Here is a 120,493-nt window from a genome sequence, read left to right as displayed (position 1 = left end):
CAAGGCACAGCTGAGTGACAGCAAGTAAGACTTGCGCCACCCCAGAGGCGAATCTGTAAGGTGATGGGGGGGACCACATCCCTCCAGTCCATAGATGAAGAAGCCTCGCTCAGATCAAAATAACCTACATTCCTACTGACAGAGTTACAGCAGCAGGTCTCTAAGAAGCTAATAAGGCATTGTCTGAGAAGCAGATTGAAAAAAAACATAAGGGTAGCAGGAAGGGGGAATGAGAAGAGAATGGTTCCCACATCCCAAGCAGGAGACAGAAGACATGGCAGAACCAAACAGGGGCTGATCATGACAATAAAACTAGAGGCTTGAGACACCTGTGATAAGTCTGAGTCTGTCCTCAGCCAGGCTGGGATCAAGCTATAACCTGCAAGCTTCCTACAGTTTATAGCTCAGTTCAAGCTCTTCCCACTCCCATATGATATAGTGAACTGGAATGGTGATTACTATTATAAATTTCTAAAATTACATCCTGAGTATTAAAAATTGAATTCAATATTAAAAATTGAGTTCATATTATTAATGAATAGATGACAATTCATGATATATTTAGATATTTCCCCCACTTTTAACACTTTTTCAATACATTACAATAATAATAATTCATATATTTCACTTCAACAACCTTGCTCTCCGCTCCCTATTTTTAAAGAAAAATGTGTAGCATGCTTTCTATTTGTCTTGAAATTCAGTGGTAGCAAACATAATATTATGATATCATAAATCACTTGATATTGCATTATTGTAATAATTTACTTGGTAGATGTTCCTACTCTACACAGAATAATCCAGAAGGCAAATAATCACAGTTGCACAATTGCAAATAATCACAATAGCCAGTAGGAATGGATCTAGTCTATCAATAATTTCACTTTCTTTTTATGCAATTTTGGGGAAGTGATATGTAAATATCTCTTTTTGCGAGGAGCTAGATATATCTCATTGGGAAGCCAAAGAACTCTCCATCACTTTGTGTATTCTTTGTTACCTCATTAGAATATGTCATATGGAAGAATATTGAAGTGGGAAGCTATTTCCCCACACATAATCAGTTTTTTTGTAAGTGCTTATTTTAGATTTAGTTTGTACTGGTTTCTATCAGCTCCATGATACTGCAACTCTTGCAGATCTGACCAAGTGGAAAAGTCCAGTTTGTGCCAAGGTACTCATTAGAGACTTGATAACAAGATGGCATTGTATATTAATGGTTAAAGGATGAGAGAGGAGAAGGCACGAGAAATAGAAAAGTCATTTCAGGTCACCTCAGCTGTTCCAGTACCTCTCCAGTTCAGCACAGTATAAATAATTCTACTTCCAAAGAACTTTTTGTCAAAAGAACTTTTTCAAGAGCAGAATACTTTACGCCTACTATCCTTCCTCTTACTCAAGTGGTACCTTTTTATTCAGTGTTTTCTTTTTTTCCATTCCCTGTTTAACAATTACAATGGCAAGCAGCCATCTGAGAATACTAAAGGTGAAGACTTGCACTGTCTAGCCTCTTTATTAACTGGATTTCTAATTAAGTACCTGTGATAGCTTTCATGACAACTTAAGTGTTTTCCAAACTTACAGAAAACAAGCCCTGACCTGAATAGCTTTGGGCTAGCCTAAACTAGCCTAATCTGAGCAGATGAAGCTAAGCAGAGTTGATTCTGGTTAGTATTTGGATGGGAGACCACCAAGGAATGAAATGTTGACTTTGGCTGTTTTTGCACCGAAATCACTGATTTCGGCCTGGTAAAACGCCGTGGGTGGGAGGGGGAGCCTTCACACAGGTGCCACTGAAATGGCATTTTTTGAACATTTTTGGAAAACACCGGCTTCCGTCCGTTGCGGAGTGAACAGCACCAGGTGGAAGCCGGCATATCTCCCGCACCGCTCCTGGACGTCTCCTACCACCTTCCGTCGCTTTGTGGAGTCCAGGGGACACGCTCCTGGCCTCCGACCCCAGAGGCATCACTCTGGTCATGGGGGCGTGTCTCCTGGCCTACACAAAGTGACAGAAGTAGCTTTGTTTCTAATAGCTGTGGGGACGTATGACTCAAACTTCAATACTCTGTAATTTTAATGTTTAATGCCAATAAAAGTAGTGGTGGTGGTTACTGCTGATTTCTGCAAGTGGACCTATCAGTAACATCTAAGAGATTTATCAAAAGAATAGTAATATTGCTTGAAGGCGGATAGTCTTTTTTCCCCTGATGCCATTGAAAAATGATACCAGTAACAGAATGAGGGGGTGACGGAAAGGAGGAAGATGAGTTTTTGAATCTGGCACTAAAGAGTTTAGAGCTATGGGCTTCACTGGAATAAATGTCTGTGGATGACCCATTCGTTTGCTTTTGGAATCTCATGCAAGAGCAGTGGTTTTGCTGCATTATTTTATTTACTTCCACTGTACTCTGCTTGTTTACTGGAAAATAAAACAAGAACTACAAAGACATTAGTACTCTTTCACCCAAAGAAAACAGGGGTTTTTTTAGCTATATCTTGACATTTTGCCAACTGGGAAAGTGGAATTACATAACAATACAATCTCTATCATTACTTTATCAGGCATTATACTTCAATACCCTTTGAATGACGAGTGCTTTGAGAATACTGACATTCATGTAACACTTCCTTGGTTCTATGCGTTATCTCAACCTGACAGTATGCTTAGGTGGGTCACATTATTCCTGTTTTACAGACAGGTCAGTGTAATGGCAAAAGGCCTGCCACTGTCAGTAGCATAAACAAGCACTAAAAGAAAATACATTTGTCAAGAATCATAAGGTACAGCACTTAATGATATGACAATCATTAAGTGCTGTACCTTATGATTCTTGACAAATGTATTTTCTTTTATGTACACTGAGAGCATATGCACCGGAGACAAATTCCTTGTGTGTCCAATCACACTTGGCCAATAAAGATTCTATTCTATTCTATTCTTCACACCACTTGAAAACAAAATAGAGCTTTATTCAGAAAATTAGAAATTGTTTAAAATCAAACAGAATTGCAACTGACAATAACAAGCACACAGAAAATAACAAAGCTTACTCAGTCTAAATACTCACTGAGGTCCTACACTACATAGCTATTCTTGAGGCTTTAGGCAGCAAAACATAAGCAAAGTTCTCTCTAGCAGCAACAAGGGGTGGGTGGGTAAAAATTGAATATTTTATTTGCAGCCTCAAAATGTTTTCAATGAATGTCCTTTTAAGACGATTGTTTAGCTGAAACTTTTTAAAAACTGCTTCACTTGCCTGCGTGATCTTTTTAAAGATGTTTTCCGTACCTCTCTGCTTTCCATGAACTTCCTCCTCAGCATCATTTTGTGACCTCATTCTCCATTCCTCCTCACCTGTTTTTGAAACATGTCTATGAGTTTTTGTAATTTGGGGGGGCTAATCTTCAAGGCATCTGATTATACAAGGTATGGGGAATTGCAGAATGAGGCTGTGAAGCATCAATTTAATAACTAAAAAAGGGGGGGGGTCGTGTAATGGCAACCATGGATCATTTTGAAGAGGTGAGTGTGGACATACATTGTGTTAAAGAGGGCCGGTTGAAAACGTTTTAGAAACATTTAAGGTGCGTTGTGCAGGAAGGGCCGTAGTCTTCAATCTGCCAGTTTCATTGCTCCCTCATAACTATCCCGCTTTTAGTTTTTAATATTTTTGTTTGCATGGGGATTTTTGGAGACTCATTTCGTCAGAAAGAATACTAACACAACTTGTTGGAATAGAAATCGGCCGCAGCCCAAAATTTATTTAACACATAACCAAGAAACCTTGAAGCTGGGCGAGCATACCAGAGCACATCCTGGCCCCCAGGTAGCAAACCGCTGAACCTGGTTATAGGGCAGCCCAAGCTGACCCCTTAGGCCCTTCGGACAGAACCCCTGTCCGGCACATCCCCCGAGGGAACGGAACAGGAAGTTACTAGGTGCCACAAGGACGCAAACCCAATTTGTGACACCCCTCCCTGCCGGGCAGCGAGCTCTCAGCGCAGCCCCCAGGCTTGGCTTTCGAGAGCTCTATCGCCACCACGGACCTCATAAGGAGGCCCCCGAGGTGGGAAGGTCTGGCATGCAAGCTTCTGCCTTCCCCAAATAGGATGTGCTCTTATGCCCTACCGCCACCGAGCTGTCACTCCAACAGCTCCCGCCCCAGCTTCAGCAGCCCAGAGTCTCACAGCTCAGTGCGTGCCGCAAAGTCACTGCAACAGAGCAGAGCAGGATTTCGGCCAGCTCAATGCGGGCAGCGAAGCCACTCCAGCAGAGCATGGCGGACATCGTGCAACCAGATGTCCTGGCCCCAATCCGATAAGTGGACTCCGTCGGGCAAAAACAATGCTGGCAGAGCATGAGACAAATCAACATGGGGAATAACATCCCCTCCCATGCTCAGTACCAGCCGGGCTGCGGACCGACAAACCTTGGACCTGACTTTGTTAACTCTGGCCGGAGCCACGGCATTCCTCCAAGTCCTCCGCTCCAGCAAGCACGACCAGAACAGCTTGGATTTCGGCATCTTGCGTGAAGCAACTGTAAGTCTTCCCTCATGGCGTTCTGCAACGCTACTCCCTTGAAAGCCGGAATGTCATTTTCCCCCAGCTGAAGAACTATTGCGTCTGGGAAGCCAAACTGAAGCACCGAGTTCCGCAACTCAAAGAGCAGAGAAGACCACCGCATGCCTCGCCTCGCCAGCCAGTGAATGTCCAGGGAGGTGTCCAGTCCAAGGTGTTGTCCCCAGCCCGACTTCTTCGCATAACGCCCAGCCCAGTAAACAATGCTGTGGCCAACCATCCAAACAAGGTAACGACAGGCCAACGGAACTATAAAGAGAACAAAGTTACAAGGAAAGGTGAGGCCGGACATAAACACGATAAGCTAAAGATCTCCAGCGGCCTAAAGCCTGAATTTCGGTTGCAGATTGTCCCTCTTGAGAGGCCGTGGTAGCTGCCCCAATCCGAAAGGAGTGGGAACCGAACTGCTCTGCTGGGAGTCCTAAAAATTGTAAACACAGCTGTAACACAGCCGTGAATTGAAATCTGGACACTGATGCTCCATCGTTGTGGATAAACAGGGGACCCTGCCCTGCAGGGCAGACAGCTAAAAACGCAGCTATCCTAGCGACCGGACAGGGTGCCCCTGGTGGGGAGGGGGCCAATGTCACTCTCGTTCCTCGACTCCGCTGGTCAGTCTTGGACCCCGCCAACCATATGAGTAAGTTCCCATCGGCCATGGACACATCAGCCCTTTGCAGAGCCTTAGGAGCCAATGATGTGGTGGACGGGGCCACTAGCTCACTACACCGAAAGGCCCCATAACAAGGCCTGGAACAGTGTAGACTCATAGGCAGAGTCACAGACTGATTCTGTGGCGTTAAGTAAAGTTCCCAGGAGCTCCTTGGTGATGGGACGCCTACTATCTTGCGGTCTGGGGGAAGCGCGCTGCCACCCGGCCACTGCTCTTCTAGCTTCGAAGCAGCGGGAGTGGTCAGTGATCCCCAGGGCCTGGCTGAAAAAGGAAATGGCCGCTAAATGGACCTTAATCGTCCTGGCAGCCAATTGACGGTCCCTCAAGTCAACCAAATGCCGGAGCACCAAATCCTTAGCAAACCCCTGTCGAACAGGCTCGCCGATGGAAGCCGCAAAAGCAAAGAAGGTGCTCAGGGCCCCTTCATACGCGTGACGGGTAGCTGGAGCCAGTGACTGCAAGACACCTTCGGCTATTGACTGCCTCCAAGACGCCACAGATGGTCGGGACACCTCTCCAGAAATTGGCTGGCTTCGGGAGCTAGTGAGCGAAAGCGGCTGACCTGACGACGAGACAAAGCGTCAGCTATATTGTTAGTTATACCTGGCAAGAAAACAGCTTTAAAGGAGATGTTATTAATCAGGCAAACCATTACAAATTCCCTTACTAGCCGCATCACCCGCTCTGACCGGCTGGACTGCCAATTTACCACCCTGACCACAGCCTGGTTGTCACACCAGAACTTAACTGCATGGTCGCGAAACACATCCTTCCAGATGTGAACCGCCGCCACCAGAGGGAACAACTCCAGGAAAGTCATGTCCCTCAAAATTCGGTCTGAGACCACGCTTGGTGGCCACTCCCCTGCCCACCACTGGCCTCTGAAATAAATACCAAAGCCTATCGAGCCAGCTGCATCGGTGTGAACTTGAAAACTATCCTGCAGCTCCCAAGGAACTTGCCAAAAGGAAACTCCGCTATAACGCTTCCAGAAAAACGTGAACCATACCCCTAAGTTCTTGGCGAAGACCAGAAGTAACCCTGACGTGGATGATGGGGAACTGAATAGCCCGCCAAGGACCTTGCGAGGCGGGAACAAAAGCCCTTCCGGGGAGACAACCCTGCAGGCAAAGTTAAGGTGCCCAAGCAGGGACTGTATTTCCCGCAACCTGCATTTCTTTTGCACAGGTGTCTGCGATCAGTGCAATCGTAATGTTGTCACCTTTGTCGAGGGGCAGGGAAGATGTTCCTGCCACCGCGGTCCAATTGAATTCTAAGTAGGTTAAACAAGACACAGGCCCTTCAGTCTTGCCGGCCGCCAAAGGAACCCCAAGCTCCGCCGCCAAGACCTGAAATGCTGACAACATCATCGCACATTCGTCAGAGCCAGCTGCACCTACAAACAAAAAAATCATCCAGATAATGAGTGACTTTCGCTGATGGCATGCGATCCTTGATTGCCCATTCCAAAAAGGTGCTAAATTTTTCAAAGGCTGCACAAGCTATAGAGCAACCCATGGGCATGCATTTATCGACATACCAATGTCCTTCAAATTGAAAACCTAACAGTTCGAAGTCCTTGGGGTGTATGGGCAGCAGACGAAAAGGCTGACTGTATGTCACATTTTGCCAACATCGAGGCAGTTCCCACCTCCTGGATGAGACTCACTGCTTCATCCACAGTGGCATACCGAACAGAGCAGATGCCTGGGTCGATGAAGTCGTTTCACCGACCCCCTGCGGGTAGGGACAAATGTTGTATCATCCTATACTCCCCGGGGGCCTTTTTGGGTACTACCCCAATGGGGAAACCCGGAGGTTGGGTAACGGAGGCTGTGCAAAGGGACCTGCAATTCTGCCCGCCAAGCATTCTCTTTGCAATTTTGGCAGCCACTACCGCAGGCAATTCCCTGGCTGATTTTAAGTTGGGAGCTGAGGTTGCCACCCTACACCCTAAAAATGGGATGTGAAAACCAAATTGAAATCCCTCCTTTAAGTACAATGCGTCTTCCCGACATCGGATACCTGTCCAGCCACTGACATAAACGTTGTACACCCACCGGGGAAGGGGCGAGACTCTGCAGGACCTCCGGGACTTCAGGCCTTCTGGACGGGAATGATCCTCCCTGGTCGCCACCGTCCTTCTTAGAGTTGCCGGAGCCAGGGTTCCGGCCACGCCGAAGGGGAGGCCGAGCCAGTTGCGGGCATTGTACTCTGGTGTGGGCCCCAAAGCAACGGGAACAGCTGTGCTGGAACCTACATTTATCCCTCTTACAGGAGCCTTGGTTAAAAGGCCCAGCAAGCTAAGCGGGGCGGGTCCCGCTGACTAAACCCTTTTTTCCTCGGCCCATCAGCCCCAGTTGACGCAGTAGCACCAGATGACGAAGTTTTAATTACATTTGTCATCCACGTCTGATCGGTGGTATTAGATCCCACCTGCGTCCCGGACGATGTGAGGCACTCTTGCGGAATGCCTCATCGTACTTGATAGCAGCCGCATCCCCTGATAGGGATCGTGCCCTCAAAACATTAGCCCAGTGAGCAGACAGATGCCAAGCCCTTAGTGGGTAAGCAGCTCCTATCAGAGCCATATATTCAGCGAACCCTTTCAGCCAGTTGTCGGCGAACGGCTCAGCTCTTTCTGGGCGTTCTCTTCTCTTCTTAGCTGACCGGGAACCTGTCTCTTCTGGATCCTCTTCCGGCCGCAGAACCGTGAAGATATCTACATAGTACCCATCCAGGGCACGTTCTCTTAACTTCCTCGGCAAATGGGAGCCTGGGGGGGTCCCCAGGGTCCCATGCCGAGCAAAAGGCTGAAGCCCCTAAGTTCCCGTCACCGTCCTCCACTGCCAGCTCCCCTTTTCTCCTCTGAGTAATCCAGAGGGGAAGAGCTGGCACCTTCTCCCCCTTTCCCCGTAATCTCCAGCTGCTTGGGCGGAATCCTCATCTGTAGACTCACCAGACGAGGATGAGCTAGGAGACCGCCGAGAAGATCTAGCGCGACGAGAGGCCTTTTTCCCCTCCGTCTGGTTCTGGCTCTGGCCCCGGCAGACTGGCTGGCAGAGCCTGCTGCAGCTTCAACACTGCCCGTTGGTCCAGGCAGAGTACAATCCCCAGTCATCGGCTCTGGACCACGAACTATTGGGACAGCGGGTCCCGGCGAACCCACGCTCCGGGGGGTGCCTGGCAACCCAAGCTCTGATGGACCTGAGTCCCCCCAAAATTGGTGGCAGAGGAACCCAAGCTCTGTTGGACCGCGTTCCCCTAAACTGACTACCAGAAGAACTTTGAACTTGAGAAGGCCAAAAATAAGGGGGCTGGTTCCCCATGAAACCTCCTGGCCATTGCCCAACACCAGGGGAGGGGTTGAATTGGCCAGGCCATCCCATACCAGGGTTAACATTCATGCCCATATACGAAGAATATGGATAAGTATATGGCATAAAAACAGAGTTTCCAGATATGGGCAGCCCACTTTGGCCATGAGGAGGCATGAGCACAGAGGGACTATTCATCCCGGTCCGAATAGAGGGAGGCCGAGACGGGCCTGGAGTTCCCGGCCCAGGCTGCCCCAACACCTCTATGCCGGACCCCTGCTCCAATCTTACGGCCTCTGGCCGGATTACTGTAGGTGCTCCAGGCATGGCAGAAGCCTGCGCTGGAAGAGGAGGGGATTGCACCTGTTGGAGTAAAAGAAACGGCCAACTCCCTGTCAGGGTGTGGCATGACTGACTCAAATTCCGGAAGGGGGGGAGGAGTGGGCCCCACCTGCCCCTGTTCTGAAGGCCTGAGTGGCATGGTTTGGCCACCCTTCCTTGCTCTCTTCTTTGTGCCTTTAGGCTTCGATGCCATGGCCCTGACTAACTCCACCAATAAAATTGCTTTTGTTAATTCAAACCGCTCTCTGCCCTTGTTTGCTGTTTGTCCCTTTTTTTATATATATATCTATGACTATATATATGTATATTCCAGTTTGACACAAGTGCAGAGTTCTTGCAGCGTTAAAGTGCCTAAAAGAAATCACACCCGCGATTGGACTTTGTAGCAGCCTGTAAAGCAGCCCAAAAGTTTTCCAAAAATGGCCGCTGCCTTGCAGGGCCTTAAGCTATCTGAAGAATATCAAAGAAAATGGCTGCTCCTTCCAGTCCCTCCCACCGGGAAGGGGACAAAATGGCCGCCACACTGCCTCGTGCGATGCTGGCCTAAAGATTGTCCCTATGAGCTCACCAAACTGCCGGTCAGCAGGCAGCCCCCAGAGTAGTCCCAAGGGAAGGACAATGTCGCCCGACCCCCTCGTTCTTAAAACAGACGCCCAGGTCCCTCCGGGAGCGTTTTCTAATTAACGCCGGGAGACTCACGAGCAGCAAAAGGAAGGCAAAACTGGCCGCCGCGGCTGGGCTGGCAACCTCGGGGAGGCCGCGCCTTGAAAGGCAATGCCGCGGGCTCGCCTAGCGGCCGAAGCCCTTGATATCCCTGCAAGCCTCACAGCCGGGCAGCCAAACGGCCGCACGATCGTCGGGCGGACGGACGGGCTCCGATGAAAGCCCTCCGATGAAAGCCCTGCGCCGCCCAATATCTCCCCCGCCTGCCTGAGAAGCCGAAGGAAGATCGCCCAGTCACACGCACGCACCGCCGCACCAGCCAAAGGCCGGCGCAGCAGCCGCGCGCCCTACAAACGCCTGTCCCGGTGAGTGGGGAGGGGGTGAAAAGCCTCTCTGAAGTCTCGGCGAGGCTGATCCTCCTCTCACAAGGCCGCAAGGAAGCTCCGAAAACAGTCTCCCTTAAAACGATCTGGCCTTGAAAGAGGTCCAACCCCCGCCCACGCAGCCTTTTAAGGCTGCCAGAGGCCCCTGTCACGTGCCGGCACCCGGCCACATAACCGCCTCATCCGGCCGGCGGGAGGAGGTAGAAGCCTCCAATCGTCCCTCCCCCCTTGCAACGGCGCCTCCAGGCTGAAGCCTGGGGCGCGATTTCTTTTTAATATTTGAGTTTTGTCCCATTTCCTTTATGTTCTTATATCTTTCTTTTGTTCTTCAAGCAGATTCTTTTAGATATATATTCATTGTTTTAATATATCTTATATTTTTAATTGTTTGTATCTTATCTACCTAATGTTAGTCTACAACCGGATCAAAGATTGACAGATCAACTGTGATAATATTCCACATATCCATTCATTTACCATCACAGGTTAACCCAGTTCACAAAGTTGTCTCAGCAATTAAAAGGATAATTTCAGATAAATACTTGACTGAGCAGTTTTACTTTATATTTGAGCCAAGGCTGCTTTCATTTGTTGTAATTTCATGCATTTACTAACTTCATATACAGGAAGATTTCAATGGAATAGCATAGCAAAAAGGTGGCATCATCTTGTTAATTTCCTGGGCTATTGTCTTGCTGTTTCATCATCAAAACCTCATGGTAGCAAATGGCATACTATTTGATCTACTCTTGGTCCAGTTTATGTGGGGATAAAATAGTATGTGACTCCCAGAACACTCTTCTCCTTTAATGCATGTTCCCATTCCGCTTTGCAATTTTTTTCTTCGTGTTATAATTGACAGACTATAGTTCTGGAGTTGGAAAGTGTGATTTTGCGCACTGCATCACTTGACGTAATTCCAAAATGGCTTGTACCTGCAAAATATCATTTGCCTTCTAAAATTAAACCAGCTGTCTCCATCTAATACAGAACACTGCAGCTGGTTCAAAAAATCTGTGCTGAATTCTTACTATTTCTTGACATATTATGTATCTACTTTTTTGTCAGAAACATGCAGCTGAAATGCCATCTATTTTTAGGCCAAGAAAAAAAATGCTAAGTTAATTGACAGAGTGATGTGGCTGTGAAGGAACTCACGTAAACATCCTGTATGTCCAAGAAGAATTCTTTTTGGCTTACAGATAACTTCACAGATAGGTTCAAAGTCTGAAGTGTTTGGATCCTCAGTGGATCCAGTTTTTTTCTTACAAAATCACAGATTATTAATCACAGATACAACTCCCAGATTCTGGCAGAATCACTGGCTTGTATTCGAGAGTGCGAATGCTTCCCTATCTTAATCTGGAAGTAGGGGTGGGTAGCGTGGTGGCCAAGTTTGCAGATGATACCAAATTATGTAGGGTGGTGAGAACCACAAAGGATTGCGAAGAGCTCCAAGCGGACCTTGATAAATTAGGTGAGTGGGCTAAGAAATGGCAAATGCAGTTCAATGTAGCAAAATGCAAAGTGATGCACATAGGGGCAAAAAATCCAAACTTCACATACAAGCTACAAGGGTCAGTGCTATCAGTCACAGACCAGGAAAGGGATTTGGGCGTCTTAGTTGATAGTTCCATGGGAATGTCAACTCAATGCATGGCAGCTGTGAAAAAGGCAAACTCTATGCTGGGGATAATTAGGAAAGGAATTGAGAATAAAACTGCAAAGATTGTCATGCCCTTATATAAAGCCGTGGTGCGACCGCACTTGGAGTACTGTGTCCAGTTCTGGTTGCCGCATCTCAAAAAGGATATTGAGGAGATAGAAAAAGGGCAGAGAAGGGCAACAAGGATGATTGAGGGACTGGAGCACCTTCCCTGAGGAGAGGCTGCAGCATTTGGGACTCTTTAGTTTGGAGAGGAGACGACTGAGGGGGGATATGATTGAAGTCTATAAAATTATGCATGGGGTAGAAAATGTTGACAGAGAGAAATTTTTCTCTCTTTCTCACAATACTAGAACCAGGGGGCGTTCATTGAAAAATGCTGGGGAAGAATTAGGACTAATAAAAGGAAAACACTTCTTCACGAACGTAGGATTGGTGTTTGGAATATGCTGCCACAGGAGGTGGTGATGGCCACTAACCTGGATAGCTTTAAAAGGGGCTTGGACAGATTTATGGAGGAGAAGTCGATTTATGGCTACCAATCTTGATCCTCTTTGATTTGAGATTGCAAATGCCTTAACAGACCAGGTGCTCGGGAGCAACAGCCGCAGAAGGCCATTGCTTTCACCTCCTGCATGTGAGCTCCCAAAGGCACCTGGTGGGCCACTGCGAGTAGCAGAGAGCTGGACTAGATGGACTCTGGTCTGGTCCAGCTGGCTTGTTCTTATGTTCTTATAATGATATATAAAACCATATAAAATATCTGCATCCTTTCTCTATGGCAACAACAACAATGAAGGAGTCTGATAATGTTTTTCAGGACATTTTTGTAAGCACTCTCAGCCATTTCAGAACCTTCAAAGGTCCTGCTCAATCCAACCACTCAGTTGTATCCAGTTCTCTGATGTGAAAATGATAAACGAAAATGAAAATGATTGTAGTGATGAAAGGTGACTGTGCTGAAACAAGCTTATGTGACCATCAGGATGCCTGGAACCCATGGAAGGGGTTAACCCCCTTCCCCAAGCTATTTCCACTGGAAGTAAACTGGTCCCTTCCCATTCACAATGTGTGAAGCCACTCAGAGTGACAGATAGGTTGTTAGGGGAACATGTAACATTGGCCCCTTCCGCACACGCAAAATAATGCGTTTTCAAACCACTTTCACAACTGTTTGCAAGTGGATTTTGCTATTCCGCACAGCTTCAAAGAGCACTGACAGCAGTTTGAAAGTGCATTATTCAGGCGGAATGAGCCTGAGAGTCAGGCTGGGCAATTTATGTCACAATTCAACATGTAACACTTAATATGTATTTTGGCCCTAAGGAACAAAACATCAAGCTGTATAGGAAACTTCAATCTGTATTGTAGTTCAGATTTCAAGTGTGTGCTTCATGCATTCGAGTGCTTCCCTGTGAAAACATTTCTGCACACAGCAAACTAATTTGTCAAGGAAACAGCTAGACATGCCATCTTCCTGTCATGCCAATCTTCTCCATGAAGAAAGGCTGTCTATACTTCTTCTCTGAAATAATACTTTCCATAAGGCTGTAGTTTATCTCCTTGGAAGACGAAGAAATAGCTTTATTCCTCTTTTCAAAACTGTAAGGAGGTCTCAGAGTGGCTGCAGGCTCCTCCCCTTCCTCTCCCTTCAACAGAGGTAAGTGGAGCTAAGAGAGTTCCGTGAGAACTATGACTTGGCCAAGGTTATCCAGCAGGCTTCATGTGGAGGAGTGGGGAAACCAACCCAATTCACTGGATTATGATCCACTGCTCATATGAAAGAATGATGCTTCTTTTGAACCATCAGAAGTCACAGTTGTCAATGACAAAATGCCAGTTTTAAGTTGATTTTTCATTTAAGGAAAATGAAAAATCATTCTTGGCATACAATATTGTAGTCCTATTGAACTAAAAAGTACAAAATATATGAAGTATATAGCTGAGATGATATAACTTTTCAATTATCAGGTAAAATACTGATACAACTTATTTAAGATGGAGTCACACAGCTGACCCTAGAGTCCAGTTTGTGTGAGAAATATTTACTGCAGAATATCAAGCCTATTGGGCATTTTGCTTCCCTTGCTACCTACAGACCAGGAAGAAGTACACACAGTAACAAAAGTAGGCACCTTGGAAGAAGTACACACAGTAACAAAAGTAGGGCTCCTGATTTTAAGCATTTTTCCATATCGGCTTGCAACTTTAGCTTGGTAATCCAACAACTATTTCCCTTATTAATCATTTTGTTTTACTGGCTCTGTTTAGATAACCATAAATAATGTCATCTTAAGTTTAAGACCATGAGAACATTTTTTCCACCACCATGTGGCCAAGCTAAAGACAGAATATAGACATTCATCATGAAGGTGGATGATAGGTTGAAAATATGCTGTCAGCATGCATGAAAGAATCACAAGGGTGAAAGTGTAGAATGGAAACAGGTATATTAATAATACAGAGGAAACCTGGGAACATACTGTTCCGATCAAATTTAGACCCATTGTTTTATGTAGATTATGCACATGCCTAGTATTAGTTGAGGTCTAAAGAAAGAAAAGCAGGGACACATACAAAGAAGTTACTACAAACTTTACATTTGATACATTTTTATTAATAACTTTCATACAAAATTTAAATAATCATACATTGAATTTGAATAAATTTTTATAAGCCTACAGAAGATCTTGACATTAATGCATAATATTTAAAAACAATTCTGTTCTGAAGCTTAGTGCAGAATAGTCAGCTCTTTGTTAAGATGTGAATTCTACAAATAAGTTTTAAAAAGTTGTTTATAGACTCTTGATTGCTGAGAAAGAAGCCTGTTATTCTATGGCTTTGGAGTAAAATCCTGACTCAAGTGCATCCAGTATGTTTAGAAATACCCTGTCATCTACATATAATTGATGTGTAAAATTTTAGGAAACTGTTCCCCCATGCTAATAATTTAAAATAATCCCTTGCTATTTACTCATTTTTTTCTTGAGTAGTAGATATTGTTCCCATGTCTTAGAAACTAATATATTTGGCGAGTGAGCACTTAAGTTGCCAAGAAACCACAAAACTTTCAGCTGGAAATTGCTTGCTGAGACCTTCATGCTGTTGCTCAGCCCAGGGACAACAACATACACTGCAGAATGCCAGGGAGCTTTACCGTAGTTCCAGGAGGCCACCACATGAAAGGCTGTAACTGCAGGCCACCACCAAGCCTCCCTTCCTCTGTTAAGAGAAAACTGATCAGGAAATAATTCTTCAGATTTTATCACTTCTTGCGGCTTGTTTGGATGCCGCATTCTTATATTTGTAGATGGTACATGTAGCAGTGTTTTGTAGCATGAGAATGAACACCTTCTTTTCCAGTATATTCAGTGGGAAGCAAATTTATGTTCATCAGAAACACCCCCCACCATCACTTGGAATGGCTGGTAATGTTACAAAATACGATTGCCTTGTATACTGAGGTACACTGCATGAGAGTTATGTTCCTCTGCCTGTAAATGAAAAGGTATAACAGAGACGCAATATCATGTCTACTGCGTGCTATATTCCTCTTGGTGCATTTGGATCAATGAGAAAATGTGGAATATTGATTTCATACCACAGGCTTCTGCTTGAAAGTATGTTTCTGACCAAGGCTGAAAATTTCAAATGGGATGTAAGGCACACGGGTGCCGTAGTATAAATTTCACTCTTCTTCCTAGTTCTGCCATGAAACTCCCATCTTCCAGTCTCTAAAATGCTTCTCCATTTCATTTCTGGCTTTCCAACTGCCAACATTTACAGTAGGAATAATTTTGTGAGGCTTCAGCCACTGGACAAATCGCTTCATTTCCAAGAAACTGCTATGTTCACTGTAAGGGATGCCTGCCAGCCAAACAGAAGAAATTTAGATGTGTTTTGTGCAAATTGGTAGTTTTTTAAAAAAAGAACAGATATAACTTTGTTAAATAAATTTTGCAAACAAGGAAAGATTAAGAATAATATTTTGATTTCTTATTCTGAGCATTAAACTTCTTCTCGTGCTTAAATCCTGAGCATATTATTGGGCATCCTTCATCAAATCATTTTCAGTGCAAGCAAATGCTCTTTTAAGAAGTTAAGTCACATTGTGCCTTTCTCTGTTACGAGGTTTAACACTCTCCATCAAATTAGTACAGGGAAACTATTAAATCTTTTCCTTAAACTTTGCCTGCCAGCCTGCATGTAATTTGAAAGTGAGGTATAGAACAATGGATTTTGCTGATCTTCCAATGATCTACCAACAAAGATTCATTTGGCAATAGTTAACTCAGAATTCAAATAATACAGCTCCCCCCCACACTCTTTAATGTGCTTCAACTAGCATTCACATTTTGTATTAAGAACTACAACTGATTGTCCACTTCAAGTACAATTATACGGAAATATCATAAAGAATTGAACACCAGTAATGAGCAGCAGCATTAAAGTAGAATACCAGTTAAAACTCAAGGCTTGAATAATGTTTTACCACAAGAAAATGTTGCAACATCACTGTTCATTCATGGTATATATATAATGAGTGAACAGTGGTGCCGCAACATTACGCGCGCATACACACACACACACACACACACACACACACACACACACACACACACACACACACTCTAATCCTTTGGAAAAGCCAATATCTTTTCTATCTTCTAAAAGGCCTAATTAGATAATTCTAACTTTCATTTGCTATCTTTTATCCTGATAGGCAAGCGTGGCCTAATTTGCAGATACATAAATCTATAGATCTGGGTCACAGTGACTAAGAACTGCAATCTTGGGGGACACCTTCAAATTTTAGAAAACCTCCCCAAAAAATGTAGGAGGGGGTTTAAATCCTTCAAAACAATAATCTTATCTGCACAAATGCTTACAACGTTCTGACACTCCTCCCTGCAGTGAAGCTCCATGAGGGCAAGAGAGAAGAGTTGTGCCTGCTGCCTTTATTGAGGTAGCAAAGTTGCAAGTGGGCAGGGGAGCTGTGCCTTCTATAGCTGAGGGAGTGGTCCTCACTGTCAACACTGAGGTAGCAAAGCTATGCATACAGGGAAGCCCTTTCTGCAGATGAGGCAGAAAAGATATCCAGCTTTGAGTATTTTAAACTTATTAGTGACGGTGTATGTGCACCTAAAAGTACCTGTTTTCATAGGTTTAGTTCTACCTAAATCTATGCTGGGTTATGGTCCAACTCTGTGAGAAGGGAAATGGTTTCTTATGACCTAAGCCAATGAATACAAATCCTTAAACTTCCACTACTGGAGGAAAAAATTCTGCAGAGAAGAACATCATTTCTCTTTGTAAATCCATTATGACCTGTTCCCATTAAAAATGTTTAGCTATGTGCTTAACCAATGTGGGTTTTTAGTTTAATCTGTTCTCAATTGTAATCTCTACCATGTTTCAAGGAACTGAAATGGGCTCTTTACTCAAAAGCTTATGGACCACGTTTAAGTATTTTTTTTAAGCAGAGGGCTAGGAATCAGGGATAAATTACACTTCATAACTTTCAATTCTTTCAGAACTCTGTATCAAAACTGATCTGGTCCTAGTTATGGTAGCACAAGCTTCAAATCATAGGACATCAACAGATGACAGAAGACAACAAGAGAAAAAAGCTATCGGAAGAAAACTAAACATATTGAATCATTTGAAATGACAGTACCATATATAGTGATCTTTCCTCTGGTCTGAGGTTGGATCTCACTTAAAGAGCAGCATCTGTCTGAATAGGTCCAACCAGTGGGTTTAAAGGCCAAAATGTGATCAAAATTCTCAGAGAATTTGTTCAAGTGGTTCTGTAAACCCTGATGACAGAAAGTTATACCTGGTTATTAAGAATTCAAGATGAACAGGATCTGCAAAGGTGGCATGGGTTCTGTGGGTTTTATTATCAAGCAATCAAAAAATTACAAGACAAATGAAATAGTGTTTCACTAAGGCATTGACAAGGTAAAAGAAAGAGTATTACATCATATCAGTGGTTAACTGGAAACAGACTGCAGTCTTTGTATAAAAGCTAATTCAAAAAAGATCTACAAGTTGTATTGTTTCATGAAGCTACCTTAAAAGAGATATCACATATCCTGTGAATTATATTTGCTATTAATTATATTATATTTGCCTTGTGTTAAAAAAACAGCTAACTCAAAGTGATGTTAGAAAGAACAGTATAAAGAATTAGGCTGACATATTTGTCTCTTTTTCCAGTCAAACAAAGATTAACGAGATAACCAAGTAACAGATTTTAAGTTTACCTTAAAATTAATTTGCATCATGGGTAGAAGATGAAGCACAGTACTGTTCCAGTCCAGGGTGATGAGGGAATTTATTTTTGCTGATTCCAAACACTGTAGAGTTTTGTATTTCTCTGTGGACATGCTCACTTTTGAGCCCAGAACTTCAGCAATAGCTATAGAATTCACAGAGGAGAGAAATTAAGACATGATGAAAGTGGAACAAAAGAAAGAAAATAAAAGCTTGAATTTATTGTCCAACACGACCCTTCTGAATTTTTGCATTGTGTCTCTGTTGGTCTCTGTACAACACCAGTCAGTCTGACAGAGATGTTTTAGAAAGAAAAAAGTCAGAGATTAGGCTGCTTTAGGCCTGGAAGGAGGTTTTGCTCTCAGTTTCTCTCATGTTCTGCCATTTCACCCACTTATTTCCTCATATAGAGATGTGTAGAAAAATATTGTGCTAAACATTAGCAAGATCTTATTCCTCAAGACTGAAATATTACAGATTTCAGAATTACTTTTATTACCCTAGCTGGAGAAGGGAACAGCAATAATGATAATGATAATTAAATGCAATTCAAGGAAGCAAACTGACATTTCAAAAACTGAAACAGCCATCTAGTACATTTTTTTAAAAAAACCAGCATTGTGCTATTAGAAAATAGTGCAGGATAATCAATTTAAAATATTAAAGTTGTATCTGCTTGCTTGATTAAAACCCATTCAGTTGAAAGCTCTGTAAGATCTAAAAGTGCAGTGATAAATATAGGGCATGAAAAGGTTTCAATTGAAATAAAGTGACTAAAAGATTCATTTAGGGAACAATGTTCAGAAATAGTTGATGTGGCTGTCTCAGTTGGTTGGCATTGAAATAAATTACATTGCAACTGGAACTGTTAATGCACATACCAAAAGGTTGAGGTTAAAGGTTTTTTAAATGTCTTACATTTAAAAGACTATTAATAACACTTGAATGCTTTAAAATTGTCGCATTACTAAAAACGGGCAGGACTCGGCTGGTTCATCTCAATGATTTATGCTAAGGTGACCACTCTCTGGTTCATCTCAATGATTTATGCTAAGGTGACCAATGTGCTTTGGCTTCGAACACTTTTTCAGAAATACTTTAATCCTGAAAAGAGAAATGTTACAAGCAGACATTTTAGACTAGAGCTTTGAATGTTTTGCCCTGTGAAATGTGAATCCTATTATCTGGGGCTACAATCATGGCCAAATTTACTTAGGAGTAAGCTCTGTTTAAAGTAAGCCACCCAATATCTTTTGGCCTTGATTACAAAGAGTCAAACACATACCTAGAAAGACTTTTTCTTTTCCAATAGAATATGTGCCACAAACAACTAATGTTCGGGGGTTTAATGTCACTGTCTCAAAGGCAACATTGACAGCAAACTGAATAACTTCTTGCTGGGAAGGAAAAGTATATTCAGGACTACAATACCTAAGAAATGAAAGCAGAAGATAAAAATTGGCTCCAGAGAAAACATTACTTTAACAGCCTAAACAAGGCTTATATATAAATAGAACAGTGAAGCGGAAACAAAATCAATGGTAACACAAAAAGCCTTTTGCCGGACATTTTTAATAATGTAGCGCACATAATTTTGACAGAGGAAACACCAAACGCATCTTATGCTCCTTTGAAGCATGATAAAATACAAGCAAAGGAAGCCTTTATATGCTGGTAGAAGCTAAAATGACCAAACGGAAGCTACTCTACTTTAAGTACAGTAATGCTAGGTAATGTAGAAGACAATAGGAAAAGAGGAAGACCCACCATGAGATGGATCAGCTCAATAAAGGGTGCCGTAGCCTTCAGTTTGCATGGCCTGAGCAAGGATGTTAAGGAAATGTTTTGGCGGTCTTTGATTCCTAAGTCAGAAGTGGCTTGATGGCATATAGTGTACAATGAACAGGCCTTCCGTTCTTGTCCCCCTCCCTCACTTTCCCAAGGTGTAACATCAGGTTCTTGAGGGAGGGTCAAGCCCATCAGATAAGGGGGCAGTCAAGCATAAGCCAAGCATAACACAGCTGCCAGTTTTAAAATTTTGTTTTTATTTTTGGCAATCTCATTTAATGTGAATAAAAATTTCACACATGAATAAGAATTATTATGTATGTGTATTTCTGAATATGTATGTGTATTTCTAAATATTTGTATAAGCGTGTATGTGTATTTCTAAATATTTATATAAACGTTTAATATTTGTTCATGTCTTGTGGCTCTCAAATAGCTGAAATTTATTTTACGTAACTCTTACGTTGAGCAAGTTTGACCACCCCTGCTCCAGGGTAAAAAATTAGAATATAGCTCTAAGGAGGAGAGAAGTGCAGTATAGAACGAGTCTGTCATAGACCTTGCAACAGTTTCCAATATTAGGATAAATGCAAGAGACAAAGCATAAAACCACTGTACCTTCTGTTATTGGAAAGAGGCAACTTAATCAGTCCCATGATGAATCCTGGGTCCCAGATGCCCAGATTGTCTTTAGCAACAGGCAAAGAACAAGGTCAGGTTCACAAACATCTTGGAATAGCACTAAGCATAAACCCAGTTTGCAGAATAATAGTTCTGGGAGACAATGCAGTCTTAAGTGAAGTTCACTCCATTAGAGAATGTAACTTACGTAGTATCTAAGTACAGACTGTGAACTTTCTGGCCAATCAGAGAAGGATAATGCTCCATAGATGGACTTGCTCTGAAGTCTCCAGTGTGTAATACAACTGTCCCATTTGGAAGGGAAAAAAGGATCATTGCAGCACCAGGACAACTGCCAGGAATGACAGGGTAGAGGATGAGAAGAAAGGGATTTTGATTTAGAATCCAGGTATCCTCGCATGAGATATAGATCTCTAGTTAAAATACATGAATTTAACTGTTTAACATCGATATTGGTTTTGCCAAAGATACCTACTGATTAGCATCAAGCAGCACCACTTTGATGCCCTTTACAATGCATTCCGTATCCATTGGCAAGATGTGGATGTACTGTTCTTGTACTCGAAGCTTGCTCTTCACCAGATTTCCAGTTATCTGAAAAACCAAGAGTGTTTAGCCAACAATATTCCCTGTTTTAATTTCATCTGATGCAGAAAGGGTCAAGCTACATCTTGCTTTTCCAGATCCAACGGGCTTTCCCCACAGTCACACAGCAGCTGCAGGAAAGGGCAGGAGTCAGCTTGGCTCACAGCCATGCCATGAGGAGAGTGGGCTTTCTGCCTTTCCTTGCATCATTTTCTTGAGCTGAAACAGCCCCAGGAAAGGACACATGCAGTGTTCCTTACATGTCCAACTCCAAAATGGGGTGAATGACTCTGCACTCCAGGGCCATTTCAGCTTAGCAGAGGGGCAGGAACCCCTCTTCCCCCCAGATTTACTATCAGAAGTACTCACCTACTAAAGGTTTTCCCATTTGAACTAAACTCAAGATTTTAGGATTTCAGAACAGCTTTCCTACCACAGATCCTGATGCTCTGATGATGTATGAATGTCTTGTGCCAGTTTTCATATATTGCTGGGACAGCACTTTTTACATTTACTTATTTGTCTAAAGTACTTCAGAGAACTAAGTAATTCTGAAGGCAATACAGACATGGAGATGTACTGATTTTGGTGGAGAGGAGCTTTTGAAAACTCTTAAAGCAAATGGCTTGGCTGGAGTAACAAGCTCATCTTGTCTACATTCTCAGGTTTATCATATTATCCTCTCCCTGGAGGAAAAAATCTACAATGGCAGCTGGCCATAAAAGAGACCCAGTTTGGGAATATCATAATGAGGTTCCTCTACCTATGGGTAGGACAAGTATGTGTGGAAAATGTAAACACTGAAACTGGAGATAGATAATTATGAAATGATTGCGAAATGAACTATCTATGTATTTCTAATATTATAACCAAATCAATATTTTTAATGTAACTGGAAAACTAATCCACAAAGTTATTATTCCAAAACCATCATCTGTTTATAAATATTAAAATTCAACCAGCAAGGATGAGTCTTTATAAAAAACCATAATATAAAAAACCATAATTTAAATTAAGTCTTACTGACTAGTGAATGAAATTATGATTTATATCAAATAGACCCTGAAGTTAAAAGCAATGCCTGAATTTAGCCATGTTCTGTATAAAGTCCATATAAATTTTGCAGGGTATATCTATGTGAAAATTACCCCCAAAAAAGCCTACCTTATTGCAGAATATTGGGAATGTAAACTTTTTCGTTAGGCCACCATAATGATCAGAATGAAAATGTGTGAGGAAGTAGCCTGTGCATCCTTCAATTTCACCATACTGGAATGCGTCTACTACAAAACCTGTTCCTGTAACAAATTCATTCAATTTAGTTAACTCATATAAATGGAAGCAAGTAATTGGAAAAAAAACACCCTCAATTTATCTATCTACCACCCTTCTTCCATGCAATGTTCTGCCTCTATTTATCCTTGCCACTACCCTGTGAGGCAGATTGAGAGAAAGTGATTGGTTAAGTTCAGCCAATGACCTTCATGATGAGATGCGGACTTGAAACTGAGTTTTCCTGGTCTTAGTTTGACACACTAATCACAATACCACACCAGATATAGAGTTCCATCATTTTAAGAGACATTTTCAAACTAGGTCAAATGATACAAATGCAAAATGTTCAGGTAAACTATAGAAGCAAACTATATCTGTGCACATTTTCTCTTTCTGTGAAACTCACATGAGGAACCAAACATGTACAGGTATCATGATAGTTCTTGGTTTCTTTTTGTTTCTCACAGATTTGTAGGTTGCCAATCCCTCACAAAAAATATAAAGCTTCAAACTATGAAAAATCTTTAAAATGAAATATGTAAATTAAACACATTAATCATTTTTCATTGTTTAAGTCAATGGGATTTTAACACAAAACCCTAGATTTCCTGAGCACAGAGCCTCAAAAGTCCTAAACATTATTAAACATAGGGATACTAGGAAAGCTTGAACAGATAGAAGGATCCAGACTGTTTTTAGTTTTAGGATGGTACAATATACAATTTATGACCACATGGGTTAATAAATGCACCCATGGAAGGCATGTACTAGCTGTAGTCCTATGGTCACTTACTTAGGAGTAAGCATACTGTCGTTGCCAGCAGTATGTTTACTGTACATATTTTGGTTAAATGATATCCTCCCCCCCCCCCCTTTGCAATTAAGTAACTCAGAAAAACTGGGGCAAGGGCAGAAGAACTGCAGCAGAGACATTGTACAAAACATAAAAAGAGAACATGCTTTTGCCATCAATGAGAACACTTAGTCACATAAGAACCAGAATATATTACCTGGTATCTTCTTATAGAAAGGACATGTCTTTTTTCTTGTTTCACCTTCAGAAGGCCATGGCTCTCTAAATCTTTTATGGCGCCACTGCTGTCCACCAAATGATGGCTCTGCAGGGGTGGCAGCTTTACTTGAGCTTTCTGTAACCGCAGCTGAATCTTCCAATGACCCTTCAGCTTTCCTCTTTCCAGATCTGGAGCTTTTCCCTGCAGAAATGGATGGACTCAAAGTCTGTGTGTTCTCACAAAGATTTTTCTTTTGGTCACTCTCCCTTTTTGCTTTCGGTTGCAACCCAAAGAAAACACCAATGTCCATTTGTTTAAGTTCCTTGGCAGGAGTGGCTTGAACTTTAAGATTTGCAGAAGAAACATGTGGCATTGTTTGAGAAACAGTGCTAGGAAAAACAGGCATAGCTACAGTATTACTGAGCCTTCCTTTCTTTTCTATGATTAAATATGAATTGTTATGAGACAGGGTATTTCCACATCTATCAGGGACAGTTCTTTCTAAAGAGTTGGCTTGGTGGTGCTGAAAAGGCCTCACACTTTCTACTGCTAATTTCAATGGCAACAGCTTGTTCTTAACAGCAGATTCTGTCTTGACTTTCCAATTAGAGTTGCCCCACTCCCATTCATCTGTATTATGCATAGAAGAGCGAGGTTTAAGGCTCTCAAATGCCTCTCCACTCTTCCTGCAATCAACAGGGGAATTAAGTTCTTCTGTAGTGTATTTTATCAGGTCAAGATCATTTGTTGAACTTAAAATCCTTCTGGAAATGCTATCTTGTGAAGGAGACTTAGCAACTCCATCCATAATTGGCCCTATATTTGAAGTTTCATAGCAGTCACTGATGATAATTTCAGCACTATCATGCTTAAGTTCCATCTGTTGTGTACTACCAAGTGTTTCATTAAGCACACAGCTTCCAGTTTTTCCACTTTTGTCTTCTGGGCTTTTGTCATCAAATAATCTTTTTCTGAGATGTTTTACCTTAGTTTCATCCTCTTCTTCCCCACCCCCTTCCTCTTCTGTAGATTTTTCTTCATCTGTATTCAGAGGAGAGTAAGAAATGTCACAGTCACTAAAGTGAGTTTCAGACATTAGTGTGTTCAACTGAAGTGAGTCATACTGACCTTCTAGATCATGGTTGGTTTCTTTAGAAAAAAGGCTCAGACTCACAACCTGCTTTGTACCACCTGTGGACTGAATTCTGTGTTGATGGAAATCTTCAATGTTTTCCAAAATAGATTTGGCATTTGATAAACTCTGATCTAACAAAACACAGCAGTTTGGAGGGTTTCCCATGTTCTTGTCGGAGTCCTTCAATGCTCTGTTTTCAATGGTATTGCTACAGTTAATGGACTGATAAGCACCAGGACCAAAGAGATTGTTTCCTAGGTTAGATGATGAGAATTCCTCCAGATGATCCTCTGCTCTGCTTGCAGCAAGTAGGAAATGACTGTAACGTTTGTAATGAGAAGCTATAGTTGAAGTACACAGAAGGCCATCAGGGCACTCTGAAAACAAATAAAAATATCAGTAGTGGAAAAAAGGCACTTCTAGCACAATGCTGTCTCTGAAATTACAAAAGATGAACTACAGCATAAAGACTGAAGAGATTAGCACAACTTTGTTTCCAAAAGCCTTACTGTGAGGAAGCTCTAGGCTCCAATCAATAACACCCATGCACATCTACTTCACAGTAAGAACATAAAAAAGCTCTGCTGGATCTTCTAGTCCACTATCCTGTTTCATGCAGTGGCCGAACAATAATCCTGGAGAGCAAACAAACAGAGCATAGAGGCCAAAGCTTATAAAAGGATAAAATGTGCACTTAGAATAACTGGAGGGAAGAGGGAGAATGTATCCTAGTTATGCCCCTGGAAGGGAGGGCAGGCACGTGACCATCAAGGGAACGAAGAATGGAATAGAATCCTGGGCTCATCTGATAGCATGGCCAAACTATCAAAGGAGACATGATACCCACCAACCCCCAACCCCTTGATGCCTTAACCTGTTATCTAGACTTCTGAAGCAATATATGAAGAGCAAGTTTGAAGGGAGATTTTGAGCCTGGACCCCTAATTTCCGATTGGGTTGGAAACTGCCAGGTTGCAGGAAAATCTATAAAACTGTTAGTCTGAATTGAAGTTCCTTGAAAAGATATCAGAGAAGCCCTGTCACACTGTGCCAGAATTCTCCCTCTTTGACCCATTCCTGGGAAAAGAAATGCTGAGGCTCCTTTGTAAGTATACCTAGCAAGATATTTTTTGTTCCAATATTTTACCTAACTTCTCTGTCAACTAACTTTAGTTATTCAACATTTATCAAGAAGTGTGAACTGACTAAGAAATCCCATCAGCATTACACCAAGCTGCTCTATTACACATCCAGGTCTCAGGTGATGTAAGCCCCCCCCCCCCCCCTCATGCACACGCACGCACGCACACATGTAGGTGTTCTGGCATTCAAAAAGGAGCCATGTGAATTCCAAAACAGCCGAACTCTTCTCCAAAAAATTGATATATATATATTTTGCTATGAAGCTCATTGTAAGACTAATGAAGTGCCAGTGAAAGCAGCAAAGAAAGATTACTTCTCTATTATAGCATTAGCTAGTTTACGTTCATCCCAATTGTTTAAGGTAACTCAGCAATTCCTGATGCCTAAATCTGAGCCTCTAATTTCCCAGGAACAGACAATCAGCCAAGTTTTTTGCTGATAAAATACTGACAGTACAGACCTGGATGTCAATTATAAGAACATAAATACACCAGAAGAGACCACCTGGACTATTTAAAACACCACCTGGGCTATTTATAGATCATTTTGACCCAGTTTCCCTGATAAATATGGACAAGATATGAGAACACCACTACTTGTAGTCTAGATTCCTGCTCATCCTGGCTGATAAAACCATGTAAGTACCACATCAGTAAACCTTTACCATCTGTTATAAATCAGTCACTAATTCACTAACTTCAGCCTGCAGAAATATGATGTGGCAATTATCACTCACAGCCACATCCAAAATGTGTGAGGGATGTGGTTGCTGAAAGGCACTTGGCTTAGCAAAGGGCCAATCATGTTGGCATGTGCATGCCGCTACCTTCCCCCAATGCAGGGACACAGTGGTGGATGCTTCAATAGTGTCCCTGTGCTGTTGCTGCCGCTGCTGGCGTAGCGGGGGAGAGATGGGGAGGAGCTGACGCCAGTCGACTTCTTCTCGACCATTCAGTGCTTTACACCATAGACTGGGAATCCTGACTTATGGGACCTCCGCCAGCTGTGCAAGGTGGGTAGAGAGCCATGGGCTTCTCAGCAGTGGGGACACTTTTCCACCCTCCCCACGCTGCCGGGAACCTTCTTTGGGAGGGCATCATGGCCAGCTGCCCAGCCTGTGGATGAGATTGCCCGTCTCTAATCTACCCAAAGTGATTGAAAGAGCAGTAGCAAACAATCTCCAAGTCTTCTTTGATAACTCATGTCCCTTTATAGTCTGGCCTCAGGCCAGACTATTGGACAGAGAGAGCTCTGCCAGCTTTAGTTGATGACCTCTGCCTGAATGCAGGCAAAAGCCAAGCTTCTCTGATGCTTTTATCAGATTTATCTGCAGCATTCAATACAGTAGATCATGCCATCTTGTTGAGGTACCTGGAAGCAAAAATAGGTATCAGAGGATTTGTGGTGAACTGGTTCAAATGATTCCTCATAGATCAGACTCAAAGGGTTACAACTGGAAACTAGCTGACATTGGTGTAGGATCTATCTCGCGAGGTTTCACATGATGCAATTCTATCCCCTATGCTTTTCAGTCTATGTAAAGCCCTTAGACAAATCATTCGTAGCTTTGGGACTGATCGTCATCAACATGCTGATAATACCCAGCTGTATATTCAAATCTCCTGGTGAGGCTAGAGGCCCCAAATCGTTCCCTGACCATGGTAGTTAACTTGATAAAAGTGAGAAAATTGAAGCTCAAATGTGCTGCTGGTATTGTATTTTACACAATTTTAATGCTTGCATATTGATTGTATTATTGTATTTTATATGTTGCCTATTGGCCTCTGTTCACTGCTTAGAGCCCTTCGGGATAGGACGGTATAAGAAAACTAATTAATCCTCCTCCTCCTGAAACGACAGGGTAATGAGAAGATCTTGAAGAACATTATTTTCCCTATTATTGATGGAATTCAACTGATCCTTGCTGACTCAGTTAAAAGCCTTGGAGTCGTATTGGATCCAGCTTTACTATTGGAGAAGCATATTAATACAGGGACAAGAAAGGCTTCCTATGAACTCAGGCTAACCCATATAATAGCCCCTTATCATGACATGGTCTACCTGCTCGCCTGCATCCATACCACAGTAATATCGAGACTAGAATACTGTAGTGCACTGTTTGCTTAAAATCAACTCAGAAGCTCTGTGGCTCGGCTATCAATGCAAGCTAGACAGAGCGTGCATATTATTCCTATTCTGCAAATGCTCCATTGGCTGCCCATCTGTTACTAGGTTCAGTATAAGGTATTAACTATCACATACAAAGCATTTCATAGCCTTGGACCATCTTATTCGCAAGACAACCTCTCTACAGCAGATTCCGCATAGGCCAAAAACAGTGGTGTGAAAGAGGTGTGAAAATGGTGTAAACCCTTTTACACTGTTTTTACACCACTGTTTTTGGCTCATGTGGAATCCGCCACCGTGTGCTCTACCACAACTTCACTGTCAGAAGAGGCTTTTCCAGGGGCAAACCTGCAAAATGACAAAATTAACAACACATACTTTCTCTGTTGTGGTTCCTCCTTGTGGAATTACCTGCCTAAAACAGCAGGAAAGTTCCCACTCTCCTAGCTTCAAAAGGGTTTTTCTGCACCAATAACAGGGTTGCAGGTACAAACTGTTTTTACAAATTTGCTTAGATACTATATTAGGCTGATTCCGCATGGGCCAAAAACAGCGGTGTGAAAACGGTGTGAAAATGGTATAAACCCTTTTACACCATTTAAACTCTTTTACACCATTTTCACACCATTTTCACACCACTGTTTTTGGTCCATGAGGAATCAGCATTAGGGACTGTGGTCTATACTGTTTTGTAAGCTTGTAATTCATCTATAGTTCCTGTGAGAAAAGCAGACTAAAAAATAATGTAAATCAATACATTAGATATTACTATCTTTACTGTTACAATTACAATTTAAAACCTGATATAAAATTATACAAGTTATTTTCAGTAGAGAGTAAGGTTGCTGCTCTTTTTCAGGACTTTCAAAAGTACAACGGCACGTGTTGTTTCCTTGGCACGGAAAACATTTAATCTCCTAAGTATCTGGATGTCAGGCTGCTCTTAAAGAAACAGGACTAGGGATAATTTAAAAACATACTGGGAAAATGTTTTCTTACCCATGACTGTACCTTTTTCAGAAGTTCCTGCAGAATCCAAACATTCAGTAACATGCCATTCAGGTGTCTGGATCAACAGCAAAGTGAAAGGCATCTGACAACTTGGGCAGTATCCTTCATACATGGGACGTGCATTTACAGGGCTTTGCTTCTTACAGTTTTTCTTTGATTTTGCTGAAGATATTTTTTCTTGGGACTGTACAACATGGTCACAGTTAGAAACACCACCATTCTGATCTTGCTTTAAGAACATCTGACTCCCCCTCTGCTTTGGCTGTTGCACTGGTTTATCAGACTTGTCTTTTCCTTTCGATATTTTCCTACTACTTCTGCTGCTGGTTCTTTGTGACTTAGTTGTTCCATCATTTAATTGTTGTACATTTGTATAGATGACTTCTGAAGTTTGGCATGCTGTCTTTAGCTTTCCAATAGATTTGTACTGCCAGATGTCCTCTTCCAACAGGCCTGCTTCAGACATAACAACCCCAAAGCACTCAAAAATATTTTTTTCAATTTAGTAGCATTCCAATATTTTCCAATGTATATATTTTCTTCTGTTATGTTGATTTTTACTTCACTAGTCTGTATGACAAAAATACTTACGTGTCATTTAAAAAATGAAGCTAGGCCACAAAAATAAAATATGACCCACAAAATATGGATTTAATAGACCAGACAAAGCAATGTGCAGATTCTAATTCTATGAGTTATTTTTTAAAATCAACTACAGAAAATTTTAAGGAGATCAAGACAATTTCTGAATCCACTGTTCCTCCTTGGAGGGTAGACTTCATAATATCAGTTTCTGGAAAGTTTAGTAAGAAGGTAGCATGACTGTTCCACCGACCTTTTTGTTTGACTCAAATATCTAAAACAGAGAATACAGGAACTTTTTAAATCATAGTAAAAATATCTAAAGTGTAGTCACAAATGCTTGAATCCTGCCAAGAACATATGCACAACATTCTTGCCTTGCTCCTTCTGCTGAAGTTCCAAATGCCCCAATCATCCTGGCATGTCATTCCGGGAAGACAAGGGTCATCCAGGAGCAAGTCACAAGTCTGCCATAAGAGTGGAGTGATTGGCAAAAATCACCCACCTCTTCTCTCTATCTAAAACCTCCATAGGCTGCAACCCATAGCATGCTAGAGCAAACCTCAAAAAGCCCTTGAAGACTAAACATACTCTTTTCCACCAAAAGGTCAAAGCAGAATTGTACATCCATCTGTTGCCACTTCCTGGACCTTCTTTGTTGTAGAATGTTCCACTTGGGTTCTAGTGCCTACCTTGTTATGCCCCCCCCCCCCGCCCAATCCACCATTTGAAGAATCTCCAGTTTTTCACAAGAACAGGCTGCATAAAAACAGGGGCAGCCCTTATGAGATTTCTAGTGCACTCAGCCAGTGGCAAAGATGGCATGGGAAAAATCAGGCTTGTACATTTCAATCCACTGTTGCCATTTTGGTAGCGGTCTCAAAAAAGCAAAAGGGAAAACAACTACATATCTTCCAGGGCAAGGTTTTGCCCAATCATATCCTATCAATACTTATTTGGAGGTAATAATTTAACAGTCTTATGGCACCTGGAAATCTAACAAGATTTTATTCCAGTATAAGCTTTTATGGAATAGAGTCCATTTAGTCAGATGCATGTAGCTGTTGCAGGTTTTCACTAAGCACACATTTATATATGAGGTAAAGAAGAAAAAATATACATCTGACAAAATTCATCTGACAAAAAACTATTTTGGAATAAAATCTTGTTAGTCTTTTTTTTATTTTTTTGCATAACACTGATACTTGACTGGAAGTATTACATGGAAGTCAGTCCCGCTGAGACCAACAATGTTTATTCCCAAATACACATTGACAGAACACAAAAATTATAGAGAAAAAAACCTTTAAAGAAGGGAAGAAAAGGTACTGCCCGAGTGTTTTGGCAGCAAGCCAAGCCAAAATTCAATGAATGGTCTCTGCAGTCCAGAAGATACTCTCAGTTCAGTGCTCCATTCACCAGAAATTAATTCACATTCTTTTATGTATGCACACCTATATAGGCTCCCACAACTATCTGTTTTTCAGCCATAGGAAGCATTCCCCATTCCTTTCCTTACTCACACATCTGATGTCAGCAACAATTTCAAGCCTTCCATTGTCTCTGACATGTCTTAACTTCTTCCTTCTAAATCAGGGGTCGGGAACCCGCGGTTCGCGAGCCGCATGCGGCTCTTCCGCCGCTGTTCTGCGGCTCCATGAGCCGAGCCGCGGGGCCCATCTTCACCCGCCCTGCAAGCAGCATCAGTTGCCCGGCGGCAGGCCGGTCCGAGCCGCCGGGCCCCTCTTCAACCCGCCCTGCAAGGAGCAGGGCGGGCGCATCAGTTGCCCGGCGGCTGGCCGGTCCGAGCCGCCGGTCCGTTCTTCAACCCGCCCTGCAAGGAGCAGGGCGGGCGCATCAGTTGCCCGGCAGCCGGCCGGCCGGGCCGAGCCGCCAGACCCCTCTTCAACCCGCCCTACAAGGACCAGGGCGGGCGCATCAGTTGCCCGGCGGCCGGCCGGGCCGAGCCGCCAGGCCTTTCTAGGGCGGGTGCATCAGTTGCCCAGCGGCCGGTCGGGCCGAGCCGCCAGGCCCCTCTTCAACCCGCCCTGCAAGGACCAGGGCGGGCGCATCAGTTGCCCAGCGGCCGGTCGGGCCGAGCCGCCAGGCCCCTCTTCAACCCGCCCTGCAAGGACCAGGGCGGGCGCATCAGTTGCCCGGCGGCCGGCCAGGCCGAGCCGCCGGGCCCCTCTTCAACCCGCCCTGCAAGGAGCAGGGCGGGCGCATCACTCGCCCACGGCCGGCCAGGCCGAGCCGCCAGGCCCCTCTTCAACCCGCCCTGCAAGGACCAGGGCGGGCGCATCAGTTGCCCAGCGGCCGGTCGGGCCGAGCCGCCAGGCCCCTCTTCAACCCGCCCTGCAAGGACCAGGGCGGGCGCATCAGTTGCCCAGCGGCCGGTCGGGCCGAGCCGCCAGGCCCCTCTTCAACCCGCCCTGCAAGGAGCAGGGCGGGCGCATCAGTTGCCCGGTGGCTCGGGCTGGCCGCGGGCTTTGTCTTCTGCCCTTCCGGCGGCCGCCGAGCCGCTGGACCCATCTACGCCTGCCCTGCAGGCGGGGGGGCGGGGGCGGGGGGCGAGCGAGCAAGTGAGCGGGTGGGTGGGTGGGGGGTGCGAGCGAGTGGGGGGGTGAGCGGGGGAGGGTGAGCCAAATGGCTCTTTGAGGGGAAAAGGTTCCTGACCCTTGTTCTAAATCATGTAATCCAGTGGGAACCGCCTTTTTTCTCAATTGTTGTCCTCCTCAGCACTGTATACTTTAAGGCATTTCAAAAATAAAGTTATAATATTTTGGATTATCACGAATCCATATTTTCAGAGTTCATTGGCTTTGCTTACCACATCGATTTCCCCCTCCAGAAACGGCGAAATCAAAATTCTTACTGAGTTTTGTTGGCCCGGATATGCTGTTTCGCGCACTTTTTGAAAATGGTTGTCACGTAAAACAAAACCCGTCGAAGTTGAAATGTCCTGTTTTAAATAAAATGACATTAATAAATTATTTTTCTTATTTCCGCCACCGGCTAGTGTATTTTACTGAATGTGCCGAGAACGAAACCAAAGATGAGTAAACAAAGGGCCTTCTGGGGTTACTTCATAGGCAGAAGCGAGGCTGACAAAATGGCGGTGGGCAGCGGGCTAGCCGCCCTTTTAGCCGTGCAAGCACAGCTGGACGAAGCGCTCGAGGATGCTACGACGCCTCAAGAGAAGGAGAACCTGGTCTACCAGCACGCGCGAAAGTTGGATACGTGGGAACGGGATCTGAAAGTCCCGGAGTTTGAAAAAGGTGAGCTGTCTTGTGGACTGGAGGTGACTGAGCTGGGCGGAAGGGCTTCATTGTGCTTTAGTGCGCATCCTCAAGCTCATTCGGCGCTAGTTAACTATTATCTGTTTTATGCATTTCCTTCCCCGCCGGTTTCTGTCTTTCCTTTTATGGTCATAACAACGCTGTGAAGCAGGTTCAATTTAGTGTGCTGTTGGACAAGTGTTACCCGGGAAGCGTTACATTTCCCGGGACTTCCTCGTATAAATCCATCCACCTCTTTTGTACTCCGTAACTGGATAGTTGAGTTCTCTGTGAAGGCTAGTTTGGGACTGTTAACAACCGAGAAGATAATTCTAATCAAATAATAGTCTTTGTCTGCCTGCTGTTAAAGTACTGTGGGAATATGAGCACACTTGCCAACTTGTTTAGATGGCAATCTTTAATTACTCTTTCTAAACTAGTCAAGTTTTAGTTTTGCAGTACGTGTGTGTCTAGGAAAGCCAGTGGTCTTGTTGAACTTGTTTCTAAACATCCACAAAAGGTCATGGTTCAGAGAGCTGTTAAAAAGGGGTTAAAAATGTTTTTAACAGCCTTAAACACTTGCAAAGAGCTGGCATGTGGGGTTTTTGCTCAAGATGCAGAAACGTTTGCTTAAGAATCTTTAGTAATTTCGCAGAAGTACAGATGCAAGCAGATATTAATTGATGAAGAAATTTACTAGTTTGCTTAAGCTCAACTCAAAAACACAAGCAATGATTATGGGAATGGGAGAAGGGTTTGATACCGTTTTCCCAAGAATAAGCCCTAGCATGATTTTTTGGGATTTTTGGAGGATGCTTGAAATATAAGCCCTACGCCAAAAATAAGCCCTAATTACAGATTCCCCGGTGCAGATGATATAAGACATCCCCTGAAAATAGGCTTTAACGCATCTTTTGGAGCAAAAATCCCTGTCTTATTTTTGGGGAAACACGGTATGTTTATGTAATGTTTGATATGAAAAAGGCGTTCCTATTTCTTGGCAAATGGAAAGAGGAGGTGGGACTATTGCATCATGGGAGATAGGAGAATTATAAATGTTGTAATTTCTATGCTGCTTTGAGTAGAACAGGAAACACCATCCTGCTCTGCTCCCTTTGTTAATAAAGCTACTTAAAATTCTGATCACTAGGTTCAATTATTGGTTTCTCCAGACCCTGCTCTGATGGCTGATTGAGAGTGTTTATAACAGAGCCTGTATGCAGACCATTCTGGTGTGGGAAAATATGTGGATTGGGGCAAAGAAAAATAAAGATTCTTTTCAATGAACTTGATTTGCTGCAGCCCTCATTCACAAGCCTCATGTCCCCTGATTTTTGAAACAGTCTCCCAGGGGAAGTCTGGATTATCCTTATTTCATAGCCTCCCGAAGCCATTGCAAAGCCTTTTTGTTTGTTTAAAAAGGCTTTTGAGGGCAGCTGAATAATTGATCTGATAATTATACAATTTATTTTGTATATTCAAGATAGAATTAGAGCTTCCTTTTTCTATCTCTTTTGACTATACAATGTTTTATGTTTGGGCAGTGTGGATTTATAAGCCATTTTGGTGCAGTATAAATAGTATAAGAAGTAAATATAAATACATGATCTAAAAGAGTACCGGTGGATAGTATCTCCAGACTTTTTATCTTTCCTGCAGATGTCTAAAATGCCCTACAATCAACAAATTGTAAGTCTGGGAAGAAAACCACTAGCAGAAGTTACCAGTTTTTCTGCTAACATCATTAGCATTAGCAAATCCTACAAGCTGTATGTTCACACACCTGTGAAATTGCTTCAGTGTTATCCTGCTTTACTTAGTATATTTACAGTGCAAACCAAAACAGAGTACTGACCTAGTTCTGATGTGATTGGGCTGTATCATGATGCCTTTCTGCTCAATATATTAATCAAAAGGGAGGGAAGCTTGTTAAAAGTTATTTTGAGTACCCACCGACTATTATATTTTTAAAATATTTGATCAACTTAAAAATCATCGTGAAACCTAATAAAGTGCAACACATTTAGTCAATCAATCTTCATTACGGTCATAGACCAGCATAAGGTAAATAAGATACTCATAATTAAGAGAGAGAGAGGGAGAGAGAGTAAATAATCTACTGGCAGAAGAAAATTGGGAATACAAAAAAGGGTATGGGAATATACAGGGGATGGGATAAAAGCAAAAATATCAAAAGGAAACAAGGTGGAACAATAAAATTGGCAGATAAGAAACTATAACCTTCTACATTCTAGTAAGACAACCTTAGTATTCATTAAGTCTTTTTATTGCACAGACCATCCTGTGACATACTTCAAGTGCTGCTACACAAAATCTAGCCACACTGTATTTTATATCAGGATTGGTATTTGTAAGCAGCAAGGAAATATAACATTGCCCTGTGTGGCCTGGAAATCTGTGCAGCAATGGCAAAATAAAGCTAGCAGTGGCGTATCTGCCTAGGGACAAGGAGTACCCCTTGTACCCGGGCGCCACTCTTCTGGTCACGTGGGGGGGTGCAAAATCGGCCCCTCATGTGACCAGGAAGTCCTGCTGCCTCGTCGCTTTTGTGTGCCTCGAGGGTACCAGCAGTAGGGGGGCGGAGCCTGGGGGCGTCCCAGAGACAATTTGTCTCCGGGTGCTGTTTACCCCTGGTACAGCTCTGAAAGCTAGTATGTATATTTTTATAGTACTAACATTGGAGAAAGCATGTTGTTTCTGTGTGCCCAATATCCAAAAGAGATATTGTCTCTCCTGCTAAGGAGGGCATGGCATCATGTGAGAGGAAAAGCCAATGTTTAGGTACTTCAGGATTAGGTAAATTCTCCATAAAAGAAGTATACCTATTGGATTCATTAGCAATAAAAATTGGAAACCTAGCTAGATCTGTTTGGCGCTCTGTATCTGCCACATACTGTTTAATGGCTCCTTTGGCCTGTTCATAGTGCATGCTGAGCCCCAGAGATAAGAGTTTAGATCCAAGTGCCTGTTTGGTGTTGGGATGTGAAAGAAAATGTGTAGCCTTATCTTACATTGACCTCTATTACTTTGGGAGTACCTCACAGATTGCTTCACAAAAAGCTTCTTTTTAGATTTCAGTATGAAAAGTCATCATTATGTTTCATAAGGTCCCCTATGCCAGTCATGAAAGCAGCAAACCAGATCTCCACAGACAGGATAGTGGCCTTTACATACTTTCTTAATTCCAGGTATGCTGAAAAAACATGACTGTAAATTATGCAAAAAAGGAAAAAACTCAAAACTTACAGGAACACAGACTGATGAGAGCAGATGACTATCTGTTAAGAAGGGTGGGGAAAGAAAAGATGGGGAAATAAGCTTGCATGGTGCACACAAAATCTTGGTGAGGAAGATTTTGATTGTGGGGGATTTCTTGTTCACCTTCTCCAGTGATTCTTTGTGAATCCTCAGCTTGTCAGCTACTAATTTTCAGGCCCTTTCCACACGGGCCAATAAACATGGGTTAAGGATGAGATAAAACCCAGGTTGTGGGGGAAGTCTGTATAGATCCCTCTCCTAAAGCGAGTCCGCCCCAGGTTCCCCCCACCCCCACCCCCACCCCAGGTTTTACAAGAATTGTAATATCTGCAGTTCTTTTGTTTTAACGCGCCTTGCAGCCATGGCCAGGCAAACGGCCGCAGCTGCGAGGCACATTATGCGTCCTGCAGCTGCACATGGGGTTTTGGGTACCTCCTGGTACCTGTCCATGGGACAGCCAGCCATGCAAATGGCTTGGGGCTATGTTGGGTTCGTTTATCCCAGCTGCAACCCACTCAGAATTTGAAAAGCCCTCAGTTAGGATTGTTCCAAGCACTTTTCTTTGTTTATCTTTTATTTATTTAAACTTATATTTATAACCCACCCATCCCCTATGCTCAGGTCAAGTGACAACCATTTAAGATACAATTCATTAATAAATAGATTAAAAACTAACAGTACAATATAGATTGTGCTAAAAAAGCAGTGTACAGACTGTAATAGTACTCCTTGACCTAAACACCACCACCAATTCAGACACTGGGAGCAAACACACAAGTAGCAAACTGAATGGTGTCGGCCAAGACTGGATGATCAAATAGCACATAATGTGAGGGTGGGGTTCTGCAAGGTCCAGGCTGGCCAATGGATTTGCTACATACCATTGATGCCCTCAACATATGCCTAGTGGAACGTGCCTTATAGGCCTGATGAAACTTAGATTGTTTAAAATTCACATCTCTTTGGGCAGAGTATTCCACCATGTAGGAGCCAGGGCTAAGAAAGCCCTGCCCCTAGTCAAGGACAGCCACATAGCCTTCAAGCCAGGAATCAGCTGTTCATGATGAAGTTAATAATTTATTCATGTGCTTTCCAATTTCCAGATCTAGAGTGGCTAAATACTGAAGGTCCCCTTTCTTTGGATGAAGACTTTTGTGGAAAAGTGATTGTTTTGGATTTCTTCACTTACTGCTGCATCAACTGTATCCATGTGCTCCCTGATCTCCATGAATTAGAACAGAAATACTCTTCTAAAGGTATCACTTAATTAGTTTGCTTACTGAGAATATTCATGTTGTCACAGAGTAACGTTGTCATTAACCAGTTTGGAAATCAGCATCCTGGCCTCCCCTTCTTAGAAAGGATAAGCTTCATATCTGTGTCTTTAGAGAAGATGTTGAATCATCAGTAGTACAATTTAAAAGATTACTAATATTACATACCGTATATACTCGCGTATAAGCCGAGTTTTTCAGCCCTGTTTTAAGGCTGAAAAATGCCCCCCCCCCCCCAGCTTATACACGAGCCACCACTTACCAGCTGGCTCTTCAGGCCTCTGCCGAGGCTGGAGACGTGGCCTGGGAGGACCTCCCTGCGGCTGCACAAGCCACTTGTTGCTGCCCTCCTGGAAGGGTGAAGGGGGAACCCTGATGTCACTGCCCAAATAAGGAGCTCCCTCTGCCTCCCAGCTGGGTTTGAGGAAGCCCAGCCAGCCGGCAGGCAGAGGGAACCTTATTTGGGCAGTGACATCAGGGGGAGTCACTGCCCGAATAAGGAGCTCCCTCTGCCTCCCGGCTGAGTTTGAGAAAGCCCAGCCAGCCAGCAGGCAGAGGGAGCTCATTATTTGGGCAGTGACATCAGGGGGAGTCACTGCCCAAATAAGGAGCTCTCTCTGCCTCCTGGCTTCCCACCCTCGGCTTATACACAGGTCGGCTTATACACGAGTATATATGGTATATGTAATGATACTAATACAAAAATCAAACTTTGGATTTTGGCAGTAAGAATTTCAGCTTTCTCCCCAACTTTTAAAGGAAATTTTATGTCTTCCTGGCCACATGTGTAAGACATGTTCATAAATTCTCTTTGTGAATAACCTGAAATCAATTTTCCAGATTTTAAGAAGCTTATTTCTGAAAGCTATTTTTAAAAAATGTGTGTCTGCTGAAATTGTTACTCATTCTGGATGTGGTTGCGCTCCACTGAGACCTACTGCTGGCTAAGCAAGTGGTACCTGTAACGAGGTATTTCAGGTATATCTTTTACCAGCTTCAACTGGATAGGCAACGATAGGCTTGCCTGGACTGAAAATATCTGGTCACTGTGCTGCATGGCATGGTTTCATCTAGATTAAGGTACTGGAATGTGCTCTGCATAGAGCTACCGCTGAAAAATGTTTGGAAAGTTCCATTGGTGCAGGAGGCTGCAACCAGGTTGTTGACCCTTATGAGGCGAGAAAGGCTGGGTTCAAAATTTGTAAAATAAAAAGGTAGCATGTAAATAAACAAATGCCAATAATTTCGTACATTTGACCCCTATGGACTGGGTTGCTGCTGGCATCATCATTGTTTCTTGATTTTTACCTCCTCTTGAGTACCTTTGATCTCAACATAAAGTGGGGCGATGTCAGCAGGACAGTGGCGTACCTAGGCAAACTGGAGCCCTGGGCAAAACCTGGGTTTGATGCTCCCCCCCCCATGGGCGGCCACCCTCTCCCACCATGACCAAACAATTTTTTTCCACCAGGTCATTTCAAAATCACCATCACAAATCTGAACACAGCAATAGGCCATGCCACACAGCAGAAATAATTTTTTTGAAAACATTTTCAAAATGCTTTCAAAATGTTGTATTACTGCTATGAAAACATTTTATGGTGTTGTATCCAGTCCCCCCAATTGGGAGAAACAGCATCACTTTAAATGTTATTTAAACTGGGGACCTCAGATTCTTCCTTTAAGGTGGATTTAAAAGGAGAATCTGGGCTCCCTAGTTTAAACAAGTGATGCCCGAATCCACCCCCAAACAGCATTATTTTCCATGGTGTTTAAACTAGGGAGCCCAGATTCTCCTTTAAAATCCACCTTAAAGGGAGAATCTGGGGTCCCCAGTTTAAGCAACATTGAAAGTGATGCTGTTTTGGGGTGGATTATCCCCCACCCTGAAACAGCATCACTTTCAGTGTTTAAACTGGGGACCTCAGATTCTCCCTTTAAATCCATGCCGAAGGGGGTGGATTTAATAATAATAATAATAACAACAACAACAACCTTTACTAGGCTTTGAGAGAATAAAATAAAGAAAGAAAACAAGCATTGGCAGGAAGGGGGTGGATTTAAGAGGAGAATCTAGGGAAATTCAGGGGGTGCCTGCTGTCAGGGGTGCAATTATTAAGATAGCAGCACCAAAGTTTCAGAATATCTTTGTGAGACCCTACTGATGATACCACCCATGTTTGGTGAAGTTTGGTTCAGGGGATCCAAAGTTATGGACCCTCAAAGGTGTAGCCCCCATCTACTATTAGCTCCCATTGGAAACAATGGGGGATGGGGGCACCCCCTTTGGGAGTCCATAACTTTGTAATTCCTAAACCAAACCTCACCAAACTTGGGTGATATCATCAGGAGAGTCCCCCAAAAAATCTCTGAAATTTTGGTGCTGCTAGCCTAAAACTGCTCCCTTTGCAGGCCAAAAACGGAAAAACACTGAAAATACAAAAAATCCCACAAACGAACCTGCAGTCTTTGCGCCCCCCCCCCCCCACAAGGGGGCGCCCTGGGCAACTGCCCACTTTGCCCAATGGGAGGAACGCCTCTGCAGCAGGACCTGGGCAACTGTGCATCTTAATCTGCATATGGCTTAAATGCCAAGGAGATACACACAGCCTCAAGGTCACACATGAGTCACTTGGGCCATTCACAGAGCCTCACATGTGTGTGAATTAGGGTTGATCAACATCTTAGATATTTGGTAAAATTCGGATTCGGGCTTATTTGGGCAAAAAAAAAAATTGTATTTCTGAATAAGCCCAAATGCCTTATTCGATACGCCCGTATATATTTGGATATCCAAATATATTCAGATATGTTTGATTTTTTTTTTTTGTATTTTTGTGATTTGGCCTGGAGTAAGATGACCTGGATGGCCTGGATTTGTAAAGCTAGCGGCACCAAAATTTCAGGGTATCATCCACAGACTTTCCCAATATCTGAGTTTGGTGAAGTTTGGCTCAGGGGTGCCCCCATCCCCCATTGTTTCTAATCAGAGCTAACTGGAGAATACACAGTGAAGTGTATCCGGATCTACTCTTAATTGGGGAGGATGTATTCGGGCCGCACCAAGCCTAGTGAAGTACTGGTCTATGCATTTTACACAATGAAACCAAATCCTAATAGCCTTACTAAATAATTTATTGTTGAGATGCATAGTAATCTGAACAATTGTTGCAGGGGTCTAGACCTTTTGCTTAATCAGAAACTAAAAACACAGAATCCTACTCTGAAGAAAGAAAACGAATCCTTTTTTACCATATACTTCACGGGCCAACATACAATTTTTTACTATTTTGCCATACATGTTTTTAATTTGTTTGGTGCACATGCCCTTGGTATATTATGGTTATGTTGCTGTGATAGGGAATGCTTGAATATAACGAGCTGGTGTGTGATATTATCAAGGTCATCTCATTTTATCTCATCAACACATGCGCATTTAGAATTTCATAGGTCTGTCAGCGGAACAAAGGACAGTTTCCACAAGAATTAATACCACACAGCATATTTATCGGATATGTTCTTGTTCTTATCATTGCAAATGCTATTTCTGAATATAGCGTGACATCCAGAAGGTTATTTTAAGCCCCAATGCACATTCATTTCACATAATCATTCTAGAAATGGCCTGTTGGATTGCTAGTTGAGGAAGTGCTGCTTAAAAGAAATGCTTTGGGTGAGGGCCAGTCTGCTGCTCTCGTCCAACCCTTTACTGCAGGTTTATATTAAACTGCATTGACACATAGTAGAATTTGACCTGGGAGAGTTCAACTTGACTTTAGAGTATCTTTGCAAGACCTATCTCAGAATGGATTGGGATAATGAATAAGACTTGAGCTGGTGTAACCTGAAGGTGTGCCAGGATGGCAGCATAGAATTAGACTGTATCAGGAGCATGTTGTGGCCAAAGTGGAGCTTAGTTTAGTTCCAGAGTTTCTCTAGCCTTGGGAATGCTCCCAACACTGGCAAAGTGTTAGGGCAAAGACAAGGACAATCTGAGTGTATCTTTACAACATACCACAGGGGTAAATGCAAGTGGAAAAAATATATCTGGCCTCATATCAAGCACTCTTTGAACACACATAGGTGTCTTGAGTGATAGGAATCTCCCAGAAAGGCCTCTCAGCATAGAAAGGGAGCATTGAGTATAAACAGCCAAGGAACTGTATCGTATGACTAACCGTTCTGTGACCAGACCCCTTGAAGGTACTCCATCATAGGTCACAAACACTTAATGGGAGCCTCCAAGGGATGCAAACCACATAAAGGTAACCAAACCAAACTACAGGTCTTCAGCCATATGTACTTTGTCTATCATCCTGCCAACCTTCCCTCCATCAAGTTGGCAGAAGTATGTACGATACAGACCAGAAGTGGCATACAGATCCATTGGCAGCATAGCACTGTGCTGTGCCAACATAAGGTCATGCCAGAGTAACCATTTGCTTGCAAGTGGGACACATGAGGAATACAACTACTGCCCAGAGTTACTACTCTATTCTGAACTGTACTACTACTTTAAAAAAAAAACAGACTTCACAGACACAGTTTCACTACAACTCCCAATGAGGGAAAGGCAAGTTGTTTCAATAGTTACAGTACATCAGTATCAGAATCGGCCCAATTTTGATGTAGGAGAAAAACTTCTCTGTGTGTGCAAAAGGCAACCTGGTTACTGAAAGTTACTCAAAACCCACTGAAGCAGCGGAGTGTATCCACTTCAGGACTCCTCCTGGTTATCCCACAGTATTTATTCCAATGGATGGTGTACTACTTTTGTTCCCTCCATTGGTGTGTTCTGCATGTGGGTGGTGGCAGCCTGACATCAGGGGACCATGGCTGTGTCAGCATGTGCTGGTTGACTGTTTCCATATTTGTGGCAGTGTGTCTCACTATGAGAAGTGGCTTGCAAATGATTGCTGAGGACACCTGCTTAGTCGCTATGCCTTCAGCATATTTCTGGGGGTATTTATATCACACGTTTCTCCTCTGCAAAGCACACCTAGGGTACCAACGGGTAATGCTGGCAATGCCCTTGTAAAGTTGATCTTAGGGATAGAGCTCTTAATCACCTAAGTAAAAGTCCTAAATCTGGTTTTGTTTCTTATTTTGTTGTATCATGAACTTCACTGTGTTTGCTTACTAATATTTTTTTTCAAACAGTAGTGCTTATTGGTGAGTGTTTCCACGGTGATATCGGTAGTGTGTGATGATGATGATGATGATGATGATGATGATGATGATGATGATGATGATGATGATGATGATGATGATGATGATGATGATGATGATGTTATCCATTCAGTCATTCTTGGCCCTTGGCAACCTGATATGCAAGCTCTTTCCAAATTTTTCGATTAAGTACTGCTTCTTTCAGCTGGTTGATGTTTATGCCTGTATCAGCTTTTATGGTATCTAGCCATCGTATTCTTTGGTGTCCAGGTCTTCTCCCACCACTGACAAGTTTAATCATCATAGATTTTTCTAGAGAATTTGATTGCAACACATGACCAAAGTATGTAAGCGTGAGCCTGGTTATTTTCCCTTCTAGTGATGTGTCTGGTTTTATACGGCTCAAGACTTCTGCAATTAGTGCCAGCACCAGAGATCTGTAGTTCATCCTTGGAGCCAAAATACATGAAATGAAAAAGGAATGGACTCCATTAAAGCATCTGCCCTGAAGTCTTCTGGGTATATTTGGACCCTGCCAGTGGGTTGTGTAGTGCAGCTGCTGTTTTACTGGCCCTGTCACCCCTGTTCCCACTGTTTCAATATGAAAATATTCTCCCAACTTTTCCAACTATCCTTAAGAGCTTGGAAACTAAGCAGGGTTGACTCTGATTAGTGCTTTGTGGGAGACTATAAAGGAAGACCAGGATTACTTTGCAGACAAAGGCAATGGCAGACCACCTCTGCTTATCTCTTGCCTTGAAAAAAGCCTATGAGTGGACACCATAAGTTCATTGCACATTGACAGTACTCATTATTATTCAATGAGGAAATATTCTCCCATCTTTTTCTGTTGTCCTTAAGTGTGTCTACCGGGCCTATATAAAAAAGGGGTACAACTGAAGTCTACCACACATTTTTTAAAAAGCCCTCTCTTTCAAGTGGCAAGAATCAAAATGCAAAGCAATATAATTTTTTTTAAGCTAGTGTGTGGGAAGTGACCATGAAGTCAGATATCTGTCACCTTATGGAATTCTTTGGGCACATGACAGAGCAGAATGCCAGAATCTTATTTATGGCAGTGTTCTATGAACACAGCAACAGAAGGACAAGGAAACTTTCTGTTAAATTTTCTGCTAGAGGTTCTAAAAGGGCGTTGAACAATTCTTAAAATATAGCTGTCATTAAAAGTTGAAATTGAACTTGACTTTGTGTGTCTTTCAAGAACAGACTGACAGTTCAGTGAATATGTCAGATTTATCACAGTAGCTTGATTCGTACAGATTTTATTAGTTCCATAACTTTAATTTTTCCCTTAATATAGTTAAATAAATGTACTTTTAATAAGCTAAAATTTGATTGTAGTTAGATGCAAAATTTCCAGAAATGTAGGGAAAAAACTGAAAAGTACACAATATTTGCTTTCCCATCAAAACTAAATTTGTTTCACTAATATAACAACATAAATGCATCATTTATAACTTAGATAATGTATTCAATTGTACTATTTATGAAATTTAAAACATAAGACAGCAATCCTAGCAGCTCTACATAGAAGTGTCTTGTTTTATTTAGCAGTGCTTACCCCAGAAAAGTCTTTTTGAGGTTTCAGCTTAGATGCCTAACAGATTAATCCAGAGGTATGGAAGCTGCACCAGACAGAGATAACACAGTCATGGTGTAACCATGCTACCTCCTAAGCATCAGCCCAACAGCGACATTCCCCCTATCTCTGTGGAAGTGCTGTATTAATGGGCTGTGCCATTTTTGCCAGTGAAAGTTCTTAGGCTAGAAGGCTCAGGAAGCCAACTAATGCTAGTCCTGCCCCCATGAAACGCAAGTTCTTGCACTGGAGCTGCGCCCCCACTTCAACTGCACCAGCACCTCTGCATGGCCTCTCCTTGGTGCCAGTGCGTATGCCCCGGTGTAAATGCCACCTATGCCAGTGCAAGTGGCATTTATTCTGGCACTGGGGTCACACCACTTCCTCAGCCCTTTCAGTCCTGCATGGATTGTACTGTTCATTTTCTACAAGCCAAATGGTAAATTTCCTAGTGTTTTAGAGATAGCTGCAAACAGCAGCACCTTATGCTGCTTTAGCAAATGTATTCTGATTTTTTTGCCATCTGAGAGAGAGGGAAAACTACGGTTTGAAATCAGAAAATGTGTTTTTAGCAACAAAAGAGTGCATTATCTGTAAAGAAACCATCCAGTGCAGTCAAAGCAGCACTGGACATCAGCATTTTTGGATGCCAAGTTAAACTTTGTAATGTTGAAAACACTGTGTGATCAGCACTATAGCATATTAATAATTGCAAGATTATTGACATTTAAACATGGCCTTGAAAATACATTGTATATATATTAAGCATGGTCTTGGGAATTCACTGCATATGTATTAAATAGGGTCCTGAAATACACTCTGTATGCATTGCCATGAAATTCTGATCAAAAAAACCAACACCGATATATACATTTTGATTAAAATATCTTATCTTAACCATTTTATTCATTACAAAAATATTTCATAGAATCTTTTTCTATACAAATTTCAGTTTTTTGCATTTGAAAAATTGAAGGAGCTACTTTTAAGAAAAAATTGTTTTTATTTCCAGTGGGCGTTCATATCTGTAATTGTTGTTGCCTGTTCTAATAAGTTACTAAAGTGAAGACTTACAATAGTCATTAATGCAAATAGAAGAATAGTTCTATATAGAAGAATAATTGTACTGGGAAAGAAAAAGTCTAGGCGACATTTAATCTGAGCTGGGACATTCCATGTCTCTTATCCTAGAATCTCTTTTTAACGCCTTACGTGAACAGGTGTGCCCATACTCTCATTCTGTAGTTCAGAAAAGCAGTGTATTAGGGGTACAGATATATCCTTCAAGTGAGTTTTAATGACAGCACTTTCACTGAAAATTGGAAGATGGTGTTAAGGATACGGTTACATTTTTTTTAATCCAGTAAGAATGTTCTAACACAGCATTGCTTCTTGGAAGAGGCAGAGAATCGCTCAGCCTTGCGGTGTGGTCTGACACTTGTTATTGATTTCATCATATTTTCCCTGAAATCTCAGAATGTAAGATAAATGTCATTTATGAAAGATGAGTATATTATAAGTCCCCATTTACATTTTAATTAAATTGAAGGAAAAGATTAAGGCCATGGCTAAGAAGCTATCCACCAAAATGAATGTGATATAGCAGCATAGTTCCTGTTTCCTGAAGATGGGGGGGTTCCAGTGTTGCATGTATTGCTGATTAATTGTAAGCAATTTTTATTCATATTTTTACAGTACACTGTGTTAGCTTGGCTTTATTTCTGTGCTGTATTTTCTGGTACGGCTTCAGTGGGATATAAATATTCATGGGCTTATTTTAAAAGTAATTAAACTTGGTGATGTGAGCTGAAGTTTAAAATGGGAAGTTTTGTTCCTGGAAAAGTTGCAGGTTAGACTTTTCTGTCCTTTATGATATGACATACATTCAAACTAGAGAAAACTTGGCTGTGCCATTTTGGTATTTCCTTTCTCAGCAATTGATATCTCATGGTTCAGAGTGGTCAGCTGCAGTACTGCATTCAAAGCTCTGAGTTCAATCCCAACAAAAGTCAGTTTCGGGAAGGTGGCTCAAAGATGATTCAGTCTTCCATCCCTCTGAGGTCAGTGAATGAGTACTTAGCTTGCTGGGGGTGAAGTATAGACAGTTGTGAAACTCAGTGGCAAACCACCCCGTAAACATAGGCTGCCTAGTAAATATAATGATGTGATGTCACCCCATGGGTCAGTAATGCTTGCACAGGGGACAACCCTTACCTTTTTAAAGCTGTCAGCGATAAATAGGGCAACTGCTCTCTAAAACTGGTGTAGATGAGAACACTTGCTGCAGGTTGGTTGTTGGCCCCTAATCCTAACAAGAATGCATATATACTAAGTTGCTTCTTCTGTTCTGACTATTGCTTTGTAGATGGACAAACTATGGCATCCTCTGTCTTTTAGCTTTTTGGTGTTGCATCTTTGTGCAGTCAATATTCTGCATTAGACAAAGAATTGCATTTACTCAGCCTCCTATGAGATACAGTACCCTAGTCTCCTTTTTACATATTTGAACACCAAGCAATATTTGCCTTGTGATAAAAAACAAATTATTATGGAAAGGGTTGCAATTCAAGGTTATAGTGTAAAAAGAGAAAATGCTAGTATGAAGGGAACAAAATATACAAAACCATCATGCTCTTCTGATTTTGTTCTTAAGTTTGAATCACTTGTGAATGTTCTTTAGTCAGGACAAGGTTTTCAAATCTTAATGTGTCCATACATTGCAGTAGATTGCTTCAGCTCTTTGTTGCAGTTTATTTTCAGTTGCTTCCCACAGACTTCCACATGTTCTCCCATTTTCCTACTCTTTCCCTGCCTTCCTTAGAGGTGTTCTGCAACATAAATTCCATCCCAATATGTTTCATGAAATTTAAACAATTCATCCATCTTTTTCTGCTCACAGAGTTACTAAGAAAATCAAAAATAATCCAAATTGCTTATTATTGTATGTATTGACAGTGTATTAGTAAAAACAACCATTCCAGTGGATCAGTCAGCCTAGTTTGTAACCATTGGTCCCCTAAACCTTTGATGTGACCCAACCCTATCCAAAAATAACAGCATGCCCAGAATTCCCTATGACAGTGCAGGGAGTTTGCAATGTTTTTCAGCTGAGGAATAATTGAACTGAACCACACTGTCAGAGGCACAGAGCACCTTATACACCTTGGGGATGTGGCCTCTTGGTTCATTTCTTATTAATTTTGCCTCCACAGGATTGAAGAGTTCATTCTGGTGTAAGAGCCACAAAGGCCTGGGGTTGGTTATTATCTGTACTTTAGTAAGTCTTTAAATTTCCTGCACCTAATTTTCAATTCTTTATTTTTGTTTTATTCTGTGCTTTCAGATGGTCTCCTTGTTGTTGGTGTGCACTCAGCAAAATTTCCAAATGAAAAGGTTCTGGATAACATCAAAAGTGCTGTTCTCAGATACAACATCACTCATCCTGTGGTAAATGATGCAGATGCAACTCTTTGGCATGAGCTAGATGTGTCCTGTTGGCCAACCCTGGTCATCCTTGGCCCCCGTGGGAATATGCTGTTTGCTCTGGTTGGCGAAGGACACAAGGAGAAATTATTTCTATTTACATCCATAGCCCTGAAGTACTACAGGGAGCAAGGACAGATCAAAGCTAATGTAATCAGAACACAGCTTTATAGAGATTCTTTGCCACCTTCTCCTTTGTTGTTTCCTGGAAAAGTTACAGTGGATGAGTCTGGGGACAGGCTGGTAATAGCAGACACTGGACATCACAGGATTTTGGTGGTCAAGAGAAGTGGTCAAATTTTGCATGTTATTGGAGGTAAGGGCATAGTGAGTAAACTGTCACAATATATTTTGAACACTGTTTTGCTTGCATACCTTCTAGTACTGTTGGTGCTGTTAAAAATAAATTTGCTTAGGAAATACTTTAGTGATCTGTTAGTGTATTCTTTTAGACCAGTCTGCTTCATTGAATCATAGGTACTTGACTGTTGAACACAGACACACATTTCATTTCCTACAAACTATGGAGAGGCTGAGAAAAGCAATCTAAACTAGAAACACAGTAGTAGGATTTAGGAGAAGACATTTTTTTCCAGGCATGTATTTGATGTCAGTATGTCTTTTTTGCAGATACTTTCATGATCTTTCACTGATATGTTGTCTATTCTTATGGTTTATAACTGATGATATCTAGCAGTCACAATCCAGAAGATACAGAGGTAACCCATGAGTTCCTGTGATGGCTGCAGCTAATTCTCTTCGTAAGAAAACCAGTGTTGTGCAATGGTTAGGTTATTTGTATAGAACTGAACTGGGATGCATGTTCATAAATCTCATCAAGTGACCTTGGATCAGTTGCTGTCCTCTTAACCTATCTCCCAAGGTTGTGGTGAGATGAAATAGATGTGAGGCTCATCTATGCCTTCCTGAGGTCCTTGGAGGAAGGACAGGATAAAAAGGCAATGGATAGCACCTTAATATAAGAAAAATACATAATTGTAATCACTGTTTGTTGTGGCAAATTCATCTCTCTGTTCAAATATCCTTTTGCATACATTCACAATAATCATAAATTAAATACCGTATATACTTGAGTATAAGCCGAGGCACCTAATTTTACCACAAAAAACTGGGAAACTTGTTGACTCGAGTATAAACCTTCAAACTTGACTTAGTAGCAGCTAAAAACAGAAGATTTGGGAGCAAGATGAGATAGAGTTGCTTAACAGAGTTTGAATTAGGGATGAGCAGCTTTCCAGCACTCTAGGAACAAAAATGAACCACTGTTTTCCTCCAAATGTAGAATAATTCTGGGATTCATAGCCATGCCAGCCTAAACTTTGCTCCAAAGAAAGTCTTTGTCTTCAGCAACATCAGTATTTGACAGTAAACTACTGTATGAAGAATTGTATTCATCTAGAACAGCGGTTCTCAACCTGGGGGTTGCGACCCCTCAGGGGGTCGAACGTCCCTTTCACAGGGGTCGCCAAGGCTCCTGTCATCAAGGCAGGTGGAGGGAGTGAGGTGGGGGAAGAAATGCCTGTTGCTGGCTGCCAGAGAGCCGGGCCAAGACGGCATTGAGCTGCGGATCAGGGCCAGCAGCTCAGCTCAGCTCGCCTCTGCCAGAGCCGGAAGCTGCCCAGCCAGCCTTGGAGGGGGGAACACAAGGCGTTAGCATCCAGGCAAGGGGAGAGGCGGGAGCAGCAAGGCTCCACCTTCCCTGGGCAAAGTACCTCTGAGCGGGCATGAAAGGGTCAAGCCTCTCCTGTGTTTTTCTCCCCCCACCCCGTTCCTTCTCTCTCCTCTCTTTCTTTTGCATGTACTTTCCCTCCCCTTTCCTGCCCCAGCGCCTTCTTGAGAATGGCCCCGGCTCACCCCTTCTAATCCCCCCCGCTCTGTTTTTCCTCTCCCACTTTCTCCTGTTCTTGCCCCCACCCCGTTCTTTGTCACTACCCTGCCCATCTCAGTTTCTGGACTTTTAACTTTCTTTCCCCTCCTCCATCCCAGTCTGAAATGGCTCTCTCTGATTTTTCCTAGTGCTTCTCTTGTCTGCTCCTTGATCTCCCTTTCCTTCTTTGTCGCTGTCCCTTCTCTCTCGTTATAATTAACTTCAACCTGTTCTTTCTCCCCTATGTTATTTTCTTGGTGCAAGCCTTAAGTGTATTTACTCAGATGTAAGCCTCGCTGAGTTCAATGAGGCTTACTCCCAAGTAAGGATTGTTGCTGTTGCCTATCTGTCTGAACAGGAGCGATTGCTGTGTTCAGACATGTGGCAATGGGTTTGAGGTGTGGTGTGGTGGTGGTTTTATTTATTTATTTATTTATTTATTTATTATATTTATAAACCGCCCTCCCCCGAAGGGCTCAGGGCGATGAACAAATAAATTTTGGGGTGATCAAGCGAGAAAACCAGCCAGATCCATGAGGATCCATGTTTTTGAAGCAGGTTTTTGGGCCACTGCGGTGCCACGGAGCATGGCAGAAGCAATTGCTGTGTTCAGACACGTGGCAAAGGGATTGAGGTGTGATGTGGTGGTGATTTTGGGCTGATCAAGCGAAAAAACCAGCCGGATCCATGAGGATCCATGTTTTTGAAGCAGGTTTTGGGGCCACTGCGGCGTCACGGAGCGTGGGAGAAGCAATTGCTGTGTTCAGACCCATGGCAAAGGGGTTGAGGTGTGATGTGGTGATTTTGGGGTGACTTAGGGCAAAAAGGAGGCGGATCCATGAGGATCGATGTTTTCAAGCAGGTTTTTGGGCCACTGTGGCACCAGGGAGCGTGGGAGGAGTGATTGCTGTGTTCAGACACGTGGCAAAGGGGTTGTGGTGTGATGTGGTGATTTGGGGGTGATCTAGTGCAAAAACCAGGTGAATCCATGAGGATCCATGTTTTTCAAGCATATTTTTGGGTCACTGCAGTGCAGTCCCCCCCCCCCAGCAACCCAATACCCAGAGGGCAGTGCAACCCCGGAAATGGAGGGCAGAGCAACCCCAGATCCGGAGGGCAGAGCAACCCCCAGCCAGGTGGGCAGGGCTACCTCCCCCATTCTTTCCTCCAATTCAAACGGCCAGGAAATCAGAGCCTTTAGAGCAGACTCATGGACGCTTCCCCAGATGAACTCATGAACAGTTTAGAGAGGCCATGGGGGTCACCACAACATAAGGAACTATATTAAAGGGTCACGGCTTTAGGAAGGTTGAGAACCAATGATCTAGAATGCAACGCACCAATAACCCTTAGGAGAGAAATGCCTCGGTTTCTTTTAACACACACACACACACACACACAACCTAGTTGTAAAGCTTGTTTTTATGGCTTTCTAGTGAGTTAGAAAAAAAAGCAGCAACATGCTTACCAGATCTCCACAGCAGCCCAGCTCCGGCCGCCATCTTGGAATTACCGTATATACTCGAGTATAAGCTGAGGGGAGCTTTTTCAGCATTAAAAATGTGCTGAAAAAGCCGGCTTATATATGGTAAATGGTTGGCACTTTTGAAACGATGCAACATGTAACAATTTGAATTTGATATTACAGAGTGATTTGTCTTGTTGGTTTGTGGGTTTTTTTCCTTTCTCAGAATAAGTTGCATATTTTTACTTTGGCCACCATGATATCCTAAGAATTTTGATGACCCAGTTGAAATTGTTTTTTAAAAAATTGGCCTGTTTTACTGTCATGTTTAATGCAGTGCCATTAAGTATTAGAAGAATAAGAAAATATCTTACATTCTAACCCTGGGCGTAGTGACCAAAGATTAGGACAGAGTGGTTAACAAATTTGATTGGAAAATTTGTGTCTCCTCTCTTGTGACCTACTTGATATGACTTACAAATAAAGTATAACAATCAAATCATGTTACTTCAGCATTAAAAACAAACCATCTAAAACATCCTGAAGCATGAAAACAACCAGTCCAACCCCCACCTCCCATGAAACAACATGCAACAGCATTTCATAAAACACTCCACAGGCTATAGAAGTCCCTACAACTGAACCCTGCCTGAACTTCCCCCCTGGAGCAAGGAACAGTTGAGGGCTGGCGAGTAGGGCTCGCCCCACCCTCAATCTCCACGTGGAGATCCAGAATGGGGCCAGCTGGCTTGCCCCACCATCTGTCCCCTGATGGAGGTCAGGAACAGCAAGGACTTGTTTGAGCCAGGCCTCAGCCAGGCTCAAACTGAGCTTTGCTGCTGTCTACCCTCTAGCTTTATACTGTTGGCTGCGGTGGAGCTTGGGGGCTGAGCCACTTGGAGACTGAGGGTGGGGCGAGCCCTACTCACCATCCCTCAACTGTTCCTTGCTCCAGGGGGGAAGTTCAGGCAGGGTGCAGTTGTGGGGACTTCTGCCATTTTGTTAACTATGCCCTGCTTTAGAAGAGAATTTTCCATAGAACTTTCCATTTGTACTACATAGTACTTTCCTGTGTAGTTCCTTCCCTTTTGTTCTTTGCTGCAAACATTGATACAGGTTAATACAGAAGGAGCCCTGACCTGGATAGCCCGGGCTAGGCTGATGTCTCAGATGACAGAAACTAAGCAGGGTTGATGCAGCAATTATTTGGATGGGAGACCTTCAACGAATACCAGGGCCATAATGTGGAGGTAGGCAGTAGCAAACCACCTCGACTGCCTCTTGCCTTGAAAACACCACGAGTGGTTGCCATAAGTCAGATGTGATTTTATGGCAAAAAAAAATATTATAGGCACATTAGGTACAAATAGTTATGCCACTGTAAAAAATTAACAGTGCAGTTCTGAGGAGAATTACTCCATCAGTGGGCTTAGACTGGAATAACTCTTGTACTGTAAGTAAGTAAAGTACAGTGGAACCTCAGTAATCACCGCCTTTAGTTTACGCCGGTTTTGGTGTTCATTGGTTGCACCTGGCCGTTTTTTTTCCTCAGTTGTCGCCAGGCGCCTCAGTGTTCGGCTACACTGTTTGCTCATGCACAAACGGCGTAGCCTCGGTTTATGCTGGTTTCGGAGTTCGCCGAGTGTTGTCGGATGGATTACCGGCGATTACCGAAGTACAGCTGTAAGACAAAAAATATTATGCAATATAATTGTGTGTTCTGTGTGGTTTTTCTTTCATTCCTTACATTCAAGCTTAAGTTTTGGTGTGAATAAAATCAGCATACTTGCAACAGTTTTGTTGTGATTAGTACTATAAAAGTGAATAAGTTTTTTTCACAACAAAAAATGTAAATTTGAACATTATTTGGAAGGAAACATCTATCAATTGACCAGGAAGAAATAGCAAATTTATTTCACAATTTGTGTAAACTATTTATATTCCACACTGTCAGCTTCTGCTTTTCAGCTTATACAGGTAAAGCGTTTTAAGTTAAATTATACCCTAATTTCTCAAATAGGCTTTTGGAAAACTGCAGATTTCACAAATCTCTCTCACTCTGCTTTCAGTTCTTAGAAAAGGTTAAAGGATTACCCACACAATTCTAGGCACCGTATGTCTGTTTGTTGATTTTTTTCTGTTCTTTAGGACCAAACAGTGGAAGAAAAGATGGAATATTCTCAGAAGCATCATTCAGTTCACCACAGGGGGTGTCTATAAAGAATGATATTATTTACGTAGCAGATACAGAAAACCATCTGATTAGGAAGGTAATCTTTCCTAGTTAAAAATGTTAAAGGAGAAGAGACAGATTTTGTTCCCAAGTAGAGACAGAAACTGATGTCAAAGCAGCTGTTCAGAAATTACTAAATATATCTGAAATTAGAATATTGCCCAGTATTTATAAAAATATTTTTAAAATATTTGAGTGTTCATGTTTTCTTTTTTTGCATATGCTTTTTATGGCAAGTTATTAAATACAATAGTTTAATATTCTCCGAAAAGGAAAGGAATGCAGTAATAATGTAGTTTTATGTCCTGACTTTTGTCTGTTTTTAAATTTAGTTATATTTTGGCTTTTATTTGTTTTGTCTCCCTTCTCTAAGAGAAACATCTCGTCCCACTTTATTCATTTCTGGGATTATTAAATGAGTAAATCTTTATAATACAAACACAGGATATATCTTATTGGCATCTTTCTAAGTTTGTGTAAAATGTCCAGTACCAACGTACATCATTTTAACCATAGAATTACATGGCTGGAATTGAACTGATCAGCTAGTCTGCTCAAATGACTTACCTTGCACATATGAAGTAATCTTGAATTGACTTGAATTCTGAGTTTGAGAGTTACCAAGATGCCCAAGCCAGAGTCTGCTTCCTGGTTTAAGAATAACAACAACAACAACAAAAAGTTTAGGAAACTGTTCCCTCCAGAGTAGGTTTCAGCATCACTGAGGTGTATTCCGCATAGGCCAAAAATAGCGATGTGAAAACGGTGTAAAACCTTTTACATCGTTTTAAATCCTTTTACACCGTTTTCACACCACTATTTTTTTGGCCCATTCAGAATCTTCCTGAGTCATGGTGGGACAGTGGTATGGTGTCTGACTAGGACTGGAGACACTCAGATTCAAATCCACACTTGCTGGGTGAGCATGGGCCAGTCATTTTGTCAGCCAAACCTAATCCACAAGGTTATTGTGAAGATAAAATGGAGGAATGGAAAATCGTTTATGCTACTATGAGTTCCTTGGAGGTAGGGTTGAATTTTTTTAAAGAAAAAAGATAAATATATGGAATAATTTTTTTACCAAGCAAAGTAGCTTGTTTCAGTCAATTATGTCACACTTTAAAGCTTGTTTGATTCAAGCAATATTATGATTTAAATATTTACCTTTTAAAAGTTAGATTTCTTCATAGGCTATTGTATGGACTTTCTGCTTTACAAAAAACTGTCTCTTTTAATTCTTTCCCTCACATGTAAAGCTGCAGTAGGTGAATTCAACAAACCAGCTGCGAATTCTCCTTCAAAATATGCACTATGTTTTGCGAAGCATATCATGAACTTGATAACAAAGAGTCTGTCTCATTAGTATGTACGGTTGAAAAAAAGGATTTGGTTTGTGTTTTTGTCCTAGATTGACCTTCAGTTAAAGATGGTGAGCACTGTTGCAGGGGTGGGAATACAAGGCATGGATAAGGAAGGAGGAGCTCAAGGGCAGGAACAGCCTATTAGTTCACCGTGGGATGTGGTCGTTGGAACCTCAGGTATTATTTGAAACTTTAAACTTCATACTATTTTGTTTTTGCTGTCTTTTATCTTCTCATAGACTATTTAAATTATCCATTTAGAAATCACTGTTGTGTCTCCTGCTGCCTGTCATTTCAAACCACATGATTCTGTCTCAGTACAAATTTAGATGGCCAATTCCCAGAATCTGCACATTGTATCATGATCCACTCTGTAAAACAGGCGTGAATCCTTGTCGTACTTTTGTTCCTTCTGATTAAACAGTTGCCATCATGTCATTTCTCACTTTGTTCCGGTTCAATACTGGGTATAAATGAAAAGAGCTTGGCACCACATCTTTTACGAAAATATTTCATCCCTGAAGAAGTGTGGGATTGGGTTTTTTTCTTTTTCAAACTACATTTTGATACATAACTGATTTGTGGATATTAATCTGTTAATTGTTGACAATCTGCTTGTCTTTATAATTCATAGCTTTATAGTTCATAGCTTATATGGCTAAGAAACCATTCCCTTATGAGGAATTTTAGGGTTTTATAAATTTTGCATGGGAATTAATTTAACCATTAGTTTTATACTACTTTAAATAATATTTACTAAATTAAACTTTTAAATTGAGGTGAGTGTGTATGTGCTATTAACGTGTAAAACATGACTGAGATAAGGAAGTGACATTTCTGAAATAAATTATACTGATAGTTGATAAGGCAGAATTCAGAAAACTCTTTGAATGATTATCGTTCTGTAAGTATTAAGAAATGTCTGATTATTGCATACAGTAGAAAGTAAAATGACAATTCAACATTTTACAAAGCAATTCTGTTATGGTACTATACTGCTGTTTCTCACACCACAATATAAACTATGAATGGTAGACAGGCCTCCTCAGAAATGTATGTAGATATGCCTGGGATCCCCAGTAGGGCCAGATCAAAGATAGTTTTAGCACTGTTCACTTTCATAAATAGCAAACAAATAAAGCACTGAAGAAAAAATTGAAAGTTCTAGACATTTATAAAGTTCAAAAATCAGAAAAGATCAAGGGGAAGAAACAATTAGGAAATTTCCCACAGCACAATAATATGACACTAATGAACTCTGTAGATTAGTAGCTCCTAATCCTGGAACCCCAAAGGTTTATTGCAATGTGTAGTTGCCCTGATTGCTGAGGTACAAATTTAACAGTCCAATCCAGAGTGCTTGGCAGCTGGTACTGCTGCAGCACCATCCTGCCACCTCCAGAGGGCTTTTTGGCATCACAAGTCAGCAAAATACAAAGCAAAATCTTCCCACCACTGAAAAGACCTCCATAGGAGTCAGTGGAAGCAAGTCCAAGCCCAGGTCACCATGTATCTAAAGACAGAGCCAGTGGCACAGAGGTGTTGACACAATACTCTCTGGTCCGGCCAGGCTTCTCATTGGACTTTAGAAATCAGCCACAGGCCTGTGCTGCCTCATAATAGCAATCCCCCCCCACCCGGATGGGGCTCTAAGAGACCAGAACACTGCTTATCTGTTGTCAGGTTTCAGTGACCCACAGTGAAAATTAAACTGAAGTTGAGGGAAGCTTATTTCTTTGCCTTACTCTGCCCCTCCCAAATACCCCCCACCCATTCTTAGATATTATGATTTCTTAGGGAATCTGTCTCCTGTACAGATTTAGTGTCTGATTAATCGGGGTCAGTGGAAACACTTTCCTCTGGTCCCAACTTTCCCACCCGTGCACCCCTCACTCTTTATTCTTCAAAGCAGTCAGACTTCAGAACATTGTAGCATCTGACAATGACAGTTGTAGAGAATTAAGGAATGTATTCAGTATGCATTCCCAAACCTTATACCCTTAAACCGGAATAGATAGATTTCCCTTGTGTTTCTCCCTACCTTTCCCCATCAACCTTTTTACTAACACTGAGTTGCTTTCTATATTCCAGTCCTTACAAGGGACAAAACGTCAAGGTGTAAGGGATTGCTTTTTATTTTTTAATGTACAAGGTAATGTAAAAAACATAGGTTACCCTTGCAATATACAAAAAACTCTGCCTTGTTTGTAGGTGTGTGATAGGTACTCAAGCATCATTTTCACAAATAGGAGGAACAGGCTGGTGACCTCTGGGAAATCATGGCTGGATGGGACAATTTGGAAATTCCACCCTATTCCCCAAAGGCTCCTTCTTCAGGATTCTCTTAATTCTCATGGATAAGCAGGTCTGTTTCTCCCATACATACACATACCTTTTTCTCTTTAATCTTCAGTCAACTACTCTGGACATTGGCAGCATATTTAATTCCCCATCAGGTCATGTTCTATTGTTGTTGTTGTTGTTGGTTTTTTTTTGGGGGGGGGGTTGTTTGCTAATTTAAAGTCATAATTTTTTTATGCACTTCAGATAAGCAGCAGTGCCTGCCTTGTCTATATGAAAGGGCATACCTAGGCATGGCATGAGGGGACTCGAGCTCCAAGCACCACTTTCTGGGGGCACATTTTGGGCTGCCCCCGCCTGCTTGTTCACCAGTCCTGCAAGGGGGTGAGGGGCACTGTAGTTTGCAGGAAGCCTTCCACCACTTCCAAAAGATCCAGAGCTTTACAGTGGGTTCAAAAGTTCCCTCCCTCTTTGCCCAGGACCATGTGGAGACTTTGCCTTCATTTGTGCGCACAGGAGAATGAGGTCTTCTGCACAGCTTGAGGAGCATTTGCAAAAAAGGAAATGAAATAGGCAAGCCAACTCTTCCCCCTTGCAGAGCCAATGCGAATCTGGTGCCCAGCTTGTGTCTCCCCTTCAAACAAACAACAGTTCCCTTTGTAGCACAAGAGTAAAAAAAAGCAAACTACCTGGGCAACTGCACTTTGCAAGCTGGGATGGGGAGCAGAGAGGGAGACACTCAGCCATGTGGTGGGTCCCTTTCCAGGCTTTGCAAGGAGACACTGACAGCCACTGGCGAAGGGTTGGGCAGAGAGGAGAGACAAGCCTGGGAAGCAGGTTTGCATTTGTGCATCTGTCTCCCTTTACAGTCTCAGGGGGAGGGGGAAAGGCAGTTGAACAGGAAGTGCAAAATCTTGCAAGGCAACTTTCTCTGCAAAGGGCCTGGGCTAATACTGACCCCCCCCCCCCTTGTTGCAGTTTGGAGGGGGGGGCACACAATTTCAGTGGTGCCCCAGATATCATTTTCTACAGGTACACTACTGTCTGTATGGACCCAATTTTGTGTTTTCACTATCCAGAGAGTGACAAGCAGTTTACTATTGGAGCGAGTGATGATGATAATGCTAAAATATATTGGGTGGTCCTCAAAGCAAAATGATTGCTTTGACAAAGTATGTCTCTTAAGGAGATGAATAGTCAATTTTATAATTTGGAGCATATAATTTATTAGTCTTCAATTTCACCAGATTAGAAGGAAGTTACTATCATGTTTCTGAAGTGAGGCATTCAAATTTAGCATTAATAAATCCCTTTTGTAAAATGCTGTTTGTTTGAAGTATATTTACTGCTTTAGAGTTCTTATGTAGTGTTACAGTTGTAAAGTTCAGTACTTTATTAATGACCATGTACTTTATTTACTATCTTCTATTTTTATTCAGTGCTGTTGAAAGCAAGTAGTGCTACATGCACATTTGATTGAAGTGTGAAATGTATTTGATAACTTCATTCTTTCTGAAAGGAACAGAACCACGACCCAGCCTTTATATAAATCTGTGACTTGTTTTCCAAAAGTGAGTTTTTTGGACTACAATTAGCATCGAGTTATAAAAATGCCTGGATTTTGCATAACCATTTAGGCCCAGTACACAATTAACGATAAAGTATGGTTTTTCCTCAGCCTCATTCTGTCATGAGAACTCTCTTTCCTTTGCTTCCTTCCAGACCTCCTCTCTCTTGGTAAGCCATACTTTTGTGCCATTGTATCCAAACCAGGCCCACTAAGATTTGTTAAGGGAGCGGGCTAGAAAAGTATTGGGGTAAATAGAACTAAGATTCAGTCAGGTCTTGCCAAACAAGGTCTTGATTTTGCCAAACACTAAGTAAGACATTACAAGCAGCCTATCCATCCAACATATTTAACCACTTCTGTGTTAATGCTAAAAAGTACTGCCTAAGTAACTATGCTGTGTACTCTGCTTGATTCCTTCTCTGTATGTGTTTTATTTTTTGTTTGTTTTTGGTTCTTTTGAAAAGCATTTCTTCTTGTGTGTGTTATCTCAGTATAGCAGTTTTCTCCTGTATAGTTTATTACACTTAATTGGTGTCCTTTTCAAAAGTTATTCTGCAAGGAGGATCCTGCAATTCCCATTCCACCATTTTCATGTACCCTTGTGTCCTGTCATTTCTTGCCCTGCATTAGAATCATTCCCCCACTCACAGGCACTGAAATGTTTAAGGTTGGCCTTCCAAGTGCTGACCATATTTTGGATACTGATATTATTCCTTATCTTTCTGATGTTCGATCAGGTTTGCCCTCTCCCCTACCATGTTGCTACACAGATTGAATAGCCATAATGATTAGAGGAAAAGTTGTTCATTAACTTATGAACAGTCAGTACCATTCTGCTGAATTAGGTAGCTTCCTGTGATTTGTTCTTGAATCAGAATAAATTTGGGGTCAGAAAATTGCAGGAAAAAGTCATGTTGTCCCAAGCAGGTGGAGCAGTGAGGATTCTTTTTTCACTGTTTTGGAAAGACACTGCAATACACCCATTTCCTTTCTGAAGAGAATATCTACTAAAACTGGAAAGCCTTGTTCTTAAACCTAGCGTGTACATTTTAAGAGATAAAAAGTACAGTTTGGATTAATTTTAAAGGAGTTTTCATCTGACTTATTTACCAAAGTTTCTTATGAGCTTCTCTTTTTACAATGTGGCAGTAATTCCTAAAATGGATTTTTCTCTAACACTTCATATACGGAAGATGTCATCCTTTCCTGTGACGCCTTTAGCATGACCCCTAGCCCTCACCTTCTGTTGCATAAGCCTCCATATGTGCAGTTGAAGTGAGAACACCTCCACATATTACCATTGCCTCCATATTCCTTTCCATGATGAATTTCAGATTTAGATTAGAACAGAGATCTGTTGTCCTTTTGACATTGTTAAATATGTGCACAGTGCTTTAAATAATGTCTTCTCTTCACTGGCATGTTACCATTAAGCTCATGATTTGTATTGACTGGAAGTATACTGCAGTGAAGACGTTCATTTCTTAGACTGTGCAACTTGCAACAAAGAAACAATGAACTCATCACAGATATTTTGGGCTTTACCTATGTGTTAGATGTCCTTTATATAATAGTCAAAATATTTCTTTTTCAACAATGTTATCATAAAAGTATCGAATTCCTATCAGGGAGACAGCTTTTATCAAATGTACCAGGTAAAAAGTCCAGCTGCAGTGATCTTCTTTGATGCAAGAAAGCCAATGACTAGATTAGAACATAATTTTGTACTTGAATGTTTGGCCTCTGGTTTGATATTTTTGTGGCTCAGATACAAACTGCAGCGTATGCTTAGCTATTGGTGAATGGAATACTGTCAGATGGTGGAACATACTGTGAAGTTCATGAGGTGTTAGACCACTTTCTGCAGAATGCCCGCTTTTTCTGCTGAATTTGGTATCAGCACCCTTTGGAACAGATGGGGAGGAGATGAGGAAAACACTATCTGATACCCCTTTTTTGATCATACAACCATCTCTACCCATGTGTCCTGGAAGCAACTTAGATGACCCCTGATATCATAGTCAGGCCGATGAAGACTTAGGAGTGGCGTTTCTTTTGTGCTTGTTGTAGCTGGGTTGAAAATGTCAACCTTGTTTCTGCTTCTGAATGAGGAAGAAGAGGCTCCCCCTGATCTGAAAGTCTTGTAATATTTTGACTTGTAGCCAGAACAGAAGGGGTGAAATCCTTTGTCCCTCTGATCCTTGTCCGTGTGGGAGGAGGAAGAAAAAGATGACATTGCCTTTTTTCTTCTCCTTTGTCTCAGTTAAGACTTTTTCAAGCACTACATCTTCTGAAGAACCTTTCAGCTGACAAGTTTGCCTTTGTTATATTGTCGACTTTCCAGGCCTTGAGCTACAGGTTCCTGTGAACCTTCACTGTCGCTGCTTTAGACCTGGGGCAGAACTGCATCCTGGGGTGCGTCAGTGATGAACTGAGATATATGTCATATTTTCAACAGGAACCTCTTGAGTACAGCTGGGTGCCCCTCAGGCTCGCTTACCAGATTGTCTGCCTGGATAATGGAGGCTCTTGCAAAACTGGACAAATGCCCAGTGCTCTGATTGTTAAGGAAGCTTCTTCAAAGGTCTTTTAAAGTGCTATCTTGTTCTTCTGATCAAAGGACTCTTTCAGTGCATTTTCACCATCCTTTGGGAGAATTGCCCCCAAGTTTAAGGCAGACACTGGACCATCAATGAGAGGGACTTTTAATTTATCCATGGCCTCCTCTGTCAAGGTGTATTGATACCTGGTAATGGCATTTAGAGTATTTTCATATCTAGGAGTAGGCTATTCCCATTTGAAATCTTTGAGAAAGCACTTTAAAAAGGGACAGCCTTGAATAGGGTTGGCTGTTTAAAGGTTCTTGTGTTATACTGCCCAATGTCATCAGGTGGTGCTATGGAGTCTGTTTTTTGTCTGATAATGGACTTTCTTCAGTAAACACTGAAAATGCTCACTTGAAAAAAGTCTGGAGGTTTTGTCTAGCGACTTGTACTCATCTCGTCTCCTGACCACTCTCCCTCTTCGCTATCTACGGTACAGACCTCAGATCTGCCCGTGTCCAGTGTGTAACAGACTTCCCTCTGTGATAGACCTTTGAAGATGCCAGCCACAGATGCAGGCGAAACGTTAGGAACAAGATCTACCAGACCACGGCTACAGAGCCCGGAAAACCCACAACAACCAGTTGAAACATTTTAAATTGCATTGGAGAATAATGAGGATTTATTTTGTCCAGTACTGATATTGTGATAGCCTAGTGGGGGTCCTAGGAAAGCTGGTTCCAAGGAAATGACTCTAGGCTTCCCTAGGTTTTACTTAATTTAGGCAAAGAGCTTTGCCCACAATCCTCTCTGGGCAGATCACATTCAGGTACCTAATTCCAAACCGTCGCATTCTGTAGCAGTAAGAGGGAAAAATAGGGAATGTTGATAAGGTCTGTTAATATTAGAGCTACTGGTTGCGACTTGTGGGTTTAAAATAGCTAATCATTTTTTCCCACTAGATGTTTAGAAGAATTTGTTTTTGTACTTTCTGTTCTGGGTTTTTACCTAATTAAAACCTATTCTGAACATTTTGAATTGTTTAGGATGAAATGGAACATTTCAAAGACATTTATTATGATCTTATACAATAGCTGTCTGAACTCAACAGAAAGAGGTTTAGAGTTTTCTCCAGAACTCCTTAGCTGTGAAAGAGTTAATCTATAAACATATGGTTGGTATTAGGTTTTGGAAATCTAGGTCCAAATCCCTGCCACTTTTGATATTCACTGGATGGCCTTGGGAAAAATTCCTATCTTTCAGCCTGGTTTACCTTGCTTGATAAGATTGAGAGCTTATATCCTGAGAATCATGTTGGTCTTTGGCAGCCCAATGCAGGTGGATGGGGATAGCGCTGCTGAAGTGCCGTGCACCACCTTGAGAGGGCTTTCTGCAGGGAAGGAAAGGGAGGAAAACATTGCCAGAAAGCCCACCATTGAGCTCAACAGACCTACACCACCCAAATGTCCGAGGCCAGGGGTACCATGTTCTTGGCCCTAAACCTCAGGTGAAAGCTGACTTAAGTTTTGCTCCACACCGAGGACCACCCCTGGAACACCCCCAGCCATTCCAGTGCAATGTCCTGCACTGATGGGGCTGGGACATGGAAGTCACTTCTGGGGTCGGCGCTTTTGTATGGAGGAGCATTCCATATGTGAGCCTCTATCTGCAGTTTGAATGGAGCATCCCACGTGAAGCTTATCTTTCTTTTTAATAGCCCAGAGTACAGTTGTTGTTTTGGGACTCTTTGTAGAGGGGTTGTGGTGCTTTTTTGTTGCTTCTGTTGTTTTCTTGAAGTTACTGTAATAAAGTGTGTATTTAGTATTAATAGTGGTTATCATCCAAGGGAAAAACCCTGGTAGACCAGATGCAGCCTGTGAACACCTAGGTTCAAGGAGAAATGCATTCCTGGGAAAATGATATTGTTTTTAGGGAATGTGGTGTTTTTCTGTTTAACAATTTGTGCGTGTCTTCTGTGATTTAGTGTGGGCTTTTATATATATGGTGCTGTAGTTTAAAATGCAGGTCTGTAGAGAAAGAAAAAGAAAAGAGGGGGTTGGATGTGTGATTGAAGTGTATTATGATTGGATGATAAGTGCACCCAGGAAGCAGAGTTGACAGTGTTTGTGTGTGAGGTATAAGAGGAGCTGAGTGGGTAAAAAGGTTGAGTAAGATTCTGTGAAGTGTGGGAGAAATCTGTGTTCTTCATGGAAGTTATTCGCTTAAGTGGCAAGTGAGGACAATAAATAGTTGTGGCTATGTCAGTATTGGGAACTTTACGGAAAGATGAAGAACTGGATCTGTTTGTAATCATAACTCATATGAACCACATTGAAACTGTTATACTGTTTTATTTTTAAATAAACTCTATGTTTAGGAGAAAAGCTGTTTAACTTAAAGGATCCCCTTTTACCACAGAGCCACCCCCACCCCAAATCCTGAGCATTCTGTCATTCTGTGAAATTTAATTAAGCCATCCTGCTCTGGATTTTTTTTCCAAATAAGAAGGTGAGAGCCTTTGATGGCAGCAAAAATAAGTAGGAAATGCGGAGGAAAGCAAAAGGGCAGCATAATACCCGTTGTTTTAGAATGTTACAGAGGGGGGCTATTACAGGTGTAACATATACCGAGTATCAGAAAGAAGAAAAAAGTTACAGGGAGTGTAAAAAGAATGTGATGATATTGATCAACATCAAAAGCTACAGTTTACTGTTAATACGTGTTTGTGCCAGTGTTATCATCACAAGGCAAAAGTTTTGCTTTGATAGTACAAACAGCACTGGCAGTGAGAATGTACTTCTCCTAATAAAGATAAGCTGTATTGGTTTGAAACTGTTCCCCAGTTGGAATGTAGAATTTTTATATAAAAGTCTTTGTTCTTTTTAGTAGGGATGGTTATTTAGTAGTTAGTAAAAAGCACTTTTGATAAATCCTTTTGATAGAAAAATTGTAGAGTGATTTTATATCAGCATAATAAGAGCCAAGTTTTAAGAGTGATATTTTAATTTCATTAGGATTTTTCAGTTTACCATTAAAAATATTTTAACAATACATCCACTTTTTGGTAATAAGTTTATTGTTTGTTTATGAAATATTTATGTGATAATTTATTTTCCAATTTGCCTTGTTGGACACTGAGAAGAGCCATTTATTCCATTCTCTGTCCTTAAACAATAGGCAGTTGAAAATCTTATGTATGATTGTTTGGGCTGTATAAATCAATAAAAGCTGGTTAAATGACATATTTTGGAGGAGGAGCTGTTGTTTGGATTTATATCCCACCTTTCTCTCTTGTAAGGAGACTAAAGGTGGCTTACAAACTCCTTCCCCTTCCTCTCCCTGCAACAGGCACCTTGTGAGGTAGGTGGGGCTGAGAGAGTTCCAAAGAACTGTGACTAGCCCAAGGTCACCCAGCAGGAACGTAGGAGTGTGGAAACACATCTGGTTCACCAGATGAGCCTCTGCCACTCAGTAGGAGGAGTGGAGAATCAAACCTGGTTGTCCAGATTAGAATCCACCTGCTCTTAACCACTATACCACACTGGCTCTCAAAAAACTGTTGTGATTTATCTCTGTATTCTCTGAGCTCAAACTGAGAAAAATTGTATCATTTTCTTTATTTTTAGAATCTTCCGAAAAACTACATTTTCTTCAGGAAGACCATAATATTTTATGTGGATACAGAGCATTTTGAATGAATTCTTCATAAAACCTAAAATCCACAATGATTGTTTATGGTGTTCTATGTTTAACAGTCTGTTCAGAAACTTAACCAGTATGAATCTTAATTATGTTAATACTTTAATAGTCATCTACATGTTGGCTTCTTGCTGAGTTGATACAGGTTTAAACTAAAATTTGTAGAGAGGCAATCATAAGTAAAAATTCCACCTAGATTTGCACTCAAACGGCAGATGAAGTGTGCGATATTTACCCAGCAACACACCCCTGTTAGAATTAGTGATTGGCGGACTCCTCCAGTTCAAGTAAGAATGTTCAAAATTTGCTTATAAATGCTGACATAGGTTAAACCCTGCCTATCTGGCTGCTTCAGTTGGTGGAGCCCCCATCCTCTCTTTCCTTTCCTGTTCCTTGGTGCCTTGCGCACTGCTACAGAACGATTCCAGGCACACAAGATGTGTAGTTTCCAAGGTAGCTTACCAGGACCACCAAGAGGGAGGGGACTGGGGGACATAATTCCAGGGGTTCAAGTTAACTGGAGGGCCTCTAAAACCAGTAGCATGTTGTATTCATTGAAAGCATTTAATTTTTTTAGTTTCTAATGCAGTTTTGCACTAGGAGTGCAGAGAAGGCAGAGCACAATAAACATCAGTAGCTCTGACTCTGCTGGCCTGACTTTTCTGCTAATTTTGCTATGAGGCTGAGGGAAAACCCTTACTTCTTAGATTCTTCTAAACCAGGGGTAGGGAACCTGCGGCTCTCCAGAATAAACTAGGGAACTAGCAATCTCTATCAATAGCCTCTACTTCAGCATGGCCAATTGGCCATGCTGACAGAGGCTGATGGGAATTGTAGTTTCTGAACAACTGGAGAGCCGCAGGTTCCCTACCCCTGTTCTAAACCCATCAGCCCTACCAGCACTGGTGCAAGGCCAGGACAAGATACAGGCCAGATGCAGCCTCCTAATGAGGTCATTATCTCCAGCAGTCCATAGTATTTTCTTCCTTTCTTTTCACCCAGCTCCGTAGTTTTCTCTGTACAGCCAGATATTGCAAAAGCCAGCCCTGTTGGGGTGTTATAGCAATTTTTAAAACCCTTTGTTATCTTTTCCTTCATTCCTCTTTTTCTACAGTTTCCTCCTCGTTTATTTTGTTCTCTTCCTTTCATGATCTGCCTTCATTCTTCTTGGCCTGCTTCCGATTCCCCCAACCCTTATTTTTCTACCTTGGTCTCAGCTTTTCACCACTCCTGGCTGGCAGTTTAGAACATATTTACTACTAGTATGCCAGCAAACCTTTGTTAATATTATGAACAGAAAAGGGGAGTTAATATTTCCCCATAATATTTCAAAAAGACACTCCTCCCAGGCTGCCAGGCAGCCACTTAGTGCCAGGGAAGGAAGAAGCAGGATATCAGAAAGCCTGGCTCCTTATAAGTAAATGGGGGAGGGGGTAGGGGAAGGAAGGGCCATCACTCCTTTAAATGGGAGATTAATCCACTGGCAAGAGAGGAAACAGGCTGGAGTGCGCTTTGTCAAGGCACATTCCAGCCAGGAGAGAAAGGATCTAGGTGCATGAAACCCTTCCTCAAGCCTTTCTGAGGCTGGATATGGCTCCCCATAAAAAGGAGTCACAACAACAGAGGAGCAGGTGACCAGTCTCAGGGGGCAATTTCAAATACAGTCTTTAAGTGCAGATTATATTTACTATTTCCTGAGTGGAAAAATTATAGCCATATCAGGTTGGTATAAAGTACATGTAGCCATCGTTCAGCCAATTCTCCAGAGTTCCACTGAGAGTTGAATTATGCTAAACCTAAGAGAAGTTCCCATATTATTGTAGTTCAAAGGATTGATGTGTACGTCACTCTAGCGGCAAAAATTAAAATACCAGAAGTAATTTACTCTGTCAATTAGCCATCTTCGATAAGCATTTTAAAGATTCTCAGTATGTTGATACCATTCTTAATATCTTTCTTATTGGAGCATGCACTGTTTAATAATCTTACTTGGAAACAAATTAATATCCTTTCTGTTGCCTGAGTTTGCATCTCTTCTATTAACCCCCCCCCCCCCCAACACACACACACACACACACAACTGTTGAGACCTGGGCTGTTTCCTCATGGCGGCAGAAACACAGCTCCAGCGGCATGAATTGTGCCAATCGAGGTTCGGAGGCCGTTCTCACGCTATCGTGTGAGCGGCCCCAACTTGCTCTCCTGCCAGAGAGGCGGCTCTGGGTCAGCCCCCTCCACTGACCTTCCTGTCCATTATCTCTCTGGAGGGCTGCAGGGACCCATCTACGCTGCAGTCCTCCAGAACGACGCTGGACAGGAAGGTCAGTGGAGGCGACGGGAAAAGCGATGGCATCCGCATGCCGGCAAGAAGACACCGCTTTGCAAAAACCTTGCTAGTTGAGCGAGGTTTAAAGCGGCGCCTTCATGCCGCTCCGGTGTGGCCAGGATGGGGCTGCTGCATCTGTATGAACAGCACCCTAGGGACGGCGTTTTTTCCGTCCCTAGGCACTGTTATTTGGCCGTGCGGAAACAGCCCTGGAGTATGGCTGCTCACCACAATCATCCCTCCTGCTATTATACTGACATGAGATACCTGGCTATATCTGAACTAGAGAAAGTGTAATGCTAATGCCTTTCCCTCATAAAAGAACCTCTTTTGTGGTTAATATTGCAGTTCAAAGCAGAATTATTCCAGTATAAGCCTATTAAGTTCACAAACATATTCCTAAGGAAATAAGGAAAAATAATACATTTGCAGCTCAGTACTACCTATGTATACTTGAGAGGTAAAATCCACAGATTTCTGCGGAGTCCACTCAGAAGCAAGTAAGCAGGTCTTTTGGATTTCTCTAAATAAAATCAAGTAAATAAATAACCGTGCATCAGATTGCCGCCCTGGAGTCCCTTGTGTTACCAAATTCACATGTTAGTTCCTAACAATGTCCACCAGACTGCACTCTGTTTCCATAGTAGTTAGTTATTATGGATAAACTATTAATTGTTTTTCTGGGACAAATACTGGCCACTTATTTATTTTTCAGGAAACAAAGTATCATTTGGGGAATGAGTCCGCATTAGTTTTTCAGAGCTATTAATTTTATAAATAAATGACGATGAAAGGAAATGAACCCAACTACCTGTACTATGTTATATAATAAGTGCACATTATTTGTCACTGTTATATAATTAAGGAACACTTGTACATTCATATGTCACGTTCCCTGTTTTATAAGTCTTTATGTAGAGGTGATGGGAAACCCCCTTCTTCACGTATAAGATCTTGGAGCAACATATGACAGAGTTAGGTTGGTAATTAATACCTCTCATTTCCTTCTATCACACCCCTGACTCTGTCATAACTTTCACTAGACAAGATGGGCTGTGACAGTGTAGGTCACTTCCCCTGAGGAAATTATAATGGCTTCCTCTCCCTTCCTTTTCCTTTATTCCACCCAAGACAAATGCAGAGGGAATTGAACTTCTAAGAAAGGCAGTTTTGTCTACTTCTGAATAACAAAATCACATCCTGATTCAAAAGTTTGAATTTAGTCTAGTTTTAATAAATGTGCTTCTGGACAGAGTTTATTTTGTTTGGTAATTCAGAAATTTAAAATCTGTGCACCATGATTTATGTCTCTGTGAAATACAAATGAATTTGCAGGGATTGGGTTGGAACCAGACTGTGTTGGACATTTCTGCTGATTTCCACTTTCCACTTTGCAGGCCCTCAGGGTCTTGTGGTACCTCAGGGTCTCCTATCCCTCAGAGTAGCATTTTTTGGAGATCAGTGGGCTGCAAAGGAAGGGGGCAGGCAGAACAGTTCCATTATGCTGATAGAAACTTTAATCTACATGCTGCCCACTTCTATTTTCTATATTTTAAAAGTAAATGCCCTAAGTGATGAAGCACTATGGAAAAGTGTGAACACAGGTGAAAAGGAGTAAATCTAGTAACCCTGATTTTTTAATCTGTGATACCTTATGAAAAAACAAACTATGGTAATTAAATTATTGGCTGGCAAAAAGGCCGTAATAAATATCTATCTATCTATGGTAATTAAATTAGTTTTATTTGAGAGGGTATATGGATTGTTAAATTAACTCTTATTTTAAAAGTTAGTTTTGCATCTCACATAGTGGTGAACAGCATTAGCGAGTTCTTCACATTATTGGCATGGTATGACTACTGTTTGAGTCATTGAGATGATTAAGGATGTGACTTGAGTAACTTTTGAAGAGAATTAACATGCATTGTCGAAGGCTTTCACTGCCGGATTCAACTGGTTCTGGTGGGTTTTCCGGGCTGTGTGGCCGTGGTCTGGTGGATCTTGTTCCTAACATTTCGCCTGCATCTGTGGCTGGCATCTTCAGAGGTGTATCACATAGGGAAGTGTGTAACAGACTTCCCTCTGTGGTCCACCTCTGAAGATGTGAGCCACAGATGTAGGCAAAACGTTAAAAACAAGATCCACCAGACCACGTCCACACAACCCGAAAAACCCACCAGAATCAGAATTAGCATGGTTTTTAAGCCGGTGTTAGAGTTGATTGTGGGTATGTTTTGTCTGTGTTTATATAAATCAATGTAACCTTATTAACTGATAAATATGAGGCTCTGCTTTTTACTACTAAATGTGAAGGCTTGCTCTTGTACAGGCAGAAGTAGACTCAACCCATAGCCATTTTCACTGAGTCTGTGATGTCTGTAGTTTCAGGAACCCATGAAGGTGATGTTCTGTGGATTGCCATGGCAGGTACACATCAAATATGGGCACTCATGTTGGAGAGTGGAAAGCTATCCAAAGGAAGGTAACTAGAACATTGGACTTATCAACAGGACCCCATGTCAGCAATTGATAAGTAGAATGCATTTTCCTCTTAGGTGTAATTTCTAGTTATATCTTTCTGCATTCTCATTTCAACATATGCTGTTAACTTTCCCAGAACTCTTCAGCGACAAACCGAAACTATTTTGGTTTATTTGTACCACTGAAATTCTGTTTCCACCAAAACAAGTATAGTTTTTGGTTGGAAAAAACAAACAAACCCTTTTTTGCTTTGTGTAACTTGAAAGTCAGGAAGAAGAAAGGAAAGAAATAAATGTCATCTGATATTCTTAGTGGAGCATAGAAATATCTTAGTACTGAGCAGTTTTGATGACACTTAAAGGAGACATTTCTTCTATGGATTCCAGTCATTGTCTTATAAATGAACTCCTAAAATATAATTTTGTATAATTTTGTATTTTATTTTGGAATATGCATCAAAAATTTTAATTATGGTTCTGTTGCAGTAGTTTCCAGTCCTTGTTGTTGGTTTTTCGTTTAATGTGGTCTATTTTCTCCTCAGTGACTTGAAGAAAGGAACCTGCCTCCGCTTTGCTGGGAGTGGCAATGAAGAGAACCGAAACAACGCTTACCCACATAAAGCAGGTTTTGCCCAGCCTTCAGGTCTCTCCCTTGCTGCTGAGGAGCCTTGGAACTGTCTTTTTGTAGCAGACAGCGAGAGTAGTACTGTGCGAACCATCTCGATGAAAGATGGAGCTGTGAAGCATCTTGTAGGAGGAGAGAGAGACCCAATGGTAATAATTGGGGGGTGGGGGAGGTTGCTGTTTTTCCCTCCAGTCCTATTCAAGCTTAATTTAGCAAGTAGGATCTTGGTATGGTTCTTTAATATGACTAGTCATATCTTAAATGTATTGAAGGAAGATCTCTTAGCATTTGAAAATACAGCTTTTGTAAGAAAATTCTGCTTACCCATGCTGCCTTTCAGAAGTCTTACAGTTGCTGTGTATATGTTGAATGGAGATGGTCAGAAAATTCCAAGATAGCATGTAGTTGTGACTTTTCCAAGGCTACAGGAGGAATTTTCTTGTCCATCTTCCCTCTCCCCCACCACAAATGTAGAGGCAGAACTAGCAGAGTTGGTTAACGCAGTAACTAGGAAGAACTCAATTTGTTGCAGAATAACAAGACAGTTCTTCCTTGTAATGATTTTTACCACTATAAGTTGCCTCAAATGTCTTTTAAACTGCATGACAATAGATAAATGAAAATTAAGTACGGTCATAGACAGTCACCCTGAACAGCTGAAAGAAGAATTATTTTCAGAATTTTGTGGAGGGGGAAATATGTGACTTAAGAAAATATAGTGATTCAGATGCTGAAAGACCATGTATATTTCTTCAAGGATTCAACTTTAGATTGATAAAGAGATTTTTACTTGGCACATCATGTTCTTCTAAGTGTTTGAGTTGGTGTTGTGAATTTTTCTTAGAAAGAGATTTTCCAGTGAGTTATGTAGTTATCATTACTAGGCATGGAACTAAGAAATACTCCATATATTCCACCAAATAACAATCACTTGACAACATTTTGCATCTGGTTTGGATCTATGTTGGTAGCTCTGAAAAGAAATATTCCTATACTTTGCCCTTTTTGTAATAGGAACTAGTGGTGTGAACATTCATGTTCCAGAAGGATTGTATGCAACAGCCCACTAATTAATTATTTTTTCCCTTGAAAAAAGAATTTATTTGCCTTTGGTGATGTTGATGGAGCTGGAATAAATGCAAAGCTTCAGCATCCCCTAGGAGTAGCCTGGGACAGGAGACGAAACCTCCTTTATATTGCAGACTCCTATAATCATAAGGTAAGCCTCCATAATTAATTATTCCAAGCAATATGAGTTTCATATAATTATCACTTCTAGGAAGTCTTGTGCCAAGTATTCAATTGTTTAAAAACTGTATTTGTCAGAGTTAACAAATGAATGTATTTTGGAAATTCTTACAGGTGCTTTATATTTTCTTCGCAATTTGTAAGTTGTTCGTGAAAGACAGATGAAAGATGCTAGTAGAGTGTGAATAGAACATCTAAGGAGAAGGGTCCCCAGTAGGGTTGCCAAATTTGGTTGGGGAATTCCTAGAGATTTGTGGGGGGAGCCTGGGGAGGGGAAGGACCTGAGTGGAGCATAATATCAGAAATTAGTACCTTCTAAAGCAGCCTTTTTATCCACGGGATTTCCTCCATAATTCAGAGAGACATTGTAATTCCAAGAGGCCAAGGATCCATACCCCATCTGTAGGTTGGCAGTCCTAGTCTCCAAGACTATCTCAAAATAGAAACCTCAAGGATTTGGTCTGTGGTGTCAGAAAGCAGTAAATATGGAGATGAAAATATAATGGGTAGTTGGTTATTTCTCTAAATGCCAAGAAATGTTGAACATTTTATGTGAATAGGCCTGGTAGGTCAAATCAGATGTGGTGTATGATACAGCATGTTTGATAAATATTCACTTAGACACTTTTGGGTATTTTTTTTTCAAGACCAAAACTGCTACTTTTTTCTTGCCCTTCTTTTGCATAAATCTCAGTAAAATCACTTGAAATCCTTTAATAAGGGTTCAAGAAATTTTCCTAAGTCCATGTGCATACTGAGTGGTTGTTCAAAACTCTTTCACAATTCTAGTAAATGACATTTGAATGTCCTTCTGCTGTCGACCCAGAATGCCTTTCTAATGTATTGTAATGGAATGTAGCAGAAAGGGAGGACGGTTAGATATTTGTATAAACATACAGACACTTTCAGTGAAGATTTAGGGCATGCTCAGGCATGTTTACATTTCAGTCCAACTACAGTAGTCTTTCCCAATTGTGGTTCTTTGTTTCTACCTGCACCCCCTGAATGAATAGCTGGCATTCCCTTATATAAGGGAAAGTAAAGTTGTGCACTTAGTGACAGAGTTGAGGTGACATGTCAGCTGTCTGCTGAAAGTTAACAAATTCTGCTCTTCTACCAAGGTCTTTCCAGATTTCAGCTTGGGAACCATTGAGAACAGAACCTGTTACATATCTCCATCACTCTGTATAGCCATTCCCTTGATTCCTTTTCTGTTGACCATGCCAGAGTGTGGAGAAAAGAGGCCAGTCATACAGGGAAGGTGAAAATTGAAGCTAATCTTACCTTCTGAAGTAGACGTCTGAATGTAACAGACATGCACATCAGTAAATGCAAGTCTGCACCTCCTGATGTGTATCCATCAAACAAGAAATGTATCCATCAAACAAGTAAACACTGAAAATATAGTAGGTGAAACTGCATTGTGATTAACAGAATGTCATACTTTGACTGGAGAGACCTGTGTCCAAATTCCTGCTCAGTCTCAAAAGTCTGATTGGATGGCCTAGTCCTATGTTCTCGGTATGATCTGTTTCATGGAGATATTGTAAGAGTAAAGGTGGGAACCACATGTTCCATCTTATACTTTTTAGAGGTGCAGTAGAATTAAAACTGTGATAAGTAAAACAAAACATCATTGTATTAACATTATGGCTATGGTCACCATACAGCAGTTAATCTTATTTTCTCAAATGACTATCTCATGACTCCACTTGTGTGCACTGAGTTATCATCAACCAGTTTAATAATTTGTGCACCTTTAATTATAGCTTTAATTTTATTAGTGATAAAATGCTTTGTTTCCGACCTCCTGGTTGTGCAGTCCTTGAGGATCCATCATCTTAATGGTGGGTCAAGTTTGAATCTTAAGCTAAGAGTTCAAACTTGCTAGTTCCTTCTAAAACTGTCACTGACTCTTACGATGAAGTAGAATTATTCTCTCATGATTTACAAAGTGTGCTTCTTTTATTTTTTCTTCAGATTAAATTTGTAGATCCTAAAATGAAGAATTGTGCTACCCTGGCAGGGACAGGAGAAGCAGGCAATGTCACTGGTTCCAATCTCACTTCAACTTTTAATGAACCTGGAGGCCTGTGTGTTGAAGACAAAGGGTGTTTGCTGTATGTTGCAGACACAAACAATCATCAAATTAAAGTGCTAGATTTAGAAACGCAAATCGTTTCCCTGGTAAGTCACCATTATAAAACTTTATATGGCTGTTTATACTCAGAATAAATTATTTGAGCTGTGTCTTCTTTCATCATCACTGTCTGAGTGGCATGGAACATAGCTGATGTATGTGTTCCTTGCAGTAAATGCATTCCTATGATGTTTTATAATGGTCTGGCAAACAGAACAGCGTTTGTGTTGAGGATATCCTGTTAAGCTTAAAATAAATGTTCCCTCTGTTTGAGAGGCTGGGAAGGATACTAAGTGCAATTACAACCAGCAGAGTTACTCAGAAACTTTAGAATTTGCTTTGGAAACTTTAGAATTTGTGCCCACTTGGTATATTTACTACATGACCTTGATCCCACCCCATAGTAAGTCTGAGGTTAAGGATTGTACTAATTGTAGAATTCAGAGAGAGCCTACTCTGGATGGAGTTCTGTTCCCTGTGAAGGGGTAAGTGTTCAGCTTTGGGATACTGTTAGATCCATATCTTCCGCTGGATACTCAGATTGCATCTTCAGTGTGTAGTGCCTTTTCCGACCTTTCCCTGGTTTGCTGTTTCTGATGGTTTCTCAAGAAGTATGCTCGAGCCCCAGTGATCCGTGATGTGGTCACTGGCAGGATTAATTACTATAATGTAGTAATTGCTCTTGAAGAAGCTCTAAAATTTCATGGGCAGCCCAATCCAGGAGTGAATCAGGAGCTGGTGCCAGCAGAAATGCCCTTTCTGCCAGCGCAAGAGAAAAGTGAACCAGTGGAGGGGCAAGGCTTTGCAGTGCCTGACCTGGAAGCGTCCTCCCTTGCCCAGGCTTGTTGAAGCAAAAGGCTGCTCCGGCATGACTGGAGGAGTTCCATGAATGGAGGCCAACCTCAGTCAGCCTCCGGACCCCGATCAGTCCCCATGCACCGGCGGAGCTGCTAGCAGAGATATGCCATGATTTTCGTGGAGTTTCTCTATTCTGTGCTATGGAGGATTTTTGTCCTTCTTTTAAAAAAAATATTTTTGACCTTCCTGCACTGCTCCCTGTCCCTGCCCACCAGCTCTGTCCCCATCTGCCAGCTCTGGATTGGGCTGCTAGTCCAATGTGCAATGGCATGGTTGCTTGCTGAAGCAGATTATAGGCAACATATTACTCCAATATTGGGCAGTCATCAGTGACTGTCTTTTCACTTCCAGTCGCAATTCAAGGTGCTTTTTTAACCTATCAATATTTTTTATCTATAACTAACCATATCAAGCAAATTCTAACGTTTTAAAGAACTACCTGCCTCCATGCAGTCCTGCTAGATCAGTGGTGGCGAACCTTTGGCACTCCAGATGTTATGGACTACAACTCCCATCAGCCCCTGCCAGCATGGGAATCTCGGCTAATGCTGGCAGGGGCTGATGAAATATGGATCCTGCTTAAGGTTACCACAGTAACTCTAAGCCATGTCCTCCCCAGGCTTCCACCCCACATCTCCAGGAATTTTCCAACCTGGATTTGGCAACTCCAGTGGGACAGAGGGAAGAAACCTATTAAAACAATTGTCTGCTGAGCAGTTCTGCAGCATAGTAAATAGGGACGAAGTAAAGCTTGATCAGGCTTTGTAAGAAGTCAAAAAGCCAATTGTGCTGTACTACACTTTCAGGAAGAAATATGGTGATAAAAAAAACCCTTCCAAACAGTCACATTAGGTTGACAAACAGATGACTGGCTCATTGAAAAATCTGCTGTTTGCATCAGGATGTGAGCCAAGGTGATTCAAGCATTCTTAATTTTCATGGAATTGAATCTTCTGGAGTTGAAAGTTTATTTTTAAAACAGATAATCAGCAATAAAACCTAGAACCATACTTTTAAAAAGAATATTTTTCAAATGTTCTCAGGCCAATTTTCTTTTGCCACATAGACCATATAGTTTGCACTAGTATATTCAACTGATGATATACATTCTTGGCATGCTAGATTAAGAAACACATTCTAGATTTTATATGCATAGCTGGAATTTGCAGTCAAAGAACAGAGCTTACTCTGACTCTCAGATAGCTCATTAACAACATATTTTATTCTACGTCAGCAAGCAAGATATTCTTTCTTTAAAGCATTCAGGGGACCATGAACATGAACCAAACTGTGTCCTAGATAATGCCCCAAGATTAGGCAATGTTTTGAAATAGAGTTTAACGTAAGTCTCCCATCCTCTGAGGGGTAAGATATCATTAGTTTTACAAACAGAAAAGAAGATCATGCATTTCCCAGAGCAAAAAAGTTCCCCCTTTTAGTCTATCAAGTCAAAAATCTAGCAACATCGCAGTATATCTTGTTTACTTTAGTTGCATATCTCAGGCTATTGAAGAAATCAATTTACTCTCTACAAAAGGTTATTATTCATGTCCAGACTACCATGATAATAGAGGTGAACCAGTGGCTGCACTGATGCTGGCAGGACCAGTTTGAATTCTCGGATTACTGGCTAGGTATTCTGGAATATGTCCTATTAGCACGGAATGGACTTCACCTATCAAGGTTGGGAAGGGATGTGTTTTGCAGAAATTTGGAGAAACTCATCAGAAGGGCTTTAAACTGACAGCACAAAAGTAAGGAGACAATCAACATAGGGGTTTCAATAAAGGGGAGCAAACAGCAGAGGCCCACTTGGGATGGCCAGGTCAACTGGAGTGGAAGGTGGAGGGCTTCAGGTGCTTATGTACCAATACACAAAGTTTAGGCAATAAAAAGGAAGTGCTTGCACTTCTAATGCAAGACAGATTTTGTAAGCATTAAAAATACTAGATGGAATGGTTCCCAGACTGGAATGTAGTAGTGGATGGATATGAGTTATTTGTCACTATTCCAACTAGGCAGAATCATGGTAGGGGATCCAAGAAAGTGAACCAATGTGGATGAAAAGAGAACTCCATGATTAGATAAGAATTCAAGAAATGAGAGATGAGGACATACCTCTAAAGAAAAGTACTGGAGGGCTGCTAGGCACTGTAGGTCAGCAACCAGAGAAACCAAAGCTCAGAGTGAACTGAGTCTGGCCAGGGAAGGTAACTACAACAGGAAAAGCTTCTTTGGATATGTGAGGAGCAAATGCAAGAAAGACAATAAGCACACTGTTGGGTGAAAATGGAGAAACTTGACAGAGACAGTGAGTTCCTGAGTATGAAGCTTTCAAACAAAGTATATGGTAGATATCAAGGAAGAACAATAACAAACTGACCAGGGATGGTGTCTGCTGTCACCACAGACTTCCCTGCGCCATGGTCAATGGTGCCCCAGTCACATCTGGACACTGGCACACTGCCAACTTCTCACCATTCACCACGGATGGGGGAAACTGGTGGCTACCCAAGCAAGCAGAGCACAAGGAAGACAGTTCCTCCAGCAGTGGGCAGGCTATGCCCATCCCGTGGTGAGGCAGGGAGAAACAATAATGCCTCACCCCACCACCAGAACCTAATAAGGGAAGTGGGGCTGGGAGTCGGATGAACAATCAGAATCCTGGCAGGGCCAGACAGTCCATGACCTATGGGAGAGTGGGAAAGAGGGATTAGGAGCCAGTTCTGGGAGGAGGAGGGGGATAAAAACAGAAGGGAGCCAGAGGGACAGTGAAGGATGAGAGTTCAAGCCAAAAGGGAAACACAGTAACTTAGAGAAGTGAAGGGAAGCAGTTAGGATGAAAGAGAAAGCACAGGGAAGAGAGGGGAGGCAAGGCAAGCCGCCCCTGCCAGCAGCACCTGCGAGGTTCAGCCTGAGCAGGCTTCAACCAGTGAGGCCAACTGCCTACCAAGGGGGTACACACCTAGGGCCCTTCTGCGCACACAAGGCGACTCAGATTTGACTTGTGTCCGTGGAAATCGTTACCTGAGCTCGACTCCTCCGTTTCTCCGCACAGCAGCTGACTCGTGTCTCCGGAGCCGAGTTCAGAGGGCGGGACCACCTCCTCGTGTCTTCTGCTCCTCGTTCCCGATTGGCTGCTGTTCTATGGTGGGAAACATGAGTGCGCGCCCCTTTTTTCCCGTTTACTGACGTAGGAGCTACGTAGGAGGATTTTTTTAAGGCGCGCTTCTCGCTGCCGCCACGAGTCTCCCATACTGCTCATGGCTGAAAATACTGCACTGTGATTGGCTGGCTGGCAGAGTCGAGACGAGAGAGATTCCGCACTCCGCCGGCTTCTGCTTGAGTGCAACCTGAGTTCGCCAGGACATTCTACCTCCCAGTCAAGCTCAAAAATTTAACAGTGAGAGTGGGGTGAGTCGAGTCAGACACGAGTCCAACACTACAGCTGTGTGGAGTACCTGGGTCGGACCCAAGTCAAACTAAGGTCGAATCCTACAGTGTGGAGGGGCCCCTAGTTGGTCCACAGGGATTGACCCTATGGTTCCATATGCTTGCCAACTGCACCAACTGCTCCTCGACCAATGGAGCAAGGATGGGCAAAAGACCACCCATGAACAGGAAGGTGGGATGGCATACCTGACCACATCCAGGAAGGAGGAGGGGGAGTTTCACACAAAAGGAATTCAAAGATTATTGTTATTGTACTCATAATTCCCATTAACTGGCATATCAGGTGTTTTGAAAAGCCCATTATATGCAGTTAAATATATAGAAAAGCAGTAGAAAAATAATTTGTACTAAAAGGTGTTTTTGTTGGTAATGTGAACTTTTGAAAGGCAATGAATGGGGAAAGGCACCTTTGGAACACGCCTATGAACCCAACCATGCTGAAAGATGGGACAGTGTCCTTTGTTTCACTTTAATCACATGTCCAGTTCAGTGCATAATGCCTACAATAAAAAAGTTTGCTTGCACTGGCTCTCAGCATCTGCTTCAATCTGTGGCAAGGCAACATGTACATTCACAAAGGAAGTAATGGTCGTTGTCATGCCACTACAAGTGGTGGGAATGTGCTCAACAATGGAATTTACATTTGGATAAATTGTACGCTGCTGCTATTGCAGCACTGGCTGTGATGTGCCAAAAGGTGAAGCCTGTGCATGTCAGCAGCAAATTCACTATAGCATGAAACAATGAAGAGCCAAGTTGGTCAGACTTTTCCCATGTGGCCATGTGAGAGTCAAATCAGGCAAAAAACTGAAACTTTGTGACTGAATTTGCAGTGTAGTAAATAGCAGCTGCAGAGGCGAGTGTGTGTGATTCAGATCAGGGCCAAGGTTCAAGACAGGGAGATTACCTTTTCCTCAGTGTTTATTTCCTGAGCACAACCCCCTTCCCCAGTGCAATTTGCTATCCTAGGACGGTAACTACAACAGGAAAAGCTGTTCCTGCAAGCAAATGTAATGCTTGCTTGTATGATTCCAATAGAACAAATTGCTCCTTTGAAAGTATGCAAATTCAGGAAAATAGCTTGGGAGGAGCTTGGGAGGAAAGAGATAAATCTCCCAACACTGTGGTTTCAGTCTAACCATCCCAGCACAGCTGTGGGTCCAAAACTTTGGCCTGGGATTTAACCCATGTTTAAAATAATGTCTAAATTAATCTAAAAATGCCTTAAAACGGTAAATTAACTCAAAATATACTTTCCCAAAATCAGCCGTACTGAACCTTTTATTACAGAGTCTGTAACCTTAATTAACAATAATCCTGGGGATATCTGCTGAATAAGCTCTGTTGAACTCAGTTAGACTTACTTTTGATTAAACATGCATAGAATATGGCTGTGTCAAAGCAGATAAGAGAGAAAGATAAGGAAGAAATCAGTCTTTTTATAACCAGAAAATATCCAATAAAAGCGACCCCTGTGTGAGAACATACTGAATGTCTGAAAACCTGGTCATCGGAGATCACTTTCCATAGGGTTTGATGTGACCCATTATATGGATTTTTATATCAGGAGAATTTACTGCAGACTATTAAGTGATGTTCATGTGACTTCTAAAAAGTTTCCTTTTCTTTTTCGATCTGTTTGCTCTTTCAATTCTTTTCTTCCTCATTTTCTGGATTTAATCTCTGCTCTGCCTCAAAATTATTGTTCCTCAATCTCCACCCAGTGTTATGCTTTGCAAACCATTGAGTTAAGGATGAACTGAAATCCTCAGGATTTTGCCTCCCAGAATTCTGCTGCTCAGGTGTAACCTGAGTGTTTTATCAAGCGGGTTTGTCAGGGTGCTTTAAAACAAGGAAATGTAAAAGGCACACACATATTTTAAAAGGAAAAAGCTGAGCTCTCATATGGAGGGCTTTAGGCAAGTGCTTGCAATCATGGATTCACAATAGAATCATGTGACTTGGCAGTGCTGCTTCACTTTGAAGACTTCACAGAGATTGTTCCAGAACCTTCCCAGAGGAAGCAGTTAAGCACCTGGAATTCTAGAGATAAGGGAGGAGGGGGAGTGGAAACCGATCACGTAGGATTCTGACCATGGCATAACTAAATTGCATGAGGTTAATTTTCAGGCATCAAAGGGAGACAAGAAAAGCATAAAACTGTGTTTCCAAATGTCTGCACATATGTAGATATGCAAAAGAAGGGGCCCTTCTGTAAGTGGTTTGACACTATATACCTTAGAGAGAATTGGAAGTGCCATCCCTTCTGATCAGTTGCACCACTTCCCAGTAAACCTTGTGATGAATTTTGGCCTCTGTTTCTATGATTACATGGTGGTTTTGTTGTTTTCTAAAAACCTTGAAAGCCTTCTGTTTTTTCAAACACAACTGAAAAGCTTTTGTAATCCAGTGGCTTGTTGTGGAACATGTAGCTTTATATCTTAGGAACCTTAAATAAAGAGAAGTCTTCAGGAAAGTCAATAATTGGTGCCTCTATACACTATGACCCTTTTGATGCGAACAGGTGTTCTTGGAAAACACCTAAACCCGGTGGTGGGATTCAGCAGATTCGCACCACTTCGGCAGAACCAGTTGTTAAAATGGTGCTTGTACACAACCAGTTGTTAAACTATTTGAAACCCACCACTAGAACCAGTTGTTAAATTATTTGAATCCAACCGCTGCCTAAACCCTGTATCAACCTACTGAACAATTAACAAAGGTATCCTACTTGTAGTAAAGAAAACACTCTTCCCATTGCAGATGTAAAATCATCTTGTTTTCCCTCATAGGTTGCCAAAGTCAAACTGAAATTAAAGCTGAAAACCTTATGGGTATATTTCAGGTTTATTTTTGGTTGAAACAAATGGAGATAATTTAAGGGAACTGGAAAGCAGACACCTAAAAATGCCAAATTCTCCAGGCATTTTTGGTCCTACCACCATTAAAGGGGGGGGGGTTTGAGAACCCCTCTCCCCCTCCTTCTGCCCTCCCTCTCCCCTTCACTTACCTGCTGAACACGGCCTCCAAAGTCCACATGGGCTTGGAGGCGGTAGGCAGCAGACAGTTGAACTCTGGGCTTTTCTGGGTCAAGGCCATCATTCACCTCAGCAGCTCCACCACCTACAAAATCCACGTGGACTTTGGAGACAGCACAAGTACAGAGCTGAATGCTGGGCTTGACTGAGCTGAGCCTAGCATTCTGCTTTCCTCTGCTGCCTGTGAAGCCTGCTTGGATTTCAGAGGTGGGGGGTAGGTGCAGAAATGAATAACAGGCTCAGCTTAGCTGATCCCAGCATTCAAATCTCCCTCTTGATGCCTCTAAAGCTCGTTTTCACCCCTGGGAGATCAGGGGATGGATGTACAGAACTGCCCCTTCAAAGCTCACTTTGACCCCCAGGGAGGTAATCAGGGGATGGATGCACAGAACTTAATGCTGAGCTGGGCTCAACTAATCCTGGCATTCAGCTCTCTACTGCTGCCTCTGAAGCACCCTTGCACTTGGTCTATAGGAGCCCAGCATTCAGCTCTGCAACTCAAAAGAGTTTTTTGAGCTCAGGTTTAAAAGAAGACACACACACCTCAATTTAAAACCAAACCTATAAAATACCAGGGAAACATGGTGGACACTTCTAGCTGCCAAATCCTTTGGTTGCCAGTGGGGGATGGGTAGGAGGGGGTCTTGGTAGACAGATCAGTTTGCCTAATGGGAAACACCTTGGAAAACAAGCTTTCTGCCATGTAATGTGGTATTTTGTAAATATTTTATATAATGAAAAGCAATGCTATGCAGCACTACTCACTTTTACAATGTAGTCAGCCCTGGATCAAAATTAAACCCTGAGAAGTGCCATTATTGCCCCACTGCACACAACAAGTATCTGAAATTTACATTACCCTAAGCTTCAGGGAATGGTAAGTCCTGGAGTAGCTATAAAGAACCTGGTCATCACTACAGATAGTTGTGTCTGATCATCTTGATCACTATGAGTAGCTCATGAATACATATTTTACACAAAAGTCTCTTTCATTTAATAGCTGGAATTCCAGTCTTCAGATACCTCCCAGATTTAAGGAACAAGTCTGGCAGAACAATACTAAGCTGGTCTTCTCAGAATGCTACTCAGGTTTACTTCTTCATTTGCTCTGCATTTTCAAGATGTGTGTGAGAAACAAGAAAGAAAGAATTTATTGGCATTAGCTGAAGCTGAAGAACAGACTTTCTCTTTGGAAACCTGTTTCCCAACTAGTGCTCCTGGTATTGCTTAGAGGACTGTTCTGTACTTACATGTTTGCAAACAAGGCATATGTTACAAAAATACTTTATTGTCTCACCTGTTTGATCTGAAGAAGCAACATTCAGGAGCACTGCTATAAAGTCCCACCCTTCACTGTCAACATTCTTACTAATTCGCTGTTGCAGGGCTTCCTCTTAACATTTTGATTTCCAAATGTTTTCAGCAGTTTGAATCATTTCTAGATTTTGCAAAATCAGTTTCAAAAAGGAACGCAGTCAGCTGTTCCATTTCCCTGCCCATCAACAAGCTCCACAGAGATTAACCTACACAATTTGAGTCAGTTGACCATAAAAACAATAATGCAGCCAGTTTGTACAATATGTTGCATACATCATACTTACAGAAAACTTACTAGTATTAAATAATTGAATCATTTTATATTGACGGTAATTACATGAATTGACTGTTACATTGTTAACAAAGTTGATAAGAATAGACAATGTTCAACATCAAAATTACATAAGCAACTACAAAACGTGGATTTTGTTTGCACAGTAAGTTCCATAATTTTCTCATGACCCTTGATGTGACTTTTATGTGCACTAATTATTGTATTATCACACATTTTCCATTTCTGTAGAACCTAAGTAATTCTTGGAAGTTCAGTTGTCATTAACGCCCTCCCTCAGTTGCTCACAGAGAAAGACAGGAAGTCTTGATTACATTACAATAAACAATGTTTGTAGCATGCACTATCTACTTCTAATAAGAGTTAACTATCTGTTTTGTAAATCATGTCGGGCTGAAATGTCTATCTCTGAAAAAAATATGTCTTAGAAAGAACTAGTGGGGCAGACCTTTTATTTCTGTTTCTAAGAGCAACCACCACTGAGTAAGTGTTATCAGTATGACAAGAACACATTGATAATTCCTCCACTAGCCAGAGACAGTGATGTGGTACAATACCTGCAATCCTTCTTTTTTCTGAAACAATTCTGATCAGATCAGATGATGGACATTCTGGCTTTGCAGCATTTGTGGCTCTGATCTTACAAAATGGTTGTCAGTGAATTTTTTCCCTCATCAAAGTAAATAAAATTTTCCTTCGGTCAAGTGCAGATCTGCTTTTTTCCAAGCATAGCTTCCCAGAGTCATTGTACTGACAGTTTTTCATTTTTAAAAATTCTATTTGTCCTTATTACCACACTGATTTACATTTTCAGTATGTGTCCTGTATGATGGGTTGCCAAATCCAGATCCTACTGCACCCGCCGTTACCAGAGGGCTTTCCAGTAGTGCAGGAAGGAAGAGAAAATGGGAAAAAACCCAGCACTGGAAAGCCCTCCATAGGCTAATCTGGGCCACAACATACCTGGCTGCAAAGCCTGGGTGGAAGCCAACTAATGTTGGCTCTATTCCCAGGAATGCTTTGGCCTACCTTCCCCTGTGCCAGCATTCAATTGGATTAAAACGTAGCTCTGTGGCAGCCCCAATTTCTAGGTTTTGTTGCCACACAGCTGAGAGGTGGCTAGCTGCCACCAGCTGGAGCCTCCAGAGAAGGCTCAAGTATAGCCCTGCACAGAATGAGTTGCAATAATCCAGTTTGGCTGTCATGATTTGTGCCCCAGCCCTGACATGACTGACACTGACAGCAGTGACAAAGAGCATGCAGGCAGGAGTGACGAGGAGGAGAACCAAGATGGAAGAAGATGGTAGCAAGTCCTGCGGCTCTGCCAGTGGAGGACTGGCATTCTGAGCTTGCACCATCAACGGACCTGAAAAAATCATATAGCACTGAAGACCACATCCTGGACCTGTCTCACTTGATCCATGGGGATCCTGGACCAGCTCCGAGGGTTCTGCCAGCACCAGAGGCATGCAGTCCCCTGACCTCCCCTCCTCCACTGGAACAGAGGCACCAGCAACTGCATTCAGAGCTAGAAGAGCACAGAAGATCTCCTAGATTGGCTCCTTGGTGACTGTAAGTCCATCACAGGAGCTAATCAGCTGATTACAGCCACCTGGCCCAGCAGACTATGAAAGAACAAGGGTGTACTAGATTTTTCTTTGCAGAAGCAAGGCATGTTGCTCCACTCCAGACCTGTCCCTATATCAGCTACCCTCACTCTATTACTTTGCCTTAGACCTTCATCCTCAGACTGTTTCTTGGACTACATTTTCAGACTCTGTTCAGACTCTGTTTGACCTAGTGGAGGTGCCTAATGCAAGTCATTTTGGATTGTAAGGGAGGCATCAAGGAGCACCTCCAAACTTCTGACGATAGATGCAGGGTTCAACTTCACTCTATCAAGAGTCACAAGACCTCCATATTCACTGGATTTAATTTCAAACATCTCCTCTTAACCATCCCCCCACAGCTTCTAAACACCTGGCCGGTACAGATGGGGCAACATCCAGATGACTGTCCATCAACTAATATATAAACTTTCAAATAAATATGTTTGTAGACTGTATATTTCTCCACCACAGAAGAAAGCATGCTGGACCTTCTTTGTTGTACAATGCTCTGCCTGAGTCCTTGTGCCTACCTAGCCCTGCTCCTCCCCATCCGTTTGAACTTTTGAAAGTAAAAATATATTTTTGGCATAATTAATCTTGTATCAAAGGACCATGTTTAATAATGTGCAAAATAATGGGTTTGACAAATGCAGTGTGTAAAAATGAATGATAATTCTCATATTTGTTTGGGACTATATTCAAAAGCAAAAGCATACAATTTTCTCAACCACTGCAACTCAACTGACCAAACTAACATCTTTATGTGAAACATAATGTAGCTAGGTGTGATCCACATATTGGTGACAACACAAGCCAAAACTACTGATCAGCCCGGCAAGAGGGCACATGTAGATGTTAAATAATATTGGTGAAAGAATTATCCCTTGTGGGATGCAACACACCAAAGAATGCTTATTGGAAGTTCTCTCATCAGTTGCTACCCTCTGTCCCCCATCTTGGAGAAATAAGCACAGCCACTGAAAGGCTGACCCACAAATCCCACCATTGGCAAGACAGTTGCTGAAGATGCCAAGGTTGACCAAGTCGAACACAGATTGAGTAGCAACAGCAGAACCAACCCACCTTGGTCCAGGTGTCTCCAGAGGTCATCTGTGAGGGTGTTCAGAGCCATTTCTATCCCATGGCCAGTGTGGAAATCTGTCTGGAATGGATCCAAGGCTGAAGTTTCCTCCAGAAAAACCTGGAGCTGCTCTGCAGCTGCTCTGTTAACTATCTTACCCAGGAAAGAAATATGGGACGCAAGGCAGTAGTTGGATAGATCTAGTGGATCCAATTATAGTTTTTTAAAGAGTGGCCTTATCACTGCCTCCTTCGATCCCTCAGGGACAGCCCTTGTACTAACAAAGACAATAGTCTTTTAGATTTCTGTTCTGGTCTACCTGGTATAATTATCAACCTACATAAATTTGGTGCAAGAATGTTCACAGTTTTAGGCACCACATACATCTGTGAACAAACTTTTTCCATTATGATAATTGTGAAATCCAGGCATAGATCAGTATTTATAGAAGATGAACATTTACATATAGAGCTGCACACCATTTTTCAGGTTTGGCTTTTAAAAATTCAGAAATGTTGAGAAAAGCCAATAAAAGCCAAACGCCAATGTTGGCTTTATCAGCTTAATTGAATTTTTTTTAGGTTTTTAAAACTTGAACCTAAAAAACGTGAACCTGAAAAACACTGAGCTGCAGAGCGGCATGAAGGGATTGGCTGAGCTGATCCTTCCATGCAGCTCTGCCGGCTGCCCCAGGTGGGCTTTAGCAAGGCACAGCTGTGTAAAGGAATCCCTCCAGGTAGCTCTGCTGCTCAGGGTTTTTCAGGGTTTTTTTTTTTGGCAGAGTCAGGGCCCTTCCCCACTTACCTTAAGCCCCGCGCTACTCTCCTCAAGTAGCGCGGGGTCCCCCGGCACTCCCCACGACAGGGGGGGTGATGCTGCCGCTGTCACGTCCCCTCAGCGTGCGGCATCCCTGGCGGTCTTGTAAACAGTGCCTTTTGATGACCCCGCACAGAGCGTGGGGTTGTGGGGACGCCTGAGAGAGCAGCGCGCGGCATAGGGGGGATCGTGGTGAGTGGGGAAACACCCTCAAATAGCCCAAGCTGGAAAAAAAAGCTGAAAAGGGTTTGTTACCTTTTGACTTCCAAGGCAGCAAGGCAGAGCTGAGTGCAGGGATCAGGTGACCCGACTCCTACCCACAGCTCTAAAGTCCACTTGAAAAGCATCATACCTGATGAGCTTTAGTTTAGAGGCTGCATGAATGGATTGGGTCATCCAATCCCTGCACCACTCTACCCTGCTGTTTCCAAAACCCAAGTGGGTTTTAGGGAAAATAGGGCAGCTAGCAGAACATTTCTGTGGAAGATGAAGAAACAACAATCTTATAAATATGCATTGTCTGCACCCTGAAAAAACTAGCTGTCTGGAATCTGTCCTGTGCATATTATATAACACTCAGCTTCTTATCTCTCTTTAGGGAATACATAACACACACTAGCTGGGCAAAGTATGAACTGACCTTATGGAAAGCTACAGGCCAGAGGAACCCACTAAAATCAGGTAGGGAGATGAAATGAGTGGACAATTGAACAGCCTATAGGTGAGATTTAGTAATCAAGATTAGTCAAGATTTAGTAGGCAAGTAATCAAGATTGGCTAAGTCTGTTATACTTACAGGATCCTCCCCTAAAGGAAGGCTCAGAGCAGAGAATTTCCAATTACATTGTCACCTGAGAGAAATCAGCACCATACAATATAATCCAGTTATGTCTGATGGGCATCATCCATCAGGACTTTTCCAAGGGACAACTCAGTATAGGGAGGTGAAAGACATAACGTGTTAAATGCAGAAGGCTATTCTAGCAACATGAAAAGCATCCTTGTCTTATTACACTGATATTAAAATGCTTGTTATAATCTGAAAGTCATTTATAGCTGCTTGAGTGTACCAGTAAAAGATGTACAATGAGTTCAGGTCTGTAACAGTGATGTAAGGTTGTATAAATCTCAAACAGCCGAGATAGTGCCAAGCATTTTAAACGGGAGCCATAAACACTTTAAATGGCATATGAAGAACTGCGGGGGAGGGGGGAGGCTTGTTAGAATTAGAAGCAGGAAATAAAGACATTTCGGGAATAATTTGTTTCCAAGGTCTCCACAATGTCTTTTCAGCTAGAAACAAAAGACTTTCTCATTTGTATGACTAACAGCACCATGCACTCAAAAGATGGAACATACTTTCCAGCTTACAAATACAAGCTTAGGGCTTTTGTTGTGAAACTTCCTGCCAGAAACATATTTAACATATAGGTTTGATATGTATTTGGGCTGTTCACTTTGAAAGTAGGACACTAAAGCAGAACCTGAAGAAATTGAAGCATGTTATTTGGACCGGCATAAGCAGTACCTGCATTTGGAAGGCGAAATTGCAAATGTGCACTGGCAGTATTGAACTGAGTTTTTATTTCATAATTTTTGATTTGAGTTTCATCTAGAATTTCAAGGTTCTGCATGAATTTTTGTGCTTCACGATGTGCAATGTTGAGGTCATTTTAAAATTCTGATTTCTTTCTGAAATTTCATAGCATGTACCAAAGCTTCAGCTAAGTAGCTCTCTAGGATTTAAAAATCCTGATACCAACTTAAAAGTGATTTTGTTTTCATCACTTACACATTTTAGATTGAACAATTGTTGTAGGTTTTTCTTTTAGTACATCTCTAATAACCATTGAGACCAAATATAGAAAGAAAGTAATAAGATCTGGACAAGGCTTTTTGATCTATTTTGTTTCATGTGTTCTATCAAAACAGTAAAGGACAAGACCAGAACTAGAGATACACAAAGCAATAAATATTTTTCATTAGTATAGCCTGAGCTATTTAACATCCTCCTAACTTTTGGACATTTGCACCCTCCAGCTGTTTCAGAGGTCAGTACTGTGATGACCCCACACTTGCCCTTACTTTAAAAAACACCTTCTTGGGGGTACATAGAAAAATATCCTTATTCAGTAAAACCCAGCCTGCAGCAGAAAATCTGTCATTTCCAAATGATTATCCTCCTTTTCACTGGGATATAATAGGTTTCCATAAGTACTTTCTACATCAGTTCTAATGTGTACATATTATCCTGGGACTCCAGATAAGTCAAAGAAATGACATGTTGGAATTTTTTTAATGACACTATTTGAATCAGTTGCATTCTACAGTTTTTATGTCATCTAGAAAGGATAGCTCTGGCAAGAAGAAAAGAGATAATTTTGTTAATTTTGAATTTCTTCCCTCCGATGACATTTCTGTGGCACACCTCTGGATAAAGTTTGATAAGTTGCTGAGCTCTTAGAGGGCAGAAGGTTTGGATCTACATTTTTCTGAAGGGGGGCAAAAGTCCAAATCAAGTCTCCCAATATAATATATGATTTTCTCTTTTTATATATATGTATATAATTATAAACCAATGTTTTTTTAAAAAAAGATAGAATACATTATCTTTATCTCTATGAACTGTTAATTAATAATTAAATTTTTACATTATCTTTAATGTATCTATCTTACATGTATCTATCTTTCATGTCTGAATAATCCTGGACCAGCCTGCTGCTGCAGCACTTGCCTGAGCCCCATCCCACAACCTTTGTTCAGGGCACCTCCTGCGCTGCCCTGGGGAGGGCAGGAGATGGCCTGAACGAAGGCCGGGTGGGGCGGGTACCAAGACAATTGCCTGAGCCCCATCCCACAGCCTTTGTTCAGGGCACCTCCTGTGCTCTCCAGCGTGCAGCTAAGTTTGTCTGCTGAACTCTGCTGGGCCTCTGCTTCTCCTGCTTCTCTTAACTCCACCCATCAACAGTCTTAAAGGCACAGAGCTGGTATTTCCCCCCCTCCCTTCCCCTCCATACATACATGCTCTCTTCCCCCCCCCCCCGTCTCTGTATCTCTGCCACTTTTGCAAGAGACAAGGAGATAGAGACTTGTTTTAAAACAGAGTCTTGCCTGAAATAAAGTTTTAAAAACCCTCTCAGCTGTCAGGGAAGGTGGAAGCAAAGCAGGAGATGTGGGGTGGAGCCCAAAAGCGGCCTGTTTGTACTGTTCCTTGATCTGTCAATATGTGCACTTTGGAGAAGCAGGAAGAAACTGGCAACATGGGGGGGGGGGGCGGTGAGTGGGTAGGCCCCACAGCACTTGGCAACTGAGGCAATGCTATGTGAAGGCTATGCTGGTGGAGGAGAGTCTGAACACGGATGTTAGACAGAGATGGGGGGTCTTCCCCTCCCCACTATACATATGAGAGATCGATCTCTTGATCAGTGCACTTAGGAAAGAGGAAGGAGCAGACAGCATGAAGGGGGTTGTGTGAGGAAATGGGAAGGCTGGCCACGGGTGGAAAAAAGATTTCTAGGGCAATGCTGTGCCCACTGGTAAATCTGTCCACCTCTGGCAGCAAAGCAAGATTTAATTTGTGCTATAAGTGGTTTCCCTTGCTGCAGAGAGAGTGAAAGTGAGGCTCCAGAAAATACAACTGTACAAGAAATCTTGCTGCGGCGAACACTGGCCTCCACTACGCAGGAAAGATCTTGTGTGTAATCAGCCAAAAAGACTCACTGGAGAAGACAATAATGCTAGGAAACACTGAAGACAGTCGGAAAAGAGAATGGCCCATCATGACCCCACAGATTTGCTCAGGTCAGTTTGGCTGGCTACCTGACAGAGTTGAGGGTTGCTGAATTTTGGTGCAGGAAGAATTAAGACATCTGCTGCTTAGACGGCGAGGGACTTCAGGTGTTTTGAAGATAAGTAGGGTTAAAAGCCTTTCTGTTCCATGTTATAAGTCTTATTCAGTCAAACAACAAACCTGCCTTGTAACTCGTATGCTTTTGAAGTCTCCAGCTCTCCAATAACTTTATACTTTAATACTGTGATGTCTGGAGAAAAGGAAAATATCGAACACACATATAAGTTTTCACCAAACCTACTGTATAGTTGCTTCAAACTTATAATCTTCTCACAATAGGTCAAGTGAATGCCAGTTGTCACTCTGAGTCCAGCCAAAGTCCTCACTGAGGACAAGATTATTAACCAACCCCAAAAACCTTAATTATAATAATATATATATATTCCACTTGTAAAGTGTGGAATTTAAGTCTCTAGTTTCTAGGTTTGGAGCCCTTCATTTCAAGTAAGATATTGAGAAGAAATTCAAGAAGGATATTGAGAACCTAGAATGGGTCCAGAGGACAAGGAGCAACGGGTTCAAGATACAGGGGGAAAAAAGATTCCACCAAAACATTAGGAAGGTCTCCATCCCAATAATGGGCAGCCATTGCTTCAGCAGACAGAGGCAAAGGTTGTGCTTGCATCTAAACATATTGCTCAGGAAAAAACAACAATTAGTTTTAGAGTCTGTTTTTTTTTAGCCTGGTTCCCCCCCGCCCCCATCACATGAACTTAAATAATTGATTGCTTGATTGGGCAGACTTGAAAGAATCATTATCAGCCTGGATACAAATTGTGCAACTGGGAATTTCTGTTGCATTTGTTTTAAGCATGTTCTGAAATGCTGCCAAGTGCCAGCTAATTAATACCAGTCTGTTTTGCAGATTGTTATTCTTTAGATGCATAAATGGGGAAAACTAATGACTATTTGGAAAGGTTTTTCATGACCTGTAAACGTGTGTATGTGTGTGTGTGGTGGTGAGGTGACTGTCCCCTGCAAGGCTGTGTTTTGAATGGCCAATAATTTTAAAGTCCTTTTAACCATATTAATTTTGAATAAATTGAGTGCAGATAGCGAGAGGAAGACATTCAAGAGAATGGAGTCCTTTCTCCTAAAACAGTGCATATCTTCTGCATCAGTGTTCGACTTTGGGTTACAGATAGTGGTAGGCTTATTCACACTTTAGCTAAGATTGAGAACTGGTGTTATTCAATCCACAGTAGTAACTGAACACTCCAAGAGCTGAAAAAAGACCAAATAGGCCATGAAATAGCTTTTTTGGAACACAACAATTCACAATTGGTAGTTCCTGGTCTTATTTAATCAGAGGGACTAGAGCTTCTCCGCCTTCTGCTTCAAATGATGTAACTTATTTGATTTCTATATTGGCCATCCAGTGATGTCCACATATCTGTCTGGTTGCCTGAAACATGTTTGCAATAAACAAACTGTTGTCCTCACAGAATTCTATGAGTCACTCTCCTGCCTTAATTTGTGCTCCAAGCCCAAATCTTCCAACAGTATTTGATTCTGCTTGGTTTCCTACATTCTGGTTGTTGCAGACCATGAATTGTTAATATTGAAAATTAGAATAAAGCTCAAGAAAAACTCCAAAACATTCACAGTGCCAAAAGACAATCCAAGGAGTTTAAAGACCATATAATGAACAGGTCCACATTACTAAGTAAATGGGATTGAATAATATCCAGAAGGAATGCTCAATACTATTCCGTGGGAAGAAAGGAAAGGAAAGGAAGAAAGAAACCTTGATGGATGACTGATGAAGCTCCTGAGATTGCTAAAGATAAACAAGAAGCAAAACTAAAAGGTGACAGAAAAAGAATCAGAAGTCTAAATGCAGCATTTCAGTGAGTGGCACAACCCCCCCCCCCCTATTATAATAACCAGTGAAAAGAACAACAAAAATAACCAGTGAAGAGAACAACCAAAAAGAGAACACAAAAGCCAAGAAACCCAGGGGAAATTTAAAGTACAGACAGCATACTGAAAGAACGACATGGATATGCATTAACTGAACAAAACAAATAAACAAACAAAGGGAACAATACACAGTTCAGTTTATTTTGATATAAAATAAGATACACTAGTTAAAACCTAGAAAAATGCAATACAGTACTAGGATCAAAGAATGAGTTTCAAGGACTATATATATAGTGATGAAAGGATGAGAGATGGTTTCCAAACCTTCTGAAGAAGGACTCACAATTTTAGTGAAGTGATAACTGCACTTAAAGCAGTTTGGGGTGGGGAGGAATCACCAGGAGCAGATGAGATATCAGTACAGTTATTCCAAGCCACAGGAATGGAGTTCATCAAAATCTTAACAAGAATTTGCTAACAAATATGGAAAACAAAACAATGGCCCACAGACTGGAAATGCACAATATATATTCCAATTCCTAAAAAAGCAGTGATCTCCTGTAGCACCTATCAGACCATTGTATTAATTTCTCATGCCAGTAAAGTGATGCTCAAAATGTTACAACGAAAACTGTTACCATATATGGGATGAGAAATGCCTGATGTTCAAGCTGGATTCAGAAAAGAAAGAGACATTAGAGATCGTATTGTAAATTTATGTTGGTTACTGGAACATACCAGAGAAGTTCAGAAGAAAATCAGCTGGTGTTTTCATTCATTACAGCAAAGCTTTTGACTGTATAGATGATGAAAAGATATGGATGGTTTTAATGTAAATTATTGTGCCACAACATCTGATTGTTTTGATGAGCAAACTGTACTTTGGAAAATAGCACAGTAGTTGAGACAGAATATGGAGAAACAGAATGGTTCCTGATTGGCAAAGGTGTCAGTCCAGAAAAGATGAATTAGAATTAGATGAAGGTGGAGTGAAAGCTGGTGAAAGGAATGTTAACTATTTGAGGTATGCATATTACAACATGTTACTGGCAGAAAATAAGAGTAGATTTTAAATGGCTACTGGAGAAAGTTAAAGTGGAAAGTGCCAAAGCAACATCAAAAAGCCAAAAGTAATGGCTATGGGGGAATTATATAACATTAAGGCTGACAATGAAGATTTTGCATTCCTTGGCTCAATCATCAACCAAAAGAGAGATTGCAACCAAGAAATCAAAGCAGATTGAGACTGGGAAGGGCAGCCATGAAGGAGCTAGAAAAGATTCTTAAGTGTAAGGATGTATCAGTGGTGACCATTCTTCATTCTTCATTACTATGTATGGGTGTGAAAGGCAGACAGTGAAGAAAGCTGCCAGGAAAAAAGGTAATTCATTTGAAATGTGGTGTTGGAAGAGAGTTTTATAGATGCCATGTAGCACCAAAAAAGACAAATAAGTGGGCTATATATCAAGTTTGATGGCCACTAACCTGGATAGCTTTAAAAAGGGCTTGGACAGATTTATGGAGGAGAAGTCGATCTATGGCTACCAATCTTGATCCTCCTTGATCTCAGATTGCAAATGCCTTAGCAGACCAGGTGCTCAGGAGCAGCAGCAGCAGAAGGCCATTGCTTTCACATCCTGCATGTGAGCTCCCAAAGGCACCTGGTGGGCCACTGCGAGTAGCAGAGTGCTGGACTAGATGGACTCTGGTCTGATCCAGCTGGCTTGTTCTTACGTTCGTATGTTCTTAAGTTCGACGTCTCCCTAGAAGCTAAAATGATCAAACTGAAGCTAATATATGTTATGAGAAGGCAAGGCTGGAAAAGACAATAATGCTAGGAAATCTCCTTAGAAAATATCTAATAATGATTTAAAAAATGAAGGCAGCAGGAAAACAGAAAGATCCAGTGTGAAATGGATTGACTCAATCAAGACAGCCATGACCTTCAGTTTGCAAGACCTGAGGAAGACTGTTGATGTTTTGTTGACCATTAATTCATAGTGATGTGTCTAGGAATTTTTATATCAGATGTTCTCCTGTGCTCAAGGCAAACTTGAGGCAAGAGGTACGGTGAAATAACTCGAGGCAAGAGGTATGGTGAAATAAAGGAATTGTTTATTGTTGCTGCAGCACCAATTTTCAGTGAGGCAGAAGCAATGATACAAGAGGGCTCCAGGTTTTATGCAGTTTACAGAATCATCAAGTCAGCATCATCACAGCATCATCGGTGAGTTGAGATAGACCCTCCCTGCACATGCTAGTACATGTAAAGCCTTCATCATACAATCCATTATCAAAAGACACACCTTGGTACCGCCCCTGGGTAAAGATTTTACATTACAATGAGGCAACAAGGTCATTCAGGGGCCAGCTTGACTTTATGTGATACCATGTTTATTCCGGAATCTGGGAGAATGTTTTGACAACAGAATATATGATTCTCATCTTTCAAGTGCTGATCAACGCAACATTGTCATTATTATACCAGGGGAGGAATACACAGGGCGACAAGATGTCTCTTTAAGTTACTCGGGAAGGCTTGAGTGTGAATTCTAACACCCGTCCCCCTGACATCTCTAACAACAGCTTTGTTATGTGAAACAGATGTTTTTGTTAAACATCTTTACAGCAGGGCCCAAAGAGTTGTTAGTTCTGGTGAAAACCAGAGCACCTATTTGACAAAGGAATAACTTTGAAATTTAGACATTATTGGTTAAGACTAATACTTTTACCCATAAGCATTTCAGCTGTAAAATATATATATATATATATATATATATATATATATTGCATGCATAGCAGAACACAAAGGATGTTTACAGGAGAGGGGGCTACTGTTTATTCTGAGAAAAGCTGAAATCCACATTCTGGAAAGAATAAAACAATGCCTTTGTAATTGTCACTTTTTTTTGTCAAAAGAGGACACTACAATAGGGTCACCATAAATTGGAAGTGAACTAACAGCACTTAATACACATTTATTTATAATGTATATCTGCAATGAGCAGATATAGAGTGGTGTAATCAATGGCAACACACACATATGTTATTCTAGGTTGGGACAAACTAGATGAGACTGATGTCATAGGCATTTTCCAGATAGCCTAAATATCATAGACCCCTTCCGCACATGCAAAATAATGCACTTTCATCCACCTTCACAATTGTTTGCTATTCCGCACAGTAAAATCCAGCTGCAAAGAGCATTGAAAGTGGATTTAAAATGCATTATTCTGCATGTGTGGAAGGGGCCTGAGTTTAATTTCCCTTTGTTACCATTTCCCCCAGTGGTGGGATTCAGCAGGTTTGCACCACTTCGGCAGAACCTGTTGTTAAAATGGTGCTTGTAAACACCCAGTTGTTAAATTATTTGAATCCCACCATCGGAACCGGTTGTTAAATTAATGACCAACCCTATTAATTGAATCTCACCACTGATCCCCCCCCCCCCCAATTTCCACACAGCTTAATTAGCAATCCCTTGCTGTCCAGGGTTTTCAGTGCTTTTTCCTTGCTTTCTGAAACTTGTTTATCCCAGGTTTCAGAAAGACCAGGGAAAACACTGAAAAATCAGGACAGCAAGGAATTGCTAACAAAGAAAAAAATGGTAGCAAAGAGAAATGCACCTGAAACATTAAGACTGTCTGGAAAACACCAAAGATTTTTGATAATTTAAAGGCAAATTACAGCTAAGAACATCCCCAATCAACATAGAAGAGGTTTTTTTTTAAAAAAAAAAAACCCTGTCCACCCCCAAATGGTATGATTAAAATCCTCCCATGTGTTACAGCCAGTTACAGGGGGGAAAGACAGAAACCTGTGTTTTGCCTGATTTTCTCTTAAGAGAATGAAAAGACAGCATAGGGAGACTCATTTTGATCTGTAAAAGCAGCCTTAAAATTCCTCTTTCCTTCAATTCGGGTTGCACACAGATGTAATTGACTTTAAAATGTTGCTGTGACAATCTAGTCTCTCAGAATCTCATCTGTTCCCCATTTTGTTTCTTTTATTTATGCCCCACTTTCTGTTTCTTTTATTTGTGCCCCAATTTCCTCCCCAAAGTGTCTTATAATTAGGGGAAAAATAATATAAACTATGCCATTTCTGTATTCAGTGGTTCCTGCCTTGTCTATATATTAGGTTCAAGCCTTGTCTATATATTAGGAAGCAAAATGCTGCCTTGAGCCAAGAAAAAAAAGCCAGAGTATAAATTTTTAATTAAATAAAACAAACACTCAGAAAAACATGTTCACTTGTTCACTTGTGCACAATGTTTCTCTAATGCTTTCCCTTCTTGTTCAAGTATTTGGCCTAGTTCCTTAGGTGTCTTGTAATAATAATTTTAAAAAAATAGCAACCCAAATTCCCAGAGTGCATTGCTGGACCTCAATACCATTTTTGGTAATAAAAATTTGAGTGTTGAAACGGCTCAGGGACATTTCAGCACGAGGAGCAAGAGACTTAGTGAAGCAACAAATGGGCAGATACGTCCAAAGCATTTATAACATTTGCTGATACTAATAAACTTGTGTTTTATTATAGCAGTGATTGTCAGAGCCTTCTCACCCCAAGATAAAGTTTGTCTTCAATCTTTTCTGCAGAAAGTCTCCTACACATTTGGATCACTAGCAAAGCTGGTATTTATCATACCATTTTAATATGTTTTGCTTTTGATGGTTTTCCTGTCACATATTTTTTTTAGGCTTCACAGTCTTTGAGACTTCATGTACAGAACCATCAGATAGTGCCCCATTATTTTTATGATTATGTTACTGATCTAATAATAGCACAACAGATGCATTTTCAAGCTTTAAAATAAAAAATGAGCACAATAATTAAAATAAGGAACTGGGAGTATTTGAGGTTAACCATCCTCAACAGGGATCAGTTCTTGTGGAGAAAATGGCTGGTTTGGAAGGCAGACTCTGTGGCATTATGCCCAGCTGAACTGCCTCCAGACCCACCTTTCCCTTGAATGAACCATGAAAACAAACTATTTCTAAACCTTTCAGCACTATTTTCATATAATTTCCATATTATCCCTGTGTGGACCAGTTCCAGATTGCAAAGAAACTAGTGACAAGTCTGGCTGGGGAATTCAGAAGTGGGCTTATGTAGTATTCAAATAGTGGTTTTTGTAGTTGTTGGTGCAGCCCCATCAGTGTTCTCCTGCCTATCAGCTGTTTTCTCATTTCTTCATATAGATCAGTGGGATTGATATTAGAGTTGCAAGGTGACTCTTGGCAACCAACTTGGCAACCAAGAGAATGTTTGGTAGGCAGGTACAAGGGTTGGGGGTCTGCATCCCTGTGCGATGATGTCACTTTCAGCTTAACACAGAAGCTCAGACATTGCATCAGGGGGACACTCCAGCACTTACTCCAAAACTTTACGGTTTACATGGAAGTGTGATAGAGTATTTCCCTGGTACAATACTGGCACTTTTGCATTGTGCTGAAAGTGTTGACATCATGCAGGGGTACAGTTTGCTCCCCTTTTCTATTAACAGACATCTGGGAATGCTAGTTAATATTAGTCCACTAACGTGTACATAGAAAGGAGAAGTGCTAAAAATTATGAAAACCAGCGAATGAGGAAATGTCTGCCTTTCTGATCCAGTTAGCTTCATGTTCAGGGAAGGAACAAATATGACTACATCTACTTCTTGCTCCTTTTGCAACACCCACATCCCAGAGCAACCATTGACTCATGAATTAGCTGGTCCTGACTTAAAAATATATCTCACACACCTCTGTTAGTTTAGTTAAAAGGAAGGAGAAATTCCTACTGTAAACATTTGAACATGGGTGCAACCTAGGATATCCAACATGTAGGTAGGCTCCTGGAATTACAAGTCATCTCCAGACTACAAAAAATGGCAGTTTTGGAATGTGGACTGAATGGCATTCTATATCCCACTGAAGTTCCTCCTCTTCTCAAACTCTTCCTGCCCAGGATATACCTCCAAATTGCCAGAAATTTTCTGACCTGGAACTGGCTACCCTAGTACAACCTGAGTATACAGGGATTTACCATAGCAAATAAGGGAGTACAAATAAACACACTCACATCTTGTGTATGCCTGAGCATTTGAAAACAATCATGGACTCAGTGGTGGGATTCAAATAATTTAACAACTGGTTGTTTACAAGCACCATTTCAACAACCAGTTCTGCCGAAGTGGTGCAAACCTGCTGAATCCCACCACTAGGCTTGCTGCTGGAAATAAATTTCCCCACCTTGCTGTTACCCAAACAACATATTTTGAAGATGTAGGTGAAGATGTAGGTGAAACATCAGGAGAAAATACTACTGGAACCTGGCCATACAACCTGGAAAACCCACAGCTTTCTAGTGATTCCTGCTGTGGAAGCCTTCGACAATACATTGAACATACTGTTTGCTCCAGAAATCACTCTGGGGGTTGGGAAAGCCTCACGAACAAAATAGTCCATCATGTGAATGTTTTTGGAGGGAGGAAGCAGCAAGTTTACTTAATTTCCCCTTGTTGCTGCCTTCTCCTGTAATGTGGAACATTTTGCTTGTGAGGCTTTCACTTTCCTCTGCATGGATTCTAGAACCAAACAACAAGCTCCTTGGGATGGGGAAAGATCTGCTCAGCCAAGTTTTTCAGCTGGATCTAGTGGATTGTTTTCCTCTTTTAAATCACACAGGCGTAGCAGCCAGGAAAAGGTCTGGGCTTCTACTTTGGGCAGTTGAATTGAGATGGGGAGGGAAATCAACTCTTGGAGCCAGTGCGAGGCCCTGCTGGTGTGTTTGCCCACCCTGAAAGGGTGGTGTAAATCTGCATAAGTCCACTTAGTCCTATGGAGTGCTTTCAGGTAACCAAAGATTTTCTGGAGTTTGCTTCCTCCCCACGTTGCCTGGAAGTCCTCTGTATGTGGTGTGATAGCACGGTAGCTGCACTGTCCTTGGTTGCTGGAGTCATCTGGTGTGGGCTGTTAATATCTTGCATGAAAACATCCTAACAGTTGGGCTGATTGCAAGAGATAATATAGATTTTTCACATTTTGTGGTCACAGGATCAGCTTACAAATATTGTAGATGTGCAAGAATTCCATCAAGTACAGCCTGACATCTGCCAGATCCATGGTGTTCTGTACAGCTAAAATGTGCAGCCTGGGACTGCTCTCCTGGCTTATGTGCAGTCCATAAAGTCAAAGAAATTGTCCATCTCTGGGAAAGAGGTCACTGCTGATGAGATTGTGCAAAAGGAACAGATGCTTTCTCTATCTAAATCAAGGGTCTGCAACCTGCGGCCCTCCAGATGTTCATGGACTACAAATCCCATCAGCCCCTGCCAGCAGTTTTCTCATCACCTGGCTATGATGATCCTGCTAAACTTGAAATTTTCACATGCAAGTTTTCAGGAAATTAGCAAAGAAGTGGAGGTTAATACAGATATTGGGAAATCAGGAATAATCTTGAATAAACGAATATATGTTTAGTTCAAATGTCACTCTTCTAGTTAATGTCTTTAGTGGCAAAGTCATAGAACAACTAGTAGGTATGAGTGTAGCTGATACAATAGGTTTAATTTTTTTCTTCCATTGACTATATTGTCTTGCTTACCACATGAAAATATTAATATTAACTATTGAAGTGACCTGAAAAAAACCAAACCTAAATGATACTCATGGAAACAAGTGACAGAGCTTGAGATGATCACATGCCATAAAAATGAATAATTGCTTTCTTAATGTAAAAGTGAATTATTATCATTAATTTTTCAAGGCTGTGATACAAAGGATAATCAAAAGCAGTAAATAATTAAATAAATAAATAAATAAATAAAACATTAATTCAACTGATTTTTATCAAATGCCTTCTGGTAATTACACTCTATTGTTTTCTTTGGGCTTCAAATCCTTCCACTACTTCTCTATTTGAATAGTTTTTCAAAAGGTATTCTTTAAAGGATTTCCAGTTTTATGAAAAATGGTTCAAACTGTTATTGACCAAATTGTATGTCAGCTGCGGATTATTTTTGAGGAATTGTCTTCCAAGGCCCAAACAAATGCATATGAGAAACGACTGATTCTTTGAAGACAGCTCCTCAAAAATAAAAAAGGGGGAAACTATATATTGCCAGAATCAACCTGACAAGCAGAATACAGCCATGTACTTATTGGGCTCATGGGCTGAAAAGGCACCTGGCTCGGAGCCTGCAGAGCAAATGTCCCGGGGAAACTTTAAGAGAAAAGCTGCAGGCACAGAGAATTCCTGAAGCACCACAAAATGTCAGGCGCTAGTGGTGCATGAAACGGACAAGAGACTTTAACAGTTGGGTACGAGATAAAAACTTCTTTCTCATCTCCTTTTTTCCATGCTGTCCGAACAAAAAATTAGGAGGCACCTTTTTTAAAGATGTCTCCAGGACGTCTTATTTGTGCATAATTGGCCAGTATGTCACATGAAACAGAATTCAGATGAGGGAATGCATGTTTTCATGCCTCTGTACCCAAAAAGGTCTCTGCCTCTCAAAAGTTAGCATGTATGAGAGACAGTTCTAGCTTAGTCTTTGCTGGATATTCTTATCTTATATACTTCCTACTGAAATACGATTCACCTTTCTTCATGCAGAAGTAGTACAGTCCTAACAGGTATACCGTATGCTTTTTCTCAACTTGCATATTAGTTCCAAATTAATAGTTCCTAATCATCTATCAAAGGGAAACTATACCACTTGTTTTAAAGATCTGTGCCCAATGGGGTTTTTCAAGGCAAGAGGTGGTTTGCCATTGCCTCCTTCTTTTAAAGGTATAGTATTGGTAATATACTTCACTCCTAATCCTCAGATTTGGTTTTCTTGGTTTGAAAGTTAGTGACTGTCAAAAAAGCAAACTTTTATCATAATGTCTATCGTGATGACTGGGCAAGAATCATAAGGGATGTTGTTTCCCTTCTTTCAAAGTCATGTGCTATCTGATGTGGCTCATTGCCATGGTATCTCACATGAAAACGTGCTGTTAGTTGCAGTGGGCTGCCATGGCTATTTACAGAGTTCTTCTTCTTTGTTATTTTAAGCCTAAAAATGTGGAAACACATTTTTGAAACACAACTCTTTAGATTTTAAACCTCAGGTTTTCTTTTTCTTTTCAAAGCAAATTTGCATTGCCCTAGAATTTGAGGTTGGTGGTCTTAAACCCATAATTTTTAAATCAACCAGGCAATTCAGGAATGTTTGATGCTGTAACATCTGTTAGTGTTCTGTTCACTTTAATTTGAGATAAATATGTTTTGCAAATGCTGTGCACACCTACCATGCTATGTGTCAAAAGAAGCGTGTTTGCATTGTCAAAAACAAACACTGGCACTAAGTGGAAGAGGGCAGGAATGCTTATGAAAGATGAGTGTTTACAAGAAACTATGAATAAAGTAAACAATTGTGCTGGTTTATTTTTAAAGAAAATACACTTAAAACATTAAATACTACTACTACTAATAGAGATAATACAAAAACAGACCTCAGTGGGCCCAGGTCCCAAGAACTTCTCTGGAGTTACAAAAAGGAGTTTTCAGCCAAGTCCTAAGAATCAAACGGCAAATTGACAGGTAATGTTTAAACTAAGTCCACAGCATTTCAGCTGACAGTTTGATCCAGTTCACTGCTTTATTTTGGAGGTCAGGATGAAAATAAAACGTAATAACAGCAAGTGCCATGGTGGTTGATCAAATAGATAAATTTTGGAAATAAATTTAATTTCTTTAGACATCTTTAAAGAATCCACCCTCTAAAATAGCTATTTTCACCAGGCAAACTGATCTCTGCAGTCTAGAGATAATTTGTAATTCTGGGAAATATTCAGGCTGCACCTGGAAGATTCTAGTTAAGAGCTCAAACTTTTTGGTTAAAAATTAGTAGCAGCAGAAGAAGAAGAGTTGGTTTTATACCCCACTTTTCTCTACCTTTAAGGAAGCTCAAACATCTTACAATCTCCTTCCCTTTCTCTCCCCACAACAGATATTTTGTAGGGTATGTAGCGCTGAGAGAGTGCAGAGGGTTGGCATTAACCTTTAAAGCCTGGGACCATCGTAAGTAAAGGACTACCTCTCCTGTTATGATCCCTATGGTGTCTTCATTCTGGTGCACGTGGGCTTTTGGAGGTTCCTGCCCTTGTTTTGACCATTTGAGTGCAACATGTATGAGAGTTTTTTGCATCCTGGCCCCAGCTCAACCTGGTGGATTGTTTGTCTGAAAAGAATCATATCCTATGGACTTGTCTGCATTCCACAGGGCAGAATAATGCACTTTCAATCTCCTTTCACAATTGTTTGCAAGTGGATTTTACTACTCAGCACAACTTCAAAGTGCACTGTAAGTGGATTGAAAGTGCATTGTTCTGCATGTGTGGAAGGGGCCAGAACTATTCCATCAGGCATTCCACTAATATAATTTTAGTGGACTCCACCATCAACATCGTTGATTTTTATATCAAAAGTTGTGCGCTGAGTTTTAATTTGATTTTATTGAAATTATGGTTTTATTATTGTTAAATCAGCAATAACAATCACAAAGACTTTCTTGGTGTGCAATAAAAAGGAATGTATAAATAGAACACATAGAATATATAAACAAAATATATTTAAAACAATAAAATCTCTAAGGTTTAATAAACTCGGTTGATGAAACCTCATAGCATGTAGCAACCAATTCTACTATTGATGGATTCTGATTTGCCAAAAATAATAATGGTCTAGCTTTATCAGATTGTTCTTTATTTTTGGAAAGGAGGGGGTTCAAAAATTTATCCCAGATATTAACATAAAGAGGACAATGAAAAAAGGCACATGGAATAGATTCTATGCTGTTATGCCTGCAGGGACAAAGCCTAGCTGAATAATAATTTTTTCTGAATCTCCTGTAGCTGAAGATAGAACATTAAATATAGCTAACATAAAAATCTTGATTGCTGTGGGACTGTTAAATGGTAGAAGTGTGGGGCTAGGGACCCTAAGCTTGGAAAGATCCCCAAACTCAACAGGGAACAGATTTTTTTAGCCGTTCCAATGAGTTCCTGCTGTTGTATTGCTTCATACGCTGATGTTTCGGATGCCACATTTAAAGAGTCCAAAGATATCCCTATTGTTTTCTTTTTTTTCCAATGTGAGTTAACCAAATACAAAACTTATATTCTGTGAGCATGTGGAAAGTAAGGCCACACTGGCAGCCAGACTATTTAAAACAAACCGTGATTGTAGACCATTTCAAACTCAAATATAAGACTTCATATTGTAGGCCTACATGAAAAGTTTGTTCCTCCAAAGATATTACTTTTTAGCATGTTCTTTCTCATCCACTGTAATTAATTGATACTTGAATCCTGAACAGTTGTATCCTTCTAAGCCCAAATAGGGAGGGTCTGTATCTCAGTGGTATAGCATCTGCTTGGCATGCAGAAAGTCCCAGGTTCAACTCCTGGCATTTCCAGAAAAGGACCAGGCAGGAAACGATATGAAAGACCTCAGCCTGATGCCTTGGAGAACAATACTGACCTTGATGAACCAATGGCCTTATTTAGTATAAGGCAGTTTTATGTGCATTCATGTAACTGTGTTTGGAATTGCACTGTGTCTTATTCCAGCAAACGGAATTTCTACGGTGGAAAAATAAGGATAGTTGTTTATAGGAAAACATTTTTGTTTATAGGAAAAACTGAAAAAAAAACCCAACCCTGATCCTATACAGTGTGAACTTTGCCAGTAAATAGGCAGGTGTTCCCCAGATATAGTAATGGGAACAAATCTTTCCTTTTCTTAACTTTCCAGAATAAGTGCTGAGGCTTTTCTTGCAGTTGGGCTTGGAGGTAATCTATTGTCTCCAAAGGGAATTCCAGGATATCAAGGCCTTTATGCATCAGTTATGTATAGGGTATCAGTTAAATCAGAAACACATTCTCAAAATGATACTTAAAACAAAACATTATTGGAAAGCTTGCTGCAACAAATCAGAATCCAAACATGCCATGATAAAGTAGTGAAAACAGTTAAAATGGCTCCCTCCTAATTTGGAGGAATGTAGAAAATAATAAATTGGGTTAGGGATGTTCTAGAAAGCTAATTCAAGGAACCAGTAGTGGTGAAGATCATGACTGGGAAAGCAAGTATTTTTATGGACATTAAGATGCTGCACATAGTGTTGGAGCCAAATGTTTTCCTTCCACTAGGTGAGGAGTCTTTCTAACGATGAGCTGTTTTGATTGAATAGCAACCTAGTACTGTGCAAGTATGAAGTCCCATCCATGAGTGCTTTCTTCTTGGGACCTTAAGATCCTTAGATTCTGGATGGAACCAAGTACTTTGCTCAGGCTTGAAGAGTAGGCCAAAACTGGCTCTTGAGGACATTGTGTCACTTTTCATTTGAATGCAACTCTACTGGAAAAATAGAGTTGGAAGGGACCTCTCATTCAATCCCCTGCACAATGCAGGAAATTCACAACTACTTCCCAGTGATCACTGCTCTATGCTGAGAGAATGGCAAAAAAATGTATCCAGGATCCCTGGCTGATCTGGCTGGCAGAAAAATTACTTCCTGGCCTCAAAATAGCAAGTAGCATTATTCTGGTCATGTAATCCTGTGTCCCTTGAAAAAAATATGTACATATATGTGTATATTGTTTGTGTATGTTTTAGGCCACTATTGCTTTAATTTTTATTTGAGTAGACATTTCAATTTTGAGACACTTTTCCTGAGTCACCATTTTCAAGATCCCAGATATTTATTTTATTTATTTATGATCAATTTATGATCAAGATATGGCTATTCTAATATTTAAAATTCTTGTAAGATGCTCATCTTTTTATCAAAATATGTTTTTGAGGTTGATAAAGAGACAGACATTTTTCCTGCAAATGGTGGATCTTTTTTCACATTGTTGTAGGATACTCATATTGGTGTTTTTGTGGTCAATAAAACCAAATACACTTTTCCTTTTGTGATAAAAAAACAAAACAGTTCCTCCCCCCCGCCCAAGGTTTGTGATATTTTGGAAAGGGAATGATAAATCTAGAAAAACTGTTATTTTTCACCATTTGCAATATTGGGACAAACTCTAGCAGAATTGTTAAGATGACAGCTCCTAAAAGTACATGAAGCTATTTATTCTTCTGCTGTCTTAAATATCAGTAAACAAAATATTAAAGTGTTATTTTAGTTAAGTTTATGCTTTAAAGTTACAGTTCTAATGTGAAAAATAATTTGCCTTGCAATATTTTTAGGGTTTTTTTTAAAACATTTGCAGGAAAGAGAACTCAGTAGTCCAGCCTTCTTGCACCTGAGTGCATTAGATCTGCAGGTTTTACAGCCACACAATGTTAGTAGTTCTTCTGGTATAAGTCTGAGATACTTTGCTGTTATCAAATGGTGGTCCATCTCCTCGTAGCTGATGTCTACAGAGTTCAGGACTGAATGGTTAGAAGAGAAGAGTGGGACTCTCTGATGACTAGAATGTCCATTGAATAGCCCATTGAATAGATTGAAGTTGGAGCATATCTAGGGATTTGGTCATTTGTGTATATGAAATAAATCTCAGCTCATCAAACAAGTCCATATCAGAATTTCTGAAATATATTCTGGTTTTACAACAAAAATAATAGTGTATTTGGCTTTATTGTATATTTTGACACTAAGATGAGCATCTTACATTAATTTTAACTATTAAAATAACCATTGTCACCATCTTAGAAAATAGCAGCTAGAAGAAAAACACCCAAACACTGGAATGTCTGCCAAGAAAAATGTAAAGCAATAATGTCCTGCAACAGACACAAACAGAATTCTCTGTACTTTTTTTTAAAAAAAATAAAGGCCTATTATGGATCCAGAACTTGACAGATTTTCTGCTAGATACTTTCTGTAAGACAGCATCTATTTCAATGTCACACCATAGACTATTAAAGCATGGCATCCAAAGGTTGGTTGTGTCCTTCACAACCATGTGACACTGATGCGAGAAGAGTTTGGATTTATATCCCACATTTCTCTCCTGTAAGGAGACTCAAGGTGGCTTACAAGCTCCTTTCCCTTCCTCTCCCCACAACAGCACCTTATGAGGTAGGTGAGGCTGAGAGTTCCAAAGGTCACCCAGCAGGAACGTAGGAGTGCAGAAATAAATCTGGTTCACCAGATAAGCCTCTGCCACTCAGGTGGACGAGTGGGGAATCAAACCCAGTTCTCCAGATTAGAATCCACCTGCTCTTAACCACTAAACCACGCTGCATCATCAATAGACACATAATGGTTGAAGATTGAATGGGGGATAGGATTGTTCCAGTGGCGAAGCGCCAATGGGGACATCCGGGGCGGCTTGTCCCGGGCGCGCCTCTGCCAGGTCACGTGGGGGGGGGCGCAAAACCGCAGCAACGCCCCCTCCCCCTTCCCCCCTCCCCGGCAGCTCGGCTCACACGGCCTCAGCATCCCCGCCGGGCGGGCAGACAGACTTGCAGCAGCCAGCAGGACCGTCTGTGAACGTCCTAAACAAAAGGAGGGGGCCTGAGGAGGAGCTCTCTGCCCCTCCCTTCACAGAGAGACTGTGCAGCCAGCCAGCCAGCCAGGGGAGGCGAGCCGTGTGACTGGGGGCGGGGTCAGGAGCCTGGAGGGCACTCAATCAGATGAAGCAGAGGGGGTGGGGTAACAAAGGGCAGGAAGTTGATAGAGGGAAAGCAGAGCAAGAGAGAGGAAGTGACGTGCGTTGTAAATAAGGAAGAGAACAAACGCAGCAGAGGAGAGACTGGAGAGAAGCGATTAAGGAAAAAAGACAAGGTAAGTGCTTAAGGGGGGGAGCAGCATAGGACAGAGGCACCCAAACACCCTACCAGGGGCCCCCAGTCGTGCCACAGCCGCTGCCGTGTGCTCTGCAGACTGAAACCTGGGAATGGATCGCCCCTTTACTCACTCAGGATGCATTCCAAGGAAGAAAAAACAGGGTCTCCCCACCCCTTTCTCTGGCAGCATCTCTAGGATTTCAAGCTTGCTAGCTTCAAGCCTTCAGTTTCAGTGGGTCAGAGGCAGCCAGGGACCCTGCATCCACTGAAGTTTGTTCCCCTCCCTCTGGGATGCAAAACGAATCCTCCATTTCTCTCTCGCCCTTCTGTCTGCAAAACAGACTTTGGCTGTAGTGAGGGAGGGCAGCTGCGGGGGGGTGGGAGCAAAACTCAGATTTAGCACCGGCCTCCATTTTCCCTAGCTACGCCTCTGAAGGTAACCCAGCAGGGTTCTTTCGCAGAGCAAGGATTTGAGCCTAAGTCTCTCTGATCCTGGTCTGACACTCTAGCCACTACTTCATGCTGGCAGGAAGTCCAGAGAATGTCCTTTCCTCTCTGTTGGTCCTTTCTGAGGTTAAACATGAGTAGCAGTGCCATTTGGGGGAGAGAGACTATAGGGGTTCCTTATCCCTTCTGGCAGGGACACAGTCTGATGGATATAGTGACAAACATGTTGGACTAGGACTGGACTAAGACTGGAGTAATCCATTTGATTCATCACTTGGCGACAAAACTCACCTCGGGCCAGTTGTTCAGTGAGAGAGCACCTGCCTGGCATTTAGGACCACCAATCTCAAAGTGGGGCCTGGTCTTCAGACTGCAGAGATCAGTTCCCTGGCAGAAATGGTATAGACTCTATGATATACCATAAAGTATAGGATAAACAAAAATCCTACAGTGACATATTGGCACTGAGCTTATTCTCCTCCCCAAATTCTCCCAAGGCACCCCCACCAAATCTCCAGGAATTTTGTAAGCCAGAGATGGCAACCCTGTTTGCCTGAATAAGAATGCAGGCTCAGTTCCTGGCACCTCCAATGAAAGCATCTCAGTTAGTAGGCATTGGGACAAGTTCTTTCTTTGCCTGAGACCCTGGAAAGATAGTACTGAGCTAGGTGGGCCAATGAGTGAAGTAAAATGTATTGTGAATAGTTCACAGCAGTGGTGGCGAACCTATGGCACGGGTGCCAGAGGTGGCACTCAGAGCCCTCTCTGTGGGCACGCACAGAGTGCCCCCCCCCCACACACATCTAGGCTGGCCTGGGCCACTGGGCTTGATTATTAGCATTAAACCTAAGACCTAGTTTTGGGGAAGCAGTGTAGGTAACCCTGTTAAGCACTGTTAAACCCCACTGATTTTCATACAAAGAACTAAAGCACGATCCTTTACCTGGGAGTAAGCTCAGTTGCTGGCAATGGGGCTTGGTTCTGAGCAAACCCTCCTAGGGTCATGATTCATCCATTGGAAGAGTTGCACGGTTGCTTCAAAGCAAAGCCACCGACTACCACCAAGCTTACTCCCGAGTAACGCACGCCTCTGAGCCAACCATTTTTTCTAAACTAAAACCTCAGTATTCAGGTTAAATTGCTGTGTTGGCACTTTGCGATAAATAAGTGGGATTTGGGTTGCAATTTGGGCACTTGGTCTCGAAAAGGTTCGCCATCACTGGTTCACAGCACAGTCCTGTACAGAGTTACTCCAGTCCCAGCCCATTGATTTCATTCGGCTTCCGCTGAGGTAACTCTGCATAGGATTGCAGTTTATGTCCACTCTCATTATTTATTCATTCATTTAGTGCATGTTTAGCCTGACATTCTTGGTTATATTGCAAAAAAAGCAGAATGATTTGCAAGCATCTGGGGACAAAAAAAAGAAGCATATATCAGGCAGAGAAAGTTTGTTTTACAAGACAGTCAGTTCTGACTGAGGCTGCATAAGATGCTAAAATGCTTGGAGTACTAGTGGGTGTGGCCTCAAGGAGGAGATCTGGGTTCAAATCCCTTCTGCTTGGCCCCAAAGTGCAGAGTGTGACTTTTGGCTAGCCATGGATGTCTCTGCCTCGCCTGCTCTCTAGTTTAAACAACATTAAAAGTAATGCTGTTTCAGGGTGGATTCCCCCCTTCAAAAAATAGCATCACTTTCAATGTTGTTTAAACTAGGCAGCCCTGGGCGTGTTCAGATTTGTGTGTTGGGGCATGTTCTATAATGTGATGGTGACTTTGAGATGACATGGTCCAAAAAATGTTGTTTGGTCGTGGGGGGGCGGGGGCGCAAAACTCAGATTTTGTCCCGGGCTCCATTTTCCCTAGCTACACCTCTGGATTGTTCCCTGTGGAACCCCACAAAATAGGTCCCACACTGATGATAACTGGTCTCCAATTGCAATTCTTTGGGTCTGGTCCATGAGGAATTATTTGAACCAGTCCAATTCGCTGTGTGGCAGCAGATAATACAGCACGATCAACAGGGAGGCCTGACCATTATCTATGTTTATATGGAGTTCATCAACTAATGGCAGCAGAGCCATCTCTGTCCCATAGCTCCCCTGAAACCAGATTGAAAAGCATCTAGAGCAGATTAGTTAGTCAAAAAGAACTGGTTTGCTACTGCTGTCTCAATCACTTTGCCTAAGAGCAGTTTAGGCTGATTCCGCATGGGCCAAAAACAGCAGTGTGAAAATGGTGTGAAAGGGTTTTAAACAGTGTAAAAGGGTTTATACTGTTTTCACACTGTTTTCACACCACTGTTTTTGGCCCATGAGGAATCAGAGACAAGGCAATAATTGGCTACATAATTTTTCAGGAGAGATTTTTTTTTAAGTAGCTGACAGATTACTGCCTGAGTTAGTGATTGGTTTGTAATAGATATTAAGGATTCACTGATGTGAATTCACTCTGTTACAGTTGGCATATAAATCAAAGTGTATTTTTGATATATTATCAGAAAAAAAACTTTGCAAATGTATCACAACTAACTGTCTGGTTCTGATACAATGAGGGCTCAATTTTAGGAGTCGGAAGATGTTGTGTTAGCTCAGACAAATGGAATAGTGCAATAGTAGCAGAGAAGTAAGATTTCTTAAGTCACGATCACTTTGTGCTTTGTTTCCAGTCTGCTCCTAGGCAGCCAACTGCTCTATTAGCTTGCAAAATAAATATTGCTACCAGTCCTGCATTCCTGGACAATCAACATTTTTCCAGTACGTGTTTAAATAACTGATTAATTTTTTTCTGTAGAGATAAACATCTCGAGATTCTGCAAAGGCTAAACCTGGAAAACTCTCCATTCAGCTGAACTCCACCCAGCCTTTGAAATTCCTGAACGAATGACTTAACCTAACGACTTCAGATACATCCTCTCTTGGGAAGCTGAGCCCACAGCAGGGTTGCCAAATTGCCAGGATGGGTGGGTGCCTAGACTGGTGAGCCCATGCCAGATTGTGCGTGGGGATGGGGTTGTCCCAGCTGTCTTTCAGGCCTGACAAGCTCTCTCAAGGGGTTGGATCTGGCCCCTGGTCAGCATATTTTATATCCGTGGATTACCTGATTAGGATTTCACTGCTAATTCATTTTAATGTGTCTGCCTAAAATTGTGAACCGTTAAAGAACTGTGATAAGCACAGGGGGCTCTTTATCTGCTAGTTTAATATTTAACAACTACGATTATTCTTCCCTCCCTCTAAAACATCAGATCTTCCCAGTGGACAGGGTATATACTGTTGAAAAGATTCAGAAAAATCTTCCAGGCATCTAGTTGGATAGGTAAGCAATTCTTCATCATACAAGAATTATACTAGGGCCCTTTCCGCACGGGCCTTTTTCAGCACCCTGGGGATGGCAAAAACGCCGTCCCGAGAGAGCTGTTTGCATGGGGGGCGCAGCTGTTTCGCAGCCACGCCGCCCTAGCTCCTCCCCAGTGGTGTGAAGCCGCCATTTCCCCAGTGGCATGAAGCCGCCATTTTGGAAAATGGCGGCTTCCAGCCGCTGCCGTGCAAATGGCAACGGCTGGAAGGCGCCATCCCTCCCCCCTTGCCCAATCGACTTACCGTCCCTGCGACCGTCCGGCATGTCGCCGAGGCCTGGGGACACCCCCCCCGCCCTGCGACTCTGGAGCGGTCGCGCAGGGCAGGGGGGCGGCTCCCCTGGCCTCAGCGATGTGCTGGACAGTCGCAGGGACAGTAAGTCGATTGGGCGACGGCGCAGCATGGCGCCGTCTTCCCGGTCGTTACCGGGACCGTTCGTGCGAACGGTCCCAGGGGGGTTGGGTCGATGTCATGTACGCTGACCCGACCCCAAGCGTGGCCGTGCGGAAGCAGCCTAGGTTACAGATTTGGAGCAAGTCCCAGTTTTGCTAATTTGCCAATAGAATTGGCAAAACTGGGACTTGCTCCAAATCTGTAACCTAGCCCATTATCTAGGAAGCTCCAAATCTGTAACCTAGCTCCAAATCTGTAACCTAGCCCATTATCTAGGAAGCTTCAGCGTACTGAGAACTGTTTGCTGTTTGTACTTCTCATTCTAACTCTATTTTCATGAAGTTACCACAAGGGATACTACCTTGACTTACCTAGGCCTGGCTGGGTGCTGCTGTTCAACAGCAGATACCATGTGAAAGCCAGTGTGGTGTAGCCATTAGAGCTTCACAGTAGGGTCTGAGAGATCCATAGTTGACCCCCCCCCCCCCATCATGCTGTGGAAGCTCACAGGGTGATTTTGAACTAGCCACACACTTGCTACCTCACAAGGCTGTTGTGCAGATAAAATGGAAAGAGAGAAGAACAATTTAAGCTGCTTTCATCCCCACTGGGAAAAGGTGGGTTATAAATGAAATAAATACATAATAAATACAGCTGAAGATGGAAGGTAGATAAGAGGCAGGTTGGTGAATGTGTGGCAGGTCAAGGGAAGAAGATATGAGGGTTGCAATGGGGAAAGGAAATGGAAATAGAGTGGGGAAGGGGATACGGGAAAGTGAGACTACCCACTCCAGTCCTTCAGGATGTCCTACCATTCAAGTGGGCCTGGAATACTGGCCGGCACCACACAACTGTCCTGGGGGATGGGGGAGACCTTAAATCAGAGGGGCAGATAGAGGCAGGTTGGTTGTTGGATGGAAAGGAAATAGTTGCCATTTTCATGTTAGGAAATTCTTGGAGATTTGGAGGGTGGAGCCTAAAGGGTGGGTTTGAACAGCAAAGAGACTTTAGAAGGTTACAATACCATAGACTTCACCCTTCAAAGCAGCTGTTTCCTCCATGGGATCTTGGATTGCCAACCTCCAGGTGGGAACTGGAGATCATGTAGAATTGCAACTGCTCTCCAGATGACAGAGGTGGTTCCCCTGGAGAAAAAGGTTGGTTTGGAGGATTGTTCTGCTCCCCAGGTGGTTATTTAGGTGCCCTGCACCCGGCCAAAGCAGAATGTAAGACTCACTGATTCAGTTAACAGTTCAATACTTGCTGGGTAATAACTGCCATAGAACACCAACCCTAGGGCTTCTTAAAGGGACAGAACTAAATTCGGTTCCCTCCTACTGAATACTATACAAACATAGCTAAACCCATACTAACTGTGGGGAAACTAAAGGGGAAATAAACAAAGGCTCTGTGGGGGCATGACAGGATAGACTATAGGGCACTATACCCTACGGAGTCTGAAACTTCCCAAACCTTTCCCTCCCAAGGCTCCACCCCAAATCTCCAGGAATTTCCTAACTTGGAACTGGCAACCCTAACTGCGTGAATAATCTCATTAGTTGGGAGATCAGCAGTGATTCCAAAACATCTCTAGATTGGCAACCCAAGGAGAGACTGAAGCGGGATAAGGGAAGAGACTATGGGGGCTTTCAGGAAAGAGAAAAGAGGAAATAATGGGGGAAGGGGAAATTAGATGCCTCCCACAAGTCCTTGCTGGCTCCTGCTTGCTTTATTTATATTTTGGAAGCACAAAAATACTCAGAATATCCTTGTTATAAAATTACTTCTGCAACAACATATTTTACTATACACAAATCAAATTCTAAATAGTTTCAGAGAAAAACTTCTTTCAAATTTAAATTAAATTTGGGATTATGTCAAGATTTATGAAGAAAATAATTGTACATCAGAAGAAAGGTGAAAAAGACTGTTGCAAGAAAGCCTATTACAGAAAAAGAACAGTTTGTGATGTTCATTTTGAGAGTCTATTTTTTATGCCTTACATAATCAGATGCTTTCTGAAGCATGACTTTGAATGTGCGAGTATGAAATTGTCCTATAATGATCTCAACCGAGGCACTCAACAGGTATATTCAAAATCAAGTCTACCTATGCTGCTAGAACATGGCCATACAGCCCGGAAACCACGCAGCACCCAAGTGATTCCGGCTGTGAAAGCCTTCGACAATACAAGTCTACCTAGTTTAACGGAAGGCTACAATCATTAGTCAAGCCAACAGTTTTACTCAGTTTAGTGTTTCGCAAAAGCAATAGCATAATTTCTAAGGCTGAAATCTGGGGGGGGGGGGGAGGCCTAAGGCCACATTGGATGCCGTGTGATCCGTACACCAATATCAGTGCCACCAGTGCCACACAAAGAAGCACGGATGCTAGCCTAGGGGCACATAGGCCACCACAGGGGAGCCACGGGGCTCCACACACCAATACCAAGAAATGTTTCCCTATGCCTGTGGTGGCAAACCTTTGGCACTCCAGATGTTATGGACTACAATTCCCATCAGCTCCTACAATTATGTTATGGACTACAATTCCCATCAGCCCCTATAATTATGTTATGGACTGCAATTCCAATCAGCCAATTGGCCATGCTGGCAGGGGCTGATGGGAATTGTAGTCCATAAAATCTGGAGTGCCAAAGGTTCGCCACCACTGTGCCATTCCTTCTGCAATGCAGGAGGCCATGCCAGTGTGTTGGTGAGACATTCTGGGGTAGAGTTTTAGACCTGGAACATCCCCTCTTCAGTAATGGCATAAGTTATAAGCTTCTATGGGGTTTCCCAGGATAGAAAGGAGTTTCTCCCCCATGATGCCGATTGCCTCTTTGGAGGCAGTGCTGCTTTAAGTGACTTATCTCACAAAGTGCTAGTACCATATCTTTAAATGCAAACGTACTCTTAACACACCCCCAAGTTCCAGAAACAGAACAAACTTTCCCACTTTAGTCCTTTCACTGCAGCCCTTTACATTACCAGAGACACAACTCTCTGGCAATGATGTTTCCAGTGGACCCTGGAAGCAGCACTAGATATAGTGTAGGAATCTGTAGTGGACGGAGGAAATGTGTAAATATTATCCCCACATCAATAGCTTTTGTAATGGAGAGGACTATCTTGTATAACAAGATAGTTATATAAAGCAGTGGTGCGACTGCACTTGGAGTACTGTGTTCAGTTCTGGTCACCACATCTCAAAAAGGATATCAAAGAGATAGAAAAAGTGCAGAGAAGGGCAATGAGGATGATTGAGGGACTGGAGCACCTTCCTTATGAGGAGAGGCTGCAGCGTTTGGGACTCTTTAGAGAAGAAGAGGAAGAAGAGTTTGGATTTATATCCCCCCTTTCTCTCCTTGTAGGAGACTCAAAGGGGCTTACAATCTCCTTGCCCTTCCCCCCTCACAACAAACACCCTGTGAGGTAGGTGGGGCTGAGTGAGCTCCGAGAAGCTGTGACTAGCTCAAGGTCACCCAGCTGGCATGTGTGGGAGTGTACAGGCTAATCTGAATTCCCCAGATAAGCCTCCACAGATCAGGCGGCAGAGCTGGGAATCAAACCTGGCTCCTCCAGATTAGATACACGAGCTCGTAACCTCCTACGCCACTGCTGCTCCTTTAGTTTGGAGAGGAGACGTCTGAGGGGGGATGTGATGTGATTGAAGTCTATAAAATTATGCATGGGGTAGAAAATGTTGACAGAGAGAAATTTTTCTCTCTTTCTCACAATACTAGAACCAGGGGGCATACTTTGAAAATGCTGGGAGGAAGAATTAGGACTAATAAAAGGAAACATTTCTTCACGCAACGTGTGATTGGTGTTTGGAATATGCTGCCACAGGAGGTGGTGATGGCCACTAACCTGGATAGTTTAAAAAGGGGGCTTGGACAGATTTATGGAGGAGAAGTCAATGTATGGCTACCAATCTTGATCCTCTTTAATCTGAGATTGCAAATGCCTTAGCAGACCAGGTGCTTGGGAGCAGCAGCAGCAGAAGGCCATTGCTTTCACATCCTGTATGTGAGCTCCCAAAGGCACCTGGTGGGCCGCTGCGAGTAGCAGAGAGCTGGACTAGATGGACTCTGGTCTGATCCAGCTGGCTTGTTCTTATGTTCTTATGAAAACACAGTACAACAACACACATTCTTTTGATAGGTGATATGTTTTCAGGTTACCAAGACTTGAACTTACAACCACCACTACATCAAACCAAAAAGTTTGGGGAACCTTTGGATGGACTATGCCTCCACCATATTTTCAAAAAGATTGATAAATTTGATAATTTGGAAATAATGTACACATTACATATTGACTCTCCATAGCTCTTTTTCCTGATCACTTGCCATTCATTGCCACTAATGAGTTACCTCATGGGACTGCTGTTGGTTAAAATCAAAACATTCCTATTCCTTTTCATAGTGTTAGTGTAATCCAGTGAAAATTATTGGAGTGTAAAGGCAGATGAAAGTTGTATTTCATACAACTGATAATTTACAAAATTCAGAAACATAATGGATACCGTATCTGTCAACAGATATTAACAGTGACAGCTATGTGGAATTTTCATTGACAGATGCCTTGTACTGTATGTTAGCAATATACAGTTGTGACCTCTGTATCCTATTTCTGGTATCCCCCAGATATCAGCTTTGAAATGAAATGAAGATTCTTGGTCTGATCCAGCAAGGCTCTTCTTGATCCCTCAGCCTTATCCAGCACTTCAGCTAATTAATGTGTTCTTACATTTGATTCATGTTACAAATATTTAGGATCATTACAGCCTTAAATCATCCCTTGCTGTTTTTGGCCTTTTCATGAAACTGCTCCTCCCTTGATTAGTTGCAAACCAGCTGTATGTCGAATCATAGTTAAAATTGATCTGTGGAAATAGTTTTTATATTGGGCAGCAACAACTTAATGCAGATTCACATTGCTCTGTCTAGAGTGGAGGGAAAGTTATCAGTTTTACATGAAGGCATATTTTCCAGACCAATATCCCTGCCGCTGTGAGAGTTTTTAACATGAAAGCGATTCTCCAATTGTTTTATGGGATCCCCTTGTGGATTAATACTTGGAATCAAAGAGTTGAGAGGATCCAGTCAGCCTTCTTATACAAAATATTTGGAGTGCCGCATTGCATTCCTTATGCTGCACTCTGTTTGGAAGCGGGACAACATCTTCTTTTTACGAAAGCTTGGCTGGCTACCCTAAAGTTTTGGGTTCGCCTGTGCTTTAATTCGGACACTGGTAGCCTTACTTATCATATCCTTCCCCATTTCCATGGATCTAAGTAGTGGCAGGCAGTTGAAATTAAAATACTTTCCTTGGGATTTTCCTGGGATACCTTGCAAATGCTACCTCCTTCCGAACTCTTTTTTCAACTAAAAAGCCAACTTCTTGACCAGGAGCTTCAAGTTCTACGGACCAAGCGCGAAGTAATTGCTCCCCCCTCTTCTTCAACATCAAATTTAAAACCAACCAGATGGCAGACTATTTGAGTATACTCCAAGAGCCCAAGCTTAGATGGATATACACTAGGGGTTGTTGCAATTCCTTCCCTTGTTCCGTACTTCAAGGGAGGTTTCTTAAAATTGACTCGCAAGAGTGGAAATGTTCCCACTGTATCACAGTGGTGCAATCCATGTAACATATAATGTTCGACTGTCCTAAATATGAGGGAGCTAGGACCAGGCTCTTGGCTCTTCTTCCTGTCAAGTTTAAGGAATACTCTGCTGCTGGGAAGGTTATATTCCTACTAAACAACTCATCTTCTGTGATTTTAACTTCTGTAGCTAGGTTTCTTTTAGGAATTGTGGAATAATACCTGTGACGGTTTTATGTATGGAACACTTGTCTGGATATTGCTGGTTGTTATTGGTATTATGCCTAATAAAGGTTTTATGTATGTATTTTCCAGACCAACAAACTAAAGAGAAATAGGACAACAAGGCAAATGATGATGCAACTTCTGGCATTTTGTGGAATGCAACTGCTGTTGAAAATTATCACCTATCTTTATTGGCTGCCACATTAACTAAAGCAATATGTACATGGGCATTCATGAGAAAGAAAATTGTTTGGTCTCACAATAAAGTCTTTTGTCATTAATCATTGACAATCTATTGCCAATTAATTCCTCTGAGCAATAATTGAATGGGAAATCACCAACAAAAAGGTTGAACTCATGAATCTATGGATGTTATCCTCTAGTAACCTCCTCTTTTGACAATTTTTTTGGAAACAAGAATAAAGATCAGGCACTTTGAAAGAATCAGAACAATCTGTATGCCCCCAAAACACAGATGAAAATATAACCACAATTATAAAGAATCCCGAGTACCAAAAATGCTGCCACGTTGCACCTACTACTTTTCAATAAATATGATTTTACTAAGCGGAATGGCCTTGTTTCTCTCTTATTTCTCCCTACGTAAAAAATATAACAATTTTTTAAAAAAAACTCTTCCAAAAATAGCTAATAGATGAGGAATTCATAATATGACATACACATTAACTTAAAGGAGTTTAGAAGCCAAGTTTGAAAGATAAAAGGCTGCTGAAGTATTCGAACAATAGATATGACTGGCAAGAAACTGTTGTTTTTGGTATTCATGTGACCTCTTAACTCTCAGCTATGCTGGCAAGTGATCTTACGGAGGAAGGAAAAGCCATCCATCTTCACATGGTCCCACCTTCAAACAGAAAACTTGGATAACTCTTTGGCAACATTTTATGTAGATATTCTGAGCTGCTTGTTCCCAGGTAGTGGGATTTATTTATTTATTTATTTACATAATTTATATCGGGCCTTTCAGCCCAATCAAGGCCACCAAAGTGGTATTTCCATGAAAAAAATTCTGCTGAAAGGTTACTAAAAACAAATATTAATTTATTGTCAAAGGCTTTCACGGCCGGAATCACTGGGGTGCTGTGTGGTTTCCGGGCTGTATGGCCGTTCTAGCAGCCATATAGCCCGGAAACCACACAGCACCCCAAATATTAATTTGATTAGCTTTTATGCAGCAATAACTAACCCAATTATAACCTACCAATGGTGATGCATAGTCTTGAGTAAGACCTTCCCAGTAACACACAAATATAAATAGAATTATTAAAATCAAATGCTTTCTATAAAGTACAATGAATGTAATGAAAGTATTTTAGTAAGGTCTGTAATGATTTAATAGTAACTTTAATAAGTTCTGGTACTGGTGCAAAGCTGGTTAATGTTGTTTTGGTTTTCTCACAGTACTGCCAACATTTTTAAGAAAGCTCACATCCAATTGTTAACCCGTTAATTTTTGAAGTTTGACCAAGATATGTGAATGGACACAGAAGTTAAAAAAAAACACAGAATGCCATTATTTTGATACATTTCCTAGCTTTTACTGAAACCAATCCTGCTACCATCATTTCTAGACCTTGAACAGAAATGTGACATAAGGCATAAAGGTTAGTTTTTATATAACAGCCCTTGCCAAAATAAGCCTATAAGTCTAGGGTCATTCACCCTGTTTTCTAAATACTTCATCTTCTGAGAAAAATGAATTGTTTATAAACCAGAAAAGCAAAAACATCTGTATTTTGATAATCTATTAAGCAGAAGGCATAAAATATACTTAGGTTTTTGTTTAGCCCAAAACAGGTTGACCATAAAAAGAACAAATGCATTATATGAAATCAGTTCCAGGCTGAACCCTCAAAGGTGAACTCTGTAACATTCTTGCTTACAGTGATGCAAACCCATTTTAGATTTATTGCTTATACTATAAAGACACAAGGGCGAGAATTTAGTTTCATGATTCAGCACAAGGTTTTCTATTTCATACGATCAAGCATACTGGAGATATTTTAGGCTTTCAAGGTGAAGCAAATTCGGTAACCGGGTTTACTTTTACACTTTTCCGGAAGATCAGGAGTGAACCCTTCCTCCTCAATACTTTGTCAGTTAAGAAACAATAGGAAGTGCAAGTTAAGAATGTAGCTCCTTCCTTAACTTTGGTTCAATTAAAATGCATATGCCAGTTCAACTGGAACTGTGCTGCCGTGATTTGCATTAGCTATCTTTAAAGGCTGGTTGAATGTGAGTCCTTTCATCATACAGGCACTGCTGTCCTTGCTACAGTAATAGAGGCACACTTTGATTGACAGTACAGCTTCAGCAGATAGGAAACTCATCGGTATCCGCAATGAAATTGCAGGTTGTCTGGTAATGTCCTTAATTTCTCCAGATACATTCTGTTCACAAAGCAGCCACTCACTACCTGGAAAACAAAAAGGTTCTATCAGTTATTGAAGGGAGAGGTTATTTTGCCACCATGCTGTGTTTTCTTTATATTGTGAAGATGTAATTATAAAAACAATGTTTTGGTAAGCCAAAGATGCTGAAATCAGCAGGGCTTACTTCTGAGAACACATGCCCAGGTACAGTATGAAAATATGTATGCCTCTAATTCATTTGAAAGGCAAAACTATGATACATGGATCCTGATGATAAAATGACAGGAATTTCCATTGGAATGTAAACATGGAGGTGTGAAAGGGACTGGGTGGTAACCACAACCCAATTTTAGGAACGCTGACTTCAACTAAGTGAGAAACCAGCCAGTTACTTCTGTATAAACTGTCAGTTTCTGATCCTGTAGACACTGGTTAAGTGCATGAAGATTACTAGATCACGATTTAGTCAATACTGATTTATGTTTAGGATATAGCTAACGATTTTGAAAATAAATTCGCTGTGCCAGTCACCTTGGATAAGACAACGGAATTTTGCAAACTATAATCTCTCATTGAGGTAGCTGCATGCGCCCTGAACTGAGAGAAAGGAGAAAAGGAGCAGACAGAAAGCAAAAGATGAGCTGTGAGTGTTCTTAAGGTCAAATTTTTAACTGTGTGCATTTTTGGAGGGCTTGTGTGTTTGCTTTTTGAGGGCTTGGGAAGGCTTTTGTGTGTGTGAGGGTTTTTCTTTGCCCTGGGTGTGTGCTTGCCTCCAGCTTCTCAGAGGTGGGGCTTCTGGAGAGTTACCACCTCTATTTAACTGCCATTCAGCTGTCTTCAGCACTCTCATTGAGGTAGTGGTGTGCACAGTTTTTTTGTTTGTCAGTAAGTAGCAATCTTGGGGGAGACAATAGAAGGTGAGTTAGAGTCTGGACATAGGATAGAGGCTCCAGACACTAGGTGTCATTCCCTGGAGCTCAGTGAACAAGTCCTTGGTTAAATAGGCAAGACTTTTTAAAGGAAACACTATTGAAGACTACTAAATATGGATAGTCAGGAAGTTGCTGCAGTCACCTGCAATACCTGTGGAATGTTTGGTTTTTTTCTGGGCGATGTGGGTATTTACACCTGTAAAGCTGGTTGCTCTTTTGAAAGTGTAAGCTGGTTGCTCTTTTGAAACAGAAGGTCCAGCAGCTGGAGGTATCTACACTTCAGAACATTAAGAAAAATGAGGATTTCCTGGACAGAATGGAGCAGACAGTAATTGGTGTGGAACCCACAGGGGATCTCTCTGAGGAGGATAGCAGGTCTCAAACACTGAAGATGGGCAATTGGAGGAATGTGACTCAAAGAAGTAGAGGAACCAGGGAGCATTCTGTGAGTTTGAATCTACAAAATAGATTTGACGTTCTTTCCCTTGTCAGCAAGGATAAGGATCAGGTACAGGAGCAACAGAGTCAGCCCTCAGAAAACGTTCAGGTGTCAGAAGGCTCAGCTCATAAAAGGGCACCTGCAAAACCCCAGAAAAGATGTCTGGTGGTGGTAGGAGGCTTCTTGTTGAGGGGAACAGAAACAGTCATTTGTAGGCCTGACAAGATGTCTTTAGAGGTGTACTGTGGCAAAAATCCGAGATGTCACAGAGAGGCTGACAAGACTTGTCAAGCCCACAAATCATTGCCCCTTCCTTTTGAGCTCTTCCTTTTGACCCCTTCCTTTTGACCCATTGAAGGACATGGCCCAGGGAGGAAAAGAAGAATAGTAGAGGTAAACAACTAGCTTCGCAGGTAGTGCCACCAGGAACATTTTCGTTTCTTGGATCATGGTCCGCAGTTTCATGAAGAAGGACTGCTGGCAAGTGGTGGGTTGAACCTCACACCTGTAGGTAGGAACATTTTTGCTAGGAGGCTCACAAATCTAATCAGAAGGGCTTT

At 41.8% G+C, this 120,493-nt stretch overlaps 2 protein-coding genes across 8 annotated transcripts; one reads left to right on the top strand and one right to left on the bottom strand.

Moving 5' to 3' along the window:
• Positions 1 to 14,223: 14,223 nt before the first annotated feature.
• Positions 14,224 to 32,263, bottom strand: DCLRE1A (DNA cross-link repair 1A). 6 transcript variants are annotated; one of them, XM_048505251.1, is made up of 11 exons: positions 32,042 to 32,255; positions 28,618 to 29,485; positions 24,342 to 24,725; positions 23,211 to 24,254; positions 22,090 to 22,223; positions 20,816 to 20,934; positions 20,528 to 20,671; positions 19,196 to 19,341; positions 17,901 to 18,055; positions 17,309 to 17,450; positions 14,224 to 15,498 (listed from the first exon to the last, which is right to left on the bottom strand). In XM_048505251.1, the coding sequence occupies exons 2-11, from the start codon at positions 29,093 to 29,095 to the stop codon at positions 15,332 to 15,334; spliced, it is 2,913 nt and encodes a 970-aa protein (XP_048361208.1). In that variant the 5' UTR covers positions 29,096 to 29,485; positions 32,042 to 32,255; the 3' UTR covers positions 14,224 to 15,331. The 6 variants fall into 6 exon arrangements, with proteins under 6 accessions (XP_048361208.1, XP_048361204.1, XP_048361207.1 ...); XM_048505247.1 differs by having other exon boundaries at positions 23,211 to 24,725; positions 32,042 to 32,254; XM_048505250.1 differs by having other exon boundaries at positions 23,211 to 24,725; positions 28,630 to 29,485; positions 32,042 to 32,254.
• Positions 31,882 to 73,622, top strand: NHLRC2 (NHL repeat containing 2). Of its 2 annotated transcripts, none has more exons than XM_048505254.1 (10): positions 31,882 to 32,142; positions 32,231 to 32,489; positions 36,872 to 37,024; positions 47,155 to 47,610; positions 52,796 to 52,917; positions 54,289 to 54,418; positions 69,063 to 69,162; positions 69,703 to 69,934; positions 70,882 to 71,004; positions 73,014 to 73,622. In XM_048505254.1, exons 1-10 carry the CDS (start codon positions 32,107 to 32,109, stop codon positions 73,266 to 73,268), a joined length of 1,866 nt encoding a protein of 621 aa, XP_048361211.1. In that variant the 5' UTR covers positions 31,882 to 32,106; the 3' UTR covers positions 73,269 to 73,622. The 2 variants fall into 2 exon arrangements, with proteins under 2 accessions (XP_048361211.1, XP_048361212.1); XM_048505255.1 differs by having other exon boundaries at positions 31,884 to 32,142; positions 32,304 to 32,489; positions 73,014 to 73,620.
• The last annotated feature ends 46,871 nt before the right edge of the window (positions 73,623 to 120,493 follow it).

Source organism: Sphaerodactylus townsendi, linkage group LG08 (genome assembly GCF_021028975.2).
Source record: "Sphaerodactylus townsendi isolate TG3544 linkage group LG08, MPM_Stown_v2.3, whole genome shotgun sequence".
In the NCBI taxonomy this organism is placed as follows: Eukaryota; Metazoa; Chordata; class Lepidosauria; order Squamata; family Sphaerodactylidae; genus Sphaerodactylus; species Sphaerodactylus townsendi.
Note: the sequence above shows the minus strand (reverse complement) of the source record. Positions and strands in the feature narration are given on the sequence as shown.

Coding starts and splice junctions, on each gene's coding strand:
- NHLRC2 (XM_048505254.1), top strand. CDS start 32,107: ATGCTGTTTCGCGCACTTTTTGAAAATGGTTGTCAC. Junction 32,490..36,871: donor AGTCCCGGAGTTTGAAAAAG/GTGAGCTGTCTT, acceptor TCCAATTTCCAG/ATCTAGAGTGGCTAAATACT. Junction 47,611..52,795: donor AATTTTGCATGTTATTGGAG/GTAAGGGCATAG, acceptor TCTGTTCTTTAG/GACCAAACAGTGGAAGAAAA.
- DCLRE1A (XM_048505247.1), bottom strand. CDS start 29,095: ATGTCTGAAGCAGGCCTGTTGGAAGAGGACATCTGGCAGTACAAATCT. Junction 19,342..20,527: donor AGTCTGTACTTAGATACTAC/GTAAGTTACATT, acceptor TTCATTTCTTAG/GTATTGTAGTCCTGAATATA. Junction 15,499..17,308: donor AGGAAAGATCACTATATATG/GTACTGTCATTT, acceptor TTTGGCTGGCAG/GCATCCCTTACAGTGAACAT.